Source organism: Staurois parvus, unplaced genomic scaffold (assembly GCF_062004578.1).
Source record: "Staurois parvus isolate SC_StPar_1 unplaced genomic scaffold, SC_StPar_1.0 ptg000017l, whole genome shotgun sequence".
Taxonomy (NCBI): domain Eukaryota; kingdom Metazoa; phylum Chordata; class Amphibia; order Anura; family Ranidae; genus Staurois; species Staurois parvus.
Window position 1 is genome coordinate 17,002,727 of NW_028317813.1, and position 120,547 is coordinate 17,123,273.

Consider the following 120,547-nt stretch of genomic DNA (forward strand, 5'->3'; position numbering starts at 1 on the left):
GTACGCATCTCAGTGCTTTTCGTAGCAAATTAATTTCAACTTTGCAAGTCTGACTTTCTTTAAAGGTGATCAGCAATTGCAGCTTTTTCAGTTACAGTTTTCTTTGAAAATTGACAAACAATCCTACACAACACATACAGTTATTATATCCCAAGTACTTGGAAGCTTTGTTGCAATATTAGCTCTATGAGTAATTTACATAGTAAACCGCTACACAGGATACAATTCAATATTCAAATACCGGCCTCCAAAAAACCACAAATATCTTTGTACATTGACCCTTACAAATGATCCCTTGAAACCTGCAGAGGCCCAGGACTTGAAAACAGCCTGGGGCCCATTTTTTTCTATAAACAGTATATAAAGCCAGAGTCTGTTTTCCAAGCTGAGTAAATTAAGTTTTTTGGTTTGTTTTTAAAATGTATCAAATGTATTTTGAACTATGCAAAATATTTTAATATAGCTTTTTCCACATTCAAGCGCTCATGGAAAAGAAAGCCATCTAGAGAAAGTCATTTTCAAAATGTTTTTATTTACTAATTGAACAGTGAAAGACATATGCATGATATGCCAAGGCTATAAGAATACATTAGGGCAGTATAACCTGTAGATATTTGAGTTGTTCTAATATAATAGCACGTAAAATATATCGATATATGCAGCTTTATGCTTCCAATATATGTGTATGTCGTTTTTAGCTACTATATAAGACAGTGGGGTCAGGGTCACATGAATGGCCCAAAGTGCCAGGTATGGAATGCCCAACACACCACACATGGTATATTTGGAAATGTATTTCTGTATAAATTATTGTATGATACTGTGCAAATAATTTCACCTAGGGTATCCACATAATGTGGGGGAACAAAGGGTCCTAAAAAGTGTATTGTTGTTTTCATAAAGTAAATAGTTTAAATTAGGCAGTAGAAGTGGTTAAGCTTTCTGGACTGGTTTAGGGTAGATTAAGCTGACCAGAAAATCGGTGATTACAGTAGGGAGGTAAGAGAGTGGAATGTAGAGCAGCTTGGCATCCCAGCCTGCAGAATAGCGTGTCTTGGGGTATTCAGCTGTCAGGGCATGCTCCATGCAATCAGACACCAGAGTCAACTTCGTGTTGCAGGTTGCCAAAGTTTGCTCAGCAATTGAGCAATCTAAACATAAAGGAAAAAAAATGTTAAAATGAAAACAACCTTCCCATCAATCAGTAGGTTTGCAAGGGTGAAGCTGACCGAAACATCCTTAAATTATAAATGTAAGCCTATAGTTTGGAACTAGATCATTGTGCTGCATGGCAATGCATGTACTCTGTTGTGGTGCCATGCAAAATGTATGTCCTCAACACACCACAGTGGACCTGTGTTTTAGCTCACCACAACACGCAGGTATAAATCTGTGCCTTGTGGTTGGTTGGGATAAAAAGGTATTTTGTTGTGCTATGGCAATCCATTTAACCACTGATCTCTAGAAGGTTTTACCCCTTTCATGACCATTGCATTTTTTGCTAAACAGCACTATGCCAATTTAACTAGCAGTTGAGCGGTCCTGTAACACTGTATCCAAATTAAATTAACTTCATTTTTTTCACACAAATAAAGCTTTATTTTGGTGGTATTTGATCATTACTGTTTTTTTTTGTTATTTTTGCTGTATAAACAAAAAGTATTGAACATTTCTAAAAAAAAAAATTCCCTTCTTTTACTGTCCAAGAGATCCAACAGGAAGTGGCAGAAAATCTCCCAAAATGAGAAAATTTCCTCCTTAGACAGATGCACTTGAAAAAGGCATCCCCATTGGAATGTTCTAGGACAACTTGTTGATTTCCCCAATTTTCTTTCTTTGTGTCAGTGGTCATCATTACAAATAGAAGAATGAATCTCCCCTATAGGAGCATTAACTGCATGTTTCAGATACTCACTTATCCAGTGGATCCAGCATTATCCCATTGGGATCCTCTTATGGGGAGAAGATTAGCTTTCTTCTCCATCCTGCAGGGGGCGGAGGAGAGCCAGCACAAAGAAAATTAAGGGGGCAAGAAGATACCAGGTCCCTCCCTTGTAAATGAGTAAGGAGTACATAAAAAGTAAAAAAGTAAACCGTAAACACACTGACACAGTTTTTGACAAGTAAATTAACATTTAGCAACAGTAGAAAAACCACTGCTAAATGTACCACTTACTGCTGCAGCCACAGGTTTGGATCACGGGGTGAGTAAACACCACATTTAATCTGCTTGTATGTGTAATGCCAAATAGGCAAAAAGCAGACTGCCACTGAATGTGACCCTTTGAAGTGAATGGAGCTGTGCCACAACTGTAAGCTCCAAGGAGCAGGGCCCTCCTAACCTTCTTGTATTGAAATGTATTGTTGCTGTATTGTCTCCCGTTATATTGTAAAGCGCTGTGCAAACTGTTGGCGCTATATAAATTCTGTATAATAATAATAATAACTGCCCTGAAACCACCTGTAATGTAGGGGCAGTTGCAGCACTGTGGTGCTAAAATAAGCATGGAGGAGGTGATATATCACAAGGGCTGCTGCAGATGTAAATGTTCTGTGTCTCTTCTTTCTTCCCTGGCTCTGAGGAAGAGGGTTACCCTTGAAACGTGTCAGCCGCATTTGGGTCTTGGATGACACTTCTTTGACGGCAGGTCCTTTGATTCATTGTACTTCTTTCATGCACTTTGTCACTATCTATTTATATGCGATTTGTCTACACTTGTTTGTGAATATAATTTTACCTACGTTTTAATAAATTGGTATTAGGGATAATGCGCTCTTGTTTTATGCCTTTCGTAGTTTTCTCTCTCGGTGTAGGGGGCTAGGAGTGTGTGGATGGAGAACTTCTTTCTTGGATGGGGGGCTCCGAACTGAGTCTTTGCCCCAGGTGAAAGAATGTCTAGCTCCACCACTGTCAGTGCCACCTAATAAGACACATTGGCTAGCTTGAAATACAGAGATTCAGCAAATAAAGAACCTAACTTTGACGTTGATAGAGCAACAGGAAAAATACTAGAAAAACTTCTACTTCTTTTATAAGGAACAAACGCCACTAGCCTCCCAACAATAATTGCTTTCCCCTTCTACCCTTTCATGGTGACTACAGCCACAGAGAAACCGGACTGGAGGATGGGAAGGTCCCCCCCTTCCCACTGGCACGTTCCCTCATTTTCTCCCACAGTCTCAACTTTTTTTTTCTTTTGTCCTTCCCCCTTCCCTAATAGACTCCCCCTCCTTTTTTTTATTCCCCCTTCTCTATCCCCTTCACTGTACTGAAATTAAAAATGGAGAAATTGTATGTTTAGGTTGAATACATAGGAAGCTTTATCAGACAGCCAGTTTACTCTGTGTGTGATTATAGGTTCAATATCTTAAGTACACCTTTAAATTCTTGCATTCCTTTGCCTAAATCACTGTATCCCTTGAAGCTATGGTGTATTTGTTTCATGAAATTGTCATACTGCTTCTTTTATATATATAAAAAAATAAAATAGAAGAAAGAAAAAAAAAAAGAAAGCTTTACTTAAAAAGTATGCTGTAAAAAGATAAAGAGTTCACCATCGTACTGTATGGAAGAGTCTAAAATCAGACAGCTACAGTCATTTAGTTAATACACTCACATTTTTCACAATATTGCTGTCCATAGCTCCTTCGGATTTCTTCTGGAAGTCGTGTCCACATTTTTCTTGCACACTCTTTCTGTAGGTTTGCATCTGTCACTTGTGTATTAAAGAATCCTGGCTCTATAATGCAGACCTTCACCCCAAAAGGGGCCATCTCATGGCTACAAATGTAAAATACCTTTTTACAAATACTCAGAGACAAATGGATAACAAACCTTACATGGATGGGCAAAATGAAAAAAAAAAAAAAACACACAAAAACAAAACATGCAGTACATCTCTACAATACATGCTCATTTTCCTAGTTTAAAAAAAGTACCTTAAGAAAAATACCTGTCGATCTATCAGAAATCCAGAGAGCTCCTAAATTCCTCTGCTTTTGCTGCACTGAAATCCTGAACAATAGTATGATCCCTGATGTGTAAAATGTCTTGGCGCTGCTCAGAAGCTGAGTTATCAATAAAAAGTCACCTCACCGGCATATATAGGGGACCGGTGTCCGAATCAAAGTCCAGTCACTTGCAATTAGGAAAGGGGAGAAAGGACACCACTTTGACTGCCCGTGTAATCCTGTATATGGGGATGGCCTCAGCCGTCACTGGCTGGCATGACGGCTGAGGCCATCCCCCATATACAGGATTACACGGCCAGCCAGAGTGGTGTCCTTTCTCCCCTTTCCTAATAGTTTCAGCTCTGGTTATTTCTCTGTTCTGGACTATAAAAAACCTCCCCTATGTTCTGTAGAAGAAAAGAGATGTTCTGTAGTCCTAACATTCTTCCTGTCCTAGGGTGATAATGCTACAGATCCAATACAGCGAGTGTGGTGGTCACTCTAGGACAGGAAGTATGTTACTGATAGAATCACCAGGTGAACATAAAGGGAAAAGGCCTGAAACTAAGCAGCCACCACATTTAAGGACTGGTAAGCTGCAGTACAATGCATTTTCTTGTATATGTTACTGTATGTAGCGCTACTCCTGTACAAGCTGCAGGAATACTGTCCAGGTCTTCCCAAAAAGCTTTGCCCTGCAGCCAAGCACATAGGCTAATTCACACATTTCTTCAATAACAGTCTAGGGGTATTTTGATTTTTGGAGAACTTGGATAGGGATGGGGAATTAGGTGGGTGTGACGGTTGTGCGCAATAAAGACATGGACGCTGTACGTGACAGCCATCTTGTTAGGTCTCAGCCATGTTGTCTCTCCTGTCCTCCCTCCTCACTCTTGAATGGAATTTATAGATGTAAGTTGAACGGAGGTCAAAAGGGCCTCTAATCCTAAATAAAACACAGCTAGATGAAGCTCCATGGCTGTAAACTGCTAATTAGTCTAGTGCCAGGGGTCTGCTTTGAAAACCAAATTCCTCTGCCTGATCGCAAAACAATAACTCAGTCAGTCATGACCTGTTAGGCCATTAGGGCTAGAGTAGACAATTTTTCATACAATTCATAAAGTTCAGCAGGAACTGGACACAATAATATTAGGTATATATTTGGATAGATCATTTTAATAGGAGTCAAACAAGGCCATACAGACTATATTGGCACCTAGAAGAGAGAAGAAGCAGTCTCTTTCCTCCTGGGTGACAAGGGTATGCTGTGTTTGGTATCCCTGAATTTGAAATACAATTCTGAATTTGAATCTGCCAGTTGCTAGAATGCTACCTGTACCTATTGGGGGTTATTAACCTTAGTATGAAATTGTAAGGCGACTTGGTCATAACTTTGGTTACCGCCTAACACCCATCCCCAAACTGGATGATTGGTCATTTGTTCTCAGGTGACGCCCCTTTAATATGATAGAAAAAGACTGACAGGCCTGGAGAAGAGAGCTCTCATTTAACATCAACCAGGAAACATCTAATGGACCTGAGAGCCAAGACAACCTTCTGTTCGGACAATTGGACTTTGCTTAAACCAGGACTTTGCAAGTATTCTGCCTTCTTAACTCTTTTCTTTTATTTCTCTGTTGTTTTATTGCTCTCTTTATATCTTTGTAACATCTTTTTCTGTAAATATTTTAATTGCACCATTTTGACCTTTTTAGTAATAAATCCTATTTTGAAAAGTGTTGAAACCTGTCTCTATAGCTTTTAATGCAAACTAAAGAATCCCTGTCTCTTGAAGAGTGCTACTGTATGTAATAATCCTCTGTATATATCTGTCTGTGGTCACAGTGTGTATTACAGATGCTTATGCAAATATCTTAGTGTTACTGCTAAGATTTGTGAGTTTCCTCCTTCTCTGTAAAAAGGTGGTGGTGGCAGTGTGAAGGGTTAATTGCGTAATTAACCTGACCCAGTAACAATCACTCTCAGGCTGCTGGCACACAGATTGTAGTCCCGTGACCTGGAAAATCTTTGTGCAGGGCGCAGCTGAGAATGGCATTGTCATACAAGTGACAGCGCGGTGCGAGATCGGCTGGTCCTTTGGTCACGAGTTGGTGAGAAGGGCAGGGGTCGGTCGCCGCGTTCCGTCACAGTGGGATGCTCCAAAATTGGAAACTATGTACAGGACTTCAGGTATTCTTTTGGATAATCTATGACAAAGTCTGTGCTTGAAGCAAACAGTAGACAAACTTTAAGGCAGCAGTAGTAGTATTAGTAGTAGTAACTTGAGCAAAGTCCTTTTAGGCAGGGGATTAAATAGATAAAGCTTTTTGGAACACCAGCCAGTGTCTCCTTTAGCATAGACCTGCAACTGACTCCCTAGCACAAGAGGGGTTAAATAGCATACAGTCTATAGGATCCTTTAGGAATGTCTGTACTCACAAGGCCCAAGAGCAGATGGTTGCCTTTCTCCATGGTACCAGACCAGATCGCCAGTAGACGGCCCCTCAGGGCTTCCACCAGGCAAACTAGGCAGCCGCCAAGGGCGCACTGCCTCCTAGGGGCGCTGCACAGGCTGGCACTCTCTCTCTGTGGCCTCCTGTATGAATTCTTAATTTCTTTGCAGACTCCCTCTCATGTACAGGGAATGACGAGGGAATGATGGTATCTTTACTCTTCACAATTGTCTCACAGCTTATCCACACACCTGACCATTTAGTACACAGTGCTTAGCATAAATGAGTATACCCCAACAGGTTTATCAGAAAACCTTCACTTTCCTTTCAGAATCAACATTTTCTATAGGACACTATACTGCAAAATACTCCCACAAATTAGGGATATTGATTGCAAACAAGATTTGTTAATTTGCACACACAAAAAAGTATTTTTCCTAACAAATTGATTCAAGACCATGTTGCGAAAATGAATACACCCCAATGAAAGTCTTCGGAGCAAAGCTAAATTTTAGACAACAAAATACTAATTAACAAGAATTCAACTACAGGCGAGTCTAATTATTCACTAAATAGGTGTCCAGCAGAGAGTTGATCATAAAAGGGAGCTTGTCATGTTTCACATGACTGTCATATTGACTGTCATATGCCTTTGAGTGATTTCTATATTTTGTTTCTGCTCCTCCCTTTCCTTTGGTTTAGTTAATGCTGTATAGATAGCCCTCCCCCTTTTCCAGAAATGCATTGCAGCTCTAGCCTCATGGCATGAAGCAGAAACATTATAATCTTTCGAATGTTCATTGTTGTAAGATTCTCTCAGTTTATGGAATAAACTTCACAAGATCTACAAGATGTCTTATCCATTGAGCAAAGCTTTACTTATCAGTCAGAATACTGTAGCAAAAGTGATACAAAAATTTAACAAAGATGGAACTGCAACCATTCACAGAGACATCCAGGCCTTGACAGGAGTGTCTTCTGATGAGAAGGGTTGAAGAAATTCGCCATACAAGTTCACTGCAGTCTGCTAAAGAAGTAGAAAGCCAAAGTAGGGTGATTGTTTCCCGTGACACAATACGGCATATACTGCAGAGAAATGGCATGCATAGGTGTTGTCCACGAAGGAAGCCTCTCCTAAAGCCCATGCACAAAAAAGCCCGCCTAGAATTTGCCAGGGCCCATGCTGAATAGTAGAAGACTACTGGAACTCTAGAGTGATGAGACCAAGATAAATGTTTTTGGAACTGATAGCTTCAAAACTGTATGGTGACGCAAAAGTGAGGAGTACAAAGAAAGATGCATGGTGCCTACAGTGAAACATCTTACTTTTCAAAAGGGGTGTACTCATTTATGTTGAGCTCTGTGTGTGTGTGCGTGCGTGTATGTGTATATATATATATATATATATATATATACACATATATATATATATATATATATATACACACACACACATACACACACACACATACTGTACATGCACACACATACAGTGTGTATATATATATATATATATATATATATATATATATATATATATATATATATATATATATATATTATAAATAAAACAGAATCCCATGTAGCAGTGAAGTGTCGACTCCCCCTGAGATGGAAAGTGATGACATTAGCCCAGGGCCCTGGGCGGTCAGCAGTCTCTGATTGGAGGACCAGTTCGTACATCTCCGGTACACACACTGGCACACACGATCCTCCAGCTGTAGCAAAGAGCTGGCTAGTGACTGAATGGGGCATATCCAGCACTGGCTCCGCCTTTCTCTACACAGCTGGAGCCAGTCAATAGGTGGGGGTGTGTTCTGGTTGCAGGGTTAACCCTATCTGAGTAGGATGATTGGGACCTGATGTGTATGAGAGGGAAGGGGTGTAGTGCTGGGAGGCCGTCTGTCCCCACTGAGAGCTGCAGTCTGGACTCTGCGCCCTGGCAGGAGCCATCAGCAATGAGCCTAGCCTAGGAGGATGGAGGTGACAGGAGGAGGAGGGGGGCGGACAATGGTCGGGAATGCTGATTGATTGTGTGGGATGCTGCTACATCATGAATGATCCTTCAGCTGAGAGGAGGGACAGCAGAGGAGAGGAAGAAAGGACAGAGGAAGATGCCAGGTGTCTGGAGCCAGTGTAGCTGGCCCCAGACTAAGCTGAGCTGCCTCTCCTTCCAGTGTTCCTCTCAGACTCAGTCCCTTACTGCAAGCCGGCTACAAGCTGCTTATCACTGTGGAGTTTTGTAACTCTGTCTCTCTTTTTTCTTTTTGTTTCTCTGTCTGATTGGTTAACACAGTTAATTTATATTTGGTTAATATATATTTTGTTGGTAATATTGGTGCTGGTTGCATCTTATGGCACTTCTTTTTGCAAATTAAAAGAAATTTAGCAATTTCATATTTTGTTTATTTAATATTTTCTACTGTTTTTAAAATTGCTTATTTATTTTTTCTTTTTCTTTGGGGGGGGGGGGCGTAAAGAGCTGGTCTTGTCTAGGGTGAAAAATGGTCTAGCACCGACCCTGGTAGTAGGTCTCAGCATTCAGGCCCTCAGGTCACCCTCCTGAGGTTGCACAGCAGTAGCTGCCTGGGAGGGCAACGTGCTCTCTCCCAGGCTGAAACAATCCTATATAGGAAAGGCCCAGAGCCCAATGTGCTAACTGAATATATACAGTTGCCCAGCATTCCATCAGAGCCAGTCTCTCTGGGATTGGCTGGGGCTGTATCAATATTCATGCTGCCATCTGCATAACCCCACACTTATTATCCATAAACTTCTCAAGCTTTCTAGAGGGAGCTCTCAGCAATTGAGCAGATTGAGCAGACCTAACTAGCAGAACAAAGCAACAAAGATTACCGTGTGCATTGTATGCTTTTACCTAGCAACAATTAAATCTACACTGTCTACAGTGTGACAACTAAAGTTACCTATTAAAACAAAAACTAAATCTAACTATCTAATCCTAGCACCTATCTAGGAGGATGCTACAATTATAAATGCTGACATGCATCATCACACAAAGTCACAAATTACAAATATTTCCTGGCCCCCAATTAAAAGCAATATTGCACATTACAGAATATAGGAAATCTAATACATTGGTGCAATAGCATAGTAACTCAGTGGCTAAAACTGCTGTCAGTCATCAGTGTGGTCCTGGAATCATCTTCCACCATGGCCTTTTCTATATTTGCTAACATCCCCAGAGTTCATACAGGTGGTGGAAATTCCTCTCACAGACCATACTTGCTGCCTCACTCGTGGCCTAAGCAAGCAGCTGAGCTGACCCACCAACGCAACACTGACCTTCTGGGCAATACAGGACTTTGCTTGATGACTCTACCCGATGTGTGGGTGGCAGGCGGAGACCGACCCCCAATCCACCCTCCTGGCTGTGTGCTTCTCTCCCAGGGGTTCCAGACATTGGACACCTTCTCCAGGCTGACAGTCAGGGGAAACCAGTAGAATTCATGCTCACCCTCTTCAGAGCTCCATGTTTACTGAACGCCTCAGTCAATCATGGCTCCAATAGATCAACACAGTTCAGTCATGTGACGGCCCTGCCGGTGGCTGCTCTTCTTGCTGCAGTATATGGGCCTATGTTCTTCCTGACCCAGGATGAGGGAAACTGAGTGATAAACCGGCTCTATCTTCTCTCTTCTGGACTAAGATGGGGAACCCCAGGGCAACCTGCAGGAGGAGAGCAGCTAGATGTTGCTTCTTTCTCTTCCTCTGAAGTCTGGCCCACCTCCTTCCTACGTCCTGCCTAGTTTCTCAGCCTCCTCCCAGGGGAAGGAGGCACCTGAAAGGGGACCTGCTCTACCACTTGACTACATACTAGTGGATGAATACCTGGCTTATTTTACCTCAAATGTGTGTATCCATAAGATTGTATTAGGGACATAAACCTGAAAGTGCCACTGGAGCAGGACATTATGCCAAATGCCCAGTTTATGCTGGAACATGCTAAGGAATATGTTGGTGTTATATAATAAATGACAGTAATAGTTGCTTACCGAAGACTGTCTGAGAACGATTCGACTCCATACTTAGACATGCAGTATCCTCCACCACAAAAAGTAAATCTGCCTGCAATGCTGGCTACATTCACTACACGTCCTTGTGCTCTTCGTATCAAAGGAAGCATCTTAATAGTCACATCAACAACCCCAAGCAAGTTGACATTCAGGATTCTAAAGAAATCGTCCTTGGTTAGCCACTCATTTGGAGCAGTTGGAAGAGCTATTCCTGCGTTATTCACCAAGCCCCAGAGCCCTGCAGAAAAAAAACATGAATTTGGATGAACAATCTTTTAATTGATTACCTTTCATGTGTGTGCTATGTTCATATTGTTGTTTGTATTTTTATTGTAGCACTCTGTTCTAAACAGGGGCTTCTATCTAAATGTAGTCCTGCTGGGTGGTAGTTAGCTCAGAATAATTTAAAGTCTATTTGGTTCTCCCCTCAACTCAGTGGAGCTGTGGTTTTTCTCTGCTGCCAGTAGGTGTCACTGGTGCATCAAACAATTGTATGAGAAGCTACAGTAAGTCTGAGTTATGAATATTTATGTTTCCCCTAGCCAACCAGTAGGAGGTGTATTGCAACTAGTGCATCCTGGGGAGAGCATAAATATTTGGAGAGGGCCATGTGATAGCTCTCTTTCCTCCGGGCTGCTGTCTGGGGAGGATGTGTGAGGAGATAAGAGCCTAGACCAGGTGCCTAGGAAGTCTTTGCATGTGCTTAGAGCAGACGCCTGCCGTTCCAGAGTTTCCTGGTGCTTGCATCCTCAATACCACAGCTCCTCTGCACCCTCAATAGCATTGCTCCTCTACATCTTTATAGCACCACTCCACTGCAGTCCTCCATTCCCAATAGCACTGCTGCTCTCACTGCATTCCCTCATTTCCAATAGCACCGCTGCTCTCTCTGCATTGTCCCATTCCCAATAGCACTGCCCCTCTCTCTGCATTCCCCCATTCCCAGTAGCACCACTTCTCTGCATTTCCCTACTCCCAATAGCACCACTCCTCTGCATTTCTCCATTCTCAATAGCACCACTCCTCTGCATTCCTTCATTCCCAATAGCACGTTCCTGTCTCTTCATTCCCCCATTCCCAATAGCACCACTTCTCTCTCTGCATTCCCTCAATTCCAATAGCACTGCTCCTCTGCATTCATTCCTATAGCAACGCACCACCCCTTTATGTCCAGTAGCATAGCTCCACTCTGTATCCTAAATTCCCAGTTCTCAAATAGCCATATAGCACTCCTTGGCGTGGCGGCTGGCGGCACTCCTGTCTCCCAATTCTGCGTGACTCCTGGCCCAGTTCCCCCTGATGTATTCTAAATATGATGCTGTCAAGCCAAGCAGCATGAAGCAGCTCCCTCCCCTTCTCAGAGACCGACTCCTGTCCGAGCCTGCCCAGGCTCCAAAGTTCTAAAGCCAGCCAGCGGGCATATTTTTTTATGGACAATAACAATAATAGTAATATGCAGTGTAAAAATCTGACGATTTTTACAAACTGTCTGTAAATTTAAGGATGGTTGGCAACCCTGTCACATACACTGTTAGAAATTCAATAGTTTGAGACATTTTCCATCCTGCTGCTTCGAACTTTGTCACTGCGGTAAAAAATGATTGGACCCACGATAACTGAATTAACTTTTTTAGAACATTCTTTTCCTAAGATTTTTAATTTGAAATTCTACCCATCTACAGCCAGCTTAAGTATATTATTCCAGCAACCTACTTCACTATTAAAGTCATCCCCTGCTTTCTTGCTTATTGTCCCACTGACACTGAGATTAAAAGATGATGGAAGCTACCATTGCTAACTGTCACTTCTAAAGATACTCATTGCCTGGCTGTCATATTGATACATTGGCCTAAATGCCTCGTAAGTAAGTGAGCTGGAACAAGTATAAGAATAAGGAATTACTTGTTCTAGGGCAGGGGTGTCAAATGGCAGCTCTCCAGCTGTTGTAAAATTACAAGTCCCATCATGCCTCTGCCTTTGGGAGTCATGCTTGTAACGGTCAGCCTTGCAATGCCCCACGGGACTTGTAGTTTTGCAACAGTTGGAGGGACGCCAGTTTGACACTCCTGTTCTAGGGTGTGAACTCAAAACGTATTGTTGGCAGAAACGGCTAGGCACCAAGTATTTTTCAGAAGGAGGGTAGAAATGCCAGGAAGATCCTGTACCTCTATCCCAACAGGGTCACTTTATGTATGTGCAGTTCATTCTTGAAGCTTATTCCTTGTAAAAAAGCCAACCTTTACCCTAACTTTCACAACACTTTCAATACATACATATTTAGATACAGTATATCCATGGCCATAAACATAATAGACAAAAAAGATAATTGATGGCATTTTTAGATTAGTAATTCATTTTTCACAGTTAATTGGCTGTTAAAGTGATTGTAAATTTTTTAAAGATGAAATTGCACAGAGCGTCCCTGAACATCCTCTTTTCGGTTCCATCAGCACTACTGGCTCCTCCTCTTCTATGTGTGCCAAATAAGACTCCTGTTGTGGCACACCTTTGGGCTCAATCCGGAGTCTCGCTGCCTGCATCTATAGACATTGACAGTGAGGCATGGCCCCCCCCCCCTCTGCTCCTTCTTTACAGGATTTGACTGGCAACAGCTGGAGCCAATGGTTAATTGTTTTCTGCAAAGCCGGTGAGAGCAAGAAGAGGAGAGAGCTGCACAACAGATGGACACAGTGCTGGATTGAGTGAGGACACAGGTAAGTATGGGTGGCGGGGGAGGCAATTATTTACTTAATCGTTTGTTACATTATGAATACATTATGGTAAAAAATGTTTAGGCTTTAGAACCATTTAAAGATGTCTATTAACACCAGATGATCATAATTCAAAGTGAGGGTTTTTATTATCAATACTTCTCTCTGTACATTCAGATGTTAGAAGACATCTTTAAAATAATTTATTGCATGTCAGTAGGTGAAACGTTGGCTATTGTGTTTCAGCTGAAACACACTACCTTTATTGGGGCTATATAAAGATCACAGTACATTATTATTATTATTATACAGTATTTATATAGCACCAAAGGGTTTGCTCAGTGCTGTACAATAGCAAGGGGGACAGAACATGAGACAAAACAGTAACAATACAATACACGAGGGGTTCGAGGGCCCTGCTCTTTTGAGCTTACAATCTAGGAGGGAGGGGAAGTGGTACAGGAGGAAGTGGCTGTGGGGGATGGAGTGGTGGGAGAAGTGGAGGAGATCGGTTGTTAGGTGAGGGTGGGGTAGGCTTCCCTGAAGAGATGGGTTTTCAGGGTGCGCCTGAAGGTGAGGAGGGTAGGTGACAGTCTGATGGATTGGGGTAGGGAGTTCCAGAGGATGGGGGAAGTCCTGGAGAAGTCCTGCAGTCGGGCGTGGGAGGAGGAGACCAGGGAGCTAGAGAGTAGGAGGTCCTGTGAGGAGCGAAGGGCACGGGTAGGGTGGTATTTGGGTATGAGGTCAGTTAGGTAGTTTGGGGCAGCGTTGTGAATGGCTTTCTCGGTCAGAGTGAGTAATTTGAATTTGATGCGCTGGGCAATCGGTAGCCAGTGAAGGGATTGGCAGAGGGGGGTGGCAGATGTGGAGCAGTTGATGAGGTGGATGAGTCTAGCCGCTGAGTTCAGGATAGACTGGAGTGGGAATAGTGTTTGTTTGGGTAGGCCAGTGAGAAGGGAGTTGCAGTAGTCCAGGCGTGAGATGATGAGGGAGTGTACGAGTTGCTTAGTAGTGTCTGGGGTGAGGAACGTACGTATCTTGGAGATGTTGCGGAGGTGGAGCCTGCATGACTTTGATAGTGATTGGACATGAGGTTGGAAGGAAAGGTTTTTGGCGTGTGGGGTGGGATTGATGGTGGCGTTGCTAGTAGTGATGGAGAGAATGGGAGGGGGGGGCGCGGGCTGGGAGGAAAACCAGGAGCTCAGTTTTGGACATGTTTAACTTAAGAAAATGGAGCGACATCCAGTCTGATATGTCGTTCAGGAGGTGGGCGATGCGGGCAGAGAGTGAGGGGGTGAGGTGGGGGGTGGAGAGGTAAATTTGTGCGTTGTAGGCATAGAGGTGATAGTTCAAGCCGTGGGAGTGTATCAGTTTGCCAAGGGAAGAGGTGTAGATGGAAAAGAGGAGGGGTCCGAGGACAGAGCCTTGGGGGACTCCAACAGAGAAGGGGAGAGAGGGGGAGGTGGCAGCAATATAGGTGACGCTGAAGGAGCATTGGGAAAGGTAGGAGGATAACCAGGAGAGAGCAGCATCCCTGATGCCAAGGGAGTGCAGTTTTGTAAGGAGGAGGGGGTGGTCGACTGTGTCGAAGGCCGCGGAGAGATCGAGGAGCAGGAGGACTGAGTAGTGGCCATTAGCTTTGGCGATTAGCAGGTCGTTAGTGATTTTAAGTAGGGTGGTTTTGGTGGTGTGTAGGGGACGGAAGCCTGACTGTAGTGGATCAAGGAGGTTGTTATCAGTGAAGTGGGCGCTTAGGCGATTATAGGCCAAGCGCTCAAGGAGCTGGGAAGTGAATGGTAACAGGGAGATGGGTCTAAGGTTGTTTGGGTCAGTAGGGTCAAGGGAGGGTTTTTTGAGTATGGGGGTGATGTGTGCCTGCTTTAGGGGGGATGATGCCCCCCTAAATGTGCCAGTGGAGAGGGAGAGATTGAAGATGTGGGTGAGGGAGCGAATGATGGAGGAGGGGGGTGACTGGAGGAGCTGCGAGGGGATAGGGTCCAGGGGGCAAGTGGTGAGGCGCGCTTCAGTGAAGACCTTAGTGACCTCCTCAGTGGTAGCTGGGCTGAAGGAGCGGAGCGCTGGGGAGGTGATAGTGTGCGGGGTGTTAGGTATGGTGCGGGGCAGTGCGGGTATGAGGTCGGAGGAGGGGAGAGTTGAGGGGGTGATGGAGGGGGGGTCTAGGTGGAGAGGTAGATTGTGAGTTGACAATGTCCTTACGGATTGCGTCAATCTTGTTTTGGAAATGATTGGCAATCTCGTGGGCGGTGAGTGAGGTGCTGAGTGGAGGTGGGGGGGGAGAGAGCAGGGATTTGAAAGGGGAGAAGAGCTGGCGAGGACAGGTGGAGAGGGTGTTGATGAGGGTAACGAAATAGGCTTGCTTGGTGGGGTGGAGGGAGGTGGTGTAGGTGAGGAAGGAGGCTTTGTAGAGGGAGAATGTTGGTTATGTGTTAGAGAAGACACTAGTAGCTTGTGATGAGGCAGAACTTGGTTTACTTGTGTAGCTTAAGTTGCAAACATACAAAACATTTATGCAAACTGTAACAGCAGACATCTTGGTTATGAAGAGAGAGAGAGGAGAGAACCAACAGGTTTTACAGATATGCACAACTGGTAACCTTAGTGTACAGTGCCATCTACTGGTCAAGTGATATTAACACACAATACCGTATATAGTACATGCTGTTGCATCCCCAACACCCCTTCTCAATGGCATGTGCATAATTATATGACATTTAGTCTCTTTTGTAGAAAACAATGATGTTCCCTTGCAAAGGTTTGGTGAGTGCGTCTGCAGTCATCTCCTCTGATGGGCAGTGCTGGATGTCGATAACCCCTTGTTCTTGCATGTCTCTGAGCAGATGATATCTTACACCAATGTGCTTGGTTCTTGGGTTAATCTTCTCAGAGTGTGTAAGCTTTATGCATCCCTGATTGTCTTCAAAGAGATGGGTGTGGGTTGTGACATATTCAGTCCCATGTCTAGTAGAAGTTGACGAATCCAAATGGCTTCTTGACATGCATGTGCTGCTGCTATGTATTCCGCTTTAGTTGAAGAGAGTGCAACAGTCACTTGTTTCCGATGGTTTTGCGACCAGGAGAGAGTTCTGTTAGTGACCAAGTTTTATTTTCTTGAAGTGATTTTATTTCTTCTTCAGCTGCTTTTCTCCACTGATCGACTTCCCTTCTTGGCAAAGTTTCTATGTCTTCCCAGGATGTTGGTTCCTGTGTTTGATGTGTTTTAGCAGCGTACGATAACCTGCGGGGTGGTATCCCTTTTGTCATTCGATAGGATCTTCTGATTTCTTGTTGTTCAGTGCGTTCTATTGGCCCGTTGATTGTAAGTTCCACTTCTTGTTCTGGCTCTTGTCCTGCTTCGCATGGGTCAGTGTCTCTTGCCGATTCAGCACGTAAATCCTCTCCACATTTTTCAAGAATTGTATTGTCTGGTGCTTTACTTTCATCAAAATAAACACTGTGGCTTACTGTGACCTTGTTGGTCTTTGGACAAAGGACTCTATATCCCTTACTCTACTCACTGTAGCCCACCAGAATGCCTTCTATGGCTTTGTTCTCCAACTTGGAGCATTTCTGACTTGGAATGTGGGCATATGCTTTACAGCCATACACTCTGATGTGTCCTACGTTAGGTTTTGATCCATTCCACATTCCATATGGTGTACTCTCAATAGCTTTTGATGGGAGCCTGTTTTGTAGGTATGTTGCAGTCATTATTGCTTCTCCCCAGTATTTGTTAGGTAAGGCAGCGTCCGAAATCATACATCTGGTCATTTCTACAAGAGTGCGATTCTTTCCGCTACGCCGTTTTGCTCAGGAGTGTATGGTACAGTTGTTTGGTGTATAATACCTTGTTGCTTTAGGTACGATTCCATCTCTTTATTCATATATTCCCCTCCATTGTCAGTGCGTATTATTCCAGGTTTCTTTTGAAACTTGTTGCTTGTCATAGCTACAAACTCTTGAAGTTTTTCTAATGTTTCACCTTTGTGCTTCATTAGATACGTTATTGTGTACCGGGAATAATCATCGATGAAAGTCAGTAAATATCTGTTCCTGCCAGGTGTGATGGTTTTCATTGGTCCACACACATCACTGTGTATCAGTTCCATGGGTTTAATGGTTTTACTCTGACTGGTCTGTGGAAGAGGGGTTCAGGTGGCCTTTGCTTTGATGCAACACGTGCACTTGCTTTTCATGTCTTCAGATAGACCTCTCTTTGCAAAGTCCTTTATAGCTTCTGGGTTTCGATGCCCCAATCTTCTATGCCACAGGTGGATGCACTTGTCATGTGGGTTATGAGTTGCCGCATTAGTCTTCTCACTTTCAGTGACGATTTTGTACAGATGTTCATTTAACCTGACCTGAAAGGTCTCTGGTCATCGCCTGTAGTGTGTCTGCAGTCTCTGGTCATCGCCTGTAGTGTGTCCGCAGTCTCTGGTCATCGCCTGTAGTGTGTCCGCAGTCTCTGGTCATCGCCTGTAGTGTGTCCGCAGTCTCTGGTCATCCCCTGTAGTGTGTCCGCAGTCTCTGGTCATCCCCTGTTGTATGTCCGCAGTCTCTGGTCATCCCCTGTAGTGTGTCCGCAGTCTCTCGTCATCTCCTGTAGTGTGTTCGCAGTCTCTGGTCATCTCCTGTAGTATGTCTGCAGTCTCTGGTCATCTCCTGTAGTATGTCTGCAGTCTCTGGTCGTCTCCTGTAGTGTGTCTGCAGTCTCTGGTCATCTCCTGTACTATGTCTGCAGTCTCTGGTCATCCCCTGTAGTGTGTCCGCAGTCTCTGGTCATCCCCTGTTGTATGTCCGCAGTCTCTGGTCATCTCCTGTAGTGTGTCTGCAGTCTCTGGTCATCCCCTGTAATATGTCCGCAATCTCTGGTCATCCCCTGTAATATGTCCGCAGTCTCTGGTCATACTCTGTAATATGTCTGCAGTCTCTGGTCATACTCTGTAATATGTCTGCAGTCTCTGGTCATCCCCTGTAATATGTCTGCAGTCTCTGGTCATCCCTTATAGTACATTTGCAGTCTCTGGTCATCTCCTATAGTACATCTGCATTATCTGGTCATCTCCTGTAGTACATCTGCATTTTCTGGTCATCTCCTGTAGTACATCCGCAGTCTATGATCAGCTACTGTGGTACATCCGCAGCCTCTGGCCATCTCCTGTACTATGTCTGCAGTCTCAAAGCATCTCCTGTAGTATGTCTACAGTCTCTGATTGTCTCCTGTAGTAGGTCTACAGTTTCTGACCATCTCTGGTAGTATGTGTATTAATGTGCCGCCTTCCTCATTTATTTGGGCTTGCTCCACTGCTCAATGAGTGTTAATGGTGTGCAGTAACATCTAGCAACCAGCCAGTGAACAGTTGGGGGCAAGAAAATGTTTGCCCAGGGCCCAATCAATATTAAAGATTAAAGAATTCCAGCTTCCATAAGATCCCTGTTTTTATCTGCAGTTTTTATAGTCCTGATGACAGGGATTACATTTCCTTTGAAACATGTTGGACTTTGTTTTACCCATTGAGCGTCAGTAAAGTGTCTGAAAGATTCAGCAAGCCTGAATGTAGTTTGTTTTGAGATTGCGCTAATATCAATAGTACTAAGGACACAATAATTCAAAGAGTGGGGAGACAGAAAAAATAACCCCAAAACAGAGGTGATAAGTATAAAGACCTGAATCCAGACCTAATTAGGTGCAATATCAATTTTGACATAGACAACGTGAGTAATAATCAGCAAGTGAACATAAATAATACATAAAAATGTAAAAGCCTGAACTCAGACCAAACTAAGTGCAATATAAATTGTGATGAAATACAACATGAACAATAGTCAACAAGTGGACATAAATAATGTATTCAACATATTAAGACTAACACGTCCTAAATGAAAGTGCTCAAAAAACACTGCAAAGAAAACTGCCAAAATCAAATGGCCAAAGATAGGTGCAAAACTAATCATACAAGATGCATGAAACTATAAATGCATCATAAATAATACATAAAAATGTAAAGGCCTGAAACCAGACCAAACTAAGTGCAATATGGATTGTGATGAAAACAACGTGCACAATAATCAACAAGTGAACAGAAGAGATGTATTCAACATGGCCCACGCATTACGTCACTATCCTGTGACCTTGATGAAGTCATAGGACAATGACGTAACATGTGGGTCTGTTAGCAGAGCATGGTGATGGTCGCTGCCATTTTGGTACACTCTGGAAGTATAAACCCATATCAATACATGTGTTTGAGGCCTGATTTCAACTGATGTGATGTAAGTGTTCATTTGGCATTTATCCATTAAAGTTTTTGCTTTAAAATTACTACACTATGGGAATGCTCTCTCTTTTTCCTCTGGAGTGCGTCTGAGCAGGCTGATGTTCCTGTGAAAAGGATTATCAGTTTCAACACTACTGAAATCATTACAGGTATACGGTGAGGAAGGCCATATTCCTGTGATCGGTATGATTCTATCATCCTGGATATCTATTAAGGGCCCTGGGAGTGTGAGGCCTGAAAGCTGTGTGGCCCACTGGGGTCTTGGCGTGCAGGTGAGGAGACATTTTAGCAGGTGACGGATCTATCATTCATTTCAGTTGCTTTGTTTGTTTGGAGTTGGCGGTCTATTTACATGGACTTTATGCCGATTTGATGATCACTTATGTTTATTTTGATGATCACTCATTATTTGTTATATGTCACATTGCTTTAAGTATTTTTTGTGCTTATTGACGCACATTTATTTCCATTGTGCATTTTTCACTGGCATCAATCCTGATTATAAAGTGCATTTTTAGTTTCATGCACCTTGTATGATTAGTTTTGCCCATATATTTTTTTGCTTTTTGATTTTGGCACAGTTTTCTTCGCATGGTGCTTTTTGTGACGTGTTAGTCCTATTATGTTGAATACATCATTTATGTTCACTTGTTGATTATTGTGCACATTGTTTTCATCACAATCCATATTGCACTTAGTTTGGTCTGGTTTCAGGCCTTTACATTTTTATGTATTATTTATGATGCAATTATAGTTTCATGCATCTTGTATGATTAGTTTTGCAGATATTTTTTGCCATTTGATTTTGGCACAGTTTTCTTTGCAGTGTTTTTTGTTTACTTTTATTTAGGATGTTTTAGTCCTATTATGTTGAATACATTATTTATGTTCACTTGTTGACTATTGTTCATGTTATATTTCATCACAATCTATATTGCACTTAGTTTGGTCTGGGTTCAGGCCTTTACATTTTTATGTATTATTTATGTACACTTGCTGATTATTACTCATGTTGTCTTTGTCACAGTTCATATTGCACCTAATTAAGTCTGGATTCAGGCCTTTATACTTAACCCCAAAACAGAGGTGATATTTTTTCTTCCTCCCCACTCTTCGAATTATTGTGTCCTTACTATTGATATTAGCGCAACACCATTTTATTTGTTTTGTTTCCTTGTGTTAGTGGTGGCTAGGTTTAGAAGTTTGCAGCTTTTTTCAATAGTCCTATCTATACCTATAGCAGCGCAGAAGGTTTTTTCTATTATTTGTGTTTTGAGATTGGTCTCCTGGCACTTGGAATAAAACACCTAGGATGTAATCAATCCCCCATTGCATTCTGATCACCCTCTTTCATTCCCTGATGACAGCCTTTGGCAAGAAATTGCAGGCAGGTTGGATTTGCCCAGCCTGAACTACGGTTTATCTGAGATATTATTGCAAAGAACATTCCATGTTGATGATCAATCTGGTCTTAAAAGGAGAAGTATAACCAAAGCTCTTTTTGTTATACTTCACCTATGGATCACAGACTTTCAGTTAGTTTTGCACTCCTGTGATCCGTTTTTAGCTTACAGCGGGCTAAAGGCCATTGTCAAGCTGTCACAGAACTGGTCCAGGCTGTGAAGAGATCCCAAACACATGGTCAGGATCCACCCAGATGCCTGGACCAGCAGCTGGCTCATCCTCTCTGTGAGCCGCTGGGAGAGAGAGCCAGCCACTCCCTGCCCTTCCACAGTCCAATGCTCCAGTGAGCACTTGACAGGCAGAGCAGAGGATGATGACTGACAGTCCCCAACTCTCTGCTCACAGTATGCGAAGAACTAAGCGAACGACAGTGTCTGATTGCTTAGTTCTCAGTGCAGAGTCTGAAGGGGATGGATGCAGCATCGGATTGATGCTGCATCCAGCTAGGTTAGTGTAATTTTTTTTTCAAAATCCCATACCTCTCTTTATTAAATTTTGGCAGTCATTGTGACCAGTATATAATATCTTTCACAATCCCTGAAGGTCAGCGTGTTGTGCAATGGCTTCTCTTTTGGTCTTGTTTTAATCTTGCCATCATGACATTAAAGCGGATTTTTACTGGAAGCTTGTTTGTCCACCCCCCCTTCAACTGCCATATTTGGCAACTTTTGGGAGGGAAGGGGGAGCGGTAAAGTGATCCAGAAGTTCGGCCCCCTCCTTCCTCTCGGAATCTCCTGGGAATCTTCACAGGTCCCAGAAGACTGCTGGACCAATCAGAATGCACAACGTGACTCGCGCATGCGCAGTGAACACCTTGCTGTGAAGCCGCAAGCTGTCACAGCTTGGTGCCCTCAGTTGTGAAGAGCCGAGGAGAGAAGGGATGGCATAGATGAGCACATTGCTGGACTCTGGGACAGGTAAGTGTGTGTTTATTAAAAGACAGCAGCTACTGTTTATGTAGCTGCTGACTTTTAATAAACACAGAACTGACTGGAACTCCGCTTTAATTCAAATCCTATCGTAAACCTGTGCTTAGAGAAACAAGGAAGCTGACCTGTTTCTGAAAATGACAGTTTTCCTAACTGTAATGGTGGTCATCTGGGTAGTTAGTGGCCATCAGTTTATATCTGGTGTGTCAGCTGAAACATACTGAGGGACATTTATCAAAACTGGAGCAGCTATTCATGGCAACTAGAGATGAGCGAATCGAACCAGGCGAAGTGGAATTCGTTTCGAATTTCAGGAAAAATTTGATTCGCATCGAATCCGAATTTTAGCAAACTTCGGGTGCACGAATCGAATTTTTCCCGATCAGCCGGCAAAAGTGTCACTGCAGAGAGCTCCGCTATTTCTGACAGTTCTGACAGTTCATTTACAGCGGTTGAAACATTGTATCTATTTGTTTCCATTTAGGATACAGATGTTTTTATTCGGAAATAAATAGATACAATGTTTCAACCGCTGTAAATGTGAAGGAACTGTCAGAGAACTGTCAGAAATAGCGGAGCTCTCTGCAGATACACTTTTTGCTGTACTGGAATACTTCTTCTTTTCATACTACTTCTTTTCATTCTTCTTTTCATACTTCTTCTTTTCATTCTTCTTTTCATACTTCTTCTTTTCATTCTTCTTCTTCTTCTTTTCATTCTTCTTCTACTTTTCATTCTTCTTCTTTTCATTCTTCTTCTTCTTCTTTTCATTCTTCTTCTTCTTCTTTTCATTCTTCTTCTTCTTCTTCTTTTCATTCTTCTTCTTTTCATTCTTCTTCTTCTTTTCATTCTTCTTTTCATTCTTCTTCTTCTTTTCATTCTTCTTCTTCTTCTTCTTTTCATTCTTCTTCTTCTTCTTTTCATTCTTCTTCTTCTTCTTTTCATTCTTCTTCTCATTCTTCTTCTCATTCTTCTTTTCATTCTTCTTCTCATTCTTCTTTTCATTCTTCTTTTCATTCTTCTTCTGCTTCTTTTCATTCTTCTTCTTCTTTTCATTCTTCTTTTCATTCTTCTTCTTCTTCTTTTCATTCTTCTTCTTCTTTTCATTCTTCCTTTCATTCTTCTTCTTCTTCTTTTCATTCTTCTTCTTCTCATTCTTCTTTTCATTCTTCTTCTTCTTCTTCTTAGTCGTGCCCCGTGACTGCCCAAATGAGTGAAGTGTGCGGTGATTCTAAGATCGACGGCACTCATCTGCATGTCATACTGACTGACAGTATTATTTCTCTTCCCCAGCAGACTCCAAGGGCATTTAAATTAAAGGTACAGTGTTCTGCACTAATATAAAGGCTCTCTGAAGCCTAGAAACCCTTTAAATAAGTTAAATTCGCGGTGAATAAATTTGCATCGAATCAAATTTCTCCCGCAAATTCGGCGAATCGGCCGAATCGAATTTTTGAATAATTCGCTCATCTCTAATGGCAACCAAAGCTTAAAGCGTAACGTCATCCAAAAAGGGAAGTTCTGATTTTACCCCCCCCGCCACATTTGGAATACATTTTTTTGGGAGGGAGCGGGTACCTGGTTTTGACAGGTATGTCTTGTCGGATTGCAGTGGTGGACTCATCAGAAGTTCTCCTCCCTGCCCACAGCCTTCTGGGACCCGTGATGTGTCCATGCACAAAGTGCAACACGGCTCGCGCATGCATGGCGTAAAGCCGGCTGTGAAGGAATCACAGCTGGTTGAGCACAGTTAGCATGCCAGTGCTAGGGACCCAAAGAACAGTAAAGAACTGGCTCGGGTGAGGATGGCGTTCGATCACTGGACAGGTGAGTGTCTGTTTATTAGACGTCAGCAGCTACAATTTTTGTAGTTGCTGACTTTTCATTGTTGCAGAACTGACTGAAGCTCCTCTAACAAGATGAAGATAGAAGCTGGTTGGTTACTATGAACAGCTGCTTGAGTATCAATAAATGTCCAATTATTTTCTTTTGAATTAGCTTTCACTAAATATTATTAGCTATTGTTATGTTGTATAATGGAATAGTGTACATCATTCAAAAATATTTGCTCACATGTGGTTCATTTAAAAATAAAATGTTTGTTTCAAACAAATCATATGCTGAGATTTTTAATATGTTTCAGCTGTGAAAATCGTTTTATTTTCAGGTGTTAATTTTTTCTATTTTCAGGTGTTTTCTGTAATGTTAGAAGATTTGGAAAGATTGCATAACATGTAATAGTCATTCAACATTCAAGAGTCGAATCACTCACCTTTATCTCCTACAATATCAGCTACCCACTTGGCTGTAAGGCTCACATTCTGGCTGTCTGTGACATCTAGGATCACAGTCTGCAGCTTATGGGATCCTTCCTTTTTCAGGTCTTCAGCTCCTTTCTTAGTCAAGCAAGCTGCAAGAACATTTAGTCCTCTTCTGTCCAACTGTTTTGCTGCTAAATTTCCAAAGCCAGAGTCACATCCTGTAATCAGCACATACTTGTTTGTGAGATTTGGGAGGATCAGACGTTTTTGATTCCATTTGTATAGATAGAACAGAGCTAGAATCCCTAGTAGTAGAAGCCACATGATGACAAGGCCTGCCAAGAAAACCCAAGAAATATAGGTAGAATCAAATAGAAAACAGAATACCCAAGAATCCTGGAGTTTATGAAACAGCCTATCTAACCTTTTCACACTGGAAGAACCCTTCAAAAAAATTTAGGTTTTGGGGAATCTCTGCTGTAATCACAAAATTAAAAGGAAACATTAATGGTTAGTCAAGGAACTCCAAGCAGCATTTGAAGGAACCATAAAGCTCCACAGAACCTTGGCTGACAAAGACTAGAAGAACATATACTTCTACATAAGATATTTACTTGTTTTATATATGATTCCCAACAAGATTCATATTGTAGAGGGTTAGCGGGTGAGTTGGAGTTATAAGGAGAGTTAGCGTGAGGGAGGGGGCATTACTCTCTGCGCCAAAAACTATTAGTACTGAATATTCAGAGCTGAAAAGTAATGTATAACAAAGTGTACATTCAAAGTAGCTCTAATATGCTTCAGCAAACTAACAGAGTATTTTAGACACCCCCTTGTCTCACAGATGGCAAGGCACAGGTTTGGCCATAGCTAATCTAAACTCTTCATGTTGAATTATTGGAAGGGGGTCAGAAGTTTGGATATATAAGGGGACACTGTTGACCTCACCTAAATGAAGTAGCTAATGGCTACTTCACTCCAATTTTACTTCATGTTTTTCTAGTACATCAATTTCCAGTAAATTCCTTCAAAAGATCTTATAGCGTAGCCTAACAGAAACTTTTAGATTCTGGGACCTTAGTTCATGTGTTGAATGTGTAACACAGTTCTGTAACGCTACACTAGAAACTGGGGGTCATAAATGGGTCTTTTTTTCCTCCATCCCCACAAGTGAGGTGGATGAAGGAAATTCTCCCTCAGAGACATGGAATTCTGACAACAGGACTCTCACCTGTCATAATACACTGATCAGCAGCTGCAGCCAAATAGGTGCAACTGCTGACCAATACAAATTTTCATACATTCTCATTCAACAAAAGTCAATCAAACAGGGATGCCAGTACATGGATCAAAATTTGTCTTGACCCTGCAGAACCTGTAAAATTTTTAACCATCTATGGCTAGCTTAACTTTGACATCATTAACAGGTGACAGTGGCTTTGCTTATTTCCTTATTACAAGGACTCACAACTTCTTCATTACAAAGGCAACAGAAATCCCCCTGCTATGTCCCTACTTTACTACACAGGGATCTTATTCTTACTATCTGGGCAGCATCTTCCATATCTTCCCTCACATCCAAAGCTCTAGCAACTCTGGGTAAGATCCCTCCTCTTGAGAAGATAGATAAAACCTTAATGTTTTTTTTTTTTTAATTTAAATATTTACTTATTTTTTTCAAATAAATACATATTACACTTATAATCACATAAAACCAACAAATAACTTTTATTCCTTACTAATCTCCTTTCCCACTCCCTCCTATCCTATCCCATCCCTCCCTCCCACCTCCCTTCCCCCCCCCCTTCCCGTCACCTACCCTACAATATTTTCACCACTACCAGTTAGAAGAAAGAGAGATATTTTTGCTATACACTCTGTCTACTTCTGTTTCAACTTTAACTCCTCCCATTTGCCCCATCTCAAATAGTATCCTATCCTATCTTCTTGCATATAAATTATTTTTTCCATCCTACAGATCTGGTCAACTCTCTCCATCCAATCCTCCTCCCTCAGCACTTCTATTTTCCGCCAGAACTTAGGTATCAACCCCTTTGCTGCGTTCAGATAATACCAAATACCCGTCTCCTTATATTTGTTCACAGAGTACTCTGTACAATGAAAGAGACAAGTCTCTGGATCCAAACCAACATCAATTTCAGTTATCCTCCTAATTAAATTCACTATCTCCTTCCAGAACACTTGAATTTTTGGGCATCCCCACCATATAGGATATACCGTGCCTCTCTCACCACATCCTCTCCAACACCACAGTGACTTCTCACCACTCATCTTATTTTCCACTTCCGGTGTAACATGCCATCTTGTCAAGCACTTGTAATTCATTTCCACCTCTCTCATAGATACATTCTCGTGAATTAATCTAAATATTTTCTTCTGTTTGTCCTCATCAATCTCCACCCCCAAATCTCTATCCCAATAACTATATACTTTGGCTTTGTAGTTGTGTCTAAATCAGTGAGGATCTTATATATTTTTCCTGTGCCGTGTTTCCCATCTCCCCTTGACTCAAGTAGTCTCTCAAATTGATTCCACTCTTTTCTAGGTCTCAGGGGTTTTGGGAGCTTCCTAACAAAGTGTTTCAATTGATGATACTTCCATTCATCTATCTTAGTGAAAACTTCTCCACCCTCCTTTTCCAAATCTTTAAGTGACTTCAATTCCCCCCCTCCACCATAATGTCTCTCAACTGGGCACTCTCTTTCTTAATCCATCTTCCCACCATCTTCTCCCGACCTGGGGGAAACAATTTTGTGTTCCTCAGTGGCATTAATTGTGAATTAAAATCCCATCCCATCTGTTTGTGCATTACATCCCAAACTCTCAAAACATTCAAAGTGTACAAACTAGTGTTATCATCTAATTCTCTATATTGTGCTGGTGGTAACCATACAATTTCACTCAGTATCCTTCCACTTAGTGTATTTTCAATTTTGACCCAACTTTTCCCTCCTAGGTTATGTGTCCAATCAAATATTCTTGTCAGAATTACCGCTTTATAATATCTTTTAAAATCTGGCACTCCCAAATCCCCCCGTTCTCTAGTTCTGCTTAAAACTTCATAAGATATTCTAGTTTTTTATTCCTCCATATATATTTTGTTATCAATTTTTTAATTATCTTAAAATATGCCTCAGGGAGCTTAATAGGGACCATTTGGAATTTATATAAGATTTTAGGTATAAATATCATATTTATCAAATTTATGCGTCCTAGCCAGGTCGGAAGTCCTCCTCCCATTTTCCTCAACTCCCCCATAATCTCATTTAATAATGCAATATAATTTAAATTATATAAGTTCTGATATGAGGTCCTAAGTTTTATTCCTAAATATTTTAACTCTCATTCCTTCCATTTAAAGGGGAATTCTCTTTGTAACTTTTCTTTTTCACTATTTGGGAGATTAATATTCAAAATCTCCGTCTTAGTTATATTGATTTTCAAGTTTGATAATTCCCCACATTCCTTCAAACTCTTCATTAAATTTGGGAGTGTTATCCTGGGATTCCCCACATAGAACAAGAGATCATCCGCAAATGCAGCCACCTTATGTTCTCTATCTGGATTCCCTTGATGTCCACATTCATCCTTATTGTAGACAACAGAGACTCCAAAGACAAGACATACAATAATGGAGGCAACGGGCACCCCTGTCTTGTACCATTTGACATCCCCAAAGGATCAGACCTCTCACCATTTACCATAATTTCTGCAGAAGGCCTACTATACAACTTTCTTATCCACTCTCTCATCCTGCCGCCTATCCCCAGGACCTCCAAAGTGTCCATCATAAAGCCCCAGTTAACTCTGTCAAATGCCTTTTCGGCATCAATTGACAACACCACTACCAGGTTTTTCCCTTTTCTACTATTCTGGATGAGTAACAAGGATCTCAACCCATTATCCCTGCCCTCCCTTCCTGGGACAAAGCCCACCTGATCTCCGTGTATCCAGTCCGGCATCAAATCTTCCAACCTGTTTGCCAAAACTTTGCATATAACTTGGTATCTATATTCAACAATGAGATAGGTCTATAACTTGCACACTGGGAGTCATCCTTTCCTTCTTTATGAATCAATACCACATGAGCCTGTAGAGATTCCCGCCTCATCTCCATCTCTCCACCCAAAGCATTCATATATATCTTCAGTTTGGGTATTAACAATTCATTATATTTTTTATATCTCACAGTAAACCCATCTGGCCCTGGGCTTTTCCCAGATTTAGAGCTTTTTAATGCTATTTTTATTTCTTCCTGTGTAATCTCTGAGTCTAGAAAATTCATATGTACTTCATTACGTTTTGGTAAACCTGCATTTTTTAGATATGTCTTTCTTTTCTCTATGTTCGACTTTCCCAATCCATTTATAGTATCATGTGGGGTGATATTATACAGCTTACTATAATACTCTCTAAACACATCAACAATATCTTTAGTTGAATAAACCAATTCTCCTTTGGGGTTCTTTATTTTTTCAATATAATTCCTATTCTTTTTCCTCAAAGCTCTCATTAGGTACTTTCCTGGTTTCTCTCTCCATTTATACCTCTCACTTAGAACTTTATTAAAGACTCTTCTCCTTTCCTCTTCCATCAATAACTCTTAATCAATAATTCTTCTTTCTTTTTTTTTAATTTTCTGATTTATCTCTTTTGTTATTCTGTTCTTATGCATCTGTTCAAGATCAAATAGTTCCTTTAAGAGTCCATTCATTTTCTCTCTCCTTTCTTTTTTCTTTCTAACCCCAATCGCGATTAGTATACCTCTTATGTACAGTAAGCCTTATGCGCCTCCCATACTGTAGCAACCGACACTTCTCCTGTCTCATTCTCCTCAAAGAATCTCTTGATCTCTTCCTCTATCTTCTTATCGGTCTCTTGATCCAGGAGAAGTGCTTCATTCAACCTCCAAGTCAGACCTCCTGTCTTCCGCCTACCCCATCCAAATTTCATTATGACAGGAGCATGATCCGAAATCAACCCACCTTCTATATTTACTTTGACCACAGATTCAATAAGTCGATGCTCTATTAATATATAATCCAATCTCGAATACATCTTATGTGCATTTGAGAAGAAGGTATAATCTCTATCTTTCATGTGCTTAATTCTCCTTGTATCCACCAATTGGCACTCCTGTAGTGTCTTCTTCAATTGTCTCAGAGACCTACCCCCCTCTCTCTGCACACTAGAAGATGTATCCATCTGTGGGTCCATGCATACATTAAAATCTCCAGCCACTATCAAATAACCTTTTTTAAAATCCATCAACTTTTTTAAAATACCTTTCAAAAATATCTCCGGTTTCTTATTTGGACAGTAAATATTAGCTACGGTACACTCAATCTCTTGCAGTTTACCCCTTAAAAACAAGAATCTTCCCTCAGGGTCCATTTCTCTACCTTTCAACTCAAACCTTATATTCTTTGCGAACCCTATTGCTATTCCCTTTGCTCTCTTGATTGGGGAATCTGCATAGTACCATGTTGGGTAATACCTAGATTTCAGCCTGACTTTTGATTCTAACTCCATATGTGTCTCCTGCAAGAATACCACTGAAGATGCTCTATGTTGTAACTCCTTAAATAGTCTGAATCTTTTCCCAGGACAATTTAACCCATTTACATTGTAAGTTATAAATTGTATTTCTTCCATCTTTCTTCTATTTTTCTTCTCTTCCATACCCTCTCTTCTTTTCTTTTAATTTTATAACTCCTCCCTCCATGCAGAGTGGTGACTTTACTACCCCCCCTTACCCCTACCCTCCCTTACACCTTTAATACAACTCTCCCCCCCTCGCATTCCTCTCCTTTCCCAATCCGTTTCCTCCCACCTCCCCCCCCCTTCCTCCCCTCTTAGGCTTCTACTTTGCCTATGAATTATTTGTGAGTCTACTCCCACTTTTGATTCAAACCCAGAGGATGAACTCCGCCCACATGAGGCTCCCCCTCCCATGACCCTCCATTTATCTCTTTTTTAATCTCTTTTTTTCCTTATAGTTAGCTGCCAGTCCTTTTTGCCCATAACCCCAGATTCTCCATCTTCTTCCCATCCAGGTAGTGCCACTCTCTGCAAATCAAGTCTATCACAAAAGTCACTGATCTCATCAGGAAATCTCAATTTTGCTGTAATTCCATTTTTCCATCCAATTAGACACACCGGGTTCCCCATCTATAATACACATTTTGTCTCTTCATCTGTTCTATTAATGGTTTTAACAATTTCTCTCAGCAAAGTCCCAGCTGCTAGGTCTAAAAAAATCTGGATATCTACTTCGCCACACTTAATGTTTGCTTTTCCTTTAATCTTCTTCCATATCTCTTCTTTGTCCCCAAAATTATGGAATTTTACAATTGTATCGCTCGGCTTTTCTTTAATTCTTTCTGGTTGAAATTTTCCTATTCTGTATACAGCATCTAAATTAAGATGCTGTATAGAGCAGATTTTCTAGAGCAGATTTCTCCATTATATTATTTAACATTTTACATGTTATTTCCCTTAGATCTTCCCCTTGTGATATTTCTGGTATTCCACGTATTCTTAAATTGCATCTCCTATCCCTGTTTTCTTTATCCTCCATCTTTTAAAGCAGCTTTCTTTGTTCTTTCCTCATGTCCATTTTTCCAACTTTGAGATGATCTGGGCTTGGTTTTTAACTTTTTCCTCCGTCTCTTCCACACTAGATAGCAATTGCCCCAGATCTTTCTGTATTATACCCATCTCTTGCTTTATTGACTTTTCCAAATTTTTAAACATTTCTGCTATTTCTTTTTTATTTGGCATTTGTAGTTCTTTTTCTCTCCCCTCCATTCTTTCTATCTTTTGTTGGCTGCTATTCACCATTCCCAGGGACATTCTAGGACTTTTTTCCATACTACTTTTCATTTCACTCCTTTCACTTGCACCCTGGAGTCTCTCTGGGGTCACATTTCCTTGAGAGGTGTATTTCTTAATTGTACCTACTTGGGATCCCTTCGGCCTACTACTCTTAATAGTTTTGTTCTTCATGTCACCAATATAACTTGCTTTTCTTATTCCTTCACTTTGTTATACTTTATAAAGTTAAATTGGATGGGTTTGATCGCTGGTCTAATCTTCAAGAATACTTGTTTCCCGTTTTATTTTCTCTGCTTTCTGCACATTCAAGTCCCCTAGGAGTCTCCCCCTACTACTGCACACTCCCAATACCAAACAAACAACCCCCAGTCCCGTCCAGTCTGTCCACATTCATTCACCTTCTTCCTATTTCTCTTCTGTCTTCTGTTAAGGCAGGCTAATGATTATCCTTATGGGGCATTTAGATGCATCTTAGATGTATCTTACCATGTCCACTTCTTGGGGGCGCAGGGGGGGGGGGGGGGGGACTCCACCGGGTCTTCTTTTCCTAAGCCTCAGCATCCACAGGGGCCGCGGGACTAGCCGGCAGTTCACCGCTTCCTCTCTCTCCCTTCGAAAATGCTGGCCGGCTTTTCCTCCTCCCAGTGCTGCTCTGCGGCTTGTCACGTGGTAATCACCGCGTCGCACTGTCCTCCGGGAACCCAGCACTCCATCCAGGACCTCCAGCCGACCTCCGTCCCGCTCACAGGATCACCTCTCCCCACTAGGCATCCACCTCTCTGTCGGGACCTTCCACTCTCACAGGTAGGTCTCCGGCATAACTACTCCGCAGCTTCAGGGTCACTAAGGAGGGTAAAGCGGGAGGGCTGTCGGAGAGTGGTTACTCCACGCTCTCCCCCACCGCCATGTTCAGGCTCCTCCCTCTCATAGATAGATAACACCTTTAAAGCTGAACTCCATGCAAACGTTATAATTTGTTTTAAATGCAAGCATTGTAAGTACCTGAATCTGGGTTGGTATTTGGCACTCAGTGCTGCACAATGCAGGAGATGGCAGTAGGATGCAAAGGCCCACACCCAATGTAGGACAGCACCCAATGCAGTGTTTCTTCTGCCTCTGCCCCCACCAGGCCCTGAAATCAAATTTAATGGTTAGCTAGCTACTAGACTCCAGCCTGCTACAGGTCATTGAAGCTCACATCTCTCATTCATGTTCTTTTCATTGTTTCACCGTTGACACTCATACACAGTTTTTATGGCACAGGGGTAAAATGAGCCTTACACATTGGGACTCCTTGGAACTTGTGTATAAACAGGGGTGTATGTACCACAAGGCAAACAAGGCATTTGCCTAGGGTGGCATTTTTTTTAGGGGGGGGCAGCACTGCTCCCTGGAAGAAGGGACATATGCAGCATGGGGACCAGGTGGGATCTGAGAGAGGCTGCGGGCTGCTTGATCGTGTATTCAGAGCCCGACTGTCGTTCGCAGTGATGTCCAGAGCTGTACAGGTGAGTGTCTCTCTGTCGCTGGGGGGAGGGTTAGTGAAAGGCTCACTCGGGTGGGGGGGGGTGATGGGGCAAGGGTGTTGTTGGTCACAGTCAGGCTCTCTCCGTGGGAGGGGGGGGAAGGGGGTCTGGTGTTGGTCGGTGTCAGGCTCTCTACACCAGGGGGGAGGGGTGTCTGATTTTTGTGTTGCCTAGGGCAGCACAAAACCTAAATACACCACTGTGTACAAACGTTATAAAATGTCATTATTGACTATTAATTTATGCAGCAGGGAAGCAGGGTAGGTTGACGCATTTGCCCATGATATGTATTTGTAGCATTTGTTACCTACTTCAAATCACAGGAAACACCAACATAATACTTACATGTTTCTCTCCAGACTCCATCCCTGCCTTTCTGGGTCACTTGCTAGGAGAGGGGGGTCTACACGCTGCCAGTGATTGACCTTACCACAGGAGACATGGTAGTTGCCAACTGAAAACGCTTTGCTACGATGTGCACACCCTGCAATTTTCCATGAATGACTCTATGTATCCCATTTACCCTGCCTTCAAACCCAGTTGGATTTGAAACATCCACGGCAGTCCTAACAGAGCTAAAATACGTTAACCTTTCCCTTTCCAAGCACTCCATGACATGTAAATATATAAAACCAAAAAGGTATGGGAATGCTAATGTGAGACTGAAGTTGGTCTTCAGAATACCAAGTTACTGATTATAGAAAAGAGAGCTGTTTGGGTATTCCCTATGCACATGTGCCTCATAAATCGAATACATGGTAATGATAACCCACTATACCCCATTTCCCCTAAAATAAGACCTACCCCAAAAATAAGACCTAGTGCTATTTTTGGGAATTGCTAAAGTATAAGACCTACCCCAAAAATAAGACCTAGTTGTGATCAGGGATTTTTTTCAGCTGGAACGTGGTGGAATGCCATTCCACCACCTCCGGCACTGGCCCTGCACACACCCATATCTACTGTCTTATAAAACGCAGAAGTACGGCTGAAGTGACAGCACCATCCGCTCCCACAGAACCTCCCTACCTCTGTACTCACCATCCGCTCCCACAGAACCTCCCTACCTCTGTACTCACCATCCGCTCCCACAGAACCTCCCTACCTCTGTACTCACTGTGGGACAGGGAAGGAACAGGTATCTGCGGGTGCAGTGTGTTTAGGGGTGGGGCATCTCCTCCTGCAGCCTAATGCATGGAAGCCGATGCCCCAGGGGTGATCGCCGGCCAGTGGGGAAGAGGTGGAGCAGTGAGTAAGTGCGCTTGGTGCACTGTGTGGGAAGATAGGACCTGAAATGGGAGTTACTATAGAGAGGAGCTGGCTGCTGACAGCTGTGTTTTGCAAAGCTAGCTAACCATATGAGGGCAGTGGAGGGGGAGGGGGGATGTGCAAAGGTGAGCTGCAGTCAGGAGTTGCAGAGGTAAATTGAGTCAGGTGAGTTGCAGACAGGGTGCATAGGTGAGCTGCGGCTGGGGGGGTGCAGAGGTGAGCTGAGTTGCAACCCACTTTTGCACCCCCAGCCACAGCTCAGCTCTGCATTCCCCGTCTGCAACTCACCCCTGCACTGTCTGTGGCTCATCTCTGCACCCTGTCTGCAACTCACTCCTGCACCCTGTCTGTGGCTCATATCCGCACCCAGGGACGGACTGACCATTTGGAAACTCGGGCACTGCCCGAGGGCCCGTGGTCAGTAAGGGGTCATTACCCAGGGAAGTATGCAAATCACTTTGACTTTGTTTGTTCCATTTCAGTGACTTTGAAAATACTAAAACCAAAGACATCCATACATATAGCATTTAAAGCAGGAAGTCAGGAATGGTAGCTCTGTATTTCTCTCAGTCAGGGGCGGACTGACCATTTGGAAACTTGGGCACTGCCAGAGGGCCCGGAGTCAGTAGGGGGCCCCATGAGATGCTCCTGGTACCTTTTTCATAGGCTTTTTTGAGTTTGGGCAAGGACACAGGGGCCCCATGATCCCCTATTGCCTGGGGGCCCCATGAGTTGTCAGTCCGCCCCTGTCTGCACCCTGTCTGAAACTCACCTGTCAAGTCACCCCTGCAACACCTGACTGCAGCTCACAACTGTCATCAACCGTCCCTCTCCATAGTAACCCTCATCCACAACTGCCTGCAGCTCACCTCTGCACCCCCTGTCCACACCTGGACATTTAAAAAATAAGACCTACCCCGAAAATAAGACCTGGTGTGTTTTTTTGAGCCCAAAAAAATATAAGACAGTGTCTTATTTTCGGGTAAACACGGTATTAACCTTGTACCCTTAAATATTAGTGGAACTATTTGGCCTCACAATACTCTGGACGGTTATTTGTAACCCCTAGTAAATCATTACTAACAACAGGGATAGAGGTTACATTTTAAATACCACATTATCACATGGAAACTGTAAAGAAGCAACAGCTGAGAGCAGAGGAGAAAGTGTGCATATTACTGAAACACCGGGAAACAAAATTGATATCCCTGAGATTCAGAGCCTTTGTTTTGAGACATACCTAGGATCCCGTCTCATGGTCAAGTTTAGTAGTCCCCACTCTGAGATTATACGATGAGAAATTACTGAGATTATTTCTTGTGGCATTACTAAGAGAAAGAGTGACATAATAAATGAGACTGGCAAAGGATATTTTTTTTTTTACTTTACCTTGTTTCAGTACTTCAGCCGAGGATAGGCAGGGAATGTAAATGCAACACAAAAAATGCTGAAGTATGTGAAAGGCTCAGGGACAAATTTCATGGGCAGGGTTCTGCAGACCTGGACTTTATTACGGTTGTCAGATTTCCCTCCTCCTCTTAACTAGGAAAACACAGGACAGGGATGGCCTGTGCATACAACATAACAGCGTGATGCAATTACAGTCATGGCTGTAGACACTCCTTCTCAGCGTACATGTTAAGGAGTAGGAAGGAAAGAGGTGGACACCACAGTTCTGCAATAAGGAAATAACTGGCAGGAAGCATAAGATTCACTAGGGGTAACCAGGAGATGTTAAGGCAAAGCTCCAACTTTTTTATGTACAGAATAAATTCAGAGGGTCTATTTTCCAAAGAGAATACTGCACTAGGTACACTATCATTGCCAACATTTTAGAATAATAATTTTCCAGGAATGTTTTGTTACTGAGTGTTTTTTTGTGACCCACAATACTGTATCAGATGAGTACATAGCAATATATAAGCAAATATTATATTTTATATCATGCCTGGAAAGAATGCATTTGTGTACAGTGAATGATTGTTTTCAAAAATCTATTTTGAAAGTTTCTGTAAAAATTAACAGATTATAAAGATTTTATTGTAAGGATACAAACATATTCAGATGCCATTCTTTGCCTTATTATGCTATTTAGTAATTAAACTGTTTTTAAACCAAATTGATAATTTTTTTTTCAATGACATACAGTACATTCATAGACTATTCAGACCTCCTTCACTTTTTTCCATTTTGTTATGTTGCAGCCTAATACTACACTTATTTAAATTCTTTTTTTTTTCGTCTTATTAACCGCTTGCCCGCCTCCCTATAGTAGAATTACTGCTACAGGGTGGCAAGGCGGTGCAAAATCACGTGTATATATACGTGATTTGCATTCCTGGGAAGGGGGAGTGCGTGCGCCACCCAACCCTTTCTGCCATTGGCGGCTACAGATGTCAGTCATCTGGTCCAGGCTGGAGATTTCACGCTGGCGCCCGCCGAGTAACACTGACAGGGGAGAGACCTGTGTGCCTAATGCTACAATTGTTTGAATTCTTTTTTTTTTTGTCTTATTAACTGCTTGCCCGCCTCCCTATAGTAGAATTACTGCTACAGGGTGGCAGGGCTGAACAAATTAACATATATGTATACACGTGATTTGCATTCCTGGGTAGGGGGCAAGCGTGTGCCGCCCAACCCTTTCCGCCATTGGTGGCTACGGATGTCAAATCATTGGGTCCCAGCCAGAGATTCCCGGCTGGCACCTGGCAACCACCGAGCAACACTGACAGGGGAGAGACCTGTGTGTTAACAATACTCTGCTATGCAGAGAAATACACAGCAGCATGTTTCCCTAGTAAAACACACAGCACATAATGTGAAACACACACAGCACACAGTTAACCCTTTGAACACCCCAGGTGTTAACCCCTTCCTGTCCAGCATCATTAGTACAGTATCAGTGCTTTCTTTTAGCACTGATCACTGTATTAGTGTCATTGGGATGTCAGTTAGTCAGTTCCCCCCAGTGTCAGAATGCCCACTGTCTAGCTATAAGACGATGATCACCACCATTACTAGTATAAACAGAAAAAAAAATTCAAGCCTTCATATTCCTCAAATGGAAGGGGTTTGGCACAACCCAGACTCTTCCAAGAGCTGGTCATCCAGCCATACTAAGCAATCGGGTGACAAGGGCCTTGGTAAGAGAGGTGGCCAAGAACCTGATGGTCACTCTGACTGAGCCCCAGAGATCCTGTGCAGAGATGGGACAAAGTTCCAGAAAGACAACCATCACTGCAGCCCTCTGATCTGGGCCTTATAGCAGAGTTTGTTTTTTTTCAATCCAAACAGCTTTTATTGTCAGAAAAAATGGCATCATAGCATACAGGATGTAGAAAAAACAAACATTCACCATATTATACAGTGCTAATTTGTGCAAGCGCAGATCCATCAACATCTGAAAACAGCAGTCAGTAAACATACAGTATATAGAAATGGTAAAAATCCTCCTGCGCTCAAAACGGGTCCTAATTCTCAAGCTGCTGGCACTAACCTCTTTACCAAAATGAGTGAAGTGACTAAATATATATACAAATAGTGCAGTGCTACAAATGAATACAAATAAATACAGAACCCCCCAGTGCATACAGGGATAAACATATATAGCCATGGAATAGAGGGAACCAAGACGACAAAAACAAAACAGAACGTTAACAATAAACAGGTCACCTTGGGCACAGTGCTAAGGATCAGCTTGACTTCACAATCACTAACAAGAGGGATGTGAAATGGTGCATACATAGAGGTAGGGCATCACACTTGTAATAGCCTATCCATTGTCAACTGAGATGGGGAAAGGCCAGGTATATCTAGCCAGCCTTGCCAGACAGCCTTAAATTTAGATGGGTATTACAAAGTTGGTATGTGAGTTTTTTTCTGAGGAGTAATGAGTTAACATATTCTGCCCATTGCTTTCTGGTTGGTGGATAGAAGACATCCATTGTCTAGCAATTAGTTTCTTGTCTAGACATAGTAGTCTGCGCCTAGTAGGCAAATTAGAGAGCCCTGAGGTATGTTGTGTTGTGATGCTAGGGAAATGGTTTGGAAGACCTCCTTCCAGTACGTATCCAATTTTGAGCAATGCCAGATCATATGGATAAAGTCATCCCTGTGCACATTGCATCTTGGGCAGTTAGGAGAGTCTCTCCTGCCCCACTGTTGCAGTTTCACAGGGGTCCTATAAGCATGGTGGAGAATAATTGTGATAATTTGGGAGAGGGAGAGAAATCACTGGTACAGACTCCAGAGCAGCATCCCAGATGTCGCCAGTAATTTCACCAATATCTTGGGTCCACTGCATTCTACTATGCAAATTTGTGGGATCTTGTAAAGTAGTCAATAATTGTAAATAAATACGAGAGATCATGCCCTTTTTGTGTGTTGTCTGAGTAACAGATTTTAAAGGAGAGCGGATTCAGTCAGTCTGAGATTAGAGAGGAGAGATTGGGCTTGTAAAGCGAGGTGTACTTGAAGATACTGGTAAAATGGTTTGTGAACAAGTGCAAAATTCAGTTTGAAGTTGTGTAAAAAGACTTTAGTGTTCCCCAGAATACAGCCGAGCCACAAATTAAAATCCTTTTTCCCCTCCAGTTTTGGAATCCCTCTAGTTTAGCTAATTCTGTATAAGTGTTATGCCATAGCGGGGTACTGGGCAGATACCTGGTTACATGAAGAGTTTTTTTTATTACAGTTCGCCACAGTCTCTTTAGAAGATCTGCAGAGGGGGCTTGAGGAGGAAGGGGTGGTAGAGTCATTTTGTAGGTGGGAGAGAGCAGAGAGAGTAGGATCTGAAAGGGAGATTAGGCCCATGATAGGATCCCCAGTATCCAGTAAAACCCACCCTACTAGGTGCTGAAGTTGAGCCGCCAGGAAATACATCATGGGGTCAGGAACTGTCTAATGACAAGATGGCCCTGCCTCCACGGTTATCTACTGGGATTTGTAGGGTCAAAAAAAGAGTCTATAAATATTATTAGCCATCGCACTTGCTGGAATAAATCCGGATTGATCTTTATGTATAATTTTACCAATGACCTTTGTTAGTCTGGAGGCCAGGACACGGGCCAGCAGCTTAGTGTCCGTATTCAGGAGGGAAATGGGGAGATAGGAGTCTTTCAATAACACTGACTATGACTTCATTTATTGAGGGAGATAGTCTACCTAGTTCTGCTGCAGCAAGTAGCATTTTAAGCAAGGCCAGGAGAAGTTTTTCTCCATACCCATTATAAATTTAAAAAGGTAGGACATCAGATCCTGGGATTTATTATTGGGGCCATATCCTAAGCTTCAGAAATTTCTCCTTTAAGGTAATGGGGGATTCCAGCTCCTTCTGGTCTGCCTCAGAGAGACTAGGGAAAGGACAGGAGTCTAGAAAATGAGTAAATTCAGAGTGCGTGGCAGTAGTTTTAGAGGCGTAGAGGTCCTCATAGACATGACGGATAGCTACATGAGCTGTACAGACTACACCATCTATAGTAGACACCTCCTGCTGTGATTCTGCTATGAGGACTAGGAGATGCTCAAAATATTTCTTTTGTAAAAAGTACCTTTTCTTTTTGGCCATTTGCATAAGCACGGCACTATAGAGGGCCTGGGCTTCCAACCAAGAGTTGCGATTGAAAGGACCCGGGACTAGAATCATCTTAACCTCTTTCTGTTGGACATCTAATCGCATGAAGTCTTCCCATTTTTTTTAGATCTCTGCTTAGCTGAAATTTCTTGTATAATTAGGCCTCTAAAAAAGGATTTTAATGTATTCAAAACCACCCCTGGTGAGGCCAAACCTTCATTCCGCTGTAGAAAATCTGACAGTGCCCCCTGTAATCAGGTCATTCACAGAGAACAATGTCAACCAAAATGGACTGACCTTCCACAGTGGGCGAGATTGAACATATTGCGTTTGCAGTGTAACCCAAAATGGGGCGTGGTCAGACAGTTCTGGCAGATAGCAGAGTTACCAAGTCCCATATCTACAGTGGGGACTTTCACATATACAGTGGGGATCGAAAGTTTGGGCACCCCAGCTAAAAATTTGTATTAATGTGCATAAAGAAGCCAAGGAAAGATGGAAAAATCTCCAAAAAGGCATCAAATTACAGATTAGACATTCTTATAATATGTCAACAAAAGTTAGATTTTATTTCCATCATTTACACTTTCACAATAACAGAAAACAAAAAAAACAAAAAAATGGCGTCTGCAAAAGTTTGGGCACCCTGCAGAGTTAATATCTTGTACTGCCCCCTTTGGCAAGTATCACAGCTTGTAAACGCTTTTTGTAGCCAGCTAAGAGTCTTTCAATTCTTGTTTGAGGTATCTTTGCCCATTCTTCCTTACAAAAGTCTTCCAGTTCTTTGAGATTTCTGGGCTGTCTGTCACGCACTGCTCTTTTAAGGTCTATCCATAGATTTTCAATTATGTTGAGGTCAGGAGATTGTGAAGGCCATGGCAAAACCTTCAGTTTACGCCTCTTGATGTAATCCCCCGTGGATTTCGAGGTGTGTTTAGGATCATTATCCATTTGTAGAAGCCATCCTCTCTTTAACTTCAGCTTTTTCACAGATGGCATCAAGTTACCATCCAAAATTTGCTGAAATTTTATTGAATCCATTTTTCCTTCTACTCGTGAGATGTTCCCTGTGCCACTGGCTGCAACACAACCCCAAAGCATGATTGATCCAACCCCATGCTTAACAGTTGGACAGAGGTTCTTTTCATTAAATTCTGTGCCCTTTCTTCTCCAAACGTACCTTTGCTCATTCCGGCCAAAAAGTTCAATTTTAACCTCATCGGTCCACAGAACTGGTTTCCAAAATGCATCAGGCTTGTCTATATGTTCATTTGCAAAGTTCAAACGATGATTTTTGTGGTGTGGACGTAGAAGAGGTTTTCTTCTGATGACTCTTCCATGAAGACCATATTTGTACAAGTATCTCTTAATAGTGGAATAGTGTACCACAACTCCAGTGTCTGCCAGATCTTTCTGGAGGGATCGTGCAGTCAAACGTGGGTTTTGAATTGTTTTTCTCACAATCCTGTGAGCTGTTCTGTCTGATATTTTTCTTGGTCTTCCAGATCTTGCTTTAACTTCCACTGTTCCTGATGACTGGCATTTCTTAATTACATTCCGAACAGAGGATATTGACATCTGAAAATGCTTTGCTATCTTCTTATAGCCTTCTCCAGCTTTGTGAGTGTCAACTATTTTCAGTTTCAGTTTTCTAGACAACTGCTTAGAAGAACCCATGGTGCTGATTGTTGGGGCAAGGTCAGATGAGTCTGGGCATTTAAAACCTTTGAGATTGACATCACATGGTCTTCCCAGATGATGATTGAGAACAATCCATGACAATGGCAGGTCTCAGCTTGGCAAAGGGGGCAGTGCATGCTATAAATTCTGCAGGGTGCCCAAACTTTTGCAGACGCCATTTTTTTGTTTTCTGTTATTTTGAAAGTGTAAATGATGGAAATAAAATCTAACTTTTGTTGACATATTATAAGAATGTCTAATCTGTAATTTGATGCCTTTTGGAGATTTTTCCATCTTTCCTTGGCTTCTTTATGCACAATAATACAAATTTTTAGCTGGGGTGCCCAAACTTTCGATCCCCACTGTATATGTGAAAGTCCATCATGAGTAGCAGAGTAACAAGAACATTTTGTAGTTGGATATTTCTCCCTCAACATGTCCTGGAGGCCTAGTTCTAACAACAGATTAGCAAATGGGGTAGGTTGGGAGGACAAAAAGTCCACCCCTGTTGCCTAGAGGCAATTTATCCAAAGAAGGGAGTAAGCAATTATTATAGTCCCCCAATGCCAGGAGGTGTGGGGGGGGGTATAATGCCATAAATTGTGCCAAGCGTTTGAGGACATCTGTGGAGAAGAGTGGAGGGATAAATATCATGGCCACAATGCAACAAAACCCATTCAAAGTACACAGTAAGAAGACCTATCTGCCCTCCTTATCGATCGGCTCTTTTCAATTGCATGGATTTAGAAATGAGGATACTCACTCCTCTATGTAGAACAGATAGAATGATATTGAATTGGAAATAAATGGGAGCAGAGTGAGCAAACAGTGTTGGGCTTCAAATGGGTTTCTTGAAGACATACTACAGATGGTTTCAAGCTTTTGAGCAGATGGAAAACAGCCCCACGTTTTGATTTATCCCCCAATTCTCTAACATTCCAGGAGAGCCATAACAGTTCCTTAGTTCGCAGAGTGATAATTGTTTTTGAAGGGGTAAGATGGATAGCCCGGCCAGGCACATGTATACAGCCACACAAGAATTGCAAAAGCTAAGATGACTCTAGGGGGAAAATGGAGCGGAGAAAAAAAAGACAAGCAATATCCAGGACCATGGAACCTGAAAGGACCAGGTTCTATTTGTGAGAAAGACATGAGTTGTAGCAGAGTATCAGGCACCATTTAACATACAGGTGACCCAATAACAATCTAAAGAAAAAGAATAACGCCTTGAGCAGATAGACCAACAGGACCACAATTGTGGATGTTTGAGGCTTAGGCAGGTGGCCTAAAAGGTCCACGCAGGACCAAAAACATGGTTGGGTAGACACAATGCCCCATGGACATGCAGGCAGTAGTCAGGTGTGAGGGTATAAAAAGGGAAGCCACAGGTATAAAAAGGGGAATGGCAAAGATACCCCGCCTTACTACAAAGCACCAAGGATCATCAGGGTCCCCTAAATCATGTTCTTGAAGGATGTGCAAGGTGACATTCTGCTCTGTCCAACCAGTTCATGGCTGTGTTAGGGCTGTCAAAAAAGTGAGATGTGTCTTCAGCAATCACCTTGAGTTTAGCCGGATACAGCATGGCATATTGGACGCCCAGTGCACGGAGCAGATTCTTAATATCCAGGAATTTAGCATGCTGCTTTTGAACTTGCTCTGAAAAGTCCAGGAATAGGGATATTTGTACATTGTCAAACAACATATTGACCTTGTTCTGGCTTTGGAAAGAATGGTGTCTCTATCCCTGTAATTAAGTAGGTGAAATAGGAAGGGACGAGGAGGAGAGCCAGCTGGTGGTGGACATGCCGGGACTCTATGGGCACATTCCACTGCAAACATGGGGAAAAGGAGTCAATCCCAAAGGTGGAGGTTAGCTAAGCTTCAATGAAAGCTACTGCCTTCCGCGCACTCCGGTATACCGACCACTCAGGTTATGCCAACGCAGTCGGTTTTCTAGGTCCCCCAGTCTAGTGGCGTTGGTAGAAGATTAGACGTATCACACATCTCTGTGTAGTGGTTGCTAGTTATCCTCCAGTATGCTCACTCTCCCCTCCAAGGCGGCAGTATGGTCCCACAGCTTCTGCATATCTTGGCACACCAGGGACAGTTCCACTTTCATCCCTTTTACTTCCCCAGTAAGATCTGCTATATTGGAGGTGCAGGTGGCAACCACAGAGAGAATCTTTTTAAGGGTGGGCTCAGGTTCAGTGTCATCAGGTGAAGTGGCTTGTGCCAAATTAGACATGGATGATAGGGTACTCACTCTGGAGCTGCAGGATGCACATCCTTGTCATCTAGGTGTGAAGAGGTCTGGTCTGGGTCTGTAGGATCAAGGCCTGGATCAGCGATAGGGTCCAGGAGCCGTTTCTGTGAGTTCTCTCTGGTGAGTGGCCTGGCAAACAGCTTCTGCTTCTTTGCTGTACGGAGTAGGGTACTACCATCTTGCCCAGCAAACTCAGTTACTGTCTGGCCTCTTTTCCTCGTTTAGCCATCATGGATCAAAAGGGAGGAAGTGATCAAATGAGAGCAGTGAAGCCAGGGGATTACACCAGGGACCAGAGGAGCAAATCCAAGTGGAGGACGTGGTGCCACCAGGAGGAAAGTCAGGATCACTAGTGGAGCTAGCTAGGCTCATGTCCTACTGCATGCTATGCTAGCCATGCCCCCTCGCCTGGCAGAGTTGCTAGACGGAAGCCTCTCCATACAAAAACACATGAAAGCCTGCATGGAGATCGCAAAAAAGCACCCGAGGAATTCTCAGACTGTGAGGTACAAGATTATTTAGTCTGATACCAGATTGATGAAACCAAGATTGAATTGTTTGGCCTCAATTCTAACTGCTATGTCTGGAGGAAACCAGGCACAGCTCATCACCTGCCTAATATTATCCCACAGTGAAGCATAGTGACGGCAGGATCATGCTGTGGGGGTGTTTTTCAGTAGCAGGGACTGGGAGACTGGTCAGGATTGAGTGAAAGTTGAATGGAGCAAAGTACAGAGATATCATCAATGAAAACCTGTTCCACAGTGCACAGGACCTCAGACTGGGCCGAAGGTTCATCTTCCAACATGACAATGATCCTAGGAACACATCTAAGGCAACACAGCAGTGGCTAATGGACAAATCTTTGAATGTCCTAAAGTGGCCCCGCCAGAGCCCTGACTTGAACTCTATTGAACATCTCTCAACCTGAAAATTGCTGCCAAAGATGCTTCAACAAAGTACTGAATACTTAAGTACTTGTAATATTTCATTTTTTTTTTTTTTTAAATTCAGACTCTCCTAAAATTCTGTTTTCACTTTGTCATTATGGGATATTGAGTCTATATTAATAAGAAAAAAATAATTGAAACAACTGTAGTATCAGACTGCAACATAACATTGAAAAAATGTGAAGGGGGTTTTAATACTTTATGAATTCACTGAGGACAGGATTACATCTTCTCTTGTATGTCCTGTCATTATGTGGCCTGTCTATCCTTCTAGTATTTGATACTTTTTTCATCTTTACCCCCTCACTTCCATTTCTGCAATGGGTCCTATCATATCTCCCTTGGAGATGCGTCAGCTGCCTCTGTGCACCAAAATGCACAGGTACCCAGAGGTTGGAGACCATTATACCCATCTGTGTATCCATACATTTTTTTAAATACATTTTTTTTTACAAATTGCGGTAATATTACAAAAATGTTTATTGTAAAACACTTTTATATTTCAGTAGTTCTTTATTTATAAATTCAGTATACAATAATATACAGAAGACAGATGCAGTGAAAAGATACAAAATTATCAAGACGGTCATTTGCATACAATCTGAGTGCACCAAATGGACCAAGTCTAACAAGTTTGAGGAGACTATTGGGTATCATAACAATACAAAAGTAAATATAAACGATTAACAATAAACATTTTTAAAAACATTGCTCATTATGACAAGGTTTATATTTAATAAAAATGTTGTAATATATTTAATAAGAAAAAAAAACCCAAAACAAAACCACACAGGTGCATGCACATTAGGATACTCACATGCAGGCAGGTGTTCATGACACATGTAGTCCCAAGGGTTAGAGAACTCGGGAGTATTTAGTGCATGCTTCTTCATCAGAAGTTGGGGGAAGGGTGGCACCAACTAGAAAGATTTGGCAACTTTTGAATATGGTAGAATAGGTTGAAAGCAACATAGCAATATGTATACACAGTAAAGCCTATTTTTTTATGGAGTATTTAAAATTATGTTAAAGTACCAAAGGCAGATCAGACGTGCCCAGGACTCCACTTGACTGAGCAACACTTTACTGGTACTCAGTGGAAATTAGAAATCAACTTTAGGAATTGTAAGAAGTTCCTTCCTGTGCCACCATAATACAGAAACACTAAAACTATTCTGTTCCGATATCACAGAGCAATTATCCCAAGGAAACAAATAAGGCAGGCCATACATTCATTCATTTTCTCTTTCAACCAGCAAGAATGGATTCCTCCATCTGCACATTGGAGGAATTGGATGGTGAATCCCTCCGGCGGAGCTATTGTATTCCGACAGTGGGTAAACTTCCCCGCCATCAAAATACACTCATCAGCACCATTGGCTATATCCAGAGGAACTGATTGATCAAAATTTTTCCAACAGGCTGGTTGTACAAAAGTCACGTCAGAGATTAACAATCAGTTTGCCCATAGAGGGATTGAAACTCAAACAGTTCAGTAGGGACAGGTTGAATTTCGATCCAACTATGGCTGGCTTAAGAGCTGCAAACCTCTGAATGATATAAAGAAAAGAGTGATAATTGTCACCAACATGCAAATCAGTCATTGTCCTTGCTGTGTAGGATAGGGTTGAGGGTTTTAAATACTAAGCATGTCTGCTCATCTTTAGAAAGATCAAGTTTGTATAAATATTCTTAGATTCCTACTTTCAGCAATCTTATACTCAGGCAAAGAAGCTCACATATTAGACTTCTTACAGCTGTTTTGTAATAGCAAGATATATCTATTTATAACAATATGTAGTTCTTTACTTTGCAAGGTCAACAGAACTTTTTGTGTACTCTCCTATATTGGACGTCTTGAAAGGATGAAGTCCATTAACATAGATGGGCAGTAGGAAAGAGGGAGGAAGAAAAGTTTGGCATCCCAGCCAGCAGAGTATCGCGTCTTTGGGTAGACAGCTGTAAGGGCGTGCTCCATACATTCTGTGACCAGGTGAACATTCTTACTGCTCTTTGAAAGGCTTTTAGCCACTCCCTGGCAATCTGTGTGAACAAACAGCAAGTTTTAATTTTTAAAAAAAAAATGCATTCTGTGACTTATATTCCTAAAGAGAAATTCCACATTATCCTATAAACTGACTTAAAGGTAGAACGTAGTAAATTTGCAATAAGTGAGATCATTTGGAACAATGCGTGTTGAAAATTGTCTATGTGCAAACCCCTGTTGCAGTCTTGACAATAAATATCCTTAAAAATAAGGATACTTAAGAATATACATATGGTGCACCACTTTACAAATAAACCAAAAAGATGAATATGGTACAGTACACTGGATGGCTAGCTACAGTACTCAGAGCAATCAGATTCCAACTTCTAATAGTCACATTCCATTGACAAAAAGGGACCCCTTCTGTTTCATCATCTTAAAGGCCAAGTTCACTTTTCACATAAACTGGACCATGCAGAACAAGGGGCCTCAGAAGTTACAAATGGAACAGTGTATTTTAAAACATTTTGTTTAATGAAAATCATGTAGGCCTTTTCTGTTAACATAAAGCCTTGTTGAAATATTCTTAAAGTTTACATCTACTGTACATCTCTTGGTTTATTTCAACAACATGGGTTACATCAAAATGGCTGCTGAGCTTCCTTCTTGGAGGACAAATAGTTAGAGTATATTAGTTGTCCTCAAAGATGGAGGCTTGGTGGCCATTTTGTTGCAAAAGGCTTACAGCACTGTGAGATTACTGGCGGGGATATGCAACTAGAGAGTCTTTGCTACCACAGGAGAGAGTACACATGCATGGATTTTGAATCATGTGGTGTATTCCATCCTATGTTGATGGGTGCATGTTCACAACAAATGACATGTCCCAGAAATAGAGTTTAAACATTGGGAATAATTTTGGCTGGGCTTCATGGGTGACAGAGAAAGCCTACAGGTGAGACATTAAAATGCACAGTTCCTTTTGTAAAAACCCTGTTTAATTTCAAACTACAGGGGCCCCTTGTTCGCATGGGCCACTTTATGTAAAGGTGAAGTTGGCTATACCTCTTTAAAAGCTCAGTTTGTAGCACTGACAGGAAAGAGATTGTCAGCAGAGGAGACATTTACACAGGTACAGCTACAGGAGACTTGTATTGCAGAGCTTTGTACAGCCAGGTAGAGCCCATCATCTACCCAATAGGAAGGTACACAGGATGTGGACTGAGCTGGCTTGACGAGCTGGAATGAGTACTCTGCACTGCATATCCCACAAGGCACTGGGGCAAAATTTGTGAGTTTCCTCCTTCTCTGTAAAAAGGTGGTGGTGGCAGTGTGATGGGTTAATTGCGTAATTAACCTGACCCAGTAACAATCGCTCTAAGGCTGCTGGCACATAGATTGTTGCCCTGCGAGCTGGAAAATCTTTGTGCAGGGCGTAGCTGAGAGTGGTATTGTTACACAAGTGAAAGCGCGGTCTGACATCGGCTGATCCTTCGGTCACAAGTTGGTGAGAAGGGCTGGGATCTGACGCCACGCACCGTCACAAGCATCTGTATCTCTTATCCCTTAAAAAAGGAGTGTGAAATGAATGGACTCTCAAGCTCTAAATGTGCCTAGTGCTTAGGTGCATTTAGCCATGTTGGGTGCTTTTTTTCTGCTCAAACGCTCCTTTCCTGAATGCTCAAGTGATGTTTTTTTTCCTGTCTCTAAACACACCTCTTCAAGCACAGCTGTAAACTCCTATGTGTGTATGGACACATAGGCTAACATGGGATGTTTAGAGGCAGAAAAAAAAAAAAAAGTCAAACATCTCTCAAAGTGGTGTTTAAGCCCAGTGTACACGAGGTCTAAATAATACAGTATTGTGTTTTTTTTAACAGTTTAAAATATATAAAAAAGCAATTTATAAAAGGTTTTCACATTTGTGTCCATATGTCAACCTTGAAGAAATTATCTAATGAGATATTTATTGCTCATATCAGTGCATAGTGATGCTGCTTAGTTTGGTTTTGAACACTAGACATCAATATTTATTGCTAAATTGTAATAATTTGACAACCTTTTAGCAATTGTGGGCCACGTTTCATAAACACTCACGTTTTTCAAAGAAATCCTGCCCATAGGTATTCCGGATTTCATCAGGTGACTTCTCCCATCTGTACTTTACATGTTCCAGAAAACGGTTGGAATCAGTGATTTCAGTTCTGAAGTAGCCTGGTTCTATAATGCTGTCCTTCACACCAAATGGGACCATTTCACGCCTACAAAAATTCCAGAAAGTTTAACGAACAAGAGACCTTCCACTGCATTAATATAAAGAGAGCCATCCACCAACAATCTGAAAATACAACTCTTTCCAATTTATAGTAGAAGATAAAATTATTAAATCATCAGCTCATTTCAAGCTATAAACATCCCAAATTGCAGTCAGCTTGAGAAGGGTATGACTTATGCAGGCCATAGATGGGGAGAAAACCGGCCGATTTTTCTTTAAAAAAACCCAAAAAATCAGTCGTTCAATCGGCCGACATTACCAGGAACGGTAAAAAAAAACAAAAAACAAAAACAAAATCGGCCAATTTTCATCCCGTCTACAGCCGGCAAAAAGTGTCTCTGCAGAGAGCTCTGCTATTTCTTTGACAGTTCTTTGACATTTATAGCGGCTGCAGCATTGTATCTATTTGTATCCATTTTGGATGTTTTTATTCGGAAACAAATAGATACAATGTTGCAGCCGCTATAAATGTCTGCAGGGACACTTTTTGCCGGACTGGAATTCTTCTTCTTCATCCTCATCCTCTTCTTCTTTTTGTCTTCCTCTTGCAGGTCACTGCTCATGCGCAGATTTTTTATCGGTAAAAAGATCAGCCGATTTGCCCATCATTGCCGCGAAAATCGGCCGATCGGCAGAATCGGCCGATTTTTTTCCAACTTTACCGATAAATAAAAAAAAAAAAAGTCGGCCAAAATACCAAAAAATGGCCAACCTATTAACCCACTAACGATCCGAAAATCGACCAATTTTATTTTCGGCCGAAAAATCAACCAATTTTTGACCCATCTGTGGCCTGCATAAGGCTGGCCATACATTACACAATTTTCTGTGCAATTTCCTTTAGATTTACCTTCAACTATGTAGTGCAAGGGCCTGCCTAATTGGATACAATTGAAAGTGTTGTTTAGGTTTGACCTCATTATATGGTTTTTGGTAAATCTAAAGCAAAAGTCTCAAGAAAATTGTATAATATATGGCCAGCCTAACCCATTGGATTCAGATTTATGGTAATAGGTTAATTGGTCAAAGTAATTTTATCTTCTACAGCTGTGTGATATTCATCTGCCTTGAAATTTTCTTGAAGAGACAATAAAAGTCTAATGCAGGCCATAGATGGGTCGAAAATCGGCGGATCGTTAGTGGGCGATTTGGTCGGCCGTTTTTCGGTATTTTGGCCGTTTTTTTTTTCGGTAAAGTTGGGGAAAAAAATCGGCCGATTTTGCCGATCGGCCGATTTTCGCGGCAATTAGTGGGCAAATCGGCCGATTTTTTACCGATAAGCAGTGACCTGCAAGAGGAAGACAAAAAGAAGAAAAAGAAGAAGAGGAAGACGATGAAGAAGAGGATGAAGAAGAAGAGGATGAAGAAGAAGAAGAGGAAGAAGAAGAGGATGAAGAAGAAGAAGAGGAAGAAGAAGAGGATGAAGAGGAAGAGGATGAGGATGATGAAGAAGAAGAGGATGAGGATGATGAAGAAGAAGAGGATGAGGATGAGGATGAAGAAGAGGATGAGGATGAAGAAGAGGATGAGGATGAAGAAGAGGATGAGGAAGAAGAAGAGGATGATGATGATGAAGAAGAAGAAGAAGAAGAGGATGAGGATGAGGATGAGGATGATGAAGAAGAAGAGGATGAGGATGATGATGATGAAGAAGAAGAGGACGAGGATGAAGAAGAGGATGAGGATGAAGAAGAAGAAGAAGAAGGAGGATGATGAAGAAGAAGAGGACGAGGATGATGATGATGAAGAAGAAGAGGACGAGGATGCAGAAGAAGAAGACGAGGATGCAGAAGAAGAAGAAGAGGACGAGGATGATGAAGAAGAAGAGGATGAGGGTGAAGAAGAAGAAGAAGAAGATGATGAGGATGAGGATGAGGATGAGGAAGAGGATGAGGAAGAGGAAGAGGAAGAAGAAGTAGGATGAAAATAAGAAGAATTCCAGTCCAGCAAAAAGTGTCTCTGCAGAGAGCTCCGCTATTTCTGACAGTTCCTTGACATTTACAGCGGTTGAAACATTGTATCTATTTGTTTCCGAATAAAAACATCTGTATCCTAAATGGAAACAAATAGATACATTGTTGCAACTTCTATAAATGTCAAGGAACTGTCAGAGAACTGTCAAAGAAATAGCAGAGCTCTCTGCAGGGACACTTTTTGCCGGCTCTAGACGGGTAGAAAATCGGCCGATTTTTTTTACCATTGATGGTAACGTCGGCCACTTGAACAACCGATTTTTCGTTTTTTAAAAGAAAAATCTGCAGTTTTTCTCCCCATCTATGGCCTGCATTAGAGAGCCCGCTTTTAGATCCACTACCTGCTTATCTGCCAGCATTATTTCTACCTGTGTGGGGCTCCTACTCCCTGCAATCCCATCATGGAAGAGATGCAAGAGAAGAGGTAGTATACTCTGACAGCACGTGTCTCCTGCCTCCATCCTAATTTAAAGCTAAATTTAAATGCCATAAACATTACAGGGACACTTGTAAGCTTATAATAAAGCTTACCTGTAGGTACAAGGAAAATCTCCTAAAAATGTGCACCATTTAGGAGACATTCACCGTTTTTGCAACATGGTGCATGCGCTCTGAAGGGACAGCATACTCATGCCATTCCTTTAGAGCTCCATAGCCGTGACTCCCGTGCACATGTTCAGGAGTGAAGTCATCGCGGCTCGGCCATTCAAGAGGCTGGAGCACGCAAACATATGCGTGTTATGTGTTTACCTTGCAGGGAGAAAAGTTTTTTTTGCTTTTGCCCGACTTCACTACCACTTTAATTGTTGCACTCGATCTAGGCCATTTTAAAGCTGGAAATAGCCAGTCAATTAGCATTTTCTGAAAGTGGTCTTGTTAGATAACAAAAATAATAAATTGAAACCTACAGTATCTGCCAAAGAAGAGCACCTATATGCACCTCTGCCAGGCTCTTCAGCATGCAAAACTTGTGGAAGATTAGGATGGCTGCATCCTCTGCCATGTGCCATGGTTCCATCCTTGAACCCTTGCATCACTACAGGAAAGCTTGCTGCAAAAGAAAGGGTATTATATTCACCTTTTTTGGCATTCCTGGTGTCCTACCTCCTTACATGCCTGACGAAGTGGAACTATGCAGCCCCAAAATATTGCACTCTTCTGCTATGATGTGATCACTTTTAATAGAAACATTTAGATGGTATTTGAGGATCCTTGGTGTGCTGGCAATTTTCTAGCTCCGCTGCTCCAGCACTGCAGTCTTCGTCCGGGCTTTTGGCACTCAGCTCATTCCGGAGAGTCAGATGCTTGTGTCTCACCACAGCATGCCATGGTTCCATCATCTAAACACATGGGTAGCCAACCTTAAAAAGGTAAAGATCTACCTGAACAACTGGGAGAGGTCAAAGATCACCGGGCACAGTGTCACGTCCTCACACCCGATTTAAACCTCTAATTGCTGTACTACCATCTCACAATTGCATGCATTACACAGCAATCATGGGTTTAAATCAGGTGGTTAGGAGGCAAAATATCGCCTCACCACCTGTCAAAACACATTTGGATCACTTTTCAGAAGAGCAGCAGTGTCTGCTGCACTTGTGAATAAGCCCTTAGTTGCATTCGGCAGCAGAAACCTCAGGGCTCATTCACACCTAAAGTTGGGGGGGGGGGAACCCTGCAGTTGAGTTGCGGTTTTACTGCCCCCCAATTTCTACCTCCTTTAGCTGCAGAAGCCAAAAGGTGTCCACATGCCGCAGCAGAGAATAAACCCACTGTTGCTTTTGGTGGGTGCTATCGTCTGCCAATTGCAACCTATTCAAGTAAATGGGGCAACTCTGCAAGCACCCCACAACTGTTTGCTTCTGCGGGGCCCAAGGGGTTAAAGCAGGTGGTGAGAAAGCAACACAATGGTACCTGCTTTAACCCCTTGATAGCTGTACTGAACAAGGTTGCAGGGCACTTGCAGAGTGGCCTTATTCACTTGAATGGGTCATACTTTGCAGGGGCTACACCCACCAACCATGACAAGGCATATAACTCCTGCTGCTGAATGTGTCCTGGGCCCTGGATACTGCAGCTAAAGGGGGTGTGGTTGAGGCTAGGGTGGTAAAAACACAGTTATCACCCCCAAACTGCAAATGTAAATTAACCCTTACTGTTCTGAGCCCCCCTATAAGGCTGCTTTCACACTAATGTGCTGCGGTTTACCTGTACTGCTGGTACAGTGCATCTGCGATTTTCCTCGGTTAGTGGTGCTTTGCCATAGACTTCTATTATATCCTGCAGGTGTAATGCACTTTCAAAAAGCGCACCAACCCACAGGATATAACAGAACACTATGGCTAAGTGCAGCAAACGAGCAGGGAAGCTGAAGGCACAGTGTACTGCACCCACGGTGTGGGTAAACAACAGCACATCAGGGGGAAAGCAGCCCTATACTGTTATGCCCAGTGTATTACTTCACACTGACCTGAAGATCTCTTCTTGACTGAGGGACATGCAGAATATTGAGGTTAACCACTTACCAGGGGCGGACTGACCATTTGGACACTCGGGCACTGCCCGAGGGCCTGGAGTCAGTAGGGGGCCCCATGAGATGCCCCTGGTGCCTTTTTCATAGGCTTTTTTGAGTTTGGGTAAGGACACAAGGGCCCCATGATCCCCTATTGCCCGGGGGCCCCCCATGAGCTGTCAGTCCGCCCCTGCCACTTACCTAAAGAACCCCCCCAACATTCCCCTACCTGAAATAACCACACAAACTCTCCATTTTATGGTGGTAAAATGGCCATGGCAGGCCATTTATTTATCATAATGAAAAATAAGATACAACTATTATATAATGCATCCACTAAAATCAATGCATTAACCGAACAGTAATGATCCTAACCGGGTGCAAGGTCTTCGAAGCCACTGAAAATCAAGGCAAATAACCCGGCTGTATCTGCAACCCAATGAGAAGGCCCCGAGCCACTACTACACCACCTCAGGGAATATGATACAGCTATGTAGTCCCAGATACAGCCCATTAAAAAAAACAAAAAAAAAACACGCAAGACAAAAAAAAAAAAAAAAAAAAAAAAAAGGACACCTACGGGAACAACACAAACACAAACAAAAAACACAAACCAAAACAGGTCCAGAGAGGGAGGGTGGTAGAAACCCCACCAGTGCTGCCACAAGCTCCGACAAGTCCAGCCTCCTCTCATCATCCTGGAGATTATCCCTCTTTTACTTAAACTTCCAATCAGGTAAGCCACCAATGGTATTCATAAATACACCCAACCCCACTATACATCTCTGCCATGTTTACAAGCCCCAGTCATGCTGGTCCTCTCCTTAGCTTTGCCCTGTCCAGGCCATGTACTTTCCTGCTGCTAGCACCACTCTAGAGACCTCTAGCTGGGACAAGAGGTGGAGTGCAGTAGGTATCACTGGGACACATGGGGCAGGGGCCAACACTACAGAGGAGGCATCGGCTTATGCAGCTCTTGCTCCCTACTACAGCTCCAACTTTACAAGTAGTCCCTCTGCATTGCACTATATTTGGTGCTCTGGGATGGTGGGTCAGCAAGCCCAGATCACAATCTACCAGTCACCTGGTTGCTGATCCCTGATCTAATGCCCATGTCGTTTCTGAGTCCTGTAGTGATGTAGGTCTCAGAGGACAGCATCACTGTTCAGGGCGCAGGACCCAGCACTCTGAAAAGGGGGAGGACACAAAGGCTACTGATGAGTATAAGTACTCTTCCTTTGCAGGCAGTCTTTGTTACCCGACAAGTTTACTCAAATTTATAATTGTCTGGTCATCTCTGGTCTCAAGTCACTGACCTAAAACAAGTATGGGAACCAAATGAGAACTGATTTACCTGCTTGTTCTGAGTTGGCACTAAAGCCCCAACAGCCAGGCAACTAGCATTTTCTAAAGGTAAGCAATACATTTCTCCTGACACTTTTTTCTTTGAATAAAACCTGAAGGTGCCTGAAAGTGCAAACAAGGTTCATTTTGCTGGCTCCTGACTCCGATATCCATGTACTCCTACTTTAAATATAGAATATTAAACCCTGACCTTTTGAAACACTATCTGCAGCCAATTTAATCACTTACTGAGTATGAGGCCTCTATTTTGTATCCCTTGCCTAGGTTCCTATTTAAGCTGGTGCCATGCCCTCTGCCCCTGCCCACTCTTGCATGCAGAGGCTAGAGATATGTCTCCCTAGCCTAGGATAGCAAGGCACTCCCCTGCTCCTCTCTCCTCCTTCCTTCTCCATACGAACAGAATGGCAGGAGACTGCATTGTCCACTGTTATCACTTTCATATGAAGAATGAAGGTTCAGGGAAGCAGCACTGAAAGAGAAGGAGCCAGAAGCATTGAAATTTGTAAAGTGCTGGGGTAAGAATCTTAACACATAGTTCACTGGGGAATTTTTATTTTATTGTGCTCAGTGTCAAAGTATACAGTATGTAAATCCTGTAATGCAAATGCTGGTGGTGGTAGTGGGGGGGTCAGGACAAGTTTGAGCATTGGAGTTCCCAGCACAGATAAAAAACTGACAATGCTGTGCTCTCATGCCTATTGTGGTCATTTTTTAGTAGGAAAGCAGGGGGACTGGCAGGAAACCAGGGATTTCACACAAAGAAAGCAATACAAAGAGAACATGATATATTTCCATACAAGTACATGGTACAGCAGGCACATATCTGGAATATGAAATGTTGGGTTTACATATTGCTTAACCACTTCAGCTCCAGGCAGTTTTACCCCCTTCATGACTATACCATTTTTTTGCTATTCGGCACTGCGCTACTTTAACTGGTAATTGTGCGGTCATGCAACCCTGTACTCAAACTAAATTTAAAATGTTTTTTTTATTTACACAAAATAGCTTTTTGATGGTATTTGATCACCCCTGGGTGTTTTTATTTTTTTTCATTTTAAAATTGCAAAAAACACTGGTCTGAGTATTTCAAAAGCTGCTGGATCTACTGGGATTTTCACGCACAACCATCTCTAGGTTTTACAGAGAATGGTCCGAAAAAGAGAAAAACTCCAGCGAGTGGAAGTTGTGTGGAAAAAATGTCTGGTTTATGTCAGAGGTTAGAGAATGGGCAGACTAATTGCTGGAACAGACTAATTGCTGGAACATTCAGATGGTAGGGTCAGAATTTGGCCTAAACAACATGAAAGCATGGATTCTGCCTTGTATCAACAGTTCAGGCTGGTGGTGTTTGTGTGCTATTTTCTTGGCACTGGCAATGTGTACCTAATAAAGTTGCCAGTGAATGTATGCTGAAATTTTTATTTTTCTATTATTTTTTATAAATACTCATGGTGGTGATCCGCGACTTATAATGGAACTGCGATATTGCGGCAGGCAATCTGACACTTAACTGATGCTAGGGGAACTGAATAACTGTCACATACATCACCAGAGACATTAATTCAGTGATCAATGTTAATACTATCCATATCAAGGACCAGGCTTTTTCTGGCACTTTGCTCACATGTAACAATCAGGTTTTTTTTTTTAAATTACTTAGAACCCCCAAACACTCACATATAATTTTTTTTTCTTTAAAAGCAGAGACCCTAGAGAATAAATTGGTGGGTTTTGCAATTTTGTGATACACATAATTTGCACATCACAATTTTTTGGGGAAAACATACACTTTATAATATAAATTTTATTGCAGAAAAAAAAAAAAAAAATACATAAGCAAATTTTTTGTAAAGTAAGATGTGACACCAAATAAAATAGACACCAAGCAGGTCATGCTTTAAAAATGTGCACGCCTGTGCAATGATAACAAATGATGTAAATTGTGCTATCCATAGGTGACATTTTAAAAGTCGTTACAGGTTACCACTTTAGATTTACTTAGGAGGTCTGGTGCTAGAATTACTGCCCATGACCTGACATTTGCGGTGATACCTCACGTGTGGGATAGCTGCTTTTTTTTTTTAAATATTAAATTTTATTTTTCTTATTTTACACTGTTGCTTTAATTTTTTATCACTTTTATTGCTGTCACAAGGAATGTAAATATCCTTCTGATAGCAATAGGCATGTGACAGGTACTCTTTATCGAGGATTTGGGGTCTATAATACCCCAAATCCTAACTTTGCATTTAACAAAAAACATCAAGATCGGTATTATCGAATGCTTTGGAGTTTTTAAAAATGGCACCATTGACATCTGGGTAAACTGGAAGTGATGACAGGTCATCGATTCCGGGTTACCATAGTGGAGAGCCAAACAAAGCTGATCCCGGCTTAGTTCTGCTGTATGCGCCAGCTGGTTGCTCAGGTCCCATGGTGGGATGGAAGAGCAAGCAGCTGCCCAGTGCCATTAGTACAGTATCATTGCTTTTTATTAGCACTGATCACTGTATTGGTGTCACTGGGGGATGTCAGTGACACCAAATCAGTTCCCCCCAGTGTCAGAATGCCCACCACAGTCCCGCTATAAGTCGCTGATCACCGCCATTACTAGTAAAAATAAAAAATGATACACACACACACACACACACACTTGTAAACCAATTTACACATATTAGGATTTAGTTTTTTTTTTTTTTTTTTTAGCAAAGACAATGTAACAGAATACATTTTGGCCTAAATTTATGAACAAATTTGATTCTTTACATTTCCTGGACATATTTAACCACCTCCTGTCCGCCATATAGTCCAATGACGGGCGCAAGGTGGTTCTCTCCTTCTGGGAGGACGTCATATGACGTCCTCCCATTCTTAGCGCGGCGATCGGTGGTGCACTGTGTCCCTTGGACACAGCAGATCACCGATCTATGGAGAGAGCCAAAGATGTCGGCTCGGTCATGTGATCAGCTGTGTCCAGTCACAGTTGATCACATGTAAAACGGAAATGCCGGTTATCGGCATTTCTCTCCTCACGAGCTGTCATGCCGACAGCTTGAGAGGAGAGGGGAGCCGGTAATCGGCATTCCGCGGAGGGGACATGTACACTGATCATCAGGGCACTGATGATCAGTGTGCCCTGATGATCAGTGTGGCCCCAGAAGTGTCACCTGTCAGTGTCCATCAGTGCCAGCTGTCAGTGCCACATGTCAGTGCCCATCAGTGCCACATATCAGTACCTACCAGTGCACATCAATGCCACATATCGGTGCCCATCTGAGCTGCCTTTCAGTATCACCCATCAGTGCCGCCTAACAGTGCCCGTCAGTGCCGCCTAACAGTGCCCTATATCAGTGCCCATTAGTGATGCCTGTTAATGCCCAGTGCCACCTTTCAGTGCAGCCTATCAGTGCCCATCACTGCAGCCTCATTAGCGCACATCAGTGAAGGAGAAAAATCACTTATTTACAAACTTTTACAACAAAAACTAAGAAAAAATGTTTTTTTTTCAAAATTTTCAGCAGTTTTTGGTTTAAGAAAAAATAAAAACCCCGAGGTGATTAAATACCACCAAAAGAAAGCTCTGTCACAAAAAAATGCTAAAAATTTCATATGGGTACAATGTTGCATGACCACGCAAATTGTCATTCAAAGTGTGACAGTGCTGAGAGCTGGAAATTGGCCTGGGCAGGAAGGGGGTATAAGTGCCCTGTAGGCAAGCAGTTAATAGCAAAAAGTCAAATATTTACTTTTCCAAAATTGTCAGTCTATTTTTGTTTATAGTGCAAAAAATGAAAAAGCTACTGAAGCAATCAAATACCACCAAGAGAAAACCTTTATTTGTGGGGGGGGGGGGGGGGGAATGACTTAAATTTAATTTGGGTGCAGCGTTGCATGACCGTGCAATTGTCAGTGAAAGTAACGCAGCACCTTATCACAGAAAATGGCCTGGTCAGGAAGGGGGGCAATTCCTCTGGTGGGCAAGTGGCAGTTCCTCCTATGGTAGTAAGAGGGAGCTAGAATTCTAATTCTCAGAAGGGCTGAGTAGCAGCCCAGGTGCAGTAGTCAGGGGGTAAAATTTTGGTCATCGACTGAGAGGCTTTGCAGACCAGCTCTCTGGGACTTCCCCCTGCTCTGGAGTTGGAGAAAATTTTAGAAGCAGTGGGAGAGAGAGAGGAGTGGCTGGTTTGCACTCTCAAGGGATCCTGGCCAATCCCCAATAGGAAGCTTGGCTTGGGGCCAGACCAATTCTTAAGAGTGGACTGAGCCTGCTGAGTAGCAGGAGAGTTTGGGTGGAAGATGGAGAAGTGAGACTGGAGAGAAGGAGCCTGGGAGGGGGCCCAGATGGAGAGGTGCTCACCTACAGGCTGAAGATCTTGGAAGGAGGAAAGCTCAGGACTTCACGCCCCCAGAGCGAGGACCACCTATGCAGCGGGGAAGGAGCGACCCAGCAGAAGGCCTGAGAGCAGCCACCGACCCAACAGCAACACAGGGGAAGGACTGAGTGAGTAGACCTGTACCCCCTGGGCCAGTAAGGGGAAAGAGCACTTTGGTGGGAAAGTGGATTAGATACTACCCAGGATTGTCTTCTCTTAAAGTGACAGGCACTGGATCCCCTGCCCAGGGATTCACCCAGAACAGCTGGATAAGGAGTATCTAGGGTCTGGGGTGGTACAACAGATTCTGGCTAGCTCTCTAAGAAGAACGATCCATTCTTTGCTGTCAAAGAGACTTGTACATCGTTCAGGAAGATTGTCCTCCGTTGCTATTACCCTTGGGCATCCCGTACACCCCTTGCTCAATCCAAGTTCTAATTCCCCTAATAAAAACCAAACAACAAGTTCAAGGACTGGTTACTGTCTGCCGAATTCAAGTCTGTGAAAAAAGCGTGCTGCCTAGCTGTTCTGGACTATAGGACCAAATTTCAGCAACTCCCGAGGGGGTAGTGCTACACACGTTATGTATGGCCACCATAATGGTGCATATACATTTATGTTGTGTTGCACTTACGATATAGTGCATTTTTTTTTTATTTTGTGAATGTATCGGCAATGCTACTTTGTATGTTATGACCAAAAGTCTTGTAATTATTACATTTTCTGAAGTACATCAAAAACAAATGTCAGCTACACTGGGAACAGACAAAGGATTTGTGTTGAACTATGTTTCTACCCATAAAAGTCGATGCAAATGCAGCTTAACCCCTTAACCGTTTCAATACCGTGCAATTTTACACCTTCCTGCCCAGGCCATTTTTCAGGTTTCAGCGCTCTCACACTTTGAATGACAATAGCGGTCATACAACACTGTACCCAAACTAAAATTTTATCATTTTCTTCACACAACTAGAGCTTTCTTTTGGTGGTATTTAATCACGGCTGGGGTTTTTATTTTTTGCTAAATTAACGAAAAAAGACCAAAAATTTTGAAAAAAAAAAACACATTTTTCTTTGTTTCTGTTATAAAAGTTTCCAAATAAATAATTGTTCTTCATAAATTTAGGCCGAGATGTATTCTGCTACATGTCTTTGGTAAAATAACCCAAATTAGGATGTATTTTTTAGTTTGTAGGAAAGTTATAGAGTTCACAAACTATGGTATATATCTGAATATTGATCAATCCTGAAGTACTGACAGCCAATCTAATTTCTTGAGGTCCAAGAATGTCAGAATAGTACAGATATCCCCAAATGACCCCTTTTTGCAGAGTAGACAGTCCAACGTACTTCATAAGAGGCATGGCGAGTTTTTTGAAGTTGTATTTTTTTGTCATCATTTTTCGGAAAATGAAAAAATTTAAAATTATTATTTTTTTTACATACTATTTTTTTTTTTTACATACTGTCACCAGTTCAGTACAGCGTCATCATATAACTGGCATGGTGGTGAACAGGGACACTGACTGGTGACAGTATGAAAAAAAAAAAAAATATATATATTTTTTTTTTTTATTATATTTAATTTTTTATTACATTTTTTAAAATTTTTTTTAAGATTTTTTTTCATATTTTACTATGACCAAAGTAGTACAATGTTACCATAGTAACATTGTACTACTTTGGGGAAGTGATCAGTATTTTTTTTTTTTTTTTTTTTTACACAATTTGCTTATAGCAAAGAATTACTTTGCTATAAGCAAGCATTTACCTGAATGAAATCGATTCATTCAGCTTTTTTTTTTCTTTTTTTTTTTTTTTTTTTGTGCTTAGCTGTGATTTGGTCACAGCTAATCACATGACATGTGCATGTGATTAGCTGTGACCATTCACAGCTAGGCACTAGTATACAATGGATGGCATCATGAATGAAGCCATCCATTGTATACAACTGTCATGTGACCTGCTGTAATTGGTCACAGCAGGTCACATGGTACCAGCAACAGGAGCCGGTACTCGGATCTGTCATCGGCCGTGTCCGAGGTGCACGGCCGGTGACAGATCGCACTGCTGCGCCGCTCTGCATTAGCGCAAACGGTGCATGTGTGGGAGCATGCCAAATGGCGTGCACCCGGAGTGGAGAGACACGTCTGAAGCCGCCAAACGGCCATTGGCCGGGCGGCTAATGGTTAATGCCTGAAGGTTAAACAAATGTTAGTGCCCAAGCACAATTTTGACATGTTAGTAAAATGTACATATAATAATAACTACTTTGTGCATCCAGGTGGATTATACCTTGTATTTTTCCCGGACAACCTCGGCTTTCATTTGTTGTTAAATGATAACGGATATCTCATGATTTTTCTATTATAGGAATACTGGCCAAAAATAGTAAAAAAAAAAAAAAAAAAACCCACACACACACACCCCCCTTTTTAAAATTTAGATGTATGTACATTATCTATTTTATCTTACCTAAAATACACTGACACTACCTGACACTGATAATCTAGAAAAATATACTGATCCTGACCGTTCATCCTTACACTAACCCTGGCACTGACCTAGATCAAACCTTGATCTAGGTATGCTCTCTTTATTTTAGTATTTATTTACACAATTTCTCTCTCCTCTCCATTCACAGAGAAACAAAGGGGCGGGCTTCACGGTGATAGACAGACAATCAAAGGCTATCACCGCGATCAGGTGACCCAGAACCAGGAGTTCCCATTCCCAGTTTAGTATGGGACTCGGAGCTTCTGGTGAGACCCGGGTCTCTGTGCTGGTAGTATGCTGTGCGGTATGCTCCCAGCACAAAGACTGGTACGCATACTGTATATGCGGCCGCATGAAAAAAAGCCCAGTTCAGTGGGGCCACATATAAAGCATATGTTTGGCGCCAAGGGGCAAAAGCAGGTCAGAAGAATCTCCCCAGCATCCCTGTCTACACAATCCTTAAAGCTGCATTCACACCTGTGTGTTCTGGGAACATGTGTAGGAAAACACATTTCCATGTGCTTTCCTGCAATGTCTGAAAAATGTGCATCACACTTGCAGAGCCATTAATTGTTAATGGCTCTGCAGCCAATAAGTGTGCTAAAACATAAAAGGTAAAAAAAAAAAATAAAAGTGCAGGAGCTTCTTTGGCACATTTGACGTGCATAGGGCAGCTTATTCAAATGAATGGGCTTCCTTATGAAAAAAAACACAAAAAAACCCCCAAAAAACCCAAAACATGAAGTGTGAATAGGGCCTAAATTATATTCAGGAAACAAATCAGAATGTATTTTTAACTGTTTCTGTAATCACCATGCATTTTCACTGTATGGTAACTGCATTGTACCCCAAGTGTGAGCAAGAAAGTACAGAGAAGTGCTACAGCTTTTACCAAATATTATTGTACAGATTTAATAAAAAAAATGGGTTTTACCGTAGACTGTCTGAAAAGGATTCCACTCCATATTTAGAAAGGCAGTATCCTCCTCCACAGATGACAACTCTTCCAGCAATGCTGGATACATTAACAACCCGTCCACGGGCTCTTCGGATTAAAGGCAGCATATTCAATGTGACATCGATCAGCCCTAGGAGGTTTACATCCAGAATTTTCTTGAAGTCATCTTTAGTTAGCCATTCATTAGGAGCAGTAGGTGTAGCAATACCTGCATTATTCACCAAACCCCAAAGGCCTGTGTGAAAGATAGTAGAGTTAAAAGGGATACTAAACTCTAGTTAAAAAAAAACAAAAAACCTATTCAATTATACTGTATATTCTTTATGGCAATAGCACTTTTCATTGGTCTCAGCCTCCTCCCAATTCCTTGTTTTTGCTCCTGTGATCGGAGTTCCTATAGTCCCACAGTAGGGAGGAACATAGTCACCCTCTCTTGCTCACTCCTGAGATGATCTAAGGATTATGGACTATAAAGTCTGTAGTGTGCATAGAGCAATGCACATTATGTTTGGGAGCTCATGAAAGACATTACAAGGAGGTAGAAACTCAGTAAAAACCATTTCAAGAAAAATAGATTAAAGGGCCATAAGGTAGTGGATGTGTATGGATTACTTTTGAAGACGAGAGATAATGTTTAGTGTCACTGTAAGAATCTTGCTGTAGTATAGTTTACGTGATAAAATGTGTAAGTTCCTGGCTTCTGAGTGGTTACATAAAAAGCGATTCTACATAAAACACACTGCTCTGTTTTTCTTGGAGTGCAGGAAGATGGTTACTGTACGCATCTTCATATATATTTGGACACAGGCATAATTTTAGGGTTTTTTTTCCAGGTATTTACCAAAAATATATTCATGCTATAGTTACAGTATATAATGGATATGGGCTGAAAGTGCACACTCAGGTTTAATTTGAGGGTATGTACATCCAAATTGGAGGAAGGGTTTAGCAATTACAGCTCTTAAGAGTGGCCATCCCCCCTTTTTCACGGGACCAAAAGTCATTGGACAAATGAATATCAAATAAAATTTAAATTTTTAATATGTTGTTGAGAATCCTTTACTGGCAATGCCTGCCTGAAGTCTGGAACCCATGGACATTACCAAAGACTGGGTTTCCTCCTTTCTGATGCTTTGCCAGGCTGTAACTGCAGCTATCTTCAGTTGTTATTTGTTTTGTGAGTCTTTCTGCCTTTAGTTTTGCCTTCAGAAAGTGAAATGCATGCTCATTTGGGTTGAGATCAGGTGATTGACTCAGCCATTGCAGAATATTCCACTTTTCCTTCAAAAGCTCCTGGGTTGCTTTTGCAGTGTCTTTTGGATCATTGTCCATCTGCACTGTGAAGCGCCATCCAGTCAACTTTGCTGCATTTGACTGACAGTATCTCTAAACACTGCAGAATTCATCCAGCTGCTTCTGTCACATCAATAAACACCAATGACCCAGTGCCACTGGAAGCAATGCATGCTCATGTCATCACACTGCCTCCACCATGTTTTACAGATGTTGTGTGCTTTGGATCATGAGCTGTTCCAAGCCTTCTCCACACTTTTCTTCCTGTCATTCTGGTACAGATTAATCTTAGTTTCATCCGTCCAAAGAATGCTTTTCCAGAACTGGTCTGGCTTTTTTAGATGTTTTTTGGCAAAGTCTAATCTAGCTTTTCTATTTATGCTTACGAATAGTTTCCACATTGTGGTGAACCCTCTGTATTTGCTCTCGTGAAGTCTTCTCTTGATTGTAGACTTTGACAATGATACGCCCACCTCCTGGAGAGTGTCCTTCACTTGTCTGGATGTTGTGAATGGGTTTTTCTTTATCATAGAGAGGATCCTGCGATCATCCACCACTGTTGTCTTCCATGGACATCAATGCCTTTTTATGGTGACAAGATCACCAGTGCATTGTTCTTTCCTCAGAATGTACCAAACTGTTGATTTGGCCACTCCTAATGTTGCTGCTTTCTCTCTGATAGACCATTGTAAGGCTTCAAAAACAAAAAAAAATCTGTTTCACCTTCATGGACAGCTCCTTTTGAATGCATGATGTACGTTCACAGCAATAGATTCCAAATGCAAATACCACTTAGAATCAACTCCAGACCAGAAATAACGAAGGAGTAGCCCACACCTGGCCATAAAACAACTTTTGATTCAAGTGTTCAATTACTTTTGGTCCCTTAAAAAAAAAAAAAAGGGGAGATGAATGTTCTTAAAAGCTGTAATTCCTAAACCTTTCCTCTAATTTGGATGTACATACTCTCAAATTAAACCCAAGAGTGTGCACTTTCAGCCCATATCCATGATATAACTATAGCTTGAATATGTTTTGGTAAATACCTGAAAAAAAATCTAACATTGTGCCTGTGTCCAAATATTTAGGGACCTAACTGTATATGAAGGTTAAAGTGTACTAAAGTTGTTGTTTACAAACATGTTATACTTACCTGCTTTGTGTAATAGTTTTGCACAGAGCAGCCCCAAATATCCTCTTCTGGGGTCCCCCACTGGCACTCCTGGCTCTTCTCTCTACCGAGTGCCTCCATAGCAAGCTGCCTGTTATGGGGGCACTCATGCATGCTCACTCCCAAGCCCCACTCTGTGTGTCCATAGACAGTGCGGCTCAGCCCTACCTCCTGTTCCTTCCTCACTGGCTGTGATTGACAACAGTGGGAGCCAATGGTGCCTGATGCTTCCTCTGAGTCAATGAGGAGGGAGGGACTGATCTGAGAGAGCTGCTGCTCTTGTTCATTGTTGGTCAAGATCGGGCTCAGGTAAGTATGGGGGGGCTGCTGCACACAAAAGGTTTCTTACCTTCATGCAAAGAATTTATGAAGGTAAAAACCTTCAGCCTTTAGAACTACTCTATTTTTGCCTAAGCAGTACCCTGAAAATTGTACCTTTTTGTCTTAAATTCCTCTTGAAACATTTAATTGTAACTAGGCACTCTTGTTTTCTAGTCTTGCAGCTGTATATCTGCATTATGAGATCATTTAAGATACTACTGCCTTCCACTGCTAATCTTAAGAGATTTGGTATGAAATGCGAGATGATACTTTTGAGCTGTTCACTTCTCTCCTAGCTGGAGAGAAAGCTGTAACTGAAAGCATTCCCCGTACCTCCCTTCCTTTGCTTCATCCGCTATATCAATTTTGTGATTTTTGCAACTGTTCTGCATTTATCTGTCATGATGCTTAATATTTACAGTTATCCACTAAATAGTATTACTTTCACAACACTTTTTTTTGCCTTCTCTACATGTGAAATCAGCTGAATGAAATCTCTAATAGCAGAACTAAAGTCTTTTATTTAGAAAAATGTTGCCTGGTAGGCTTTTATTGCCGAACAGCCCTTTCCTTTCCCACTACCATTTTTCTTTTTCATTGTACACCAAACCATTCCTGTACAGTTCAATGTACAATCTCAGCATTCTGTACATGCTGGGAAGAAGTAGCTCCTGTGCGTCTGCATGGTAGTTAGGTCATCTGGGGCCAGTCAAGCCAGCTGAAACTTTGGATTCTGAGGAAAGCAGGAAAAAGATGGCAACAATGACAATGAAGCAACAAAGGGGAGGAAGGTACAGTTGCAGACCAAACAGAAGCTAAGATGGCAGCTTCCTTGGCTAAAAACAATAGGAGGGTTTGGTCCTGCTTTCAGGGAAGGTCCAATACTGATCAGTGACTGTGTAGAAGTATGTAAGCAGGTGCAGTTAGCTGGTTAGCCACTAGATGACTCTATTCCCATTATAGCCTGTGAAGGGGAACTTTAGAAGCAAGTGATTGCTTTCCGTTTTTCCAGAGCTTTCTTAAGTGATGTCCAGGGTGAGTTAGCACCCATATGTAAGCTAGATGAGGAGGAGCACACTCACTCTTGGGGCATGGGAGCCACACATCCAACAACTGTGAACATGTAATCTATACACATGGGCCCTGGACAGGGCAGAAGGCTGGGTGGAGTGGATCTGTATGCAGGAGCACCTGGTTGTAGACATTCTGTGGGATGAGTGCTAGTGTGGATTGCAAAGGCCTTTTAGGCCAGGCTGGAGATCACTGGAGGATTCCTGGGAGAGGTGTACCCAGCTAGGAAGTGTCTACAGAGAGCACAGTCCTGTGCACTTATGACCCTTATGAGGAGAGACTTTAGGAAGATGGCTGTGAGGTAGTGCACGTGCTTTCACCCGAAACTACTGAGGATCGTCCACTTTATGTGACTGACTGTGTATATCAAGTGACTGATGCTGAGTGTGTGTCCTTGTGATGTGACTCTTGCCATTCCCTGAACACCACCAATAAAGTGCAGTGAAAATATTTGAGCTGCATGCACACTTGCGCCATGCTGCTGGAAAAATGCTCAAAAAAAAAAAGCCCCAAAAAACAAACAAAAAAAAACCTCTACACTTTTTCTGCTCCTAGAAGCTGCAGCTAAAAAAACCAAATCATCAGTAGCCCAAAGTAGTGTGCATGGACACAAAGGAGAACACTATTTAGCTTCTAGGAGCAGAAACTAAATACTAATAACTTCTAGGAGCTTTAAAATTGTGTTCTAGCAGGGCTGGTGTAGGGTTGGGGCTTGGCTTGGGCACCAAAACTAGCCAGCCACAAAGCCCCACTTATGAGTAAGACCAGTTCTTTTTAAAGACACAACCTAAAAGGTCATCCAGCCAAAAAAAAAATGGTTTTCCCAAGAGGCTGATTGTAATGCTTTTGGGTGCATAAAAAATTGTGTCCTCCAATCTGACAGATTAACTCTGTATTTCCCCCTACCTTGCATCCAGAAACAACTTAGAGTACACCAAAGTGACCCTTATGCAGGCCATAGACGGTTCGTTTATCGGCCAAATTTTTGTCTGAAAGAATAATCGTCCGATATTCGCAACGTTAGTGGGGCAATGTCATCAGCCGATTTCCGCAGTTCCTCCTCATTTCTTTTATCGGTCATGCTGGAAAATTTACGTAAAACGGCCGATTTTCGTAAGCATTGATGGCAACAGAATGACCAATTTTTCAGCCGATAAACGAGCAGTCTATGGCCTGCTTTACTATGCTCCAAATGCAACTCCTTTCCCCATAATTTCACAAGGTGCAGCAATGTCAACAAATTCAAGGTTGCAGGGTGTAGATTACCAAATGCTTGCACAGTTAATATAGGCATCCTAATCCTGTTGGAGGCCAAACAGTGTCTATTAATTGCATTGGCCAACATTTCATACACACCTTTATTTGTGGCAGTGTATAATTAATTCAGCTTTATCCCTCCACAAGTTGGTTTATGAACACTGCCGTCCCCCGTCCCCCCATAAAAAAAGTATGGAATTGAAAAATCACTCATAACAGATAAGAATCCATCAAATAATGGTCTCACTTCAGTACAGTGTAGAGTTCTAATTGGTTGCATTTAAGAATTACAACTTTTTTTATAGGCTAAATTTACACAACTTGTATAATTTGTTAATTTGTATACATTACAATATCAAACCTTGGTCTGAGACTATATCATTGACCCACTTGGCAGCGGAGCTCACGCTTTCAGAGTTTGTTACATTGAGGATTGTTGTCTGCAGTCTACTGGAAGCCTCTTTCTTTAGATTCTCAACCCCCGTCTCGGTCAAGCAAGCAGCCAGAACCTTCATTCCACGTTTGTCCAGTTGTTTAGCCAACACATTTCCAAACCCTGAATCACATCCAGTGATGAAGACATATTTATCTGTGAGATTCTCCAAAATCAGACTGTATTTGTACCATCTGTACAAGAGGATCAAACCAAAAGCTGCCAGTAGAAGTAGCCACATGATGAAAAATCAGGATACCTATAGTGACACATGAAAAGCATTAACTATTATTTACATTCTTTATTTACAGGAAAATATAAATTGAAGTCTTGGTGTCAATATTCTGCACATTTTAATATCAAGCACTTAAAAAATGTCTAAATTAAAAAGGCATATTCCACGTTTTCAAAACCATGACTAGACAGTATGGCTCCAACATAAAACATATATATCAAGAAACCTAAAACCAATATATGTGTATATATAAAGCGCTTTCCCAACACTACATTAGATAGTGAGAGTCCTATAAAAGGGCATCACATAAATACAAAATTGTAAATGGATGAAAGCCCTATAGAAGGGTGTCACATTGGTCCAGAAAGGTCTTCTCCAATGTGTAATGTATGAATTTCCCACTACCAGAAGGTGTTGACCCCCCATAATGGATGGTCAAATATCGTTTGGATGATCAAACATTTGGATTTCCAACTGTAAGCTCTCATATGGTGGGTCTCCGGTCTCCCCATCTCTCAAGGGAGCGCAACATGAAAAGCAGATATTCATAAAATACATTCTAGATACTTATTTCAAGTTTTAGAGATACAGCATACATGCCATATACCACTCTTCACTCTGGTCACCCATCAAAAAAATCTGAATATTCTAATGTAGTGTTTTATATAGTTTCCTTGTATCAGGAAAGAAAACACATAAAAAGTAGACATAACCTCTATGGCGCTCGATCTGCAAAAATGAAACGATGAGTGGCAATATACACATACCTGCTATACAATCATACAGTTAATAACATACTAACTTGTAGCAAACACAAACTCGGAAACAGGACAAGTTGATCAGCAAGATCATTTAAAAAAAAAAAAAAAAAAAAAATTATAAATTCGACCGTATCTAAGAAACTAGAACTGATGCAGTCTAGTCAATGTAATTTTCTGATTCAGCACCCCGAACAGGTAAAAAGAGCAACGCACCAAGAAAAAAAAAAAAAGAAGATCTCTTCTGTTGGGCTGTGTGATTATTAGGATATTTCATAATTTAAGGTGATAATTTGCCACTCAAAAGCTGCATTTAAAATATCCAGCTTTGTTGAGCAAAAAATTATCTCCTTTGAGTAATCCATATGCACTGCCAGGAATATAGCAGATACACACATTCCTCTGTTCTGAAGAAATAGCTCTTTGTTTCACCACATCCTCTCTCTGGCTTATATGTGAATGGGAAGGGGAGGAGGGCAGTCTACTTTCATTATAACCAAGTATATCTCAGCACTGTAATGAGAAAAGGCGCAGTGTTTGCATCTCTTTAGAAGAGGACATGTCTGGAGCTCCTGCAGGGGAAGGCTGATATTTGACTTGTATCGGAGCAAAGTCATCCAGATAAAAAAAAAAAAGCAGTAAGCCAATCACAGAATCAGAAAATAAGATTTCTGGGTGCATTCTGTGCACCAGTAATGTATGGAATGCCTCCATTTTGCCATACTGCAGGGAAAAGGCAGTTGAATTTGAGTTTTAAAATATATGGTGTATATACAAAGATTGTGACGGAAAAGCAATTTAACAGTAAATTACTTGTTCAGAAATTAAATGCATTTAATTGAAAATGCATGTTTCTTTCACATTTTGTCATATAGAATATTTTTGAGGGCTACAAATAACTACATACACAAGTAAGGCATTTTTTATTAAATTGTATTTAAGCATACATAATTTAGATTTCAGGTCAGTTGCCAATAAATTCTTTACATACTTATCCTATCCTAATATAGATTTGATTTTATTATGCCATTTCAAGTTTCATGACAATGGGATTCTGCCTATGTTTCATCCATTGCACAACCCTAATACATAAAGAGTAGCACCCAATTACATCTTCACCCTGGGCGCCAGAGCATTTTGTTCCTGCACACCCCTGGGGAGGGGACTACTTAGTGGCCACTGTTTTCCTTTATTCTTCTACCCAGAAATGGGGACAGGTGGAAGGAGAAGAAGAGAATTTAGTGAGGTTGTGCGCTTACCACAAGTACACACAATGTAAGCATTGTATGCAAATAACTGGGCGTCACGGTCTGGTCAGCAGCCTGGGCAACATCTGGTCATATGAGGACATCTGGGTCACAGGTCCAACGCTGTCCAGGCCCCCTCTGGCTCTCAACTCCAAATCGCCACCTCACAAAGCTCATTAACAAACGAGCCGGGAGGCAAAAAAGTGCTAATAGTGAAGTACGTTTATTAAGAGCATAAAAAGTGAGCTAAAACAGCAACAACTCACATTGATAAAGCATACATCCAGGCCCAATAAATAGGCTCCCTGGTGGCTAGTAGTTCAGTCAGCATGCAAAAATATATACACCTCCAGGTCCAATAGATAAGTCCCTGGTGGCTAGTGGTATCATCAGCATAAAGATATAAAGTTTAAATATTTTGTGATGACAGAAAGATACTCATCCAGGTCTGGTGAAGGTATTCCCTGGTGACTAGTGGTTCCCTAATAGCAAGGCGTCAATAGGGTGGATCCCCTAACATGTTTCGAGCTAAAGCTCGTTTTCAAAGGGGTGAATCCTAACCCTAGACGCCAATTCTGAAATACCCGCGGCCGCGCATGCGCATTTTATTAAAGTCCTTGCGATAGTCTATTCGTTATGTGTATGTGACATTTATTTATGATAATATTGTATATAGGTCACCTAAAAGGGTCATGATCCTATTTTTTTAATAAAGATGTATTCACTATATATTTTACTTTGGATGCACTGACTGATGGATCATCGCAAGGACTTTAATAAAATGTGATCCAGAAAATTATACATGTATAGCAGTGTACATATGTTGTTCTTTTTAATTTGATGTCATGGTTATGGATTTGGATGTATTCCATGGCTCTTATATATATTTCCCTGGTAGTCCAGTGTATCTGGGCTTTGTTTTTATTACTTAGATGCTGCTCTGGTCTCCAGTTTCATGGAGGAACGAGCAGCCGTCCAGACCCGCCCTAAGCCTGCCTATGTGTGGGCGGATGTGGACACTTGGGCTTCAGCATCCATATTAACGATGCGCTCGCGCATGCGCAGTAGTCACACGGTAGCGTGTGATGTCATTCATGCATGCGCAGTATCCCGGAGCGGCGCGTGGCGTGTAATGCACATGCGCGGCCACGGGTATTTCAGAATTGGCGTCTAGGGTTAGGATTCACCCTGTGAGGGACCGCCGAGCGGCACCACTAGCACTCCACTGGTCAGGCGTGCCCAGAGCGCGGAGTCTAAGCCCCAGGGTACTTTTTCACCAGGGCCCCTGATGGTGGGGATGGACTTGTAGTACCCCGAGACCAGGTCGCCACTACTGAGCACACCTGTCAGTGGTAGGGGTGTTCACCAGGGGCTCCAACCAGGGAGAGCCAGATGTGAGGAGGTCGGGTGACCCCGATGGGATGGATGGATGGATGGCTGAGCAAGTGCGAAGTCAGACAGGCCGAGTCGGTAACGTAGAGGACGGTAAGGTACAAGGGAGCAGGCAGAGAATCGTCGGGTCACACGCCAGGTCAGCAACAGGAGGTCAGATCTAATGAGGGGCATCCAGGGAGAGAGGTCAGGCAAGCAAGGGTCTGGGCAGGAGAAATCAGCAGGTCAAGAACAATCCGGGTCAATAAACTTACAAGGCACAGGTACAGAATCACAGGAAGCAGGTAAGACCAGAAGGCAACGAAATGACAGCTCAGGGACCTTTAAATATCCCGCCCTGCGCTGCCATTGGTGCCCAGCGGGCGGCCGCGGCTTCTACTGCGCATGCGCGAACTTGAACGCCGCGGCCGGCCCGGACCTAGTGCCCGTGTACAGGGCGGAGCAGTGTGCCTGCGCCGGGACCATCGCGGCAGGGATCGAGGGGATCCCTGACACACCCCTTTGAAAACGAGCTTTAGCTCGAAACATGTTAGGGGATCCACCCTATTGACGCCTTGCTATTAGGGAACCACTAGTCACCAGGGAATACCTTCACCAGACCTGGATGAGTATCTTTCTGTCATCACAAAATATTTAAACTTTATATCTTTATGCTGATACCACTAGCCACCAGGGACTTATCTATTGGACCTGGAGGTGTATATATTTTTGCATGCTGACTGAACTACTAGCCACCAGGGAGCCCATTTATTGGGCCTGGATGTATGCTTTATCAATGTGAGTTGTTGCTGTTTTAGCTCACTTTTTATGCTCTTAATAAACGTACTTCACTATTAGCACTTTTTTGCCTCCCGGCTCGTTTGTTAATGAGCTTTGTAAGGTGGAGATTTGGAGTTGAGAGCCAGAGGGGGCCTGGACAGCGCTGGACCTGTGACCCAGATGTCCTCATATGACCAGATGTTGCCCAGGCTGCTGACCAGACCGTGACGCCCAGTTATTTGCATACAATGCTTACATTGTGTGTACTTGTGGTAAGCGCACAACCTCACTAAATTCTCTTCTTATTCTACTGAATGGGATTTGGAAACACCATTGGATCATATCCAGCTTCCTTTTTGCTATACTATATGAACTATTGAATTTTTACTATATATGGTGACACCCTCCTTGCTTGTTATTCATTCCTTAGCGCTGCATACACCATTTACATTTTTATATTCCAAGGTATTGAGGATTACCCTGTATGTTAGCTGTTCACCTGATCTGTTTTGCGCTCACTTACCCACCCTCTATTTAGGTGGAAGGAGAGATGTGCATTCTATACCCAGGGCAGGGTACCATTCAATGGCCGCCATTTTCTTTCTTCCCAGAAAATCTGTGCACTAGGGATAGGTGATAAATGAAATGAGTAGCATGTACCCCATCTACCTTGGGCATGGAACATTGTGATGCTGGCTACGAAATTGGAGATAAATGTCGCTTTGTCTATTGCTTCACATATTTTCTATCATACTATTTAGCCCTATATGGTTTGCTGTATAATACATTGTACTATTGTAGCACCCCTTTAGATAGCCAGGGGGAGCTAGTGTTCAATTTTTAGTCATAGGCTGAGTAGCAGCCTGGGTGTAATAGTTAACAGGGTTAAATTTTGGTCAGGGCTGAGAGGCTCTGCAGGAAAGTTCCCTGATATCTCCCCCGTAATAGAATCTTGTAGAAGATTCTAGAAGCAGTTGGCGGGGGTGAGGAGGGGTTGGCCTGCACACTTAGGAGACCCTGGCGAAACCCCATGTAGGAGGCTTGGCATGGGGCCAGGGCTGCCCTTAAATGTGACAGAGCCTGCTCATCAGCAGGAGAGATTGGGTGGAAGATGGAATGAGAAGGCTGAGGTGCAGAAGCCTGGGAGGGGGTCCACCTCTAGGCAGTGGTGCTGGAGAAGGGGAATGCTCAGACCTCATCAGCCCCCATAGTAAGGACCACCTGTGCAGCAGGGGAGAAGCCAGCTCAGCAGAAGGCCTGAATGCAGCTACCAACCCACCAGTTCATAGTAACAGGACTGAGTGAGTAATCCTACACCCCCTGAGCCAGTTAAGGGGAAAGAAGCACTCTGGTGGGAAGCCAGATTAGCTCCTTGCCCGGGACTGTACACCTTAAAGTGACAGGCACTGGATCTCCTGCCCAGGGATTCCTTCAGATAGCTGGATATAGGAGGATTATCTGGGGTGGTACATCAGGAGAGGCTGGAGAGCTTGCCAAGAAGAGAATTTTGCTGTGTGGAGACTTGTAGATATTTCCAGGAAATAGTCCTTAGTTCCAGTTCCCTTTGGCATCCCATACACCACTTACCCCATCCAAGTTCTAAACCCCTTAATAAAATCACAAAAAAAAATAACAAAGACAAGCTCAAGGACTGGTTACTGTCTCCTGGATGCAAGTCTGTGAGGAATGCGTGTTGCCTTGCTGCGTAGGACTATAGGGGGACCCAAACCTTCAGCAACTCCTAAGGGGGGGGGGGTAGTACTACACTATTATGTCCTTTATGTAACAGGCTACACACATGTATGTACAAGTGTCTCCATATAATAAGATAACGGAATATATATAACATAGCACGATGAAGCGCAGCAAGCAGTATACAGGTGAAACTCGAAAAATTAGAATATCGTGCAAAAGTTAATTTATTTCAGTAATGCAACTTAAAAGGTGAAACTAATATAGGAGATAGTTCAAGCCGTGATTTGTCATAATTGTGAGGATTATAGCTTACAGCTCATGAAAACCCCAAATCCACAATCTCAGAAAATTAGAATATTGTGAAAAGGTGCAATATTCTCGGCTCAAAGTATCCCACTCTAATCAGCTAATTAAGCCAAAACACTTGCAATAAGTTTCTGAGCCTTTAAATGGTCTCGAAGTCTGGTTCAGTAGGAATCACAATCATGGGAAAGACTGCTGACCTGACAGTTGTGCAGAAAACCATCATTGACACCCTCCATAAGGAGGGAAAGCCTCAAAAGGTAATTGCAAAAGAAGTTGGATGTTTCCAAAGTGCTGTATCAAAGCACATTACTAGAAAGTTATGTGGAAGGGAAAAGTGTGGAAGTAAAAGGTGCACAAGCAGCAGGGATGACCGCAGCCTGAAGAGGATTGTCAGGAAAAGGCCATTCAAAAGTGTTGGGGACTTTCACAAGCAGTGGACTGAGGCTGGAGTCAGTGCATCAAGAGCCACCACACACAGACGGATCCTGGACATGGGCTTCAAATGTCGTATTCCTCTTGTCAAGCCGCTCCTGAACAACAAACAACATCAGAAGCGTCTTACCTGGGCTAAAGAAAAACAGACCTGGTCTGTTGCTCAGTGGTCCAAAGTCCTCTTTTCTGCTGAGAGCAACTTTTGCATCTCATTTGGAAACCAAGGACCCAGAGTATGGAGGAAGAATGGAGAGGCACACACTGCAAGATGCTTGAAGTCCAGTGTGAAGTTTCCACAGTCTGTGTTGATTTGGGGAGCCATGTCATCTGCTGGTGTTGGTCCCCTGTGCTTCATTAAGTCCAGGGTCAACGCAGACGTCTACCAGGGGATTTTGGAGCACTTCATGCTTCCTTCCACAGACGAGCTTTATGGGGATGCAGACTTCATTTTCCAGCAGGACTTGGCACCTGCCCACACTGCCAAAAGCACAAAAACCTGGTTCAATGACCGTGGGATTACTGTGCTTGATTGGTCAGCAAACTCACCTGACCTGAACCCCATAGAGAATCTATGGGGCATTGCCAAGAGAAAGATGAGAGACATGAGACCGAACAATGCAGAAGAGCTGAAGGCTGCTATTGAAGCATCCTGGTCTTGCATAACACCTCAGCAGTGCCACAGGCTGATAGCTTTCATGCCACGCCGCATTGAGGCAGTAATTGCTGCAAAAGGGGCCCAAACCAAGTACTGAGTACATATGCATGCTTATACTTTTCAGAGGTCCGATATTGTTCTATGTACAATCCTTGTTTTATTGATTGCATGTAATATTCTAATTTTCTGAGATTGTGGATTTGGGGTTCTCATGAGCTGTAAGCCATCACAATTATGACAAATCACGGCTTGAACTATCTTGCTTTGCATGTAAAGAGTCTCTCATATATTAGTTTCACCTTATAAGTTGCAATACTGAAATAAATGAACTTTTGCATGATATTCACATTTTTTGAGTTTCACCTGTATACACCATTACTGCAACTATATATACAATATTCCTGTTTATACCAGTTTACAAACAATTATACACAAATATTTTTTTTTATTTGTGAGCTGGGGATAAGCAGCTGGGATATATGCTTCCTGGGGTACGCAATCTTTCAGGCAGTTCCCAAATCCAGTGAGATTAGTGGCAAACAGTGAAGGTGCCATTTACAAAAGACTATATACAATGTGCAGTACAGTGTTTAGCCAAAATTAACAGGGCAGGAAAATATTAAAAAACGAAAAAAAAAAACAAAAAAAAAAACCTAGCCATGTGCCGGCTCTCACTACACAATTATGCAGGCCCTAACTAGCAAATCAAGCCTATAGCTTGTCAGCCACAACATACACAGCTAGTTAGTTTGCACCAACATTTCAGCTCATCAGACAGGACTTGTCTGATCCCCAGGCCGAGAACTCTGGCTATAGGTCCCAGGTGGATTTAATTGCCCATGGAGAGAGAGGTAAACCCTGCACTGCACCTCATATCAGAGATCCCTAAAAAGGTATAGGTAAGGAACCTGGGAGATCTACAAACCCTGAACAGGACCTTCCCAGGGTTCCTTTGGGACGCTCATATATATATACACACATACATGCATATATACACACATATATATATATATATATATATATATACACACACACACACACATACATATACACACACACTGTAAATACAATATATATCTGTCGTCTGACAGCAAGGAGCATTTCTAGGGAGCAACCAGTTCAGAAGTAATTTAATAGATGGCAACGCATACATTAGTCACCAACTGATTTATTCTTACAAAATGTAATAATAATGCGGAAAAAAAAAAAAAAAGTATGGATTTCTTCTCACCTACAAGCGGTCATCAAGGATCTAGATGTTTGTAGAACCAGATTTGCATTGTATGTGATCATTTAAATTCTCTCTATGGTACACTGTCTAGGATAGTGTCACATGGTGTTTTGCTATGGGAACTGGGCACAGTAAATTCCCAGATGAATAATGAATGGCGTCACTGTAGTGTAGCTGTCACAAATCAGCTCTGCAGCTGCTCTACTGCTTCTAGTTTTACAAACATGTAAGGCTATTCTGTTACCTGTAGTTCCACAGACATGTAGTCTTTTGCTGCATGGCTGTTGCATTGGTACTTTAAAATCTCTGCCAATACTTACAATGGTGCTCACAAACTGTCTGCTAGAACTTCAAGAATATCTGCCAGTACTTCTGATTGTGCTCAACTGATCCATGTCAGGACTACCAGAACTCCCTGTAATGACACTGTGCATCTCCTCTGTTTCAAAGGGCACATAGAGTAAAATTCCAGGCAATGCCTAATTACTCTTTAAAATGTTCCGTTCCCCCTCCTGAAACCTATTATGGTTAACCTGTGTAAGAAAAAATCTGTATACGTATTTTCACATGTAGCCAGCACTGGCTGACAAAGTGGAGACCACACGATTGGTCTGAAGCGGCCTGAAAATAGGTGTTAGGAGGGGGGAGTAAGCATTTTTAGGAATGGTCATGATTTGCCTGGAATTCTCTTTTAAAGAATATGTTACCCTCTTGTTTTATATTCCTGATATGTGCCTGTTGTACCGTGCCTGTCATACCATATATACGAGTGTTAAAAAGTATCCTGTTCTCTTTGTATTTCTTCCTTTGTTTGAAATATCTGGTGATCCTGCTTTCCTATTTTCAAACAGATCACGCATGCTTCCTAGTATGATCAGTTTTCTGGCTATGCTGGGAGAACAGCCTACCAGTCCGCCTGTGACCAAGACTTGTGCTGACACACCCCAGTTGCACAGACATACAATTTAGTGCTCCAACAACAGGGCAACTCCCCCACCATCAGAATACACAGATCAGTGCTGAGGCCTACTGCCTGTGGTGCTGATCAAGTGAAAATATACCAACAGGGTGGTTGAACAGGAGCTTTAGGCACCTAGAAACCTGTTTTATACAACATATAGTTATTCTGGAAAAGCTAGTTTCCTGGTTGTCATACTAACTGATCCTCTGGCTTATTACTGACCCAGAACATGTATAACCAGTTCTGACTGCATTGCTACATGGTTGTTCTATCTCAGTGACTGAAACAGTACTGAAGTCAGGAACAGCTAAGTAACTTGCATTTCTAGAGGTCAGCAATTGAAACCTTAGATAGTAACATAGTTAAATAATAATAAAAAAAAAAAAAAAAAAAAAAGACAAGTCTATCCAGTTCAACCCACAGGAAAAAACACACAAATAGAAAACCTACAGTAATTGCCTGACTGCCATACTGGTACTTTGGCTTAAATGCTTTTAACTAAAAACAAGCATAGAGATAAGGAATTATTTCCTTCTGAGCCATTTGATGCATGTCTTTTCTGGATACGTGGCTCAGAAGTCCTGAAGCCATAAGCAACTAGCAGTTATAGAAGGAGACATATGCTTAACAGGTGTAATTATAAAGGAAGTGACCCTTTTTCTGCACACTTGTCTATAGCCGGTTTCAAGTGTAAAAATCTGCATCACCACGCATTGCTCTGTTATTATTCTAAGTACGAGTGGGTTTTTTAGCCACCAGATCTGCCTGCCTATAAGTATGTGAAGACATAAGATGACAGCCCAGCCAAGAATGTAAAGGCTGATCTTTCCTCCTGAAAATGCTAGTTTTAGTGGTCCAATGGCTTCCTTAATTTCTAAGGCACTGATCTGGAACATGTTTACAGAAAAGGAATTCTGACTTTGAGACATTAATTTACTACGTTAACCCAGAAGGGTTTATAACTTGAAAGTATTGAAGCCAGCAAGAGACTAGTGTTTTCAGAAGAAAACCAGCACTAGCTGTACATTTAGTGACCATTCAGACTTTTATGTTATGGTATCACATTATCACATGTGCCACGCATGTGTCCTACTGTAGTCACTTATGAATGTTACCCCAATGTACTATACAGCAGAGGCAAAAACACATACTGTGTGCTGAGATACACTGTGTGGCGGTGTGCATATTCTCATCTATTGCTATGCTATGGCAGCCCATTCATAAAACATTGGCTGCCTTAAAGCAATGCATGTTATCAAACATTGACACACAAGTTAATGTACTACACGGTATGCATTCATGTGAATGGCTTTACAAAGAAAATTACCATTTGCTGCACATTTATTTCATTGCTTGCACAGATTTGCAACAAACTGTGTCCATAAACCAGTCAAGGTTATTTAGTGTCTGTGGTCAGGTGTCAATTGTAGCAACCTCTTATCTAGAAAATGAAAATAATAGCAATGCCAGAACTGCTAAATTGTGTTTCAATGCATTCGATTTCCACCTACCTCCAAATGGCTCCAATTACCAGGATGTTGTGTTCCTTGCTGTGAGGTTATTACAGGGTCTAAAGTTTACTCTAAACACAAAACAAAAGCCAGGACTTTGACACCACTCCCTCCCCTGAAAATTTTTTAAGTTGAGGAAGCTTTTGCAGTAATAGCTGCCTACACCTCCCTGAAAAGATATGGGAGGAGATAGATGAGAAGACATAAGAAAGATTAAGACTGGAGGTAGTCTGTGAAAAAAAATCTTGTAAATGTTACAATGAGTTTTTCCCTTGTTGATAAATGTATTTTTTACTCACCAAGATAGATACTAAAATCAGATAGGACATTCATATGCCCAGTACACTGCAGGCCTTGCTAAATACTAGTTTGCATTTTTATAGCTGGATAAGAAGTCGTACTGCTTCAGTTATCTGGCTGTTTGCCATGGTCTTCTACATGGTGTGACATTATGAAAGGCAAGGTGATCGATGGACGCTATGTGCCTCCTCGCATGCATTCAGATCTGGGAGATTAAGGTGGAGTCCAGTGCGGGTTTTGCAGGCCATTATGGCAGAGGTGGTTCTGGAATGGTCCGCTGATGACCACCAGCAGGTGGTATAAATCAAGCAAGACTGGAGCAAGAAGTTGTTCTTGTCCTGGGCTTCAGAGAGCCATATCTGAGTGAGCTGTGGATGAAAGTTTGCATTGTACAAGAAAGGAAAAGGTTTGCATACTAAAAATAAAATGATATAGACCTCCTGCACTACTCAGAATAAACTAATGACAATTAAGGGGGGGGCTGCTAACACCCAACCATATACCAAATGGATATTGTGCAAAATATAAAATAAATGGTGCACCACTACCTTAAATAATACAGTACTCCCACACTAGCTTATCCTAAAAAATCAGATGAAAAAAACAATAAATGATATAACATGCCACTAAACAACAAATAATATTAAAATAGAATAAAATGTACAAAAAATGGTTTGAATCATCCAAAATAGCTCATACCAAAGTTATAAGTGACTAATAATTGCCACCAGTGCAATTCAGTGAATACAATAAACCAATCACTCACAGATCATAAAGTAAACTGATCCACTAAGGCAGGGCTTGAAATTTCCACTCGCCTGCTCGCATTTGGCTAGTGAAAATAACATGGGGGCAAGTGTCCCAGGCGCCGCATCGGAGGGTGGGGGGCGGGTGCTACCAGTAGCATCAACCTGCCCTGAGCACTGTGTTGAGGGGGGGCGCACTGCTGGTGCTACTCCTCAGTGATCGGAGTGATCGCAGTTTCACTCCTGTCACAGGGAGCAGCTGCTGACACTTGCTGATGGGAGGACTAGGCTTTCTGCTCCCTCCTGCCTGTAGGGGGCAATAGACAGCCAGCACTAAGGAGTAAAGGCAGAGTGTCCTTCCTCTCTCTCCTTGTCATGTGACTTATCACATGACCGAAGGAGGGAAAGAAGGAGAAGCTGCATTCACAAGAATATCTGTGAGTACAAGGGGGAAGGGTGAGGTTACACTTTTGGGGAAAGCTGATGTAAAGGGGGGCTCTGATGGGAACACCTTATATAAAGGGGGACTCTGATGGGCACACCTGATGTAAAGGGGGACTCTGATGGGGACACCTGATATAAAGGGGGACTCTGATGGGGACACCTGATGTAAAGGGGACTCTGATGGGAACACCTTATATAAATGGGGACTCTGATGGAAACACCTGATGTAAAGGGGGACTCTGAGGGGGACACCTGATATAAAGGGGCACTCTGATGGGGACACCTTATATAAAGGGGGACTCTGATGGTGACACCTTATATAAAGGGGGACTCTGATGGGCACACCTGATGTAAAGGGGGACTCTGATGGGGACACCTGATATAAAGGGGGACTCTGATGGGGACACCTGATGTAAAGGGGACTCTGATGGGCACACCTTATATAAAGAGGGACTATGATGGAAACACCTGATGTAAAGGGGGACTCTGAGGGGGATACCTTATATAAAGGGGGACTCTGATGGTGACACTGATGGCAGAGCAGAGAACAGTGACTGACATTCACCGCTCTCTGCTCACAGCAGTGGTGAAAACTTAGCGATCAATGGTCATGTGATCGCTGAGTTCTCACCCTTAGAGCCGGCAGGGGACAGATGTAGCATCAGACCAATGCTGCATCCACCTAGGTAAGTATGATTTAAAAATAAAATGTTTCCCATACTTCTCTTTTAAGCACAGCATGACAAGGAGGGAGTGGACGGACTAGTGTGTCCTATAGAGACAGAGGCAAGATGCGGGTCACAGCTGCAATTCTACCGGAGCCAACAGAAGCCTCTGTATGCCCTTAAGAGAAAATGTCCTCCCTCCCCTTTTCTTCACTTTGTTCTGTTTGATTTGTCTTTCACTTGTGAATGTGTATTTTTTATGTGTACATGCTGAAATGTATTTTGTTTTGATATCTATAAAATAAAATACAATTATCCTTTCCATTTGTCTTCTGATTTTCACATTTGTTTTTATGTTCTTTGTTTTTTCCTTATGTGCATTGTGTTTGTATTTTCCTGCTGTACTAGTTTTTTATTGTCACAGCAAGAGGTGTCCCTTGGCTGACTGAGATGTCAGTAAAAAGGCTGGTGGACTGGCGTAGCCTGGAGGTTTTTGATGAGGGCTAGAATGGGCACAAAACTGGTGAGCTTACCAATCCCACTAACAGAAAGGGAATGAAAAATGTTGTCAACTTAGATAGTTCATTTATGTTTTAATATTTATTGCAGGTTTTTGGAATGGCTGAAGCCCTGTTGAGCTCCTGAACCAAAATATGTGGCTGAGGGTGGTATTGGCTTTAGGCATGAATAACTTTTTGGGGATTTTTGGTAGAATCAAGTTAATTTTGGCTTGTAAATCCCAGATCAGCCAAAAAAGGATTGTTTTGGTATTGGTTTGGATATCAATATCTATGGTTTGTTATCTTTTGAAGCTGTGGTCAATATACACATTTATATAAAGTATATATTATTTCAACAAAAGGCCAGGACAAGGGTTGGGCAAGATGGTCAGCTGCCCTGGGCACAGTGGTGTTAATTGGTTAGCAGCCACTGGGCCATTGCTTGATGCTTCATACTGCATCTTCCTTCTAACTGCTAGAAATCAAGCAATTTGCATGTGCAGCGCACACTCCATGCTAACTATGGGCAGGTAAAGCAAAGGGGCAGAGAATGGGTGCAGAGTTCTGTGTCATGCATTAGCAGTGGGGGAGAGGTTACAGTTCCACACCCATGCCCTGGGCACTGGACAAACCTGTCCTGGTACTATTCCAATGTGAAAACTGTGTGAGTGTCATTTGTTATTAGGGTGTAAGGTCCATAGGAGGGAGTGGTGGTTATTGAGGGAATAAAAATGACCACTACACAAGTCCTGGCTAGGAGTGAACTGTAGTGGTGCATCTGGCTGATTGCTATCTGTGGTGTTCATACCATGGATGCCCATCATTTTCCCTGACTTCTTCTGGGGATGGGGGAAGTACATTGTTGGGACACTCTTCTGAATTCAATGGAGTGTGAACGAGCCCTTAATTTTTTATTAGATTTAATTGGAATTTTAAATTATATAAGTAAAGGGGTTTTTTTTAGAGTGACACATTTATTTGAAGATTTGTTTTTAAAATTAATGCAGGTTGCAACCATAATTACAATCAGCGTTCAATAGAAAATATTAAATTTACTGAAAAGACAATTGTGACATTAAAGTGATCAAGATAAAAAAAAATATTGGTTTGAAGGGTGTGCAGGAGATTTGTAAATTTAGGTCACAAATATTTATGGCATCCCCTCCCTCATCATATCACGACTCGCCTACTGCAACTCCCTCCTCACTGGCCTGCCTCGCCGCTGGCTATCCCCGCTTCAGTCGATCCTGAATACGGCTGCCAGACTCATTCACCTTTCCAACCACTCCATCTCCGCCACCCCCCTCTGCCAATCCCTCCACTTGCTTCTGATTGTGCAACGGATCAAATTCAAAATCTTAACACTGACGCACAAAGCTGTCCACCACACTGCCCCGAACTACATCACTGACCTAATATCCCAGTACCGCCCAGCATGCACACTCCGCTCCTCACAAGACCTCCTTCTCTCTAGTTCCCTGGTCTCCTCCTCCCATGCCCACCTCCAGGACTTCTCCAGGGTGTCACCCATCCTCTGGAACTCCATGCCCCAACCCATCAGATTATCACCTACTCTCCTCTCCTTTAGGCGCACCCTGAAAACCCATCTCTTCAGGGAAGCCTACCCCAACCCCTGCTAACCTGCCAACCTCCTCCACTCTTCCTACCACTCCATCCCCCACAACTATCTCCTCCTGTACCACTATCCCCTCCCTCCTAGATTGTAAGCTTGAAAGAGCAGGGCCCTCGATCCCCTCATGTTTTGCATTGTATTGGTATTGTTCTGTCACATGTTCTGTCCCCCTTTGTAATGTACAGCGCTGAGCGAACTATTGGCGCTTTATAAATACTGTATAATAATAATAATAATAATGGCATGGACTGTACAATACATAGGGGATAATATGTTGAGGGGCTACAGCTTTAAGGACTGCTCAATAAAGGCTCCTTGTTCTTTCCTGTCACACAAATCACTGGAATTTTGTATTAGGAGAAATGTGTAGGTTGTCACTGCTGACCCCTGTTTCTGCTCTAATTTTTTTGCTGATAACTTGTTACATTTCGGTGACTAAGAATTACTTAAAGTGATACTAAACCCTCAGTTTTTTAAGCACTTTCAGCAACCGATTTAATCACTTACTAAGTATGGAGTTCTTTACCTTTGAAAACTTTTTTTTATCTGCAAGGCAGTTTTGCTCAATACATTTGATAACAAAACTATAAGGTGTGTTGATGAACACAAAAACTGCTAGAGCAAGTTTTCACTCAAGGAAAGAAGGACCCAATAGATTCAGCAGCTCTGCAAGAGCTCATCCAGAATTTCTTTGAGCAGAGTAATGAGTAGAGATGAGCGAATCGAACATGGCGAAGTGGAATTCGTTTCGAATATTGGGAAATATTCGATTTGCGCCGAATCCGAAAATTAGCCAACTTCGGATGCACGAATCGAATTTTCCCAAAAATGGCGGCGACATGTGTGGCGACGGAGCGGGGATCTCTGGGAAGGCACGCAGACAAGGCGCGCTGACCCATAATGCATTCATTCATGACATGTGATCGCATTAGCCAATCAGCAGCCAGCCAGCCAGCACTGTGTAATGGTGGAGCTATAAATTGCGGCCATCTTACAATTCTCCATTAGCCTCCGGTCATTCAAGAGAGACAGACCTGTCTGTATTAGGGACAGAGTTAGGGCCAGAGAGACTTTAGGGCCACAGAATCGTTACTTAGGGACACAGGATCGTTACTTAGGGACACAGAATCGTTACTCAGGGACACAGAATTGTTACTCAGGGACACAGAATTTTTACTCAGGGACAGACACAGAATTGTTACTGAGGGACACAGAATTGTTACTGAGGGACACAGAATTGTTACTGAGGGACACAGAATTGTTACTCAGGGACACAGAATTGTTACTCAGGGACAGACACAGAATTGTTACTGAGGGACACAGAATTGTTACTGAGGGACACAGAATTGTTACTCAGGGACACAGAATTGTTACTCAGGGACACAGAATTGTTACTCAGGGACAGACACTGAATTGTTACTGAGGGACACAGAATTGTTACTGAGGGACACAGAATTGTTACTCAGGGACACAGAATTGTTACTCAGGGACAGACACAGAATTGTTACTGAGGGACACAGAATTGTTACTGAGGGACACAGAATTGTTACTGAGGGACACAGAATTGTTACTGAGGGACACAGAATTGTTACTCAGGGACAGACACAGAATTGTTACTCAGGGACACAGAATTGTTACTCAGGGACACAGAATTGTTACTGAGGGACACAGAATTGTTACTCAGGGACAGACACAGAATTGTTACTCAGGGACACAGAATTGTTACTCAGGGACACAGAATTGTTACTCAGGGACACAGAATTGTTACTCAGGGACACAGAATTGTAACTCAGGGACACAGAATTGTTACTCAGGGACAGACACAGAATTGTTACTCAGGGACACAGAATTGTTACTCAGGGACAGACACAGAATTGTTACTCAGGGACACAGAATTGTTACTCAGGGACACAGAATTGTTACTGAGGGACACAGAATTGTTACTCAGGGACACAGAATTGTAACTCAGGGACACAGAATTGTTACTCAGGGACAGACACAGAATTGTTACTCAGGGACACAGAATTGTTACTCAGGGACACAGAATTGTTACTCAGGGACAGACACAGAATTGTTACTCAGGGACACAGAATTGTTACTCAGGGACACAGAATTGTTACTGAGGGACACAGAATTGTTACTCAGGGACACATAATTGTTACTCAGGGACAGACACAGAATTGTTACTCAGGGACACAGGATTGTTACTCAGGGACACAGAATTGTTACTGAGGGACACAGAATTGTTACTCAGGGACAGACACAGAATTGTTACTCAGGGACACAGAATTGTTACTCAGGGACACAGAATTGTTACTGAGGGACACAGAATTGTTACTCAGGGACACAGAATTGTTACTCAGGGACAGACACAGAATTGTTACTCAGGGACACAGAATTGTTACTCAGGGACACAGAATTGTTACTGAGGGACACAGAATTGTTACTCAGGGACAGACACAGAATTGTTACTCAGGGACACAGAATTGTTACTCAGGGACACAGAATTGTTACTCAGGGACACAGAATTGTTACTGAGGGACACAGAATTGTTACTCAGGGACACAGAATTGTTACTCAGGGACACAGAATTGTTACTGAGGGACACAGAATCGTTACTGAGGGACACAGAATTGTTACTCAGGGACACAGAATTGTTACTCAGGGACACAGAATTGTTATTGAGGGACACAGAATCGTTACTGAGGGACACAGAATTGTTACTCAGGGACACACAGAATTGTTACTCAGGGACACAGAATCGTTGAATTAAAGAGTATGTCAGACAACACGCAGAGGAGTGGCAGAGGAGGCAATGTTTCAGGAGCGAGCAGATGTGGCAGCAGAGGAAGGGGTCGAGGCAGCACTAGTCGCAGCCAGAGGCCAGTGCTCCCGGTGTCATCCAGCGGTCGTGTCTCCACCGACAACCCTGCCGTCATCGATTGGTTGGCTCGGTCGTCTTCCTCTTCCCAGGTCACCTCTGACACCTACAGCCAACGGTCGGTGGGTATGTCAGACACAACCGTTAGTTGGCATGGCCCGGGAGCAAGCCCACTGAAATCACGTGTCCTCTACCTGCCCTTGTCCTTTGGTGTTCCCTCACCAAGCGAAGTATCGCATGCTGTGGGCTCAGCCCCACTGTACAGTGAGGAAGAGCTAACAGAGGGCGGTCAGGAACGGGGGGAGACATCCGCCTCTTCAGCAGCCAGGCGAAGAAGTACTGGCGAGGAGAGTGGCTCGGTAGCCGGTCTAGAGACAGGTCTGTCTCCTGACCCACACGCAGCCGAGGGGGCTAGTAGTGAGGCGGAGACCCTAATTGATGATGATGAGGCTGATCGCACTTGGCAGCCTCGTCGTCATCTGCCAGGCCCGTAATCTGCCATGGGCCCCCGTACCGACTCCTCATGCTGCTGCCAGGTCCAGAGTGTGTCATGGGTCCCTGTACGGCCTCCCATTGCTGCTGTCTCCATCGCCACACTCTGCCATGTGCCACTTTCAGGTCTCCTCACACTGCTGGTGGGTTCCATTTTGTCATAGGGTGCTGGCAGATTACGGGCCTCCCATTGCTGCTGCCAGGCCCGTAATCTGTCATGGGCCCCTGTACCGCCTCCTCATGCTGCTGCCAGGTCCAGAGTGTCTCATGGGCCCCTGTACCGACTCCTCATGCTGCTGCCAGGCCCGTAATCTGTCATGGGCCCCTGTACCGCCTCCTCATGCTGCTGCCAGGTCCAGAGTGTGTCATGGGTCCCTGTACGGCCTCCCATTGCTGCTGTCTCCATCGCCACACTCTGCCATGTGCCACTTTCAGGTCTCCTCACACTGCTGGTGGGTTCCATTTTGTCATAGGGTGCTGTATGGCCTCCCATTGCTGCTGCCTCCACCGCCACACTGTGGCTCCACACTCTGGTTTTGGCCCCGTGACTGCCCAAATGAGTGAAGTGTGCGGTGATTCTAAGATCGACGGCACTCATCTGCATGTCATACTGACTGACAGTATTATTTCTCTTCCCCAGCAGACTTCAAGGGCATTTAAATTAAAGGTACAGTGTTCTGCACTAATATAAAGGCTCTCTGAAGCCTAGAAACACCCTTTTTATAAGTTAAATTCACAGCGAATATATTCGACTCGAATCACATTTATTCCGCGAATTCGCCGAATCAGCCGAATCGAATTTTTGAATACTTCGCTCATCTCTAGTAATGAGCACATGCAGGAACCAGGACCAAACGTAGATCCAGCCTAAAGTGGTGCAAGGAAAAAAATGACTGATCTGGCTTGAGGGTAGTCATGGGAATTCCTGGGGACACCGGGCAGAAAGACCAAGTCCATCAGGAAGTGGTGTCCCTCGTACCCAACAGCAGAGTGTTTGTGTTAAATACAAAAATAGATCAGGCACCCTTTGCACTTATGCATTATTAGGGTTGAGTAGAGAAGAGGCATCCCAGCCTGCTTCCAGTTGGCCAGGAATGTTGACGCCCATCTAACCCAGCTTAAAAGGCAGACTAGCATGAAGCTAGGACACATCAATAGAAGATATCCCTGTAACAACACTTGTGACCATGCTGGGGCCTAATTTCATCACCTCCCTGGGAGACTTCATTGTGAAGTGTAAAAAAAAAACCTTTGAGAACAATCTCAGGAAGCCAGTGTATGCCTGCTGGTGAAGAAAGCTTTGTAGAATAGATGGAGCAAGCTAGCAGGTGATGGATGAGTGGGACATCCCTGAGTCCCAGGAGAACATACTACAGAAAGCTTAAGGAGACCCACCTCAGAGACCTGCAGAACTTTAGGCTCAATCAGTAAGACTGCGATGCCTATGACCACAAGATGTGTTTGGGGTAGACAGAAAAGGCCTCTGACTTTGTGTACCAGTTTGGACATATCTGTCAGGGGAAGGTGAGAAGTTATTCAGATAATGTGATAGCAGAAAAGCAGTGCTCCAAAGGCTCCAAAGTGTCCTTCAAACACTGGATACAGGATATAAAAAGCAGGAAGAGCCAGCAACTCCAAAATCCACATGAAAACTTTATTAGTGATACAGGAGTGACATAAAAGCACGCGGACACATTTCAGCAAGTAGCCTTGATCACAGCACAGTGATAAAAAAAGTAATAACATATACATTGCTCAAAAAAATTAAAGGAACACGTTGAAAACACATTAGAGCTCAATGGGGAAAAATATCACGCTGGATTTCTATACTGGTATGGACTTGGTAAAGTGTTAGGAACGTAAGGATGCCCCATCGTTTGATGCAAATGAAAATTATCAACCTACAGAGGACTGAATTCAAGGACACCCCGGAAATCAAAGTGAAAAAATGATGCAGCAGGCTTGTCCATTTTGCTGAAATTTCATTACAGCAACTCAAAATGGAACTCAGTAGTTTATATGGCTCCCATGTGCTTGTGTGCATGCCTGACAATGTCAGGGCATGCTCCTAATGAGACGACGGATGGTGTCCTGGGGTATTTCCTTCTAGATCTGGACCAGGATATCACTGAGCTCCTGGACAGTCTGAGGTGCAACCTGGCTGTCTCGAATGGACCGAAACATGATATCCCAGGGGTATTCTATTGGATTTAGGTCAGGCGAGTGTAGGGGCCATTCAGTGGTATCAATTCCTTCATCATCCAGGCCTGCATACTCTTGCCACATGAGGCCGGGCATTGCCGTGCACCAGGAGGAACCCAGGACCCACTGCACCAGCGTAGGGTCTGACAATGGGTCCAAGGATTTCATACCGATACCTAATGGCAGTCAGGGTGCCATTGTCTAGCCTGTAGAGGTCTGTGCATCCCTCCATGGATATGCCTCCCCAGATCATCACTGGCCCACCACCAAAACGGTCATGCTAGACGATGTTACAGGCAGCATAACGTTTTCCAGACCCTTTCACATCTGTCACATGTGCTCAGGGTGAACGTGCTCTAATTTGTGAAAAGCACAGGGTGCCAGTGGTGAACCTGCCAATTCTGGTGTTCAATGGCAAATGCCAATCGAGCTCTATGGTGCCGTGCAGTGAGCACTGGGCCCACTAGAGGATGACGGGCCCTCAGGCCACCCTCATGAAGTCTGTTTCTGATTGTCTGATTGTAAACATGTCATATCTAAAGTCAAAACTTTCTTTTTCATTTTTGATAGTGACCTATCACCAAGTGCTCATATTAGACAAAAAAGTCCCAGTCAGTGTGCACAACTGTACTAACTATCCAGTGAAACTATGGAATCCACTTTCTTTTTCGGTGGAGGGGAGCAGAAGATGAGAACCCTGTGTAGTGCCACTATTAACATAAGACATTCACTTCAGATACTTTAGATGGAAGAGCAGACACCAGGCTTAGCTTCTGAGAAAACAGAGGTTGAGGTGACAGATCCAGCCTACTGTGGAACCAACAGGTGATTGAAAAGGAAATGTTATAGATATTACCACTGAAAGGCCTCTAGTTACTGTACCAAAGAGTGACACCTCCTGTCTTCTAGCCTTCACACTATGGTGGGGAGTTTTTCTGTCAGTATCTGGAGTTAGAAGCTTCCACAAAATCCATCTAGTTTTACCCAAATACAGTGGTGTATTTAGGTTTCGTGCTGCCCTAGGCAACACACAATTTGGCTCTCCTCCACGGAGAGACCCTTACACCTACCAACACCCCCTCCCCCATGAAGATAGCCTGACATTGACCAACAACACCCTAGCTCCTCCCCCACCCCTGACCCGAGAGAGCCTTCCACTACCACTGCCCCCCATACACTGGCCAGTGTTGTATTTAGATTTCGTGCTGACATAGGCAACACAAAAATCAGCACCCCCCCATGGAGAGACCCTGACACCAACCAACCCCTCCCCCACAAAGAGAGCCTGACATTGACCAACAGCACCCCACCCAAGAGAGCCTTCCACTACCACCACCCCCCATACATTGGCCACCCCCCCACCCCGGTGAGAGAGAGAAGACACTCACCTTCACAGCTCCGGACATCCCTGGGAACAAGAGTCGGGCTCTGCATACACCATCAAGCAGCCCGCAACATCTTTCGGATCCCACCTGGTCCTCATGCTGTGCGTATCCCTTCTTCCATCCCTTCTTCCAGGGGGTGGCGCTGCACCCCTGAAAAATGCAGCTGCTGCCCTGAAAAATGCTGCCCTAGGCAAATGCCTTGTTTGCCTTGTGGTAAATATGCCCCTGCCCATTAAGAGGTTAACATGTGAAACTGCCATTGTAGTTTATGTCAAATGTTATGCTTTGTCTATATAAATGTATGTGTTGACACTGAATTTTGCTTGGGGGGAGAGTGTGACGTCCACAGAGCAGCAGCCCCTTTAAACCAGCTGGCAGAACATTGCTTCCTGGTATTGCTACACATTCCTCCTTTCTGTCCAGAGGAAGAACACAGGTAGAGGGAGGCTGGGGAACACGCAGGAGGACTTTGGCTGCAGGACAGCTTGAACTGCCCCTGCCCCTGGCAACCAAGGGCAGACAAATTGCTATTTGCCACTTCTACGAGTGAGACAATCTCTCCCACCAGCCGACAAGAGTAGAATGGAGCATGGAGAGAAAGCAGGGAGAATGTCCAGGACCCGCAGTGTGAGTGTGAGCACACTGCCAAAGATGCAGTGAGCTTGGGTACAGGGCTTGGGATGGGGTGCCTGAAGCTGCTGTTAGGGAGCTGGGACAGAACTGAAGTGAGCTTGGGGAGATGGCTTAGGACTGGGGGTGGTGAAGCCCAGGAATGTGAGCTTCAGAGCCATGCTGTGTGTAATGCTCTGGGCCTGAGCTGCAGAGTGAGAGCTGCACACATGACTGCAGTATGTAGTGCATGGAGCTGTGTTGTTCAGGCTGCTGCCATAGATTTCTTCTGCTGGGAGAGAATTTGGACCTGCTGCAGTTGTTACTGGCTGCTGCTGCTGAGAGCATAGAACAATGGTCTCCAAACTATGGCCTGGGGGCCGGATGCGGCCCTTTGCTTGCCCTTATCTAGCCCTTGGGGCACTTTTTTTCCATCTGATACAAGCCACTGTTCCTCCCACTGACCCCAACAAGGGGGCATAATTCCTGCTACTGACATCAACAAGAGTCACTATTCCTCTCACTGAAACAAAACATGGGGCACTATTCCTCCCACTGATACCAACAACGGGCGCTATTCTTCCCACTGACACCAACGAATAGGGCGCTATTCCCCCCCTAATGCCAAAGATGCATTGTTTACTCTCAATGACGCAGGACAATTTCTACTCCCAGTGGCCACAGTCCGGCCCCCCTAAAGTCTGAAAGCCAGTAAACTGTCCCTTTGTTTATAAAGTTTGGAGACCCCTGGCATAGAACCACACCAACTCTCCTGTGGATATAAGTTGCAATAAATCAACCTCTACTGAAAATGTAAAAAAATACAGAAAAAAAAGACCGTCCACTGTGTCCTCAACTCAAATTCTAATCCCTGACGAAGTCACATGAGCTGGTGATGAAACGCGTAGGGAGGAGCCTGTGATGTCATGCCGCTAACCGGAAGTACACAGTCCTCCATCTTGATAAAGGTTTTTTCTATTGAAATGCATGTAAACTGTTGATCACCAGGATATGTGCACATTTTATGTTGCGTTTTTAGAATTAGTGTTATTTTAAATAAAGAAATATTAGTGATTATGTGGAGAGCACTAGATGTCCTTTCCTTTTTTGAGCTTTACATGAATAACAACCTAAGAATTGTGGAGGATGGAGATGGATTAAACAGGCATCTGGGCATTGGAGAAAGAAAACAGTCTAACAGCAGTCCTAACCTGAGAGAACCTTTAAATGGAAAATGCATGAGACTTGACTCATTTTGGGTCAATACATAAGGTGAGCATTTTAGGCTTCATGTCCAAGTGCCGCATTTTACATTTTCTTGCGGTCGGCGGTCAAATCGTTCCTAACCTAAACATGGCAGCTCCTAAACTTTGCTAAAAGCAGTGTACATGTACACATAGGCTTTTATGGAGTTGAATTTAGGAGCTTTGGCAATAAATTGCCAAAAGCTCCTAAACTTGAGTTTAGGAGCTGCTCGTGCATGAAGCCTTAGAGTGGTAGTGAAGGAATATGCACTTAAGGTGAAAGAATATCACAGAGATACATCTAAAAGGACTGGTGATATTTGTGGAAGCACTGCATGCCACAACGGTTTATGTTTAAATCGAATGAAGTTCTATAAGGAATATGGACACAGTGGACAGTCTTTTTTGCGTATTTTTTCACATTGTCAGCAGAGGTTGATTTATCACAACTTATGATTTTATGGTATGATATTTATGTGTTAGTAATGCGCGGTAATGGTGTGATATATTAAGGCATGGTATATTTTTTAATGCAGTAATAGCAGGAAGAACTTATTTTTTCTAATAGGCTGGAATTAGCATTTAATTTTGTTATATTTGTAGCACTACCCCCTTAGGAGTTGCTGAGTTTTGGGTATCCCTATAGTCCTGACAGCCAGGCAACATGCATTTTCTTCCAACTTGCATACTTGAGACAGTGAACAGTCCTTGAGCTTGTTTTTTGCGTTTATTAGGAGTATTGAACTTGGGGGGGTTGAGGGATGTATGGGATGGCCAAGGGAACTTTAACTGAGGAAAAGTCTTTAACAACTATGTAGACAAAAGCCTCTTCTTGAAGAGCTCTCCAGCCCTTCTGGTGTACCACCTCAGACCCCAGACCAATGTTCCTCACCTTCAAGCTGGTTGGGTTGGTAGCTGCCTTCAGGCCCCCTGCTGGACTGGCTCCTTCCTTGGCTTTACAGGTGGTCCTCTCTCTGGGGACCGGTGAGGTCAAGTAATCCTCCTTTCCAGATCCTGCCTGGAAGTAGGCCTCTTCCCACAGGGCCTCCTCCCAGGTTCCTGCATCCAGCCTCTCACTCCATCTTCCACCCAAACTCTCCTGCTGCTGAGCAGGCTCAGTCACACTTAAAGCGGTAGTAAATCGCATACTAGCACATTATGAAGGACTTACCTTAAAACAAAGCCCTCCAGCAGCGCACTGTCACCGCTGACAGGGCTTCTATCTTCACCCAGTCTTCTTTCCGGGTTTGTGAGCTCCACCTGTCTGACTGGCCAAGCCACGATGATGTCACTCAAATGCATGTGCGCCGGAGTATGCTGTTCCTTCAAAAAGCATGAGCCGGCTATCAAAAAAAGCTAATATTTCCTAAACAGTGCACATTTAGGAGATATTCATTTTACATAGAGGTAAGCATTAAAAAGGAGTTTACTACCACTTTAAAAGCTGCCCTGGCCCCATGCCAAGTCTCTTGCTTGGGGATTGGCCAACGTCCCTTAAGTGTGAAGGCCAGCCCCTCCTCACCCACACCCACTGAGTTCTAGAGATTTCTCCAAGTCTCTAGATCAGGGGGAGGTATCAGGGAGCTGACTTGCAGAGTCCTCAACCCTGACCTCTAATAACCCAGCTGACTCATGCCCAGGCTGCTATCCAGCCAGTTGAAAACCTATCTAGCTCCCCCTAGCTAACTGGCCCAAGGGGTGTAGGATTACTTACTGTTCCTCGCCTGCAAGCGGGTTGGGCTGGTAGCTAACTTCAGGCCCCCTGCTGGACTGGCTCCTTCCTTGGCTTTACAGGTGGTCCTCTCTCTGGGGACCGGTGAGGTCAAGTAATTCTCCTTTTACAGATCCTGCCTGGAGGTAGGCCTCTTCCCACTGGGCCCCTGCATCCAGCCTCTCACTCCATCTTCCACCCGAACTCTCTTGCTGCTGAGCAGGCTCAGTCACACTTAAAGCAGTAGCTATCAAAAAAGCTAATATTTCCTAAATAGTGCACGTTTAGGAGATATTCATTTTACATACAGGTAAGCTTTATTATAAGCTTACCTGTATGTAAAAGTATTAAAAAGGAGTTTACTACCACTTTAAAGGCTGCCCTGGCCCGATGCCAAGCCTCTTGCTTGGGGATTGGCCAATGTCCTTTAAGTGTGCAGGCCAGCCCCTCCTCACCCCACCCACTGAGTTCTAGAGATATCTCCAAGTCTCTAGATCAGGGTGAAGTATCAGGGAGCTGACCTGCAGAGTCTGAAACACTGACCTCTAATAACCCAGCTGACTCATGCCCAGACTGCTATCCATCCTCTAGCTGAAAACCTATCTAGCTCCCCCTAGCTAACTAAAAAGGCGCTACATAATACAGCAAATTTTTTTTGTTTAGAGTGATTGCGCTTAGGTCTTTATTTATCCTTCCCTCCCCATTTGAGGAGATAGTCCTCTACCAGAGTTAAGCGTGCCATCACCAACAAGATTTTAGATGAGTTCACTGGCCAGTGAATTAGATAGTGCCTATGAATTCCAGATAGGATCTTTAGTTTCCATTCACCTGTATACCATTATGCCTGTCACACTGTACTATTTGATCTTGTTTCCTTTATATGATTGATGGTTATATTTCTCATCTGCCTAACCAATTTCTCCTATCAAACTTTGCCTCTATCAATAAAGCCCAGTAAGCAGTTTCCAGGTTTGTTGTGTCACTCAGGTCCAGGTACTGGATGTGTTACCGCTGGTGCAGGACAGAGGGGTTCAAACAATCCATTGGCTTCTCCAGGGGTAGTGTTACAATTTATTTAATGATTTCAGAAATAGAGATGAGCTTTTCTAAAAAAAAAATGCTTTCTTGCTGGATCTCCTGATCTGCATCTACAGTCTGGGTTCAAATCATCAATTGATTCAAAAGTATAACTTCTGGCCAATAACATTTGCCATTAGCTGTTGGAATACTAACCTGTGTGCTAGTCAGCACTCGTCTGTTTTATTCAAACGAAGGTGGAAAAAAGCAACATTGCTTCTCAAGAGCAGCAGAGAGCCTCTCAAAGGCAAGATATTGTGAAACTGTATACACAGTACTCCTGCAACATACTGCCTAGCTTACCCAGAGGCAAATAGTGTTCTACAGGCTCTGAATTGCACACCTGTGTACAGAGGCGGACTGACAACTCATGGGGCCCCCGGGCAATAGGGGATCATGGGGCCCCTGTGTCCTTGCCCAAACTCAAAAAAGCCTATGAAAAAGGCACCAGGGGCATCTCATGGGGCCCCCTACTGACTCCGGGCCCTCGGGCAGTGCCCGAGTTTCCAAATGGTCAGTCCGCCCCTGCCTGTGTAGTGATTGTTCATAGAAAATAATGGTCCTGCTCAGTGTATGTGTGTAGTTTGCAATTACTTCAGGTAGTGGAATCACACATTATAGGTATTATTAGGAATCTTATGGTGTCTACTGAAAAACTGTAGACATATTACTATTACAGATTTAATATGTCAGCCCTTAGTAAGCATGCATCTACATAGTTGGTACTGTATGTTTGTGAAGTCCAGTTTTAACTTGAGCCGATTTACTAAAGTAGTTGATAATCTTCACTCAATTCATTTTGTAAATATTCACTTTAAATATCCAATCATGCAAAAAGCAAGTTTCTGTTTATATACAGTATATTATCTGCACATGATTGGTCATCAAAAGTGAAAATGAATTTGCTTTTTACTTGACTGAATAAGTAAAGTAAGTATTCACATGATTTATTGTTGGAAAAAATTTCGAATAGTTTTGTAAATCAAACTTCCTGTTTCTTAATATGTGAACAAAGATATCATAGGAAAGCACAGTTAGAATTGTTGCATAACTGCTTATGTTGGAGCCAATCTTCACTCTGTTGCAGAGACACTTCAGTAGAATTTTATACATCCAACATATCTGAGCGTGCCAAATGCTTGCATCTCCCTGCTGTGCTCTGTGGCCCCCATTTCTCTCGCCATTATGTCCATTGTGTGTCTATTCAGAGTTAAAGACTTTGTTAGTTCAAATTAGAGGCGCTAATTGTACAGGAAACACAACATACTATAAACAAACACCACTCAAAAAAAAACCATACACCAGTAGCCTGGATTAGTGAATGAAAGGCTAATGGGAGGGAATTATACCTAACAGATACAATCATATTCAGAGAATGATTTGCGCTTCCAATTTCTCCTAGACCCTTGCTGCCCCATATTTTTTTTATCAACTAGTAAATTCTTTGACAACCAGCCCAGTTTTGTGTCTTTACCTAACAAATAATAACATTCTCAGCAATGTGAATTCAGGAATGCAGCATAGTTTTCTTGTAAATTTTGTCCACTATTTGCTCAGTTTTTACACACAGGTTATTTTTAAATAAATGCATTGATTGTAAACTTTCTTACCTGTTCACCAGTAGAAATGTATAAGGACAGAACTCCCAAAACTTTCTGGCAATGTGGCTCCTCCAACAGGAGAGTTGGTGCTGTGTCTGTTCAGAAAGGGAGTCTGTTCTTGATAAGAGAACACTATCTGCAGAACAGGAAGGGCAGGGAAGCAGAAAATTGGCAGAACATATATGCATTTCAGCAAATAAATAAAAAATTAGGCACTCTATCATCATTAAGCTTCACAGGTACTTGGAACACAGATATGCAGGGGTAGGGCATGTATTCTCTTTGATTCACTTCTGAAAACAAGTATATAACTAACTAAAATCTGACCTCGATAGTGAGGTTGACTGGAGTTGTTTGTCTGCTTTCCAGTAGGGATGAGGTTCAAGTTTGCAAGTATCATTGGCTCAGATTTCTAACCTGACATGCAACTGGACCTATGAGCCTATGATCCCGACATGGCCATGAAATCCTAACCTGGTCTTAACCTATGCTGGTTATTGAGACTTAAGCTAAAACTAGTTATAGAATCCCACACTAGAAGGGACAGGGTTAACTAGAACTTGCAACAACTTGAAAAAGTGAGTTTGAGGGAATCTGTGTGCAGATTTTCCGAGATTTTTTTCAACCGTAATGCATTGCACAGCCTTTAAACTATGGCTAACAAACTTAGAAGAGTCAGGTATTATCTGGGTCTGATAGAAGTCCTGGGGAAATTGTGCACATGTACTGTACCCAGGTATATATATTTAATAATAGATACATCTCCAGATAAATTTTGCAGCAAATTCCAATTGAAGGGACCCCTGAGGAAGATGTGGTGTCTGTCTTTGTGTTGGAGACCTGAAGACAAAATCTGTGGTCATGGAAGGACCCACCAACTGTTGTCTAACCAGCCTTGAATAGAGCTTCTGCAATCCCTCTCTGTCAATCCCCCCACTGGCTTCCCATTGACGAACGAATAAAATTCAAAACATTAACAATAACATATAAAGCCATTTATAGCTCTGCCCCAAATGACATCACCAATCTTGTCTTCAAATATCACCCAAACCATCCTCTCCGCTCCTCCCACGACCTCCTGCTTTCTAGCTCCCTTGTCTCCTCTTCCCATGCTCAAACAAGATAAGCACCCTTGAGCCACCAAATGGACTTAAAGTGGAGCTCCAGTCTCATGTGTAAAAATTAAAAGTCAGCAGCTACAAAAACGTTTAATAAACATCCACTCAGCTGTCCCAGGATCCAGTGCTGTGCTTGGGCCAGCCGTTTTCACTTTGTGTCCTCTCTCCCCGGCGTCAGCATCTTTACTATCTTAACTAATTTACTAATCCTGTATAATAATAATAATAGTACTATGGGCACCCAGCTGTGACAGCTTGTGGCTTTAAAGCCGGGTGTCCACTGTGAGTGACGCTGCGCACTGTGAACGGTCCCGTAGTCTTTGGGGGAGGGGGACTTCTGCTTCTGATCACCTAGATGGTCGGAGTATAAGTAGGTGTGGGTACTTGTCAAAATCAGGCTCCCACTCCTCCATTTCACAAACATTATCTGGGGAGGAAGCCTGAAAGCGGAACTTTGTATGGAGTTCTGCTTTAACACTGATCAGCTTCCTGCTTTCAGTTATTCATGCCCACCTCTCCAATTGGCTTGTGAGTTCACTTTAATAATTTTTTATCATCAATAAATGTCAAACACACTATTACTGTGCTATGTTCTGTTTGGGTTGGATATTTTTTCTCTGATTTCTTGCATAACATCAAAGCTCCCCCCTCTGGTCATCTGGCTGATTCAGCACTAATATACAGGGTTACTTTGTTGATCAGACCCTAATATTGTATGTTATATAGTCTACTGAATTGATGGTAATAGCATCTAATAGCCCATGCACATTTGTGCTTTTTCATACTTTTCAATTTTCTTTTTTTATAATAGAGCTAAGAAACACCACGCTGCTAACTCCACAGGAATTCATTAAAGTCAGGGCTGGAAAATGACCAGAACACTATAGCAGCCTACAAAGCTCAGTTGTGAGGATCATCAAGGGGAATTTTGTATATTGCCACCACATTTGATTCCCCCACTTATGAATGTTTTTCCATTTGCCACCGCTCTGTTCATAGAGGACGACTATGAATGTGACCAGATTGCACCAATCACCTGACACAGAGTTAATTTTCATAATGTGCCCTAGGTTTTTCAATCCTCATAACTCCCCATTTCTGAATATAAAAAGAAGTACAAGCTGTTTTTTATTGGCTAACACAATGACCAGTTCTCAGTGACATTAAGATATACTTTGCACAGGTTTGGGAGCGGACCGACAAAACAAATAATCAGAGATGGCAGTGGGGAAGTAAGATACAGGTAGGAAATACAGCTTGGCGTCCAAGCCAGGAGAGTATCTGGTCCAGGGGTGAACAGCAGTCAGGGCATGCTCCATACAGTTTGAGACTTCACACAGCCTTGGACTTGATGCTTGTGTTAGTCCTTCTAAAGCCATGGTACCTGTAGGTGTAGCAGACATCCAACAGTGATGAAAGCAGCAGTTTGTTACTCTCAACGTAGAAAAGTGAACGTAAATGTGTGTAAGTGTTATTTGCCATAATGTTAGCATTTTTTTTTTTTTTACAGCCATGCAACCTCTATTCAGGTCTCACTGGTTCTTGATGAGAACAATGGTCATAATTATATAAATCACAGGTAATAATTTGTGATTTTAACCCAAGATGTTTAAAAAAATGTTAAAGTGAATTATTTTACATTATCAGTAGTCAGTAAAGATCCTATTACTCCGGGGCAGTTTATAAAATCAGTGGGACCATGTACAAGATCACAAGGTGGGCCCCATTTCCTAAAATTAAAAACAAAAGAACTTGGTGTGCTTAGTGCACTGTGGGGATAAGTGTGGCATGGCATTAATTGTGGCAAGGGTATTGCTAGAATTGGAAAAGACCTATAAGACCATATAATTTACATATTTAAATATATAGTTAATAGAAAAGAAGAGAAAAACAATCTAACCTGTTCACCTCTAAAGGTGAATAAGGTCAGAAGGATTCCTGTGTCTCATTGGCAACATGGCACTTCCAGAAGGCGACTTGGTGCTCTGTTCCTTCACAAGGAGGAATTCTGTCCTTCATATAAGGCCACTAATTACACAGCAGGAAGGGGGTGGGGGAAGTAGGAAAGTGGCAGTGATCTGGAATTTACTTACAGATGAATACCAACATGAGGTTACACTGCTGCAAAAAACTAAAATTGTTCAAAACGTCTTTAATGACAAAAAGTCATGTTATGAAAAGACATGTTATTAATGAGGAATATTAATGTTATTAATTAAAGCTATTAATTCATTTTTAATGTTATTAATAATTAGAGATGAGCGAATTATTCAAAAATTCGATTCGGCTGATTCGCCGAATTTGCGGAATAAATTTGATTCGATGCGAATTTATTCGCTGCAAATTTAACTTATTAAAAGGGTTCTAGGCTTCAGAGAGCCTTTATATTAGTGCAGAACAATGTACCTTTAATTTAAATGCCCTTGGAGTCTGCTGGGGAAGAAAAATAATACTGTCAGTCAGTATGACATGCAGATGAGTGCCGTCGATCTTAGAATCACCGCACACTTCACTCATTTGGGCAGTCACGGGGGAAGAAGAAGAAGAAGAAGAAGAATGAAAAGAAGAAGAAGAATGAAAAGAAGAAGAAGAAGAATGAAAAGAAGAATGAAAAGAAGAAGAAGAAGAATGAAAAGAAGAATGAAAAGAAGAAGAAGAATGAAAAGAAGAATGAAAAGAAGAAGATTAAGAATGAAAAGAAGAATGAAAAGAAGAATGAAAAGAGGAAGAAGAAGAATGAAAAGAAGAAGAAGAATGAAAAGAAGAAGAAGAAGAATGAAAAGAAGAAGAAGAAGAATGAAAAGAAGAATGAAAAGAAGAAGAAGAAGAATGAAAAGAAGAAGAATGAAAAGAAGAAAAAGAAGAATGAAAAGAAGAATGAAAAGAAGAAGAAGAAGAATGAAAAGAAGAAGATGAAGAATGAAAAGAAGAATGAAAAGAAGAAGAAGAAGAATGAAAAGAAGAAGATGAAGAATGAAAAGAAGAATGAAAAGAAGAATGAAAAGAGGAAGAAGAAGAATGAAAAGAAGAAGAAGAATGAAAAGAAGAATGAAAAGAAGAAGAAGAAGAATGAAAAGAAGAAGAAGAAGAAGAATGAAAAGAAGAATGAAAAGAAGAATGAAAAGAAGAAGAAGAAGAATGAAAAGAAGAAGAATGAAAAGAAGAAAAAGAAGAATAAAAATAAGAATGAAAAGAAGAAGAAGAAGAATGAAAAGAAGAAGAAGAATGAAAAGAAGAATGAAAAGAAGAAGAAGAAGAATGAAAAGAAGAATGAAAAGAAGAATGAAAAGAAGAAGAAGAAGAATGAAAATAATAAGAAGAAGAATGAAAAGAAGAAGAATGAAAAGAAGAAGAATGAAAAGAAGAAGAAGAATGAAAAGAAGAATGAAAAGAAGAAGAAGAAGAATGAAAAGAAGAAGAAGAATGAAAAGAAGAATGAAAAGAAGAAGAAGAAGAAGAATGAAAAGAAGAATGAAAAGAAGAATGAAAAGAAGAAGAAGAAGAAGAATGAAAAGAAGAAGAAGAATGAAAAGAAGAATGAAAAGAAGAAGAAGAAGAATGAAAAGAAGAAGAAGAAGAAGAATGAAAAGAAGAAGAAGAAGAAGAATGAAAAGAAGAAGAAGAATGAAAAGAAGAAGAAGAAGAATGAAAAGAAGAAGAAGAAGAATGAAAAGAAGAATGAAAAGAAGAAGAAGAAGAATGAAAAGAAGAAGAAGAATGAAAAGAAGAATGAAAAGATGAATGAAAAGAAGAATGAAAAGAAGAAAAAGAAGAATGAAAAGAAGAAGAAGAAGAATGAAAAGAAGAATGAAAAGAAGAAGAAGAAGAATGAAAAGAAGAAGAAGAAGAATGAAAAGAAGAAGAAGAAGAATGAAAAGAAGAATGAAAAGAAGAAGAAGAATGAAAAGAAGAAGAAGAAGAATGAAAAGAAGCAGAAGAATGAAAAGAAGAATGAAAAGAAGAAGAAGAAGAATGAAAAGAAGAAGAAGAGGAATGAAAAGAAGAAGAATGAAAAGAAGAAGAAGAAGAATGAAAAGAAGAATGAAAAGAAGAAAAAGAAGAAGGAAAAGAAGAAGAAGAAGAATGAAAAGAAGAAGAAGAATGAAAAGAAGAATGAAAAGAAGAAGAATGAAAAGAAGAAGAAGAAGAATGAAAAGAAGAAGAAGAATGAAAAGAAGAAGAAGAATGAAAAGAAGAAGAAGAATGAAAAGAAGAATGAAAAGAAGAAGAAGTAGAAGAAGAATGAAAAGAAGAAGAAGAAGAAGAATGAAAAGAAGAAGAAGAATGAAAAGAAGAAGAAGAATGAAAAGAAGAAGAATTCCAGTACAGCAAAAAGTGTATCTGCAGAGAGCTCCGCTATTTCTGACAGTTCTCTGACAGTTCCTTCACATTTACAGCGGTTGAAACATTGTATCTATTTGTTTCCGAATAAAAACATCTGTATCCTAAATGGAAACAAATAGATACAATGTTTCAACCGCTGTAAATGTGAAGGAACTGTCAGAGAACTGTCAGAAATAGCGGAGCTCTCTGCAGGGACACTTTTTGCCGGCTGTAGAAGGGATGAAAATCGGCCGATCGGGAAAAATTCGATTCGTGCATCCGAAGTTTGCTAATTTTCGGATTCGGTGCGAATCGAATTTTTCCTAATATTCGAAACGAATTCCACTTCGCCAAGTTCGATTCACTCATCTCTATTAATAATGATTAAAGTGTTACTAAACCCAGCACCCTGCATTCACTATATCTGGTCTCCCACATCTGGTCTCCCATTCATTTTTAATGCTATTAGTAATGATTAAAGTGTTACTAAACCCAGGACCCTGCATTCACTATATCTAGTCTCCCACAGTACACACAGCATGGAAATGCAATTATTTTAGTAAATATAAACTGCTAAATACCTTTTCTTATCAGCAGTTAGAGCAGTTGTGTGACTTATATCAGTGTCAGGCTGAGCACTGGTAAAGCTTGTAGGAGGAGTTTTCTTTCTCCTCTGACTGTCCTAAAAGGTTGCATAACCCCTGACCCTCTATCTGGACAGTGCTGAATGGCCCTGTGCTGATCACATTCACCCTCCCAAAGAAAATTAAACTCTCTAGCAATACACACCAAACTGAGCATGTGCAGAGTGACACCTAGAGCAGATGGATTGGGGACAGTAGAAGAAGGGGAGGATCAGAGAAGTCAGGATCAAACAGCTTTTTAACACAATGCAGATGATTAACCCCTTAGGTTCCACAGTGAGTATAACAAGCATGCTTTACTGCATATACAGACTGATTTTACTGATGTGGGTTTAGTAACACTTTAAAGGGTAATGAATTGTTTTGTCAGAGGCACTGAATAGCACATGAGATACACAAGGAGTGAATAGTGAGCATCATCTGAAGTCCTTGTGTCCTTTTTGTGCAGATGCACATAGACTTTATTCACAGGCTATGGTTCTGCAATATGGTGCATTGTACATTTATGGCAATGAATCTCCACTAATTTTTTTGGACCCCTTGAGACATGTTGAGCCTGAGCCTGAAGCTCCAAAACACTCAACAAGCCAAATCCTATACCTTTCAGTTGTCCCTGTCCGCCATTTGAACATTCAGGCCCCTGTAGCTCAACACCTGAAGCTCGAAAAAGTATGGCTTTGGCCCCATTGACTTCAAAGGGAGCACGCGGAACAAACACAAAATAACATGCATTTTTCAGACACTTCCAAAACAAAAGCCTATGAAGCAAAAAATTTTTGCCACAGCGCGACGCTAACGTTTCAGTGTGAACAGCAGATGTGCTGCCATGTGCAGAATTTTCATAGGTGTTTGAGGAGCGTTAAAAACATTTCCCAAATGCCTATCTAACACAGCTAGTGTGAATGTAGCCTTAGAAGTTGATTGGCTACCATGCACAGCTGCACCAGATTTTGCACTCTTCAGTTTTAGTAAATCAACCCCAATGTATTTTGGCCACTGCACCTCAAAAAAACTTGAGGTAAAAAAAAGGCACATCAATGGGTGAAAGAAATGCATGCCAACGCACATCAACTCAAGTGCATTTAATGCTCGTTATCACCACCTAAAATAGCAGATGTGGCAATGGAAAACGTTGGTTAAAAAACGTCTGTTTAGCCATATTTGCATACCGCGTTTATGAATGTTTGCGTTTAGAAGCGTTTTTTAAAGATAACCTTAGGATAACCTTCTAAAATGCACAGAATGCACTGAAAAACAGTAAAAAATCAACTATTTCAGACTTTTTGAGAGAAATAGAGAGAGCAGAAGCAGAGAGAGCAGTATTTGTTGAGATTAGCTGTCTTTTATTTTTGTGTGCTGTTTGAATGTGTTCCAGCTGATTTCTGTGCAGAAATTATTGCAGCAATGTCTAACATATTTTCTTTTGTGCGAAACCTCAATGTATGGTGTGCCAGGTCCATTTGAGTACCAGGAAAATGGTTTGCATGCATTTTTCATGATGAAAAAAGACTCTGGACAGCATCTGGAAATGGAAGAGTTAAAAACATTTTCCAAACACAAATGCTTATAAACGCGGTTAGCTGTGTGAAACGCTGATAAAATCTACTGCTGAACTCAAGTTTGGTGCTTTCAAAAAAACGACTGTAAACTCAACTGCCTGTAAACAACATAGTGTACATGGACACATAGGAAAACATTAGGGTGAGTTCAGGGGCTGCTGAAAAAAACGCAGAAAAGCTCATAAACATGAGTTTATCAGCTGCAGTGTACATGGAGCCTTAGAACCCTTTCACACCTGTACACCCTGCATTGCTTTTAAGCTGCTTATTATTTTCAATTGGCTGCCAATGCACCAGAACAGCCAAAAAAACCCCATCTGAACCTTTTTTTCCGATGCACCAAAATGCACATACATGCATTACGTGCATTGAGTTGGGCAGCAGTTCAAAATAAAGAGCACTGCAATGCACCAATGCACGCAATATATGTCATTGCATTTCACCACAATGCCAATGTAAAAAGTCAGCCTTAAATAATTCCTGGAAGCACCCCCGCTTGTCAGTTCTGATCAATAGTAAATTAAAAATCTCATTCAGGCCCCCTTCACATGTGTTTGGTGCATTCATATGGTATTTTTTATGTTCACTTGCATTGCATTCAAGCAGCCCACACATTTTAATTAATTTGCTTGTGTTTTCAGGTTCATTTTCAAGATGGAATGATCAGTTTGAAACTGCACTGCACCTCATTGCAGATTGGATGGTACTGTATATTCTGGTAACACACATCAAAATGCATTTTACCACAACGTCACAAACGCAACGGTGTAAAGAGGGTATAAACATTAGATGCTTTGAATCCATGATGAGAATTAAAAGTGATGTTATAGCCCGGGTTCACACTGATGCGGTGCGGAATTTGCAGTGTTTTCTGTGTGAATTCCACAGCACATCATAATCGCACCTCGTTCATGCAAACCGTATGTTAAGTTAACAACACACCGAAATCAGTCCGCAAAACGCGGAGTGATGTGCAGAATCGGATCGCATAGGTGTGAATTCCCATGTGATCCGATTCTAGTGTGGACCAAAAAAAAGGGTCCTGCACCTTTTCGGTGCGGGTGCGGTGCGATTAGAGCCATACAAAATGTATGGCTCCAATCGCACCGCACACAATTCGCATGTGATTTGCAGAGGAATGCAGAGCATTTCCTGTGCGAATCACATGCGATGTACCGCATCACATGTGTGAACCCGAGCTTAAAGTTGAATTCCAGGTATGTTTTTTTTTTTTTTGTGCAGAGTTACATTAGTGCATCCTGAACCTATATAGTGGGGATCGGCAAGCCTTCGATCGTGCTGACAGGTCAATCGGCCACTGTGGCAATTGTTAAACTGTCATTAAAGCTTTTAATGCAAACTAAAAGAAAACTAGAAGCAGTTAAACAACCTATTCACAAAGGAAACACAGATCAACAGTGATATCTTCTTTCTCTCAAGATGCAAAAAGAGGAATCTCATACCACAAGGCCTCTGGATTAAAAATCCTTGCGTAAATACAATCAACTCTCCTTATGCAGAAGGACTTTGCAGACGCACCAGCAAGAGATTAAGGAATAACCTCATTCACAAACTGTATGGAAAAAGGGTAACTATCAGGATACAAAAGCAGTCTTTGTTTGAAACCCTAAGATCATTGGACCCTACCAACATTAACCAAATCAAGAATGAATTGGAAACTTTTGAAAGACAAAACTTGCCATGAATGGGAAGCAAAAAAAACTTCAGAAGCTACACCAAGAGCAGACCTTTTGGATACAACCTAAACGCAACCCAACATCTATACCTCCTACTATCAGTGACCTGGAATCTAATCCAGAATCCCAAGGGATCCCTTGTGTAAATGCTGACCTGACTGAAAATGTGGATATAACAGAGGAACTTGGAATCATCAACTTGTCAAATCATAAACTTTCTGAACCAGAATTAACCATCATATCCAAAGGCCTAACATTTTGCCCAAACACCAAATTGGATCATTTACAATTATTGTCAGATATGGAGGATTTCTTCAGGAGACTAAGGCTCAAAGAATATTTCCACAGTAATGAAAAGAATCCTAGGACAATGGAATGCTACACAAAGAAAAAGAACAGCTGCTTCACACCTCCACAAGGACGCAACCCCAAACTGGACACCTATATTGATAGCTTCAGATTGTGAGCTACATCCCTGATATCCACCCAGCAAAAGAAAATTCTGTACAATCTTTCACCACTAGAGCAAAGGGCAATAGACGATTTGCGCAATAATCAGGCCATCACCATCAAAACAGCGGATAAAGGAGGAGCAGTTGTTGTGATGGATACAAACAAATACATACAAGAAGGTCAGAGGCAGATGGAAAATGCCATCTACTATAAAAAACTGGATTATGATCTGACCCAGGACTTTACAAAGCAATGAAAAGGTCTCATTAAAACACTTCCAGCTCACCGACATTCAGAACTTGTTCATTTTGCACAACATGAATTTCTGCGCCCTCATCACAGATATTTGTCCATAAAACTGACAGTAACTTTGATAAAGTTAGTGAGGAGATGGTGGAGAGGACAAGGATACTGCACTGGAAAGGGCTACAGATAATTTAGACATTTTGGACACTATTTTGATATTTTGGACACTTTTTTGTATGGTGGGATAGGTGGATATATTTATTATTTGGGCAAAAGAAAAGTTTTATATTTTTTGTTGACATTCAGAACTTATAAATGCGATTCCGGATCATCCAGAAATCAGGGACTTCTACATGCTACCCAAAATCCACAAGCCAGGAAATCCAGGCAGACCCATCATAACAGGTATGAACACACTCACCGAACAAATCTCAGGCTTTGTAGAAAAATGTTTAAAACCGTGAAGAATACTACTAGTTTTGTGCAAGACACAACTGACTTTCTGAACAAGATCAACAACATACAGCAATTACTATCTGTAGCAAACGTACCTACAGAGATGGGCGCGGTTCAACCATGTTGCTCCAACCTCCATCTTGGCAAAGGATCAACCATCTTGTACAAACATATCTTTCATAATCCCCCCTTCCCCTCTGTTCAGCCACAGTGACATATGGCCTGTGTTGGCAGTGTCACAGGAGGCCAGAACACAGCAGGGAGCTTAGAGCTATAACACCCCCAAGGGAGCTGGGGCCTCGCTGTCTAAAGAGCCTGTGCAATCTGGCACATTGTAAAAGATAACCCAAGCCTTCCCCTGAGTTCAAAGACATTCCAGAGGAGTAGGAGACTAGATAACACTTTTAAAATCCCTTTTTTCCCTATGTCTCATATCTTGGAATATGAGAGACTTACATAAAAAACAGGCATATCTTCAGATTGGCCACGAGAAGACAAATAGTTTGATAGGTCACACTCCCTGACTGGAAGACCTAGGAAAGAAGAGAATTATATCTCTTGAACCATGCAAGTCTGTATTTTATATTTCATACCTAACCGTTCCTCAGAAGCGTCTGTATAGTAATCTACCCGCGGGTGGAATGTCACTTGTGCATGGGGAAAGTTATGAGCAAAATATGAACTATGAGAGATTTTGGCTCTAGTTTAGGTATCCGCCCAGACGATCCCTCCCTAAACGAGGCATTGGTCCTTGGCTTTAGAGACACCCCCTGCAGGGGGACTACAAAATGGGCTGTCAGGCCTAAGAGAAGTTGAGTTGAAGAATTCTCCCTTTTAACATCAGAACCACCTTGGGAGACCGTGCCCTTTTGCTCTGAAACTTGATCTGCTAATCCAGGACTTTGGCAAGTACTTTAACCCTCTAACTTCTCTCTGTTATCTCTTTGCTGTGCTGTTGTTCTCTGTATATTTATATATATATTGGTTACATCTTTTTTCTGTAAATATTTTTATTGCACCCTGTCAGAGATGCGGGTGTGACCAGAAGTGTGTGGACTGACGCAGGGAAACGTAGGCTTCAGATATAGTAAATAATATAATTTATTAAGACTAACAATACAAACGCAGTGCAAAACTAAACATAACACAGTGCAAACAAACTGAACCAAACCTCCAACAGATAACAAACATACGATACAAGAGTAGTCAGGCAGGCCGGGTCGGTAGCAAATGGGCAAACGGAGTACCAGGAGCAGGCGGGAGAGTGGTCAGGACTAGCCGAGGTCAGTACAGGCAGAGTTGAGGCAGCGTCAGGACAGCAGAAACAGGATCAGGAAACCAGGGCCAAGCAAACAGTACAACAAGGCACAGACTGCAGGTCTGGCCATCCCTTAAATACACCACCTGCAATCAGCCCCAGGTGATGGCTAATTGCCGAAGTGAGCCTCTGGTTGTTGAGAGCACCCGCTGGCCAGCCCTGGTACTGCAGCGCACAAGGCAGGTGAGTCCCACCACTATTGACAAGTCCATTCCTGACACACCCTTTTGACTTTTTAGTAATAAACTTATGAATTCCTGCCTGTAAAAGAGCGCTACTGTGTTTGTTTAACCCTCTGTATAACCTGTCTGTGGTGACAGCGCTATACAGACGATTATCTCAACCATCATAGTGTTATATCTGATATTGTCGAGTTTCCTCTTTCTCTGTACAAAAAGGAGGTGGTGGTAGTGTGAAGGGTTAATTGCGTAATTAACCTGACCCAGTGACAAGCGATTTCAGGCTGCCGATACATCGATTGGTGATCCATTAGCTGGAAAATCATTGTGCAGGGTGCAGCTGGGTGTGGCATTGTTACGCAGGTGACATCACGGTTTTAGATTGGCCAGTCCTTTGATCACGAGTTTGGTGAGAAAGTCAGGGGTCTGACGCCGCGATCGTCACACCATCTAATACACTTCTAGTGACTATGGATGTAGTATCCCTGTATAGTAATATCCCTCACAAGGATGGATTAGCTGCATGTCACATATCCTTATCATCCTCACCAAACCACAAACACACTGCTGAGGATGTTACACAGCTCATTGAATTCATACTTACACACAACTACTTTACTTTCAATAAAGACATCTATCTTCAATTAATGGGTACTGCGATGGGAAGTAAAATGGCACCCCAATATGCCCATTTATTTATGGCTGACCTGGAGGAAAAATTCCTGAACAGCATGGAACAAAAACCATACAGATACTATCGCTATATTGATGATATTTTCATCATATGGACAGAAGGTGAAGAATACCTAAAACAATTGTACTCATTGAGCAACACTTTTCATCCATCAATCAGACAACCCCCCAACCTCAGAAATAAACTAATCAGTATTAGTTATGATGTCACAAATAATGGAAGCAAACCCTGCAATAAAAAACGCTGCAAACTGTGCAACCAAATCAATCCATCAAAAAGTGTCAGACACTCAAAAGGGATCTTCATTATCTCTGGATCATACAGCTGCACCTCCAGTAATGTTGTGTACCTTATCCAGTGCAGAAAGTGTAGCAAAGGATCTTATGTTGGCGAAACAGGACAGAAGTTGCAAACAAGGATGAATTTGCAGAGACATACCATCAAGGAACACCGTTTCGCACAACCAGACCACACTTTGGGAGACCTCAATATTTTAGTTCTTAAAGGAAATTTCCATTCAGGAAAGAAAAACTTTTGAACCAAGAATGATAATTCTATTTGACACAAGAGATAACTGCCTGAATTTGGACATGGGATTCCTCAATCATTATCCAACAGTTTTATGACTATCACCTCAAGCATGACTGCCTCTATGAGTGTTGTCTCCCCCCCCCAGACTTTGCTTTTGCTGTGTCTTATCTCTGTTCTCTTTTTTTTCCCCATCCCCTACATCTCTTCTAACATTCTGCTAAAACATTGTGATCAGTACTGCTTGGACCTGAAGAAGGGGACATTCCCCGAAAGCTTGTCCTCAAAATTGTATGTTAGTGTAAATAAAAAAAGTATCACGGACAGTACTCATTTGTTTTTAATGGAAACTAAAGAATCCCTGTCTCTGAAGAGTGCTACTGTATGTATTAGTCCTCTGAATACATTTGTCTGCGGTGACAGTGTGTTACAGACGCTTATACTAATATCATAGTGTTACTGTTAAGATTTGTGAGTTTCCTCCTTCTCTGTAAAAAGGTGGTGGTGGCAGTGTGAAGGGTTAATTGCGTAATTAACCTGACCCAGTAACAATCGCTCTCAGGCTGCTAGCACATAGATTGTGGTCCTGCAAGCTGGAAAATCTTTGTGCAGGGTGTAGCTGAGAGTGGCATTGTTACGCAAGTGAAAGCGCGGTCTGAGATCGGCTGGTCCTTTGGTCACAAGTTGGTGAGAAGGGCTGGGGTCTGACGTCGCGCAACCATCACAGCCATCCCCAGCCTCGGCCATGTTACCTGCAGAGGAGAGCAGGAGGCAGCATAGTGCTGGATGGAGGGCAGGGTGCACTCCCGCTCCCATCTTCCACCCAGCACTGTGTTGTCTTCTGAGCTCAGCTCTGTTCTACACACACTGGTAGATAGGAAGTGCTGCCTTTGTGTGTGATGTGAAGAGGACAGAGAAGACACCGTAGGGAGGGGGGCAGAGGAAACACTGTAGGGAGGGAGGCAGAAGAGACACTGTAGGGAGGAAGGCAGAGGAGACACTGTAGGGAAAGGGGGGGGCAGAGGAGACACTGTGTGTGTGTGTGTGGGGGGGGGGGCAGAGGAGACACTGTTTGGGGGGAGGGACAGAGGAAACTACAGTGGAGTGGAGATTCTGATGAGAAAAGGACACTGCTTTGGGGGATGGGGAAGCAGAGGACACTTTGTGGAGGGCGGAGGACACTCCTATGGGGCAGTGTAGAGGACACTACAGAGTGAGGGGGGGATGTGAAGAGGGGCAGAGGACACTGGTTTTGAGGTACAGGACACTGCTGAGGCTGGAAGAGAGCAGAGGGTACAACAGTGGGGGGGAAGTGGTAGGAAGGGAGCAGAGTGTACAACAGTGGGGGGGAAGTGGTAGGAAGGGAGCAGAGGACACTGCTTTGGGGGGGAGGAGTACCAGGACACTAGTATGAGGGAAGGGGGGCACAGGACACTACAGTGGGGGGGGGAGTGATGTGAAGGGGGCAGAGGACACAACCTTGGGGGGTACAGGATACTGCTGTAGGGGGAGGGGGCAGAGGACACTACAGTGGGGGGGTGATGTGAAGGGGGCAGGGAACACTACTGTGGGGAGATTTGTTTTTAAGGGTGCCGCCTAGCAACCCCTACACCCCCCCCCAAGATCTTTGGACCTTTGCTTTACTCCATGTTGTCCAGGTAGATCTCAAACTCTTAAGGATGCCTACTCCTGCCATATCAGATACATATGCCATAGGATCTTTGCGGAAGACGAGAATCACTGTAGTAGCCACTGCAGGTCTTGTGTAGAGCAGCTGACCTGCTGCATATTTACCACAGTGGGGGCTTCCCCGGAATGTGTATCATTCAAAGAGTGCATTCTCCTTTAGAAAATGCTTGTCACGTTGCTGTCATGTTGCTCGAGTGGTTTCAAGAATTTTAGAGACACTGACCTTGAGCTCTCAAGACCCTATGCTACCACCTCCCCCCTCTCTCCCCCTCTCTGTTGGGGTCCCCCAAGGCTCTATCCTCGGGCCCCTTCTCTTCTTCATCTACACCTCCTCCCTCGGCAAACTGATATACTCCCACGGCTTCAACTATCACCTCTACGCCGATGACACGTAAATTTACCTCTCCACCCTTCGCCTCACCCCTTCAGTCTCCGCCTGTATGACCCACCTACTGAATGACATATCAGACTGGATATCGCTCCATTTCCTCAAATTGAACCTTTCCAAAACCGAGCTCCTGATTTTCTCCCCAGCCCGCGCCCCCCCTCTCCATCATGACCAACAACGCCACCATCAGTCCCACCCCGCAAGCCAAGGTCCTAGGTGTCACTCTAGACTCAAACCTGTCCTTCCAACCCCATGTCCAATCGTTGGCAAACTCATGCAGGCTCCACCTCCGCAACATCTCCAAAATACGTTCGTTCCTAACCCCAGACACTACTAAACAACTCGTTCACGCCCTTATTATCTCACGTCTGGACTACTGCAACTCCCTTCTCACCGGCCTACCTCATCGCAGACTATCCCCGCTTCAGTCTATCCTGAACTCATCGGGCAGACTCCTCCACCTTACCAACCGTTTAGCTTCTGCTACCCCCCTCTGTCATTCCCTCCACTGGCTCCCGATTGCCCAATGCATTCAATTCAAATTGCTAACACAGACATACAAAGCCACTCATAATGCTGTCCCAAACTACCTCACTGACCTGATATCCATATACCACCCAACCCGTAATCTTCGCTCCTCACAAGACCTCCTACTTTCTAGTTCCCTGGTTTCTTCCTCCCACGCCCGACTGCAGGACTACTCCAGGACTTCCCCCATCCTCTGGAACTCCCTAACCCTATCCATCAGACTGTCACCTACCCTCCTCACCTTTAGGCGCACCCTGAAAACCCATCGTAAGAATCGCCATTTTAGGGTTGTTTCTGCTGACTGACGGTCTTTGGTTGCCTTATAATTTATTGTGCTTGTAAGTGTATTTTCGTTTGTTTAATAAATAGCTTTTTAACCTACTGCACTATGAGAAGCTTTATTTTATATGAACATATATCGACCCCAAAAGATCGGGACGGCCTGAGGAGCCTCGAATGGTGTACGTGATCTGATCTGAGTCATATGAGTCTGAGTGGAATACTTTTTATCAGGCGTGTACTGACCCCCTATAATTAAGGAGTCAAAAGATCTGGTAAGCCTCCAATTTGATATCACGATGATGCAATTCTAATGTTGGTGGTTATATTGTAATGAATATTTTCTATTATTCACCACAGAATAAGACTGATAAGACCTTGGACAACTTTTATTCTTCAAAGGAGTGTCAGAAATACCAGTCCCCAAATTTCTACACACACAAATGTCCTTTAAAGTGTCACTAAACCCACTTCATAAAAACTATCAATAAATGCTGTATTATATGTTGTTCATACTCACTCAGTCACTATGGAATCTGATCCTGCTGTTCTCTGCCTCCCCTTCCTGTCTATGTACCCTATCACATCTGAGCAGCCCATGTGACTATAGAGTCACACATGTGGGTGTATACACAGTGGTAAATGTCAGACCACTCCTTTCTAGTCCAGCTAGGTTCTTCTTCTTGGTGCCAAGGGAACTGATGAGAGCACATCTTCTGTCACAATCAGGGGTCAGGCTCAAAGACCAGTTGCTATAGCAGTGGAAAGGCTCACCTGAAACCAGCAGTATAGGTACACAGGCAGGTCACCGCGGCGGAGGAGTGGGATCACCCAAGGTGCGGAGTCTAAGTACCAACCGGTGTTCACCAGAGCTCCTAATGGTGGAGATGGATTTGACTCCGTGTTAGCACCAGGTCGCGGTCCTCAGGATCACCCCACCAGGAGGTGAGCAAGCAGAGGTCCAGTAGTGTATAAGCAGGTAAGGATCAAACGGAAGCAGGGTCAGTAAACAAGCCAAGGTCGGTAAGGAGCAGTCGCAGGTTGGGATCAGGCAGAAGCATAGTTGGGAACAAGCCAAGGGACAATAACAAGTGATAGCAAAATACGGATAACAGCAGAGATGATAAGGAGCACAATACTGGCTGGAGAACCCAATAATCTGGCAAACAGGAAGTGCAGAGATATGGCTTATATCAGGAAGTTCATGGGAGGAGCAAGGGGTTCAAGGTTCATGATAAACAAGGTCAAGGTAGGATCATCCAAATAATTGTCAAGGGAGCTGTCCAGCATTCCGGGTGGCTCAGCAAGAAGAAACATTGCCACTCACTCCAGAAGGCCCAGGTTCAGACAAAGGCTCTGACATCTTCTGCATTCTGACAGCGTAGACAATGCAGCAATCACATCTGCACCACTGCTGCAGGGAGACTAGAGCATTCTCTCACCCTTTACTTATCACTGCTGAATCTCTGAAGGCATTCTGTGGAGAAACTGAGGAAGCTCCCCTTTTCCACAATTGGAGTTCTCAGCCTCACCACTGGGACTGGTGAGAGGGCACCCCCACTGACTGAATTACTGGTTACAGGACAATAAGCATACTGCATCTATACCACACCTATACTGCATCTTTACCGCACCTATACTGCATACCTATTTACTAAAACTCATGTTGAGTACACCAACCCTTCTTAAAGGGCCCCAGCAATAGCTGTTCCCTTCTCCCATTTCCTTCATTTTTATGGACAGTGCACATACAGTCGGTCTAGGCCTAGAATAGTTGCCATCAATGCGCTTTAGCAGTATAGTTCCTGTGTTCAGTTAATCAAGCTTTATTGTTGCTCACTTCTGCACTTTAGGTGACCTTGCTACTATTTATGCTGACCTGGATGCCAAGTGTCATCTTATTCCTAGTCTTTACTGTTAATCACTCGGTATGCTAAATTGTGTTATTACCATTGTTAATCCATTTCTATGCTTACTTCCTTACCAACCACATCAGGTGACAATATATTAGGATGCCTTTACTAACTGGTTCAGTGCCTTTTTCTTTTTTCTTTTTTGTTATAGTACTATACTGGGTATTAGGTACTATTATCAGTAATTTTCTGTGATATTGCATGCTTTCTACACTCAACCTAGTGTGTCAGAGGAGCTGAAGTTCTTAAAGTGGAACTCCAATCTCTCAGTGAACATTGACTATTTTTAATCCTTATGCTGCTAGCATTAGTAAATAGATAGGAAGGTATATTATATTTACTTGTTTTAAACATTTTTTTTTACATGTCTTCAGTTACTTCCTGGTTTCTTGCTGGGGCAAATGATGTCATACATCCCAGGAGTTTTCATCTGGAGGAGTTGAGCAGTGTTTTTTCAGCTAAGCACACCCTCCTGCCTGTATGCCTAAGCTAAGGGCAGATGGATTTCAGGAAGTAAATGCTACATGAATCATCTGCCCTTGCTCAAGATGGCCACAGTCAGAATTGCTAGGGGGTGTTTTTCAAAGCGATTTCTTAGCAAAATAAAGCATTGAGACAGAAATGGGTGGGTGAGTTTGCTTTAAATTGTAAAAATGAATTAAATAGCATTTTTGCAGTGCAGTCTGAGACATCCAAACCACCACCGGGATCTGAGGTCCAGTTAGCAGAAGAGGGAAGGAGAAATACCAGCCACTATGGAAGAGGAATTCATAAGGAGGCTGCAAGAGATTCAGGAGCAGTTCAGAGGACCAGTGCCAACGCAAGTCCTGCTGGAATGGTCTGACTGTCCGCCGACAACTCTGAAATAAAGAGCTAGACCAAGAGCAGTGCCACCAGGGAAAAATTCTCTCCTCCATCCGGGAAAGGTACTGGTTGCAGTACAAAGTACGGGCTCAGTTATTGGGGGAACAACCGCACAAGGAGTGGACAGCTGAGTTAAGCAGGCTGGTTCTGGCAAAGATGCAGCTGGATGAGAGCTACAGAGCCCTCCGCTGGCATGTAGCCCAAGTGTGCCCTTGGACAGCAGACGACAGCCTGACGGAAGGCTTTGACCACATCAGCTGGGGCTGTTGTACGGGAGGCTGTCATGGGACCCTGACTTTGGGAGTGATCTGGAGTGGCGTTTGGAGGAATTCATGGATTACAGAAACCAGATGCTGAACATCTCGAAAGTGCACGGGGCACAGGAAGATTTGGAGTTTCTAGCCATTCAGAAATGGGAGCTGGAGATCGCCTACTGAAGGCTGCTACATGCTGCTCAGAAGCAGGGCTGGGCTCCCTTTGCCTGGGACTATCTGGAAGTACTAGCAGACAGCTCTGAAATCCTGGCTAAAGTGTTGTCAATAGGGCAGAGTAACAGTGTGCTTTGCTCACCTTCCTCCGCAAATATGGAAGCAGAGTTCTTATGGTGGTTGCAGCAAATGTTGACTCACCTTGACAAACCAGTTTCTGCACAGGACGAGCTTGGATGGAGGATTAATATATGATGATTAACCCATGCCTAGGACAACCAGATCATCAGCATACCCAATACTAAATGCAATCATGTGATAAACCTGTTAATGTGCTGCTGCTTCTATTCAGGTGAAAAAAAACTGCTATATACAGACAACGCACATAAAGCGCTGCTTAGTGGTATAGAAGCAAGGTGTAATTCAACAAATACACCTCAATAAACTCACCAAAAAATGCAACTCAACAAAATAACCAACCTAATTGCTAATATGAAGTGCAGATATTAGTGTTCACAATCTACACCCAGTAATATAAAGATAGATAAATCTATTAATAGACTGCTGCTTCTATGCAGGTGAGACCTGCTACATTGAAACCAAATACAATTACTGCCTAAATATGATACATGTACTTCAATACAACACAGCAAAAAAATTAGGAAAAGAACTTCAAAGTGGAAAATAATGTCCTTAGTGCCAATAATCAGTGCAGGTGCTTCTGTTGCAAAAACAGTATGTGATTTGTGCTCTGTGCTCCCCTCCCTTGTGCCCACCGACTCATCAGATATATTGGACTCTTATAAGAGTCGTGCACGCTTTGGTGGGGAATGTGGAGTTCCTGCTGGGTCTTGTAGTCCTCCTGATTTAAGTGAAGTTTATGGTCCTCAATCATTCCATCATGAAGTGGGATATATGCATGCAAGGAATGGAAAAGGCCTTTGAATAGTGTGATACTGTTTATGAAGTAAAAATGACATACACTGGTAATGCACTCACATGTCTCCAAAATAAAACAAGCATGAACACTGATAAGAAGGCAAAGCAGCCCCTTGTACTCTTCAAACACCTGTAGGGCCTTCTTGTCACCTTGTTCTATCTCCCTATACGCTGGGATGCTCGGTATGCTTTGCTTCATTGTCCCATCCCAGGCCTCTTGGCTCATCAGCAGAAGTTGGCTTCCTATTTGTTTTTGTCGGCCTCTAGAACAATTGCTCAGGCCTGGAAGAGCCTGTTTGTCCCTCTTCAGGGGGTGCGGGACCGTATGACCACTATGATGCTCAATGAACAGATGTCGAGTATCTGCAAAGACTCCTAACGTAAATTCTTGAAAATATGGGAGCCGTGGTTGCAATATGCCTTTCCCACACTCCCCCCGGCTAGTCTGGGGATGTGGTGATGTTCAGCATTGGCATTTTTGGATCCCTACTCTTGGTTTTGTTATCTTTTTTCTTTTGTACTCCTCCTTCCTTTTCTTTTTTTTTTGTTTGTTTTTGGTGTGGCAGTGGATAGCTGCCTTTGGTTTGAGTTACTATCGGTGTTATACTAATGTTTTGTTATTTAAGTGCCATTGATAGCCCCTGCGTGGATGCACCTTTTGCTCTGTTGGTGTTAGAGCATAGATTTTTCAAATTTTTTATGTGCAGTTGATAGCCCCTGCGTGGGCGTGATTTGTTGCTCCTGTGTTTAACTGTTACAATTTAATAAAAACCATTGAAATACAAACACCTGTAGGGCATCACCACGGTCCTTATCTAATACATTTCGCCCCTCCCACTGGGTGTCCTCAGAGGCATAGGGCCGTGGTGATAGGTAAGCTCTTATATGTTGTAACTCTGCCTGGTACTCTCAGTATATTGCAGTCCCTAGTCGTATGTATAGCTTACATACATACATGCTTGTAAGTGATGTACATACACTGACCCAGCAGAAGCGCAGGGTCCAAGACCGCTGCCAAACACCCCCAGCAGTTCCGGGGGTGAAAGGAGTGGAGTTGGTTGTCCTCTCTGCCCAGCAGCAGATCAGGGACTTGGGAGCGAAGGAAGTCGTCCTTGCTCTACAGCAGGAGTCCGGAAATCTGGGAGATGGAGCAGATGGGTAAATCCCCCCAGCGGCAGTTTCACTGTCTGGGAGAGGAGGTGGTCATCCTGCCTCCCCAGCAGCATATCCACAGTCTGAGAGATGAGGTGATTGTCCTACCTCCCCAACAGTCAGCAAGAACAGAGGATTTGGGGTCCCCAGCTGTAACTCTGGCAACAGGACAGAGTGTCGATGGCCTCTGTCTAGCACCTATCCTGTCTTCACAGCCCCAGGCAGTTGGGGCAGTAGGCCCCTCTCCCCAGCAGCAGACTGAGCCAAGTAATGGTAAAGACCTCCTAGCTGAAGCGCTGGCAACAGGGCAGAGCATCGCTGGCCTATGCTTAGCACCTACCATGTCTTCACAGCTCCAGGGAGTTGGGGCAGTCAGCTCCTCTCCCCAGCAGTAGACTAAGCTCAGGAATGGTAAATATGGGCTTGGTGTTCGAATCAAATATATGTTTTACTTGAACATTGGCCGTTCGTGTGTTTGGCAAATACATGAACAGTAAGGGCGTTCAGTGGGCTATTCACCCGTCATGCTCCACAATGCACTATGCTCTGGCCATGATTGTGGGGAAGCTGCCCTTGTTCCCATTGTTGGGGATAAGGTGCTTTGGAGGGGTGCCCCAAAGCACCCCCTCAAGTTAAGGGCATGTGGCCTGGCATGGTTCAGGAGGGGGGCGCTAGCTCGTTCCCCCCTTTCCTGACCTGCCAGGCTGCATGGGTAAAGGTCTGGTATGGATTTTGGGGGGGAACCCCACACAGTTTTTTGCTTATTGTTTAATTGCCAGCAATTCTTTTTTTTTTTTTTTCCTTTCTTAATTCAGCTGTCAGCAGGGAACCCCACTGACAGCTGATACAATACTGTATGGTTTTCACTACTAAAATACCGCATGACTTAATAAAATAACTCATGCGCTATTTTAGTAGTGTTTTTTAGTGGATGCAAACTTTTTTTTGATGTGCAGTATCTTACCGCATACTCGGATGTGGTAAGATACCGCTTAGTGAATTGTCCCCTGGGTGCAAAGTTCGCGGTCCAACTTTCGTTAGGTTCAAATTTTCAACTGTGAACTGAACGGGGGTTGTTCGGCCCATCACTAGTAAAGACCTCCCAGCTGAAGCGCTGGCAGCCGAGCAGAGGGTCCACAACCTCTGCTCCATATCTACCAATGACAATTATTCTCTGCAGCCAAAAATGGAGATCATGTGGATCGGCTATGTGGGTTCACTCTGCCCGACTAACGCATGTCCAGACCAAGTGGAGGTCTGGGACCTCGTTAGTCTGCTTTTGAGGGGAAGAAATGTGACAGACCCAACCAGGACAAGGGCTTTTGGAAGGGACTAGCAACTAGCCTTCTACCCACTGATTATAGTCCTCGGAGAGAGCAGATCATTCTCTAATGATGGACAACAACGTGATGAGCACTGATGGGCTTTTCCGGCAAACAAAACTAAAAGACGCTCCTAGACAGTACAAGCCGACCCATGGTGGATCTAGCTGGGTCTGCCATAATATAGGATAGGGGAGAGCAATAACATGGACAGTGGCTGCAGGGACCTTTTCTGCCCACACCTACTCTTCCTTGCGGCCAAGAATGGAGATCATGTGAATTGACTATGTGGGTTAACTCTGCCTGACTAACGCATGTCCATACCAGGTGGAGGTCTGGGATCTGGTTGATCTACCTTTGGTGGGAGCGAAATGTGACAGAAATATTTATCAACAATCTCCCTCAAGAAATCTATGATAGACAAATGAATTCCACTTTTCCAGGCTATTGGAATATTGTATGAGTTTTGATGTATGATGGACAGATGATATAAGTGAAAGCAAACATGTGAAAGACAGTATCTGTAATGGACTTGGTGTTTTCAGAGTTGGAGGTACTGGGGTGTGTGGGGTGGAGCCCTAGCTTGTCTGGGTGCTTAGCTGTTGATTAGCTTACTGTTAATTAGATTACTGTAAGCTGTTGGCTGTACTGTTTACCGTTTGCACTGTTTGGGATAATATGATCAAGTTCTTACCTAATCAGTGTAAGATGTTTATCTCAATGTGTAATATTTGTTTTTATTGTTCATGTGGGGACTGCCACTATTTCAGAAGATTATAAAAACCTGTATTTCTGTTCAGTAAAGAGTCCTAGTTGTAGCACCCAAGCTAGTGTCGCCTAGCCTTGGGTGCAATGCCTAGATAAAATACCTTGGTCCTGTGCCCAGTGGCAAGGAAGCAGCTCTGACAGAATCACCCAGTCGGGGCGAAAGGTGGTCCGTTACAGAGGGGTGCTGTGCAGATCAAGGATGGAGGGACTGTGAAGCCTGAGAATGGAGGGATTGTGAAGACTGAGAATGTGGAGGACTGTGAAGCCTGAGAATGGAGGGATTGTGAAGACTGAGAATGTGGAGGACTGTGAAGCTTGAAGATGGGGGGGGGGGGGGCTGTGAAGACTGTGGATGGGGGCTGTGCAGACTGAGTAAAAGGGGGACTGTGAAGCCTGGAAGGGGGGCTGTGAAGCCTGAGGATGGGGGGGTTTTGAAACCTGTGGATGGGGGGACTGTGAAGATTGAGGATGGACTGGAGACTGTGCAGCTTGAGGATGGGGGATACTGTGAGACTGAGGAAGGAAGGAGTCTGTGCAGACATTCTCACTCCTGCACTATACACACTATATTGTAGATTAGAAACGTCCCACCAAAGTGTTCTCTATCTTAACAGTTACTGGTTGCTAAGCTGTCCATGACTATTTTAATGAAGGTGTTCTATAAGGTAGGCTCAGCAGG

The 120,547-nt window shown here is 42.8% G+C and overlaps 2 protein-coding genes across 5 annotated transcripts; both read right to left on the reverse strand.

The window, feature by feature from the left end:
- Window positions 1-512: 512 nt before the first annotated feature.
- LOC149473374 (retinol dehydrogenase 16-like) lies at window positions 513-35,303 on the reverse strand. Of its 2 annotated transcripts, XM_089680936.1 has the most exons (6): window positions 35,145-35,288; window positions 31,963-32,092; window positions 24,114-24,437; window positions 10,421-10,679; window positions 3,618-3,781; window positions 513-1,151 (listed from the first exon to the last, which is right to left on the reverse strand). In XM_089680936.1, exons 3-6 carry the CDS (start codon window positions 24,424-24,426, stop codon window positions 934-936), a joined length of 954 nt encoding a protein of 317 aa, XP_089537062.1. In that variant the 5' UTR covers window positions 24,427-24,437; window positions 31,963-32,092; window positions 35,145-35,288; the 3' UTR covers window positions 513-933. The 2 variants fall into 2 exon arrangements, with proteins under 2 accessions (XP_089537062.1, XP_089537055.1); XM_089680929.1 differs by lacking the exon at window positions 31,963-32,092 and having other exon boundaries at window positions 35,145-35,303.
- Window positions 35,304-44,716: 9,413 nt separating this feature from the next.
- LOC149473375 (retinol dehydrogenase 16-like) lies at window positions 44,717-96,494 on the reverse strand. Of its 3 annotated transcripts, none has more exons than XM_089680961.1 (5): window positions 96,393-96,494; window positions 67,640-67,970; window positions 62,142-62,400; window positions 48,308-48,471; window positions 44,717-46,266 (listed from the first exon to the last, which is right to left on the reverse strand). In XM_089680961.1, the coding sequence occupies exons 2-5, from the start codon at window positions 67,950-67,952 to the stop codon at window positions 46,067-46,069; spliced, it is 936 nt and encodes a 311-aa protein (XP_089537087.1). In that variant the 5' UTR covers window positions 67,953-67,970; window positions 96,393-96,494; the 3' UTR covers window positions 44,717-46,066. The 3 variants fall into 3 exon arrangements, with proteins under 3 accessions (XP_089537087.1, XP_089537080.1, XP_089537073.1); XM_089680954.1 differs by lacking the exon at window positions 96,393-96,494 and adding an exon at window positions 78,894-79,018; XM_089680947.1 differs by lacking the exon at window positions 96,393-96,494 and adding an exon at window positions 76,422-76,534.
- Window positions 96,495-120,547: the final 24,053 nt, after the last annotated feature.

Excerpts from the sequence above, each read along its gene's own strand:
- LOC149473374 (XM_089680929.1), bottom strand. The coding sequence starts at position 24,426 with ATGTGGCTTCTACTACTAGGGATTCTAGCTCTGTTCTATCTATACAAA. Across the intron at positions 3,782-10,420 it reads TCGTTCTCAGACAGTCTTCG|CCATGAGATGGCCCCTTTTG; the intron begins GTAAGCAACTAT and ends TTACATTTGTAG. Across the intron at positions 1,152-3,617 it reads ACAGCAATATTGTGAAAAAT|ATTGCTCAATTGCTGAGCAA; the intron begins GTGAGTGTATTA and ends CTTTATGTTTAG.
- LOC149473375 (XM_089680961.1), bottom strand. The coding sequence starts at position 67,952 with ATGTGGCTACTTCTACTGGCAGCTTTTGGTTTGATCCTCTTGTACAGA. Across the intron at positions 62,401-67,639 it reads TGATATAGTCTCAGACCAAG|GCCTTTGGGGTTTGGTGAAT; the intron begins GTTTGATATTGT and ends TCTTTCACACAG. Across the intron at positions 48,472-62,141 it reads TCCTTTTCAGACAGTCTACG|GCGTGAAATGGTCCCATTTG; the intron begins GTAAAACCCATT and ends GAATTTTTGTAG.